This window comes from Sphaerodactylus townsendi, linkage group LG11, assembly GCF_021028975.2.
Source record: "Sphaerodactylus townsendi isolate TG3544 linkage group LG11, MPM_Stown_v2.3, whole genome shotgun sequence".
NCBI lineage: Eukaryota > Metazoa > Chordata > Lepidosauria > Squamata > Sphaerodactylidae > Sphaerodactylus > Sphaerodactylus townsendi.
In genome coordinates this window covers 29,535,817-29,679,995 of record NC_059435.1, presented here as the reverse complement: position 1 = coordinate 29,679,995, position 144,179 = coordinate 29,535,817, and the positions used below count along the sequence as shown (strand labels likewise).

The window sequence follows — 144,179 nt, the reverse complement described above, 5'->3', positions numbered from 1 at the left end:
AACTAATAAAATGCAAACAAACAAAATTCACACAAAACAACAAAACAACTCCTCCTCCTGCACTAAACAATGAACAACCAATAACAACCAACAAACACCTCCTGCTCCTCCGCCACTCACAAACCCACAGAGCTCACCAACCGACCCGGGGTCCAGAGAACCAGCAGGGGGTGATGCCACCAAGGAGGGTGTGCACCGTCGCTTAGCAACCGGGCTCCACCTGCCTGGCTTTTCCTCCCCCCCTCAGCCATGGGGGGTGGGATTTGGGGGCAGGAGGGATCTAGCAATGGGGGGCGGGAGGGGGCTGTGGGGTCCCTCTAAGCATGCTCGGCTCTCTGCCTGCATGAAAGGGATCGTTTCCCCCACACCCGAAGGCAGGGACAGCAGCAGGAAGCTCCCCCCCCCTTCACAGTGGCCTGCTAGTTTCCAGCAGACCCCATTCCCTCAGGGGTCTCGCTCGTCTTTGGGGCAGCTTCCTAGGTACTTACTTTTTCAGGTGTTTCATGAGAGCATTTTTTTTTCTAACTACCTAACTCACTAATTACCTAACTCACTAACAAATTTTAAACTGAAAACGTATTTACAAAATATACACTATGTACACTAAATATACACTAAAATTCAAAAACACTAAGGAAAAAACTACGCTAATAAATTCAAACAACAAACAAACAAACAAATGAAGAAGAAACTAACTGTGCTAATAAAATACAAGCAACAAAGAAACTAATAAAATGCAAACAAACAAACAGAATTCCTAGAAACCAACAAACCAACAAAACAACTCCTCCTTCACTAAACAATCAACAACTAACGACAAACACCTCCTGCTCCTTCGCCAATCACAAACGCACAGTGAAAACCAACCGACCCGGGGTCTAGAGAACCAGCAGGGGGTGATGTTACCAAGGAGGGCGTGTCCCATTGCTTAGCAACCCGGCTCCACCTGCCTGGCTTTTCCTTTTTCCCTAGGGGGAGGGGCTTTAGGGGCAGGAGGGATCTAGCGATTGGGGGGTGGGAGGGGGTGAGGCGGCCAGATCTCCACCCAACACAGATCCTGAGTTGTTGAGTGAGACCTTTCTTTAGTCCGCCCAAGCCCACAGCACAAAGCACAAGCCATTTGACTTCAGCAGGATCAGAGGCCCCCAACAGAGCAGACGATTCAACCCTTCCTCCAAGCCTGGGGGAAAAGAGGCCTTTTGGCCTGGCCCTGAAGGCGTGCAAAGAAAGGCAGCTGAGCATCATGGGGGGAGGGGGGCTGCCACCCCTGAAGAAGCGCTGTTTCTAGTCCTCACCCAGCTCACTCAAAGGCCGGGGGCTGTGGGTTGGGAGTGGAGCAGAGCATAGACAACAAGGCTTGGGAGGCAGACTTATGAGATCTCGACATGGGCCCCAGAGAGGCGCTGCCAATCAATGATGGCCTTGGGGGGACCAGTGGCCCCACTGCCTATGGGTTCATGCTTGTGCTTGGGATTTCAGCCCTGCCAAGTGGCTCTAGCCCCCCATAATTGGGTCTCCAGGAACTCAGGAATGGCTGCTTCCTTGAACTTCGGCTATCCCTTTTCATTGGCAACATTGCCCGTTTTTTGCTACTTGTCCCTAGTGAAACTGGATCTTGATTTTGTCTCTGTGTTGCTTTGGGGAGGATTTGAAGGGCTGTATTTCCTTGAAAGGTTAGCAAAAAGATGAGAACTTTGCCGTTTTTCTTTCATTCCCTCCACAAACACTGACCTGGCTACAACCCCATTGGTTGTCTTGGACTTTGAGATCATAGAATCATCAGAGTTGGAAGAGACCACAGCTACCCTCATGTCCAACCCACTGCCATGCACAGATACACTATCAGAGCACTCCTGGCAGATGGCCATCCAGTTTCTTGTGAAAAACCTCCAAAGAAGAAGAGTCCACCACAGTCTGAGTCAGAGTTTTCCACTGCTGAACTGCCTCAAGAAGTCCCTCCAAATATTTACATGGGATCTCTTTTCTCACCATTTGAATCCACTAATCTGTGTCTCAGTCTCTGGAGTTGCAGAAAACGAGCTTGTTCTATCTTCTACCTGACATCCCTTCAAATATTTCAACCTGGTTTTCATGTCACCACCTTTTCTTCTGCAGACTAAACAGACCCAGTTCCCTCATAAGGCATGGGTTCCAGACCTTTTCCCATCTTGTTTGCACTTGTCCGAACACACTACAGCTTGTCAATATTCTTCTGGAATTATTGTGCTCAGAATTGAATATATCGTGCCAGATGAGGTCTGACCAATGCAGAATAGAGTGGTACTATGACTTCTCATGAGCCAAACGCTGTGACCCACGTTCACATTGGGTTTTTTAGCTGCCACATCACAATATTAACTCATGTTCAGCTTGTGGTCTTCTAAGACTCCCAGATCCTTTTCACATGAACTGTTGTCAAACCAGGGGTCACCCATCCTATATCTGTGTATTTCATTTTTTTTTTGCCTAAATGTAGTACCCTCCTTTTCTTCCTGTTGACATTCATTCTGTTAGGTTTTGCACAACTCTCAAATCTGTTCAGGCCATTTTGAATTCTGACCCTGTCCTCTGGGATAATTGCTACCCCTCCTAATTTGGCGTAATGTGATCAGCATGCCCTCTATTCCATCACCCAAGTCATTGGTAAAAACATGGAATAGCACCGGGCCTAGGACAGAACCCTGCTGCAACAGACTAGCCACTTCTTTCTGGAAGGAACCAGATGGCAAGAGAATGCCAACCAGTGCTCACGTCAATCGTGGGAGCATTTTTTTTCACATTTGCATGCAGTTGAACTACATATATCAGCACAGTGCAGAACCCACCAGCTTGTGTGGGTCGCCAGTGAAGGTGTGCAAGGAGAGTTGAGCATGATTGGACCGACAAGCTTGCAGATGTGTCGCTGGGCAGAGGTACCTTTGGCTGTTTTTCTCCACATGGTATCTTGCTGTCATCCTTTGTGAAGCACAGAATATACCTTTATGCAGAGGTGGGATCCAACCAGTTCTCACCACTTCTCTAGAAGTGGCTACTAATTTTTTCTGAGTGCCGACAAGGGGTTTCTAAAGCAACCTCTAAAGCAACACAGGGGTGTATAATCAGCCTTTAGGAAGAACCAGCATTAGACATTTTCACAAACCGAAAAGACAGCCCTTCTTATTTCATTGTTGAAACAATACACGCAGTTAGAAGCAGGAATCAGGAAAAAAACAGAATTTGCCACATGGAATAGTTGTCTGATGGTGTTTCATGGTCAGATGTACATACAGATGTACATACAGGCTGCATAGGGAATATCACCACATTAAATATGTAAGTAATTGGTATTCTTGGTACCATGCGGAGGATCTTCCATACATAGTATGTGATGCTAATGTCTTTAGGGATGGAGTTTTTTTTGGTAAACAGACTAGCTTGGTATAAATGGGACAGATCAGAAGAGAGGGCCATTAAAAGGCATCAGTGAACTGAGTTGCCCAAGCTCTGAGCTAAACCAAGGCATTATCCTGCTTTTGGCCGGGCAATTTTTCTTACAGAAAATCAAATATTATCATGAGAGATCCACTTCAACTGTCAAGAAGCTCCAAAGTAATTTCTCCAGAGAGAACACTGAAGGTTTATGGCAATTTTGTAGTATATGTTTTATTTACACAGAGATAAGTAGAGCAAAGATGGAGGGAAAGAGGCATCCCCTCATCGGAATCCAGAAAAAGAGAGAGAGAGAGAGAGAGAGAGAGAGAGAGAGAGAGAGAGATCTGGCATGTAAAGAGAAACTTGCAAAGTATTCCCAGGGACTAAATGCTCCCTGGAGCCTGATTAATGGACCTGGACTTGCCTGTCCCTTCCCTGTAGCTTCCTTTTCCTGGCTAATGAGCTGAGAGGGCCGTTCTCTCTCACCCAGCATCTTTAAACTGTTATTTCTGTGTACACAAACACTTACCATATCTGTCCCTTTCTTCAACTGGGAGCAGGGAGAGCTAATCCCTCCCCAGCTCTGATGAGTGTTTGGGCAGAGATTGACATTCAAAACCCATGGGGAAATTTCTACAATTATTTAGACCAGTGGTTCTCAACTTTCCTAATGCCGCGACCCTTTAATACAGTTCCTCATGTTGTGGTGACCCCCAACCATAACATTTATCCATTTTATAGATGGAGAACACTGATGCAGAGAGTCTTAGGTGACCCCTGTGAAAGGGTCATTTGACCTCCAAAGGGGTCCCGACCCCCAGGTTGAGAACCACTGATTTCTAGACATTGCCATTCCTTTTGCCATGGTGAGCCATGGTGATTGGAGGTCAAACCTGTAGCAATATGTATGTTTCAGTGTGGCCACAAGATGGCTCTACTTTATTACAAATCAGGGCAAAACTCCCTGCTTTTATAAAGTAGTAATTAAATGTTTCTGTTCAGAAACTGTTATTGGAAGATGTTGGTCAAGTCATGTTTATCCCCTTTCCGGGCAGATGTCTTAAGATTATGATAACTATGTTAGTAAAATGATGTAGTACAAACTTCAACACCACAATACACTATTTACCTAAATGTACAGTCTGACTTTCTTGCTGAGAGTCAAAGCGGATTGTGCAATTATTAAAAATTGAATAAGAACAATAGAAGACATAAAACCAGCAGTGAATAAAAGTGGGTTACAAATTCAAGAATAATGCACTGGTGTACACCAGGGTGGTGTAGTGGTTAAGAGTAGGTGGACTCTCATCTGAGAACTGGGTTTATTTCCTCACTCCTTCACAAGAGCAGGGGACCCTAATCTAGTGAACCAGGCTTGTTTTCTCATTTCTACACATGAAGCCTGCTGGGTGACCTTGGGCTAGTCACAGTTCTTCAGAACGCTCTCAGCCCCACCTACTTCACAAGACACCTGTTGTGGGGAGAGGAAGAGAAGGAGTTTGTAAGCTTTACAGTTGAGAAAATCAGGATATAAGTCCAAACTCTTCTTCCTCCTCTTCTTTTTCTTCAACAAATATACTATTACAGTCCACGAAAGCTGCACTGTAAAATTAATGAACAGTGCAATAATCACAGGGAACAAAGCAATGAGAACGAAATAATTAAATGTTAAACTATCTTATTTCCTATTATAAAAATGCCCTTCTGAACAATTCTGTTCTTCACTGTTGTACTTGTCACTAAACTATTTGAATAAAATCTAATCTAAATTTAGCCCCTGTCTAATTATAATGATGTATTGTATCCTCATTCTTCCATTTCCTTTTTATACTCTCAACAACAATCCTGTGCGGTAGACTAGGCCCAGAGACTGGCCGACAATCCTCAAGTGAGCTTTGATGGCAGGATGGATATTTCAACATGGGTGTCCCAGATCCTAGTCTGACACTGTAACTGTACCCAGTGTATAATATTTTATTCCAATAGCGAGTTTTCTTTTGTTCTTCCATGGCTACATATCTTCTCATAGTGAAAACGTTGATTCTGATTTTCTTAGAACCCCAAAACAGTATACTGCATTTTCCCCTCACAGCATTCTAAAAGTCAGATTTCAACTGGACTTGCATTCATCTTCCACAGCATGAGGAGGAAAAGGTCACTTTCTTAGCCATGCTTACAATGCAGTTCTTAGCAAATTTACTCCATTTGAAGGCAATCAGACAAAGGCCTTAGACTGGAATAATTATAATTGACTCTCTGAATTGAATAAGTTGCTAAACATTGTTGGAAGCCATTAGGTATTGTGGAAAACTGTGTTAAGCATCATCAAGCCACATCTGACTCAGGTTTTCCAAAATGTCCAATCATTAACAGCCTTGCTTAGGTCTTGCGAACAGATGACCATGGTTTCCTTTATAGAGTTAATCCATTTCACATTGGGTCTCACTCTTTTCCTGCTGCTTTAACTTTCCATAGCATTATTGTTTTTTCAAGTGACTCTTGTCTTCTCATAATGTAACCAAAATATGATAGCCTCGGTTTAGTCATTTTATCTCCTCAGGACAGTTCAAGCTTGATTTGATCTAGATCCCATTGATTTGTCTTTTTGGTGATCCATAGTATCTCTGAAACTCTCATCCAACACCATATTTCAACAGAACCTACTATCAGTTTTCTTCATTGTCCAACTTTCACATCTATACATAGTAATGGGAATACCATGGCATGAATTAACTTGACCTTAGTTGCTAGGGACAATAGTTGCCCTTCTCAGTTCCCTTCTGATTTCATAGTTGAAGTCCTCTTTTTGGTTGGTGATAGAGCCAAGGAATAGAAAGTCATGAACAATTTTAATGTTTCCATTGTTGTGTCAACCTTAAAGTTGACCACTATTCCCCAGTATTCATTACTTTTGTCTTCTTGAGGTTCAGCTGCAATCTTACTTTGGCATTTTTATTTCAACTTTCACCATTATTTCAACTCTTCACTATTTTCTGCCAGTAATGTGGTGTCATCTGCATATCTCAAATTGTTCACGTTCCTCCCCCCTATTTTCACTCCACCTTCATCTAAATCTTAAGAATAGGGAGGAAGAGAGGCACTTCTGAAAATAGACCTAAGGACAGATAAGGGGTGACACAAAGGGACGGAAGCATCTCTAACTTTAAAACCTATCTAGTTGAACATTTGCTGACCCCTGCTGGGTCTTCTTCTCAGTTCCTTTGCACACAAAACATTGTTATTTTCAACATGTGTCATCCTCCCCACCCCCCTCAACAGTTAAGATTTTCAGCTAGGCACTACAATGCAGGTTGAATATTTAACTAGATATTACTTGAGCCATATATTCCCAATATACAAAGTATTACTATTCGGCAACAGTACATTGGATAATAAAATGGCTAAAGGAAGATAAAGACACAACATTTACTCTAGTTGAACAATCCTTTGTGTCAATATCACTGAAAGTCATGATTTGGTCAAATAAAAAGGGGAAAAATTGCTATTATACCAAGGACAATTCTGTAATCAATGCCCTAGACTAGAAAATGTCTGGGAAAAGATTAGATATCAATTGGCACCTGGGATATTGTCTTTGCCATTGATTATAAGATCCAAGGATTTTACTCAACCTGCAAAAGAAGGGATTAAAGTTTGGGAAGATCTGGAAGTGTATGATTATAAGTCCTTAGTCCCTAATGGGTTATCACCAGAGGTGGGATCCAGCAGGTTCTCACAGGTTCCCGAGAGTAGGTTACTAATTATTTGTGTGTGCCTAGAGGGGGTTACTAATTGGTGATTTTGCCACGTGATTTTTGTCTTAGTTACGCCCCTCCTCCACTTCTCAGCAGTAGCGCGCAGAACTTGAAGCAGTCTAGCAGGAGGTGCGTGGCAGCCTGCACCTGCGTGTATTGGTTTCCCGCCCAAGGGCCGGCGCAGCGGCTGCGTCCTTGCCACAGCTCCGCCCAGAAATGTCCCGCCCCCAGAATGCCTGGTCAAGCCCCCGTCGGGCCCCGCCCAGCCCCATTGTTTGAATCCCACCACCATGGGAACCTGTTACTAAAATTTTTGGATCCCACCACTGGTTATCACCTTTGTGCACATACCTTCTTTAAGCAATGGTCAGATTCCTTGGTTCCATTATCAACAGATGAAAAGTTTCATACAAATGCTAACTAAAGAGGAAATAAAAAAAACAACTGGCAGGTTTTGAAAAATAAATAATAGCTGGTGAAAGGAATAATATTTTCTAAGATCTATTTATTGAATGTTAATAGTAAATGGCAGAAAACATGTAAAAGCTCTGGACAAAATTGTAAAGCTATGAATGTTGCATACTTGATATCCTGGGCTTCTGTCTTGTATCATTATCTTTATTTTAACAAAGTATGAAATCAAATGTCTTTGGACCTGAAAGTCCCAGTAAATTGAGACATTTGGGCAACCATGTTAAGAAATGATTTACATTTTTCTATAAGCCTCTCTGCCAAAGAAAATGTAATAAAAATGTTAAACATTTCAATTGGCAAACATTTATCATGGGCTTGAAGGGATAAAGTTGGATATTTGGAGCCTCGCTATGGCCACAGACAAAAAAAAATGCAACTCAATACAATGCAGTTCAATTTTAATCTGTACAGTTTACATATAAGAATTGCATGAAGTGTACAATGATAAGCATGGTGTTCAAATTAGAAATATGACATAGCTATGCTCCAAAAAGATATCTATGGTGGGTTCCGAAGTATATCTCCTATTTCATGATCCTGTGTGTGCTTGCCAAATATGGGTACACAATATTTGCAAAGCTTTCGAAATCTTGCCAATTAGAGCTTCTCTGATTTGATGTGTTCCTTCTATTCTGGCTAAGTCTCAGGCTGTCTCTCTTTTTCTCATCATTCTTGATCTAAAAGATGCCTACTTTCACTTTTCCGTTCACTCCCAATACTGAAAACCTCTCCATTTTAGGCAGAGAAGGGACAGTTACCAATGTACAACCTTGCCATTATACTTAGGATGTTCACTGTGTGCATGGCACTGCTAATAGCCAGCTCAGGTTACAAGGGTGCACTATTTTTCTGTACCTAGATGATGACTGGTTAATCTCCGTACCTAGATGATGACTGGATAATCCCCTCTCCCAGGGGATTATCTGTGACCACTTAAGTACTTTATTATTCACCAGTGAGAAACTTTGCCTTGTTGTCAACTAGGAAAAATCCAGACCAACTATCTGCTTCATAGGGGCAGTCTCAGACTCTAGGCCTGCAAGAGGTTCTCTGCCCATAGAGAGGATTAAGGCCATTATAGCTATCATGACATTTTTCAATTGCAGGCATTTTCAATCTGCCTCAGGCATTCAGAGACTCTTGGGTCCTATGGTGTCTACTACAAATCTGCTCTTAGCTAAACTCACTGTGCAGTCTTTCCAACTGTGGTTTCTCTCCAGGTTTCTCTCCAGGTTGGCATTCCCAACAGTACAGGTTGTCAGTTCCCAGGCCTGTGCTAAAGTCCCTTAACTTGATGGCCATCTCATAGTAATCTATGAAGGGGAATCAATTTCATGGCACCTCAGCATAATACTGTACTTATCACATATGCATCCCTGCTGGGGTAGGGGGCATATTGCAAGGACTTCTCAGTACAGGATTCACAATCTCAATAAGAGAGTGTGTTTCATATAAACATACTAGAGTTATGAGCTGTTTGCAATGCCTTTAGCAGCTTCTCAGATATGCTATGTGGCCAATTGATTCTTATTCAGTGGACAACACCACAACCATGTCCTGTATGAACAAGCAAGGGGGCATGGGTTCTTTGCACTTATGCCAGGAGGCTATGGCAATATGGATATGGACTCTTCAGCCATCATGACAGGTTGTCCATACTTCAGTGTTACACAACCTGAAAGCAGACTGGTAAAGATGGAGTTCTGCAGCCAGCCAACCATGAACAGTTCATCAGGGACAGATGCTTAATCCCTTTTTACGCCACATGGGGCACACCTGAGGTCAGTCTTTTGTGCCACTAAAGACAATAGGAAAGCTCCCAAGTTTTGTTCCATAGCAGAATCAGAATCAGACTCCTTAGGAGATGCATTTCAATTGATATAGCGGGTGCCCCATTCTACGTCTTTCCACCATTCCCAGTGCTAACCAGGGTACTGGGGAAAATCTGGGACACTGCCTGGTGGCCATTTCTTACTATCCATTTGAGATTAGATGGATCCCTTGCATTCTCCCATAAATTGTTAAAATAGTTCATAAAAGGTCTTTCAGACATCTTTCCACCTAGACTTCTTGGAAGGAAAGGACTTTGTGCTATCTCTTAACTCTGGACTCTTGGTGGGTGGGGACTTGACAAGAAAGTCAGGGAGATAGAGAGGTCAAGGCACTGGGCATCCTTTCTGTACTGATCTGACACTAACTCGTTTGATGTGTAGATTGCTACTCTCAAGAAACTTCCTTCCTTCCTGCTTCTTTTCACACCTCCACTTGCATTCACACATCACTTCTCTATCTTGCAGCCATGAGGGCAGGACGCAGATTCTGCATCTCCCCCCATCCTAGTTAATTAGACTATATTGGGAAACTACATTTACTGTATCCTATCCAAAAATGGCATTCCTACAATAAATGAAATATATTAGTTTGAGTTATTGTATTTTGAGTTATTTTGTTCCTGACACACAGAGAGCTGAGATGGGCTTTGCTGCGCTCACTATAGTCTTCTTCATAGTTCCAAATTTCTCACATGGAATTGTCATTTGAGTGAAGATTCTTTTTTAATATTAGGGCCTTTCCACACTCTCTTTGATCCCCCCCTATGCCGCGCACTGCTCTCAGCGTGTGGCATCACAGGCACGCACGCGGGCGTCCCCATGACCCCGCGCTCACGCAATGACATTGGTCACTGCATGAGAAGTTTAATTGCTCTGCGCGGGGGTCATCAAAAGGTGTCATTAAGAAGAGCGCCTCGGATACCGCGCGCTGAGGGGGTGCGACAGCGGCAGCGTTGGGGCGGCTGCGCTGTCGCCGCCCCTGTCGTGAGGAGTGCCGGGGGACCCCACGCTACTCTCCTCAAGTAGCGCAGGGCTTAAGATAAGTGGGGAAAGGCCCTTAGACATACAACGTACAAATGTACTTAATGAGGTATAAATGGACAACATTAATTTCAGATACCCAAATTGAAAAATGAAAAAAACTTCAGTCAATGTGTACCAATGGGGGGCAATACGGCATTTGGCGTAATCAATTCAGACTAAGCTAGGCATTGTTGTATATATTTCTTTTCAAGACTGGGTCTCATGATGCTTGAACTGAGCATGTATTATTAATTCAAAGGATTATTCGAAAATAATTTTCCATATTTGTCAGGGTGCCTCTTAGCGGTCCTTAATTACTCCTCATTTGATTGTCTTGCTTCTTATTTCCAGAAATTCATGTTGACAGCAGCCTCAATTGCTTATGCATATCAGAAAGGAGAGAAGATTGTGTTGTATTACCAGACATGTCAAATGATCACTGACAGGAAATACTTTAATTTTAACTACCATTTCTGAATCTTTCCTTTATCCAGATTGTGAGTGTGTTAGATCAAAATAATCCTTCCTTTTCTTTTTAGACTGTGATACATCTAATGCAAAGTAGCAGATGACTATGGCAGGGTGGGGTGGGGTGGGACAAGATACCTATTTAAAACCAGGCTAAATAAGGTGACTGGAATCCAAAGAATCACTTTAAGTGCACCCAGTGGGAGTTCTGACTTTTTCCTTGAACAATAGACCCCCAATGCCATTTCACAGGCTGCTTTTGAAATGCTGAGTGATAGAAAGAAGTGGGGCAGAGAAGGTTGCTGCATGAGAAGTTTAATTGCGATCACTGAAATCTAAACCAAAGAAAAAGGCTTTGCCATCTTTTGACCAAGACCAAGATCTTGAGTGACATTATGTGGGGGACTGCAAGTCAAGGAGAAGGGTCCTAGCCTACTCTTCTTCCTGCTTCTTGAAAATTTAGTTACTCACCAGCAAATTGACAGTTTTGCCTTTAGCACAATACAGGAACAGTCTTGTATTATTTTGCTATTCTTAGAAATGTGTACGCTGCAGAACTGTGTATCCAGATATATGAAGGAGAGGAGAACTATATAAGCCTTTTGTAGAATACAGATGAAATAAAATACATTTTAAAAATAAAATGTTGCCATTGCGAGTGAGAAGAAGAAATGGGAGGTTTATTGAGTGTCTGATGATGGCGGGTAGAGTTTGTTTAAATTGGTGGGGCACCAGTTGTACTGTACAAATACTATGATAAGTTATCTGTGAAGAAGTAAATGTTGACAGCTTGTTATGTGCAGTGAGCTCCTGTGAATTTCACATTTTCAGTGACCTTGCCTGCAGTAGCTGTGTGTGATGTCTGTAACAGTGGGCTACTGAGTGACAGCAGCCTTTTGTACAATCTCCTTTGCTTCTCTGTTTTATATCCCCCACAATAGCATTGTCCTGACTTTGACCCCTTCCACACAGCACTGGGAGAGCAGGTTGCAGGCAGTATAAAATAACCCACTCTCCTGCTGTCCTGTTCGCATGCCTCCGTGCAAGCAGTGAATGAAGACCGCAAAAGCAATGCAGGCTTCTGTCGCACCTTCGCACAGAGGTGTGTCTTTTAAAAAAACAAGCCTCACCTGTCATGCTGTGTAGCTGTGCGGGGACGACTTTTAAAAACTGGGAAGCAAGTTCTTCCTGGGGCAACCATTCACTCGTGAGCAGCTGCACTCCGCATTAAAACGAGAGAATCGCAGATAGCGTGATTCTCAAATAACTCATTTCGGGGGGAGAACGTGGGGCAGCCTCGCTTTAGGAGTGGGAGCTGTGCAAAGTTCCCCTGTGAAATGGGTTTTTCCCTGTCCCCAGCCCAGGTTTATTGGCCCATGCGGAAGGGGCCGAACCTAGTCAGTGTCAGCATTGGGATAAGGAGACATTTTCATATTACATGTGCAGTTTTCTTTAATTGTTGCATTCTTTTAAGCCTAATCAAAAGCCAACAGCAATTTCTTCCACGTTAACTGCCAGTTTTAAAACATTTGAAGGCGTGGCAAAAATGCTGAAAATTGGAAAATTTTGGGGAAATCCAGCTGGACTGAGAAAATTGAGGTAACTAAAAAGATTTTAAAAAGAAGAAACTTGTATGTAGAAATGTCAAAGTAAATTCCCAAAGCACTAGAATTATGTAGGATCATAGAACCTGTAATCAAACTGTAAATATTAAAAACTGTGCATGAAAATCTATCAACTTTATTTCCAAATAGGGGTATCTTCTCCCAGTGCAACCCCCGCCTTTTTTGGGGGTGTGTGTGTGTGAAATTACTCTTATACACATAGGGATGTCACACATTTACAAACATCTTTCCTATGACCAGGAACAGTTACTGATAATATAAAATACAAGTATACCAAGTGCATTTTGGCCATGTTCCTTAGTGCTTTAAGTTTGTACAATTCTAAGCATGCAGTGTATTTGCTAAAATGAAGACGTGTCTGACCAAAGCACTGAATCAATGGATATACCTCTAGATATTGATAAAATTAGATTGATTTTTAGGAAATCCACGCTCATAGAATTCAAAATAAAAAAAAAGAATTAAAGGTTCCTAAACCTACCAGTCCTTGTTCTGAGATGATATGAAGGGACAAGTCTCATACATCATGTATTTTCCAAACAAACCTTATTAACAAAGTTCCAAAATGGCCCAAGCCAGTCGACTGCCAGGCCACTCATAGCTGGAAACTGCTCCAGCAAATCCACGTGTCTTCTAAACAGGTAGCAGGAGAAAAAGTACGGCAGAAAGAAAGCATCTCTAAAATCCTAACCCACCAACATCCTGTCAGAGGTATCCATTCCTCCTTTGGATCTGAGCCAATGAATACCTTTTAGGCCTGCAAGAGGGAGAATTAGAGTTGCCAGCCTCCAGGTGGGATGTGGAGATCCACTGGAATTGCAACTCTTATCCAGCCTACAGAGATCAGCTCCTCTGGAGAAAACAAATGCTTTGGAGGGTGGGCTCTATGGCACTGGGCCCCACTGAGATCCCTGTCCTCCCCAGGCTCCACCCCCAAATCTTCAGGAGTTTCCCAACCTGAATCTGGCAACATTATTCCCCCATCTTCTTCTGGTGACCAGGAAGAACCTGGGGACCCTAGGGAGGATTCATGAAAAGCTGCTGAATGGCAAAACATGAACGACATCATATTTCTGAGACAAGCCAGCTCACTTCTGCCTGGTAACATATATTAGAATTTAGTTTATAAACTGCAAGAAGGATAGCTTCTATCTGACACTTCTCTGGAAAGGTCTGACCAGCACCACCAGCTGTTACCTAGATAACATACCCCAGTTTTAATACAAACCATTTTTGTTGACTCCCAAAATGGAGTTCAATACAATAGTGTACCTGCTTCCCCTAAACAGAATGATTTATGGCCTCATAATACCATTGTGCTTCCTTGTATCTTCGTTGAAGCTGGTCCCTTGTGCCAGAATTCACTCCTATGGGCTTTTTAAGCTGTGCAAAAAAACCCAGAAAAACACACACACACACACACACCTATTTCTATTAAATAGTTTAGAGGACTAACTGTTCATGCTCAGAATGAATTAACCTATAAGAGAGTGCATCAGACTGAACTGACAGGAAAGAACATTCCTTGCTTTATTTAAAAGTCAGTTTGAAGGTTGATTAAAGCAAAATCAAAGCGAGAAGATATGAATTCACCTCCCAGGAGATAGCAAAAGAAAAATTACTTTGGGACCACAGAGCAAGATGTTAGCTTGTGCTCATTTCTGCAAGAGAGAGATATCGAAGTTGTGGGGGAGTGAGAATAGCAGCAAATCATGGGGTAGTGTAAACAAAAGGTACTCAGCGAAGTGCTAGGGAAAATAAAGCACCAAGAAAAAAACTTTTGTTATAAAAATACATTGTAAGACTACAGCTTCCTGACAGAGGTTGAACTGAACAATTTAAAATACAGCCAGATTTTATCAGCAGAAAACTGCACCACTGCAAAAACAAAAAAAACCCTTAGATTCTTCTATAAACTAAAAATGTTGAATACAGTCAGGCTGAAGACTATTACTATGCCATACTATGCAGTGTTACTCCAGTCTAAACCAACTGATTTCAGTAGACTTAAACTGAAGTAACTCTGGATAGGATGGCAGTCTAAATCTGATTTTTGTTGTGTTTGTTCAGAAGCCTGAAGAGACATTTGAAGACAAGATGAAGATGTAACTAGATATTTGCTGTTATTGAAACAGCAATCTGATGTACAGAGGGATAGGCTATCCTATGGGCTAGTGATATATGACTTAAACCCACGGGGGGTTTCTCAGTGGTGTAGCTACCATGGGAACATCCGGGGACAAACACCCTGGGCGCCTCCATGGGAGTCACGTGGGGGGAGCGCAAAAATTGCCGCCACACTTCAGGGGAAATCACCTAGCCACGCCCCTCCTCCTTCCCAGAATTTGCTGGGCCTTGGTATAACAGGAGGCCCACTCCTCCCCTTCCCCCCTCGCCCCACTCCAGCCAGGCTGCTTCTTCAGGCAGCAAAGCAGCTGGCTGAAAAAAGCTTTTCCCCCCAGCTGGCTGCTTTGATGGCATAAAAAGATAGGGGAAGGGGTTGGGGGGGTTGGGGGCAGGGCTGGGGGGAGCAGCCAGGTGCCACTTCCTTACCCTATGTCTCTGGTGTTTCTAAATCCAACTGTGCTGGTGAAACTCAAAGATATGTCAGTATAAATATAAGGAGCTGATGCTGGCATAACAACACCATTAAATAGCAGTGCTTACCACTGGCAGAATCCATGCATTAGTGCACCAGCACCAGCACAAGGGGAAAATCTGGACAGCATTTTTGGCCATGGTAGGAGGGGAGTTCTGGGGTGCTCTTCTCTGTTAGCTGTCTAAAGGCTTCTGCTGACTTTGGCTGGGCTACCAGGGAATTCCCTTGTGTGATAGAAGTCATTTGTGCCTCAGGCATTGTTCAGTCATGGAGGCTGCTAACAAAGGTGGCATTTTGGGCTCTTCCAGCTTGGGCACCATATATGAAACTGGAATGGCAATTTCAGACTTGCTATTTGAAGCCTTCTATAAATGGCTATTTCAAGGACTTCATTGATATAAAGTGTGATTGATGAATAGTGACAAAGGCCGTTTTCACACGGCCACACCCCCCCGGGACTGTTTGCATGGATGGTCCCGGTTGGGGTGGGGAAGACAGCGCAACCTGCGTAGAGGCTGCGCAATCCTCTGAACGCCTTACCGTCCCCTCCAGCCTTCCGGCGAATCTCACAGGCCAGGGGACATGTCCCCCCTGCCCTGAGCGACAGCTCTGGAGTCGCAGGGCAGGGGGGGCGTGTCCCCTGGCCTGTGTGACACACCGGAAGGCCAGAGGGGGCGGTAAGGCGTTCGGGAAAGGGGGGGGGGAAATGGTGCCTTCCAGCTGCTGCTGATCGCACAGCAGCGGTTGGAAGACACTGCTTCCGAAAAACCTCGCTCAGGGAGCAAGGTTCAGAAGCAGCGTCTTCGCGCCACTCGGGGGTTGCAGCGGCAACTGTGCAAACCCCTCCCCAGGGATGCTGTTTTTAGCGTCTCTGGGGCGCTCTTTACCACCCGTGCAGAAAGGGCCAAAGTTTCCAGGGGTAGCTTATTGGTGTTCCTATGTTATTACCTTTTTTCTAGAGCTGTTCTTATCATTTCTACTTTACTGCTGGAGGCACATAAGATCACAACTATGTTACACTATCATAAACCTTGCAGACATCATTGTTCTGTCTAAGTTTTCTGAGTCATATGTTCAGGACTGTGCTGACCCAGAATTCATATCGGCTATTAAGAACAGGGTTGCCAACTCTGGGTTGGGAAATACCTGGAGATTTTGAAGATGGAGCCTGAATAGGGCAGGATTTGGGGAGAGGAGAGCCTTCAGTGGCGTATAATTGTTGGTATTTTTGCAAGTATCTGTCACACTTCAATCATGAAATGGTTAACTGTGTGTATGTAAACTAGTTACTGAGGTCATTGTTTTATGGCCAGTCTATTGATTTAGCTATTGGTCAGCTAGTTAGATGTTGCTTACATGTTAGTGGTCACGTAGTCAGAGGTTATAAAGCTAATTCTGTTTTCTTTGTTTGAGGGGAAGCCATGCTCACACGCGCACACCACAATGCAGAAGCCATGTGAGCAGAAGAAGCCACAATGTGACCACGAGACTAGATAGAAAGATGTAACCAAGTGCAGAACTGTAGATATGTAACAGGAAAGTATAGCATTTCTTGTTTTTTCCCCCACGTAACCTTCCTGTATAGTTAGTAAGCTCTTTTTTTATATACAAGCAACTGAGAATCAATCTCTTCGGTTCTACTCTGCTAATATTTATTACATTTTGCCAACAAAAATGCCATAGAGTCCACCTTCCAAAGCAGCCATTTTCTTCATGTGATTTGATCTTAGTTGCCTGAAGCTCAGTTGTAATAGAATAGAGATTGCCAGCCACCATCTGGAGGTTCAACCATAATGCTAATGGGGCTGGTGCACCCAGAAGAGAAATCCAATGCCACACTGCGCCAAATGTGTAAAGGTCAGTCAAACCTATTAACCCTTAAACGGTAAAATAACTCAAAACATTCTTTTTGTTCTTCTTTCACAGGTAACAATTGAAAATACGGCAACTCAGAAGACTGTAAAACAACACCTTCCAATAAAGAAATAAATTAGAAGAAAATATTATCTGAGTTGGTATTATTTTTAACAGTGTAGTTATTAACCAAATAGAAATCTCTTACAATCCATGCGCTTCCTAATAAAAGACCCTTTTCTGCCTGTCCAAAATTGTCCAATTAGGTTTCAGACTTACTCTGATCTCTTATCTGAGAGTGTACAAGGATGCTTAAATTCCAAATGCTTCCTTGGGGCTTTAGCTGAATAATTGATCTACAACAAAAACTAAGAATCACTTAGTACATTCATAGAAAATATCTTAAATGGTGTTTTAAATTATATTAAAGACCATGTGGAGGGACTCTCAGTGTAGCACTGTTCAGGAAAAGCAGCCTGTGCAATAAGGCCTCCAATGCTAATCTATGGAAATAATTCAGAGTTTGTAATATATTTATATTTACCTGAGCTTTCTCACCTGTTTTATTATTATTTATGCTAGTCGTGTTTTTTGGTTACGCCAATAAAGGCTATGCTATTCAATTCAATGCTAATCCAGGCTACTTGCAAACAATATAAGCATCATGAATATCAACAGTAATATAAGTGTAATAACAATATAGTATAATCATACTGAGACTGCGATTCAGCTGTTTGACTCCTGTACGAAGTGGTTTTTTTGTTGTAGATACATTATCCAGCTAAAACTCTAAGGGAGCAATTTATTAAAATGATTCTTTGGTGTTTTGTTATGTACAGTAGGGGGGCTTGAAAAAGTGATACCGAAATAATAACCTGGCCGGAGGTTATATCACCCTTTTATTCATGCCCTGCATTATGTAACTTGATTTAGAAGTGGACATTAAGTTTACAGCATACAATTACTTATTTACATGTATTAAGAAGCCCAGGGATTGTAAGAGGCTTCGATTTGGTTTATGACTACATCTGCTGAAAATTATACAAAACTATTTTGTTTATAACTACGTTGTTGAAAATAATACAAAACCACTCATTTTCTTGTTATATATTTCTTTATTGAAAGGTATTGTTTACATTCTTCAGATTTGCTATGCTTTCAATTGTTACCTGTGAGAGAAGAACAAAAAGAATGCTTTAAGTTATTTTATCATTTACGGGTTAATAGGTTTGGCTGACCTTTACACATTTGGTGCAGTGTGGTATTGGATTTACCACCTGGAGGTTGGCAACTCTATATAGGCATGCTCAGTTCAAATTCCTGAGCAGAGCAGCTATAACTATGTTTACTTCTGATGTACAACATAAAGTTTCAGCCAGGCTTTCATCTTGGAACAGCCCACGAACAGGAACTAAACACACTTCCTCTGCAAACGAGGCCACAAGATGGCAACACTGAACATACCTTACACTTTGCAGTTTGGGCGTAAGAGGTTAAGAGCCCGTGTATCTAATCTGGAGGAACCGGGTTTGATTCCCAGCTCTGCCGCCTGAGCTGTGGAGGCTTATCTGGGGAATTCAGATTAGCCTGTACACTCCCACACACGCCAGCTGGGTGACCTTGGGCTAGTCACAGCTTCTTGGAGCTCTCTCAGCCCCACCTACCTCACAGGGTGTTTGTTGTGAGGGGGGAAGGGCAAGGAGATTGTCAGCCCCTTTGAGTCTCCTACAGGAGAGAAAGGGGGGATATAAATCCAAACTCCTCCTCTTCTTCTTCTTCTTCTTCTTCTTCTTCTTCTTCTTCTTCTTCTTCTTCTTCTTCTTCTTCTTCTTCTTCTTCTTCTTCTTCTTCTTCTTCTTGGTGGAGCACCGGCATTGGTGCTTGCTGGCTGGCTGGTGAGGCCACAAGACCAAGCCCCCAAGCCAAGACAGGAAGAAGACAGGCGCATGGGGCAGACGTCTCCTACACCCCTGTGTGGGGGCAACTTCCCTTCTTCTTCCAACTGGACACCTTTCTGACGGAGTAGGACTTGCAAGGAAGGTGCACAGGGGGCCGCAATTTCCACCCTCGCCCCACCCTCACATTATCTTCCTCCCTTTTGCTCTCCCCACTCATTCTTTGTACAAAAATGGTGGCAGCCCAGCAGCAGCAGCTGGGAAAGGCACCTCCCCCACAGCTCCAGTCTCCCAGAGGTCTGTCAGGTGGGTGAGATTTTGTACATGACTTTGGTGTGCTGTGCCACTTATCTGAGGGTGTGCTGTGCAGCCCCTCTTCTGCCGTTCCTGCCTGAGGTGTGTGGGGGCCATTGAAATAGACTACCACCTGCAACACTGACTCTTTTTGCCCCCTAGCTGGGACAGAATTGCTTGAGGGTGATGCTGGGTCCTGGGGGGAAAGGGCTGGAGATCTCGCCATAGATGCAATTTTCTGTAGATATGCCTCTGTCCCAGGGGTGGGATTCAAATAATTTAACATCTGGTTCTGGTGGTGGGATTCAAATAATTTAACAACTGGTTGTTTACAAGCACCATTTTAACAACCGGTTCTGCCAAAGTGGTATGAACTTGCTGAATCCCACCACTGCTCTGCCCCCATGACTGCTCTAGTCCTGTCAAACAGACATTTGCTGGGAGTTCTATGCTCAGGATTTAATTTCCAGGTATACATGGGCCCAATTTGGATCTAGACCATAGTGTACAGGGAGAGAGAGTTCAAGCCCATTGGTACATGTAATTTGGCTCCATGGAGCAAATAGTGACTCCTCGTGGCAAACAGTGACTCAACAGGGCCAGGAAAATGGCACTAGGGTGTTGGAGGAAGATGACTCAGCACACCTGACCATTGGAGGATGGTGCATTGGTGTTGATATTTAAGTTATCTTCTTAATGAGTGCAATGTCTGTCTAACTTGAACGTTTTTCTCTGGCTGTGTCTCTTTCTGTCCTTGTGGACCTGCAAGAAGCAAGATGCATCTACAGGTTTCTCCTGTAGAAGCTATGCCATTTTACATGCACACACATGATGCCAGATTAGCTGGTGACTTGTAACAGGAAATAGTATTCTTTAAATTAGGTCTCTTTGTTTCCTTTTGACTGCAACATGGATGTAAAGTAAATCTACGTTTTTGCAGTATTTTTTCTTGGAGTTCATTTACTGCATGTGATACTTTGCTTTTATGACTGTGCAACTTTGCTGTATTAACTAATACATATACCAATGGAGGCAGGTCTTGGCCCCCTCCTCAACCCATGTACCACAATCCTGATCAAAATTGAACCCCTGTGCACTTGGGGAATTAAGTTCAGAGCATAGAACTCCCAGTGAGCATCTGGAAAACAGAGGTGAGGTCAACATAACATTTAGTTAGACCTCTAGATACACATTAAAAATGTAAAAAATAAAATAAGCTCAAGAAAGGGAATTGTTGGATTCCTACTTCATCTTTCTTCAGCATTAGTGGGGGGGGAGCACACCATCAAACAATCTTTTCTCATACAGAAGTAGCTGAAATATAATTTTGCTTACTGAATATCAGTCTAGACATGATTTTCAAGAGAGATAATGATGTAGTGACAAAATCATTTGGATGAGCTTGTCACAATAGTGGTTATTGAATTTAGAAGACAGCTGGGAAGGAATCTGTATTTTAGGATTGTGGTCAAAGTATTCCACCAATCTATTTGCATCCTCCCCCTAGCTGCTATTTCTGCATATCTTTCCCCTCCCTCCATTTAATTTTCACAGAAGCCTGTCAAGAAGAGATTCAGATAAGAGCTAGCAAGTGTCTCAAGGTCACCAGCAGCCTGTCTAGCGGAGCAGGGAATTTGAACCCAGTTCCCTCTGTCTATTTTCCCACATTTGTAACTATTTTTTTAAAAAATTCTATTGAATAATTCCATGGTATTGAGAAGAATATATGCCACTTTAAAAAGAAGAATCAGCTGGCAACAGCATTCTGCTCCCAGAATAACTTTTGTAGGTGATGAACAAAGCAAATTGAACAGATTGCTATGAATAGATATAATGTGGAGCTTATAGGTAGGAAAATGATCTTTTGATTTAGTAAAAGGAAGCAAGTTTTGTATGGAAGAACCACAGTAGCTGTTGCACAATATTATTGTAAAGCAGAACTGTCTTTTAAAATGAAAAATGTACCCTTTGCAGCAAAGCCCTTATTCCCATTGCCATCATTGATAATTGTTTATTTTATTTTATTATTGATAGAAATGAACAAAACAGAAAAAAACCCTGAATCAAATCATAGTTAAGAATTAGTTTTTGAGACTGACAGTGCAATCCAGAACTGTCAGGTGGGTGGGAATGGCACTGCTTTGGCGCCACTCTGCCTGCTCCAAAGGCTTTTTCCACGGTCCTGGAAGCCCAAAAATGTTGAAAAAATGACTCACCTAAAACTCCCCCATACAGGTATGTCTCTGCTGGCGATTCAGATGGCACACAGGGGCTGACCGGGCTCTGGAGGCCAACTAAAATTGCCCTCCCCGAACACCCCCACCATGCCGGTGCAACTGGGGGCAGTGTGGGAGCGCCAACACAAAGCTGGGTGCCGTGACCAGCTATTGCAGCAGCAGGGTGTTATGAATTTGCCCCTACACCAGGATAAATGCCCTGGGGAGGGCATTTCTACCAGTTTAAGTCCATGCCACCTCCAGAGGGGGATTTGGCCCTCCTCCTCTGGATTTGGCTGCCTGAGATACAACAGGGTGGAGGGAGTTGACAAAAACCCCTTCCGCACATGCAAAATAATGCACTTTCAATCCACTTTCACAATTGTTTGCAAGTGGCTTCTGCTATTCCACACAGCTGCGAAGTGGATTGAAAATGGAATGAAAGTATATTATTCTGCAAGTGCGGAAGGGGCCAAAGAGAACTTTCCCTCCCTCTCCCAAAATGTTAAAATTCAAGGACATCCAATGAAGCTGATGAGCAGTAGATTCAGGACAGATAAAGGGAAATGCTTATTTACACAGCAAGTGATGAAAATGTGGAATTTGCTACCAGAAGATGCAGTGATGGCCACAGATATAGACAGCTTTAAAAGTGGTCAGATTCATGGATGATAAGTCTATTAGAGGCGACTAGGTGGACCACTGATCTGATTCAGCAGTTCTCTTCTAATGTTCTCATGTGAACACGTCTAGATGTAATCAGACAACTAGATAATCAGATTTAGTGAAGCCTGTTCTGAAGAATATTCTTTTTTGGTGTGGTTGCCATGGGGACCTAACAAAATGGAGGGGGAGGCCAACTATAAGAGAACCTGTGGAGACAGGACTGGAAAGTGACATGTAGAGCAAGTTCAATCTACAAGTCTAATGAGAATCCTACTCAGGTCTATTCAACAGGGTTTTCCCCCCCAAAAAAAGTGTTCCTAGGATTGCACTTATATATGCATAATTCCTCCATGGCTCTTTAAAACTGCAATTTCCTTTAATTTTAACTGGTGAAAATTCTGTGTGAATGAGATATGAGAAAGAGTGTGAGTATGTGACTGCGTGATTTAATTTACAATTAACCTTTTGGTCCTTAGAACTCACAAACTGGTAATATTATAAAATCATGGGCATTCCCCGGGACATACTAAAACCATCTAGAAGGTTTTGAGTAAAAAAGACAAATAAATAAGACTATTGCAAACAGTATAGTATCCTGTTTTTATTCCCTTACTCCAACATTAATAAGAATTGATTGTTTTAATGCTTTCTGGTGGCCATTCAGAAATTTGTGCATTCCAGAAGAACTCAAATGATGTCAATGCACTCTGGTGTAAACAGGAATGGGAACAGCATGAGATTAATACAATTTGGATCAGTGAGCAAGGTAACGATAATCCTCTGTGTTGTTAAAAAGGCTCACTAATCGAGACAAAATAACTAATGTGATTTTTTGTGAGTGTGTATGCTGTGAGAAAGAAGGGTAGCTTTCACATTGGCAATGGGAGCCTGGAATAGACATCACATTTTCCATTAGTTTTAACAGAGAAACAGGAAATGACATCTTTGCCAGTTCACTGTGTCAAGGAATTTTCCTATTGTCCTTTTCCATCCCAGCCAGAAGGATCTCTCTACTCATCTGCCCACTCCCCAGAAACAGCAAACAGGAGAGGAAAAATGCTTTGCCACTAGCTGGAGGTCCATGGGATGTTGAATTGGGTTTTTAAGACTTGTATTTCATCTGCTTGTGAAAAGATAAACATTTTTTTAAAAAACCAAGAAAAGGATGACTGGATTTCAGGTAAAACTCTTTCTTGCAGAACAAAGCAGATGCTTCTTGGAGACATCTTGGTGACATATTTAAAGGCTTGGCCAGGAACAGATGAACAATAAACACTCTAGCCATTTCCTGGCATTTAGAAAGGATCTGATCAGCTTGGTCATTTTTTCAGCTTCTCCAGGTCAAAGGAAGTAATAATCTAAACGAATTGTGGAGCTGCAGGTGTCTGTAGTAGTTCACGGCCTCTTGACAAGGAAAGGCAGCATCCAGTTTTGAGGAAATGAGGAGGGCAAAGCCATGTCCTCAGAAGCAAAGAGTGAGCGTAAACTACTTTCCTCCATCACATCTGTAGCGTTAGCTTGTGTGGTGGGAGTTGTGTAAAGTGTCTGAGACAAACCTTAGGATTGGGATTTAATAGGGAAAACTGCCTCCAGAATATTCAGCAATGCAGAGCTTTAGGGAAATCTGTCCATTGAGGTAAAGGAGAAAGAAACAAGCATTCTAGCAGCCTCCAAGCTCTATAAGGACAATGATTCATATTCTGACAGGTTCCTCCTGCTGCCCCCATTTACAAATACCAACAGTGACCTTGCCATCTTCCTTATACAACAGGCACCATTATAAGACTTCTGTTTCAGATTATGCTGGAGGATATCAATTCCTCACAATGGAGATCAATAAAACATACTGTCACTGGATGTTGTCCTCTTGAAATTGTCCAGTTCTTTGAATCCATCCAAATGACGCTGGAGAAAAGGTCCCTATGCAAACTGCATGGAAGATTTTAGATTAAGGACAAAACAGAAGAAGGAGGGGGGGGGGGCAGAGAGAACTTTATTTTTCCTTCCCCCTCCCCCAGGGCTACAGCCAGCCTTCTTCATTATGAGGGGCTGCCACATTTCCAGGTAGGGTACATTATTGTTACAAGTGGGGTTGTACACAATGGCCCCAATCCTGGCTGAAGCCCTTTGGAGACCAGAGACAAGAGAGCATGCAGGCGCTCCTCCACAGTGTCTAAATCCAGTTCCAGCTGATTGCCCTATTATCATTGTTACCAGTGGTCATTTCTGAGGCTCTTCAGTCGATGGGGCTACTATCACATTTCCAGTTCAGACAAACTTGTGGTCCAGTCAGGGCAGCGCACCATGATTAAGGTCCTGCTTCTTCTCTTTCTATCCATCCCTCTACTTTTCTCCTTCCTTTCAGCTTACTCTCTCTCCTCTTCTCTCTTTTCTCTAACCTCACATATTCCTGTCTCCTCCCTTTCCCCTTTCTCACGCTTTCCCCTCCTCTACCCGTTCGTTCTTTCTCCCTCTTTCAATCTTTCCCTCCTTCCTATGCTTTCTTCCCTCTGCCTTAGGATCAAATTAATGAGATCCTTAAATCTCTTGAGCAGGCCAACCCCAGTTGCTAGTTCTGGAGGAGATACCCATGCTTTGTTTTTCTGAAGCTAATCAATACCCTAGATGAGGAGCTGTTTCCTCAAGTGTTCCCTCAACAGTCTTTTTTAGGGTCCAGCTTAACAAGATGTTGTCCTCACCTGGATGACCCTGACTATCCCGATCTCCTTAGATCTCAGAAGCTAAGAAAGGGTTGGCCCTGGTTAGTATTTGAATAAGATCATCAAGGAAGTCCAAGATTGCCACACAGAGGCAAACAATGGTAAACCATCTCTGTTCATCTCTTGCCTTGAAAACTCCAAGAGGTCCCCATAAGTGTGCTACAACTTGACAGCACTTCTGACCACCACCACACAAGATTTGTCCATGATCACAGTCCAGGTGTGTGTGGGGGAGAGGGGTTACTCAATTTCTTTATTTTTGTGCTCTTATATAATAGTAACTAGAAACAATAGAGTTGGGAGCATATCTGGCTTGGTAGGACAGGAAATAGGAGCTAGAAGATTTCACCTGGGCCTGTCTTAACGTGGCTGTTGCTGTGCATCTTTAAGAAATGATAAACCTAGTTTGGAATTTAAAGTTGCACTTAGTTGCTTAATATACTATTGTGGCAGCAACATTTTTCCTAGGGTAAATTGACCTCCAAGGATAACATACCTTTCTTATATGTTTTTCCTACAAAAGCTAACTGCAGCTCTGGAGAACCAATAGGCATTACAGAAAGGATGCAAGGGTTAAAGCTCTCCCAAGTTTCTGAAGGCAGAGTGGTTAAGTACTTGTCAAGACCCTTAACAGGTAGCCTTCATCTGAATGGAGATGCTGAGTCAGTCTCCCATCTCCCAGTGGTTAGTGACATTGAAACACTTGGCTTCTCCCTCCAGGCATCCCTCTCAGTTAGAACGAGAGGCCCCTGCAATTTTGGAGGGCTCTCTGGGCACTCTCTTATTTCCTGCTACCTGGAGGAGGCAGAAGAGTTCAAAGTAGCATGTGAAAAGGGGGTGATGCATCTTAGGTTTCTTCTCTTGCCATGTGACACATGAAGCTTCCGAATACAGAATCAAACAATTGGTCCATCACTATTAGCATTATCTACTCATTCAGGCTGGCAGGGAATCCAGCAGAGGTCTTTTAGATCACTGCTGCCTGATCTACCTGATCCTTTTACCTAGAAGTCAAGCAGATAGCCCCTCCCCCTTATCCTGTTCTGCAGGTGGGTGGGAGTAGCCTGTGGAGTGGAGTGTGAAAGTGTGACAGCATCACCCCACATTGATTGGCTGCTTCTGCATATGGCTGACCTAGAGGCATCATCAGCAAACTGCTCCATGATTGGTGGATATGTGTTATGTCACTATGGCCTCCAGTGTTGTTCTTATACTGTCTGCTCATTGGAGCTGGGTTTTTTCTGCCGTTTATTTTCCTCTACGGAAAGCAGATAAGCTACTGACCAGTAATGCTGAAGGCGTGATGCACATGCAGACAAAGTTCAGGACTGAACTGAAAGTCAAAAGGACAGCATTGCAAAATGGTGAATATTTTAATTATAGCAATGTGGACTGTGATGGCTGCCAGCTTAGCTTGCTTCAGGACCATATTAAAGTCCATTGCCCCTCCCATGTGTATTTATCAACTTCCAACATCCCTTCTCCTAAAAGAAGAGTGAATCCATCAAGAGCGAATCTTGTTTGGAGACCAATAATTCAATAAACAACAGAATGTGAACTGTCTGATGACTTTTTCCATGGTCTTATTTACTGCATTTTTTTAAAAAAAGTTCTGCAACTGTGATTGTGTTGGAGGCTGTATGTATGGGATATTCCTATGGGATTTGATTAAAGTGATAAGAGAACAAACATTATGGTCTGCTACTTTGGAGACAATCCCTAAGAAACCAATTGCCCTTGCTTTAATGCTTTCCAGTGACGATCTGGAAAGTCAAAGAACTCCTATAGCCATTTCGTGTCATCCTTTAATGGTTTCATATTTGTAATGATCAAGTCTCTTTCAACTCCTTTCCTAACAATATTCATTTAGAAGTAAGTCCCACAGATGTTAGGTACTACATTTAGGAATGCAGCCTAACCTTACACATCACAGTTTAAAACTAATAGATTAAAACCCCAGATACTCTCCTTCCCACCAAAAAGATGTCTGCAATTTAGACCCCATTAAATGCCACGGAAAAGAAAATGACCTTGCTGTGCCTCCTGAGGATTTCTAATGACAGCACTCCTGTTGTTAAGAGCTTTTATATCAAAGGTTTGTTTCTGAAGTTCACATAAAGCTGATAAACATCTTAACCCAAAAGTTTGTATATAAGGAAAACAGCCTGTACATATTTGCTGCTACTAATTAGTTTTGTTATGTTCCTTTAAGGGCATTCTGATAATCTGCTTTAGTTCTTGATAGGAGCAACTATAGGCTAATTTGTCTCTTTTTTCTGTATGTTGCAGCGGTAACTGTATTTGCATGCCAAAATGGTTTCAGGAGATCCAGTGGAAGGAACTCTCCTTCAGAGAAGGAAGAAAGGAAATCTGATAGAAGAGAAAATCAATGATGAGGTTAGTGGTGGTAGGAAGGGAAGCCTCCTGCTTTTGGTTCATGTATGATGTAGTCTCGAAAGAACCTCTGCATACACAGAGGTCAGAATGAGCAAGTGGGGGACTTTAGAGCATTAAACCAGAGCTTTTCCTGCTTTGCGGAGCGGTCAAAGAATAGCAAAGTCAAGGCAAAATCACCTTAGAGACTCTGATAGTGGGAGCAGATTGTAGTCTTATGTTTGTTTTACATTATGGCTTTGGTACTGTCTCATGTACTGGAAGTCATCATGAGCGTGGAGCTGGGACACACTCATTGTAATTAAACGTGCCTTAAGCTATGAGTTTAAGAACTGGGTGCCTTGTGAGAAGATTTCAGAGGGTCTTAAAGACCAAATGATTATGGTGTAAACTTTTGTAAGTTGCAGCCAGGATCTGCAAAATCTGCAAAAAATAAAAGGGAGGTTGTTGTAAAGAAGGGCAATGATTTTCCATAGCGATCCTATTCTGTTCACTTCTGTACTCTGCCAAGTAGGCCTTGACAGTCTAATAGTATCAAACCTACATATAAACTCTGGAATTTTTGGCCTTCTGCTGTAATAAAATGTATTATATAATCTTTAACATGCCACAAGTCTGTTTTATGGGCAGAGTGAATGCAACTGAAGCAACATTCATTCAAAGAAAGTCAATTTGTCCTTTAAAATGCCAATTCCTGGATGGTCTTACTAGCATCTTGAGAGTTCTAGTCCTTCCTTTACAGAACATTATGCTTGTAACTCTCCTTGAGATGCAAATAAGTTTAAAACGATGATAGCAAAGATTGCGACAAGCTCATAATCAAGATACGTGTGCAGGAGCTATTTGCTAGATGTCAGTTTGCATGATACCTACATTCCAGGAGCAATAATTCTAATAATTCAGTAAGCTTTTCACATTTAATGGGCCCACTTTCTGAACAGGAATGTTGTCGAATAAGTATAGCACAGTAACCCACCTGGTAGATGTTGGATATGCAAATTGCATTCAAGGCAACCAACTTAAATGTGCAGAGTACTTGTGATGCTGAATGGAGCTTTTAGTGTGAACATGTTACCTTTCATTTTTGCATACTTAAAAAATCCTGTAGGAGAATAGAGATACAAATAAGATATAAATGCTTCATGGCTACTCTGGCCGTTAGATCAAAAGTCCAGAATTAAGGGTTGTTCACATTCAGACCATGGCCTGGAAATGAAGTCTGTGTTTTCTGCCAGTGGTGCTGTGACCTAAAATAAGCAATATGAGTATTTGGAGTGCTTTCCAGTGGGACATCACATTGGGAAGTATGAAATCCTATAACGTTCTTGAAAGAGCTTGCTATATAATTGCCAAAAACATTAATTTGCATTTTCATTAAGCAAGTAGGAAGCTATCAGTCCATGAAACCAAGAGCTAGGGTGAAGTTACAATATGATGGGATTTAAAGATCATAGCCCAAGAGTATCATTTAAGTAAGGCAAGATTTTAATTTAGATAATACGATAGAAATTTCTCTTGTGAAAATCTAGCAGAAAACCTCAAGACAACAGAAGTAACACAGTTTGGTTTGCAATATGGCTAATGAGAGACACCAGGTTTTTTCCTACTAACTTGTTCTAAATATGTACTCGTGTCATAGAACCACAATTTGTGGAACTGCATTTTGATGGAAAAGGTCTTGGCAATTTCAGACTAAATAGGCAGTAAAAAGAATTAAATAACCCCTAATCCATGGAGTGATACTTCACAACATTTACCAGTATTAGACAGACTATGTCCGTGGCACTCCAGATGTTATGGACTACAATTCCCATCATCCCCTGCCAGTATGGCAAATTGGCTGGGGCTGATGGGAATTGTAGTCCATAACATATGGAGTGCCAGAGGTTCGCCACCACTGGACTATGTTTACGGGGCAGTTTTCCATTGCTTTTCCCAGTCCTCTCCACTTTACTTCCAGCAAGCTGGTTACTCATTTTAGCAACCTTGGAAGGATGAAAGTCTGAGTCAACCTTGAGCCACTGACCTGAAACAGGCTTCCATCAAAACTGAACTCAGGTTATGAGCACAGCTTTGACTGCAGTCCTGCAGCTTATCCCTTGATGCCACGGGGCTTAAGTAAGCCCTAATGACATAAAAATACTGATATGCAAGTCACCATTTATGATAAGCAAAATGTATAAAGCAAAATGTATAAAATGTATTGATGGGAAATGGTGCCTTTGGTTTCTAACTAACAGAGAAAGATGTGATCTTTTCCCGTCATGGTTGCATTCATTTAACTATCATGCTTTTCAGTCTTTTTAAAGAGGTCTTTGCATTTTCACTGGCCTTTTGTTACAAAATCAGTGCAATAAAACCATGTTTATCAGCCAAGGGATAATTGGAGAAAAGGAAGAATCAAACATTCCAAAGGTTGTAATACTGTAGTGAAATAAAAGAATGTAAGTTTTCTGTGGAAATATTAAATCGTGGATAATATGTTCATGACTTGTGGAGCTAAACAAAGGAAGTTAAAGGATAATGTGTTTCTTAGTTCTTTTCCATGGTATGTGAGTGTGTGTCTGAGCAATCTTGAGATAGTCAATTAGCAATCTTGAGATAGTCAATTATCAAAAGAGAAGGAAGACACCATAGTTGGGGAGGTAACTTTTTTTTTTAGCAAGGAATGAAAATGTACTATAAACTGGGATTATGCCTTCTCTTAAAATATAAAAAATCCCCCCTCCCATCAGTGATAAGCCTCCATTGTCACCTTTCAGTGACATAAGTCTGGCTGCTGGTGCAATCAGGTCAATGTCTGGGAGGAAACTGTCTAATGTTGGCTCCTCCCCTGGCCACACCCCGGGATTGCCCTGCTACGTCAATAGTGGCAGTGCAGGAACATTGGTGCAGCATCCGGTGTCCCATCTCACTGCCAGGGAGAGCTGCAGTGACTGCCCACCAGAGGATTTGCCCTTCCACTGAGGCAAGTGCCACAGGGAGGGGAAATCCACTGGCATGGTCCTGTGCTGGTCCCACTGGCAGATCCACCCCCTCCCCTTTGGATTGGGCTGAAAATCTTCTGCCTGCCTGCCTTCCTTCCATTGCAGGAGCTCAAAGCTTGTTCTAGCCTAGTGTCTGAAAACCCGCCTGATGACAGATTGATGTTCTCAGCCAGTTTCATGGGGGTCCTAATCATAACATATATCTTACGGCAGTAGGAGCTGTTTAATCTTGTTGGTCTTGTGCAGCAAATCTAGTGGCATGAACAAAGCAAAAGTTTGACTGGATGGATATGCTTTATGCCAAAGGAAGGACAAATGAGGGGTTTAAGAAATCACTTTGCTCCTCTCCGGATGGTGATCGATCGTGGTAAAGTTAGATCACCTTGCAGAAGAGGCAGCTTGCCAAGCAGGCAGATGGCCTGAGTAGAAGCAGCCAAGCTGTCATTTAGGAACAAAGCACATTGACGAAGGGCAGGATTCCAGGCATTAATTATCACTCTGGCTTCTGGTTGTAGAGCACTTATACCTCTTGCAAAAGAGGCAGCATTCCACTGACGTTGAGAACTGGATTAAATCTCAAAACTACCCACAGTCCTGGTAGATAAGCTACTGTCCTAGTAAAACGGCGGTGGGGGGTGGGGAATACAAAAACACACAGTAATCTGCTCTTGGGAACTTGATGATGGGCAGAATGTCCCATTCTATATAGAAGGGCAGAGGATCACAGGAAGCAAGCCATACATGTGGGAAGAGGGAGCTAGGAAATGTTAACATGGCCAGTCTTAACCATTTTTTTCTTGCAAAGTGATTTCTCCCACCATTAGCTGCAGATGGTTAAATTTTGCAGTGATTATCCAGGTGTCCTTGCCTTTTGATGGGTTCAGAGTGAGTCCAGGCTTCAGGTCAGTTGGTTCAAATTCATCATAGGGACAATCTGCTATAATATGCAGAATTGTTTTCAAAACCACAATGCCCAAGGATGTCTGCTGCGTGATGACAGTCAAATCATTATGTAAATCCATCCTGAGGGAAAATAGAGAGGTTTTCTAAATGGCTCATATGACCAAAGTAGTAAGGCAACTCCACATTCTTGCAACTGAATGTGCTCATGGTATGAAGCCTGATCTTCCCATCTAGGGTTGCCAGCTCCATATTGAGAAATACCTGGAGATTTGGGGTACGGGTGAACCCTGGGGATGGTGGGATTTGGGGACAGGAAGGCAGGGCCAGACCAAGGGGGAACTACCTCCCACAGCAATCATTCTGTGGTCGTGCCCACCATCCTAGGTCAGAATTTCCAAGGTTCCCACAGGATCAAAAAGGGTGGGCACCCCTGCACTAAAGAACTGCCTATTCATAGAGCTGGATGCAGACTTAAATTTCCATCAAGTGTCTGTACCCTCCCCTTTCCCTCTGCTCCCCCTTCCATGCACTGTTCTCCATGAAATATGGCTTCTGGGGGCCAGGGGAACCCTGAGGAGTAACATGGGGGGGAGGGGCCCTGCAGAGGGAAAGAGGAATTGGGGAAAATTGCTAGTTTAGTCTGGATTCAACCTCTTGGCTCTTTTGTTCAGCTTGCCGATGACTGGAACAACCAGATTTCTTTCTATGGTTATGTTTATCAGTTAAGTCTACTATTGTGGCAATAAAAGATTTGGGGACTTTTAAATTTTGGGGGCGTGTTTCAGCATTTGCAATCCCAGTGTTTAATTATAAGTTGTGTGTTTCATTCTTTTTGCATTTTATTTTAGCACAGATTCTAGTTCCACAAGCGTCCTTCTTGTACCTGCAATTAGAAATTCTGCTTAGCTTATTAGCCATCTAGAATTTCCACGTCATCCCATTAACTCCCTAGCAACTCTGTCTAATAATGAAATCATTTCTTTGGCACAAATTCCCCTAATCTAATTCTCCAAGGGAGCAAAATGAGAAGTCTTTTTAGCTGGACGAAAGATGCACTAGGCAAAAAGAACCTCTTGCAGTTGGCCCGGCAGGCCTGAATTACAGGAAAGTTTGGGTTTCTCTTTTGTGTTGGGGAAAGTGCATTGCCAAAGTAGTACATTGTTATCATGGTATGCTGAGATATGAAGAGGTTGGGCTGCCTTGTCATGTCAGGAGGGAAATGATATGGCACTTATCTAGCCTTCCCCTGGAATCCTTCCCAGTATAGGCTGTGGTTGTGAAATGTCTTCTAATGTTGGGCATTGATGGTCGGTCCTGTGTTTTGAACATCTGGCATTTGGCAGCTGAACAAGAAAAGGGTTTTATAGGGTAGTTGGCTTCATGTCTTTACAATGGGATAGGAGAAATAGCTGTTCACACATGTGAGATTTTTGCCCTAGGTGTGTCAGTCCTTAATGACATACCGCTGAAGAAAACTTGCTTAGCTGCTTTTAAAAGAAACCAGCACGGAGGATGATCATATAATCTGAAAAGCTGCTGCACCAAGCTTCTAGTCTCGGCACCTGGGAAACTTGCAGTGATGTAGGAAAAATTAACAGAACTCTGGGAGAGGCAAGTGTTACTGAACCAGGTGAATGGAGGTTGAAACACTGCTGTCGCAGTAAGGAGAAGTAGCAATTCCAGTGTGGCAACGTTGCTTCTGAAAAGTCGGTTGAAGTTATTTTCCTGTGGAAATTGGTCTGGGAAAATGTATTAGTACCTTCCTACTTTAAAAAAAAGTTACATCACTGTTTGATGCCATTTACTGAAGATTGTTGTGCATGGAACTGCCTTGGGCCTATTCTACAGTAGCTAGTGTTGGCAACTATGGCTTAAGAAATTCCTGGAAATTGGAGCGGGGCCTTGCTGGGGATGGCAGAATTTCGGAAATTGGGGGAACTCAGTGGTGGTGTGATGCCACACAGACCATCCTTTGAAGCTGCCATTTCCTCTAGGGGAATCGGTCTCTGTTGCATGGAGGGCAGTTGTAATTAACCTCCAGATGGGGCTTAGAGTTTTCCTGGAATTACAACTGATTTCCATATTGCATAGGTAAATTCCCCTGGAGGAAATGGGAGGCAATATGTTTTGCATGCAGGAAGCCCCGGGATCAATGGGGTCACTTGTTAAAGGACCCCAGGTAGCATGTACATTTCTCTGCCTGAAATGCTGGAGAGCTGTGCCACTCCAAATATAAAGTACTGGGCCAAACTGATCAATGGTATAACTCTCCCTCCACAACAGTATCCATGCTTGTACCTCTTACTGTACAGGTAAATGGGTGCCATAATTTTGTTTAAGGAAAGGAAGATGGATTTTGTGGTAAGGGCAAACTGCATAGCGTGGTGCAGTGGTTTAGAGAGCAAGTGGACTCTAATCTGGCGAACTGAGTTTGATTTCCCACTCCTCCACATGAGTGGTGGACTCTTACCTGGTGAACTCGATTTGTTTCCCTTCTCTTCCACATGATACCTGCTGAGTGACCTTGGGCTAGTCTTACCGTGTTTCCCTGAATATAAGACAGTGTCTTATATTAATTTTTGCTCCTAAAGATGCGCTATGTCTTATTTTCAGGGGATGTCTTATTTTTCTGTGTTCTGTTCGTCGGGCATGCTTCCAAACAAAAACTTTGCTATGTCTTACTTTTGGGGGATGCCTTATATTTCGCACTTCAGCAAAACCTCTACTATGTCTTATTTTTAGGGGATGTCTTATATTCGGGGAAACAGGGTAGTTCTTCAGAACTCTCTCAGCTCCACCTACTTCACAAGGTGTCTGTTGTGGGGAGAGGAAGGGAAATGAGTTTGTAGGCCACCTTGAGCCTCCCTACAGGAGAGAAAGGTGGGGTATAAATTCAAACTCTTCTTCTATTTTGCCCTCACTGGCAAGAATCTTGTAGCAGTTTAAAGGGTTGCTGGAGCAGCAGTGGGGAGATGGGGGAGAATTCCAGGGGCCTTGGTTATTATTCTGGAGACTTTTCATCCAGTTGAGTTTCAATATGATATTTGCATTGGAGATAGGTGATGTGAGAAGGGAAATATTGGTTTTCATGTGATATTTGCTTTAGGACTGGGTCAGTGGCATAGTGCCAAGGGGATGGGGGTGTGTGCGACGCCCCAGGCGTGCACTCCTGCGTGGCGAGGACGTGGCAAGGGCGTTCCAGGGGGACGGGACATGGCAGGAGCATAGGGTGCACGCATGCCTCGGGTGCACTTCCCCCTTGCTCTGCCCCTGGGCTGGGTGATATGAGAAAGGGGGTCCTGTTCTGGATCTCAGTGGGGGTTGGCAGTATTTCTGTCTGCAGAACATATAAGGGTGGGCTGTACTTGACAAATACCCTTCATTTTAAAGGCTCTTTTCCCATTGTACAGATATTTTGCTATTGTTAAATAAAACAGTTAAGTTTCAGACATTAATGTATGGATTAGATTTATATCCTGAACAATAAAAAGACCGCAGGCTTAACGCCAATATAACCCAAGCACACGATTACTTCTCAACTGTCTGAAACCTCCTTGGGGAGCCTGTCTGCCTCTTCCTAGGAAGGAAGACTGTGACAATTCAGAGTTCAGATCAAACCATTTAGCTGCCATTTTAGCAGGACTGGCCTCTTGACAGTTTTTAAGGGCATGACATTATAAATATGGAACATGCTTTTCAGATCATATAATGGTGGTAAAATGGGTAGACCAGTATGTAAGTAGGATTGTCAACCACCTGGTGGCAGCTGAAGATTGCCCACTATTACAACTGATCCCCAGGCAACATAGATCAGTTCACCAGGAGAAAATGGCCACTTCAGAAGATGGATTATGTGGCATTATATCCCATTGAAATCCCTGTCCTCCCCAAACCTCACCCTCCTCAGTCGCCAACCTCCAAATCTCCATGTACTTCCCAACCCAGAGTTGGCAGCCCTGTATTTAGGGTTGCCAACCTCCTGGTAGCACCCTGGAGATCTCCTGTTATTACAGTTGATCTCTAGATGACCAAGATCCTCAAAAACAATGCTACAGAGCAGGAAAAAAAGTACTGAGGAGGGAAACCACTATGATTAAGGAGTTGGAGCACCTTTCCTATGAGGAAAGGCTGGAGAGTCTGGGACTTTTCAGTCTAGAAAAAAAAATAACTGAGGGGAAATATTGTGGAAAAAGAAAGTGGACTGAGAACGTGTTTTTCTCCCTCCCCTATAATACTAGAACTTTGGGACACTGAAGTTCTTGGGAAATTGGTTCAGTTCAGACTAGGGCTGAGCACATACAATTGCGCTTGGTGAATTTGTGGTTTAGGTTTTTGAAACTTGAAAACCTTTGGCTTTTACTGAAATGTCTTGGATTTAAAAAATCCAAACCCAAAACATTTCAATTCTCCCTGCTGTTGAGAAGCCGGAGTGGGAAGAACTCCCCCCCCCCCCAGAGGGGGGTGTTGCTTGTTGCTCTCTGCAAGCAACTTGGCTAGAGTCCCTGCGTCTCTCCCTAATCGCAAAGGTCCACTATGTGCAAGCAGAATAATTCAAATCACCACCTCTAGTGCAGACTTTTCACACGAATTCAAATGTTGCATTTTCCCAACATACCTTGTAGCTTATGGCCATTAAAACACACTACAAAATGCATATTTTTGCTAGCAGTGTCTTATTTTTAGGACTTCAGAAGTCCCCTTGTTGGTTGTGCAGTTTTCTTGTGATGCTGTGTTTTCTCAGGGTAGATATTACTTGCAATAGATTGCTCTTAATTTTGTATGTATTCTTGTGAAATATTTCGAGGCACAAATTTCCCTCCTCATTATATTAAAATGATTGAAATGGTTGAATTTGAATTGGATACAAGTTATACATATAAAATACTCTAGTACTCTTTCTTATCAAAATGGTTTAAAAGTTCCCTTTGGCATTTGAAGATTTTCTTTGAAAAGAGCTCCTACAAAAAAGCTTAAAGATTTACTATTCAGTCTTTCATATGCCAATTAGGACTTAATCACCTCACTCTCTTATTTTAATTATTCTGTTGGGAGACAAAGACTGGGAAATTACTGCTTTGGAGACAAATTTGCTATTTATAATATCGTTAACAGATTATTAAAATAATTCACAGTAATCTTACCATCTTGCTGTCATGACATTAGTATAACCTGATAAAGGTAGCTGCTTTGATAAAACAGTTAAGAAAAAACTTTAGACCAATTCATGCAACTTGTTAGCATGATGGAATGGGAGGGAGGAGGGTCTCCATTTAAGTGTTCACCTGTAGTAAAATTTATGCTTCACTGGAAAGTAAAATTCAGATTTGGGTTTTTCAGGCTTTAAAAATTATTGGTAAAGCCAACCCCTCCCCAAATACTGGTATTGATAACAAGAATATTTTTGCATTTCCGGGAATAGCTGAAAATATTCGGCTCCATTGTAACCTTTGGGGAACCGGGGGGGGGGGGGAGGTTCCAGAGGAGTGGTGTTTTCCAGGTAGAGACACCAAATTTGTGGGATGACTTTCTCATACTCTCTTGAGAAGAACACCCAAGTATGGTAAAGTTTGGCGCAGGGGTCCAATGTTATGGGCCCTCAAAAAGGGTTGCCCATCTTCCCTTGGAAAATGAGCTCAAGGCTATTTTTTCAGGGTTTTTTGGAGGGTTTTTTGGAGCTACCATAAAGACCAGGCCTTGGGAAATCCAAAATCTGAGTATTTATTCGGGTTTCTCAGTATTCGTCTTGGATTTTCCCGCAGTTTTGGTAGTTTATTTACAGAATCACCAAGCCTAATGGCAACATGGGGAAATGCTCATAGCCCTATACCTATTTGGTTCTCTTCTGTGAAGGGGCAGTATTTTCCTGCATATCTGAGGGGTGGGTACACGTGGTATGAAACCTCTTTCTTTGTGCATGGCACCATTTTGCTTCCTTCATAGGGTTCCTAGGTTCCCACAGCCACCAATGGGGGAAGGCCATCAACATAATTTTGGAGAAACAAGGTGGATGCTGGGGGTAGGAGGAACTACTGGAAATTTCATCTCTTTTCACATCTCTTTGCCTAGGATTCTATCAGTCCTGACCAGGCCAGTTCCCTCCATCTTCCTTGGCTTTCCTGTTTTTCCTTAGATAGTCATCGATTGTTCTGTATATTCCATGCTTCCTGGAATATGAGATTTTTGGAAGGAGGTAGTCTTTTAGGCCGCTTCCGCACGGCCCATTTATGACGGCCTGGGGGCGCCAAAAAAGGCGCCCCCAGGCCGCCGTTCGCACAGGCGCCGCTGCTGCAACGCTTGTTGTTCTTGGGGAGGGAGGGTTGTTCTTGGGGAGGGAGCGTCTTCCCTGCGGCGTGGTGCGAACCGCGCCGCCGGGAAGACGCTGTCTCCCGTCTCCGCCCAGTCCTCCTGCATTAAGCCTGCGGGGCGTCGCAGTCTCGCCCACACTGTCCTCCCACCTCCAGGGGCCGGAGGGGCAGCGCGGGCGGGCTGTGACGCCTCGCAGGCTTAAATGCAGGAGGACACCGCGGAGTGGGGGGGAGGGCGCAGAGGCGGCTCCGTGCAGAGCCGCCTGCCGTCTGCCGGCCTCCCCTTCGCCTGCTCGCACGCTTGCGTGCGAGCAGGCTCCCGCCCCCACGCCGGCAGAACTCCTGCCGGCGTGGGGGCGCCTCCTGGCCGTGCAGAAACGGCCTTAGTTAATTTACAAAGCTGCATTATTCTGCATAAATTGGGAATCTCCAAGCTTGTGACACAATTGTTTTGCTGATTCTTAAATTGGCAATAAGATAGAAGACAAGGCTTAGATTTTAGACATAATAGAATGCAGGAAGGATCTCAGCCAACCAGCCACATAAATCCTCAGCAGAAATCTTTCCTTCTAGGAAGTCTGGTGTCTTTTGGATGACTTCTGCAGCTTGCCAAAATGTGATTTGGAACTCCTAGCAACATGCTTATCCCTTTACACTTATTACCTACCAGGATGATTTGATTCTTTATTAGGAAGTTGGCAAGTTCTCTAAAGCAATGCATTTGGAGTTTGGCAACAGAAGTCTGAAAGGCTGCTGCTTAATTTTGTCTTGTTTGGAAATGTTTTCCATACTAATCTTTTCCTTGGTGTTCAAAACTCCCCTGACTTGTCCATCACAATATCATAGCTAGAGTTTTCTTCAGCTGTTAGTAAAAAGTTATTAAACAAATAAATTACTTGCAAAAATCAATAAAATTAATGTAAACCTTCTATCTGTTTTTTCCCCACAGTGCCAATAGCTTCCATATATAAATCCAGCTGCATTTAAATCAGTTTTCATTGTCTGCAGCAGAGTTGGGACAATTGTCTGAGGCTTTACATCTTGCTTTATCATGCAGTCCTTTAAGCCTCATACTCTGGGATTCTACCTCAAGAATACAGAAGGTTGCTAGCAAATGCAACAACACAAGGAAAATATTGGGTATAAATATCTGATTGAAATAATTCAATTTGAAAGATTGTTCTAGCTGGTTATCCTGCCATGCCATTTCCTTTACTCTATTGCCATGTGCCTTTGGCACATCTTAAACTTTGTCACAGCATCCAGGGACTCATACTGGCTCTGACAGGCAACTCAGGCCCTTTCCGCACGGGCCAATAACGACGCCCTGGGGACGGCAAAAACACTGTCCCCAGGGAGCCGTTTGCACAGGCGGCGCTGCCAAAACACAGCAGCGCCGACCTGGCTCCCTTCCTCCTCCCCCAGGGCGGGAGGTCAGAGGGCAGCGTGGTCGGGTCTATGGAGGCCAGCAGGGCGACGGAGGTGACGGGAGAGGGACAGGGAAGAGGCGGGTCGGCTGGGCGACGATGCTCCGCGGTGCAGTCGTCCCAGCCGGTTCTGGGACCATCCATGCGGACGGTCTTAGCGTCGTCGGGTCGGCGTAGATTACGCCGATCCAACCCCTTCCGCCTCCATGCGGAAGGGGCCTGAGCTTCAAGTGTCATAGTTCAATTAAACCCCTTCCGCCTCCGTGCGGAAGGGGCCTGAGTTTCAAGTGTCATAGTTCAATTAAACTACAGTTTGTGCAGAGTAACAGGCAGAACATATCACAGTGTATCTGCTTTTTTCCCTGCTTCTCTACTTCTCAGCATTCATTTACAACTCATGTTTTTTGCTCAAACCAAATTACAAAATAGGAGAAACAATTCCACCAGATGTTGATATCCAGTATCTTCCCTATGTTGCTGTCCCTACGCCCCATAAGAACATAAGAAAGAGCCTGCTGGAACAGACCACAGTCCATCTAGTCCAGCACTGCTACTCGCAGTGGCCCCAATAGCTGCAACAGGCAGTAATCCTCAATAAACTGGTTAACAAACAAGCTACTCATCCCAGTTTAAAGCTAGTTCTAGCTTTAAACTAATTGTGGGTTGATGGAATCCCAGTTTAAAGGGCATGGTTTATTGTGGTGTCTGAATGCAGCTGGAGTGTTAGGGATTGTTGACCTTCCTTTGTCCTTCTGTTATGAAGCAACTCCATTAACTGAAAAACCTGTATTGGCAAAGGGACAGCACTGGTGCAGCAGTTCCATTGGCAGCTGTTGTGCTGAGAATAGGGTCGAAGTTCTACTGACACTGAAAGAAGACTGATATGCTCTTGCACAGAGGCTAGAGTTTTTGCATATGAGCCAGTGTATCACTTTGCATTAACGGTGCTATGACTTTCTAAAACAAACTCTCTCAAGTGGGAAAGTAGGACTGATCTTCTCTAAGGCCCCTTCCGCACACACAAAATAATGCATTTTCAAACCACTTTCACAACCATTTGCAAGTGGATTTTGCTATTCCGGACAGCTTCAAAGAGCACTGAAAGCAGTTTGAAAGTGCATTATTCTGCATGTGCGGAATGAGCCCAACTGAAGTATCCAGTTCCAATTTATTTTGCAATGTGTTTCCCCAAAGATATTGGTATATAGTGGCTGAAACTGACATGAACTGGGAACCCCTGTTTTAAATGCCTCCTCTCCTGTGAACTCAAAATATGGACTTCAGCTATCCAATATCTTGTCAGCCTCAGCTACAGTGTAGGGATAGTGATAGCCTGTCATACAGGACTATTGTAAGTATTAATGAACTAATGTATATGGAGATCTTTGAAAGTGCTTTTGGAATGTATTATCTAATCTCCGTTCTCTTTCTGATGAAATTGTTTAGCCTCCAGACTGCTTATTACTTAAACATTTGATAGCACTGTGTCTGCTAGTTCTAGTGTGGATTATTGATGCTTCTTGTTCTGAATTGTTTGTGGTGAATATGCCTGCAGTGTAGTGGGGTTTTTTTTTAGTCTTCTCCTTCCCACTCGCTGCTACAGTGATTGGGAGATATTATTTTTCAGCTTTTATCGAATCTGGGGACTGAAGTAAGCTGAGTTAGATCAGTCCCCTGTGACTGGTAAAACAATCTTTGAAAGGGGCATACTTCTCTTGTATGAGATGCATTGGAAATTTGAAGGGAAGTGACCGTGACATAGTGGGCTTAGTGCTTGAATTTGTGTAAAGTGTAAGGACAATAATAATTCCCAGGACAAATATCAGAATGGTTGCAAGTAGGGAATGTCCACGTGTGCTTTCCTTCCATGTTCTGCTGCAGGTTTACAATTTTCAAAAATTAAGTTTAGTACCTTTTATATACAGTAGAAGCAAATGAACAAATAGTTCTTAATCTATAGTAGCAAGAAGACACTTTATCCAAATTAGTCAAGCTGTTATTGTGCCATGACTTTTTGTGCCATTTACGCACAATTTAATAGATGCTCCTGGGCCTAGTTTTAAACCGTTGGTTTCTCACTTGCACTCATCAAGTTAATGGTCATTTTCACACTTGTGGTCTTCTTTGCATTGAACATACATTCCCTTCAGGTTTGAGTCTCAGTTACACACACGTTTCCCTTTCTTCAGGAGTCAACCCACTTTCAGATCAGAGAATCCCCATGGTTTTTGAAAGCTCCAAAATGTGATTTTCCCAGGAAAAGTAAAGGAGATTAGCATGCATTTAGCTTTCTTTGGGTTTTCTCACTCCTCCCAGTCTTCCTCCAGCCACACAATAACAGTTTCTGTTGCTCTTCTGGTCACCACGTCAGAAGAATCAAAAGGCTTTTCTTTTTTAAAAAAACAATCGTGCTGAGGGTGTAATGCTCCAGCAATAGAGGTAACATTTACATGGCACCAAAAAAAAGTGGCAGATAACCTCTCAAGATGGAGGTTGCTTGGAAAGAGCAAGGAAGTGGGGTGGTGGTGATGGTGGGCATAATGGCGGAGTGGCTTGGCTAAGGATACTTTGTGGCAGGAGAATCCCTATATAAACAAAAAAAAATGGGAAAAACCCACTGTAAAGCAAACAGACTTAGGATAAGTGGTGCATGCATGAAAGGCCTAATGTTAGATCAAAGATGTCAGGAAAAAAAGTGACTGCCAACCTCTCCAAATGGAAGTAACATGGAAACAATGAGGAAGTGGCAGACAGGCAAAAAGGTGAATTGGCTCAGCTAGGACACTTCACAGGAGGAGAATCCCTGGGCAAACAAAAAACTGCAGAAAAGCCCAACTGTGAAGAAAACAGTTGCAGGGTAAGTGGTGAATTAATAACTAGCCAGTAGCAGATTGAAGGATGAGCCTATAGTGAACATTAGCATAAAATAAATGTCTTAATACTAAAAACTGTTAAGAGAATGCAATAGATTAACAGCCCCATCCAAATGGGGGGTAGGGTGGGCAAAAGGGCTTAAGGGGGCACTGTGACTTTGCACTGGTGCATTTATCCTCCCTGGGCCCCCTAACCTGACGGAGGGGGCAGACAGCTGGGGGCCACCCATCCCACAGTCCCGCCACCGCCACAAAATCCAGAAGTCCGTGCTGTGGCAGGGCTGCACTGGTGTACTGCTTGATGCCGAGGTGGGAGGTGGGAGCCAGGACATTCCAGAGCACAGAGCTGACATTAGCTGGCTCCCACCCGGGCTAAGAGTTGGGAACGTGGTGCCCCTTCCCTCAGACATATGCCACCTTTTTGATGGGGTAAATCCTGTATGCCCTAAGGGTGGTGGTGGTGTGGTGGTGATTTCAGGACTTTTCCCTGCTCCTGGCACTGCTGGAAAGCTGTCCGTGTAATTGCAGATACAGCATGACAACTGCTAAAGCGGCTTGTTGTAGTTGGAAGAGATAGGTAAGAAATCACTTGTGGATTGATGGATGGGCCATTTCCTCCAAGATATAAATTATTTCACTTTTAATAAAAATGCCTACTTTTGTTTAAAAGACAGAAATATGATTTTTGTGCTACACACATTTAATTTCAGAATCACAACACCTTGATAATTTCAAAACCACATTTTAGTGAAAAACATTGGACCCGGAACACAAGAAATTTGCCCGAATGTTTCCAGTCAGCTGGATCAACTCAGATGCGCTTCATAATTGCGAACAAGCCTGATATACTGTAAAACAGATGCACCTACTGCTCGTAAGGCGCCTTTTAAAAAAATACTCCACTGGAAGGCATGCCCCATATTGTCTGACTGACCACAAAATGGATTATGCAATACTTTGGGGTTTGACCAGGCAATTTGTCTCTTCAAATGAAGAACTGGGTGTGGGCTGGCAATACATAGGAGGACACACGGGACGGGTGGTGATATTTATTTGATATAGGGACTTTTTTTGAGACCCTTGAGTCAGAATTGCTGGATAAAATGCTCCCCTACAGCAGCCTGTGTCGTCTGCCCACATGAGGGACTCCGAGATAATTAAAAAGAGCATCTTCGGAGGATCCCCCACCCTGCGGTTTGTTTGTTTTTAAGCAAGCCTTTGGAATTATGTTTTACAGAGAAGCGAACCAAGAGGTCTCCTCCTGCTTTGGTGCTTAACTGAAGAGTGCATGAAGGCGCGCGCGCGCGCGCTTGACGAGTGCGCCCTTCCTTTCCAAGCGCGCGCTTAAGAGTCCAATGGTTCCCCCCCGTTTCACTCAAAAGCAAGTGCCGCCGTCGAGTTTATCTCGTTAGCCCAGCGGCGTCCAGAGGTCGCCCCCTTCCCTCTCATGCCCCCCGCCCGGTTCAAACCCGGACCCTCCCTCAGTCGCAACAAGCCGGCCATGGCGCGGGACAAGCGAACAGGGCCGCAAGCGCTTCCAGACGGCTTTGCCCCGTAGTGCTTGCGCCCTCCTCGCAACCGGCCCCCGTCTTCCCCACCATCAGCGCTACCTCGGAGCGCATGCGCCACCCTCTCCGGCAGCTCTCGCCTCTGCCTCTTTAGGCCCTTCCGCTCCTCGCCCGCTGCTGGCTGCGGAAGTGAATGGGGCGCGGAGGGAAACCCGGAGGAAGGAGCGCGCGCTTGGCACGGGACTGAGACGGCGAGGATGCGCGGGAGCTGTCGCTGCTGCCGCCGCCGACAGGAATCCAAGCTCGGGAAGTGAAGGCTGGGAGGAGAGCAGCTTGGTAAGAGGGTGGGGAGGGGGTCGTGTCGGCCAAAGGTGGGGGCGGGGGGCAAGAGAGGTGTCCCCTACTCGTGCGTAAATCTCCTAACAGGAACATCCCAGCGCCCCCCGCCGTCCCCAGCTACAAGAGGGAAAGGGTGGGGGTTATCCGGGCTAAATCTCGTCCACGTCCCCTAGATCTGGCTGTGGAGCAGTCCGGCTAATTGCCTTGCACAGAGCGTCAATAAAGACTGCCCTTATCAATATTTGAGTCCGTTTAATGTCTATTGACGGACAACCTTGCACTTCTCTCCTGTGTTTCCCAACAAGGGTTCTTTCTTGCACTGCAGCGTCCCCTCGTTTTCTCTCTTCTCCTCTTCCCACTGGTGTTTCTCTGAGTTATTTCGCCTTTCTTCCTCGTTCCTTATCTTCCCACACGCCTCCATGCATGCGAGTGTGTGTCTGGGGTGGACCATAGCAACAGGCAGTGGGATGTTAGAGAGGCAGCAGTCCTGGAGGACGGTGGGAGACGAGCTGTCCAGACAAGGTGCCCATCAATGTGGGGCATCTCCCTGGGAAGGGGGGTTGTGGTGGGTCCTTCCCTATAGGTGTTCAAGTGGTTCCCCGGCTTTTTCTTTTGCAAAGATCCCGAGCTGGCGTTTATTTGGTCCTGATCTTGCTCCTGCCTTGTTATGGAGCTGATGAGTTACAAACCTTTTCTTCTCAAACTGTGGGAAGGGGGCGAATGCAGATGTGACCTGATCAGCTCTGCGATAGTGATGGAGAGATTCAGGAGGTTGGTGGCATTTGTTTTGTATTCTGTTTTTCTTTCTTTTTTTTCTTGCTAGTGCTTCCCGGTCTTTCTCCTCACTGATGTTTGCTGTGTGTGCGGGCTTTGGGAGCAAAGCAACCTTTCCACACTTTCCTTCTCAGGCCAAGCCTCAGGGCTGCTGTTGCTGTCAGTAAAGTCTTTATAGCCATCAACCCAAGTGTGGTTTCGATGGAAAATGAAGGTAATTAACTTGTAAGTAACTGTGTTTGTGGTGGGGGTGGGAGTGGGGAGAGAAAAGCGTTTGTATTTCTGTGATCAGGTTGTCTTCTCAAGGCATAAGCTTGCTTCAAAGCATAGTGACAGAGAGAGATTTTTCAGGACAGTAGACCTCTGTCATGCTGTTTCACCTAATCTTACACACATGTTTTGCTTTTGCTAAATCCGCATGACGTTTCAGCAAATGGCAGTGTAAATGCTTAAAGATATGAATGCTTAAAAAAAACCCCCAGCACATTCTCAGTGCCGATCAGTGGTGTTGGTTTATTTAGTTTTCTAATAATGGCAATAATATTTATGCCAAAATTCCTTTTTGTTCAAGCTGGCATTGAAAAAGCAGGTGACTCTTATATGGGTATTGAGTAACACATTCTGGATTAAGATGTTGTGTGTAAACAAAGTTCAAGTCTTGAGAAATTTTGTGAACCAGAGTACTAGTTCACTAGTCAGAGTAAGCCTTCTGTTATATTCTTGAATTCTGTTACCGTTTAACTGAATCTTTTATTTAGCTGGCAATTCTAAAGAGAAGAAAATAATTTATAGTGTGTCATGATTTTTTCAGTGTTCTAATTTCTGTGCTAATTGGAAGTGTTCACATGGGAATAATTTATGGATGGGAAAATGCTTTCTTCACATTCATCAGTGGACTGATCCTTTGTTGATTGCTTCTGTTATTGCAAGGTTTCAAAAATGCTAAATGGGATCCAGTTTGTTCTCTTGTGTGGATGCTGCAAATGAGAGAGTCATTGGTGGTCTTCTAAATTTCAAATGTTGCTGTATCCTGGACATTTATTTGAGAGGAAGTCTCACTGAGTTTGGTAGGATTGAGTAGACATGCAGATGATTGCTCTGTACTTTTCTAAGATTCTCCTTTTTGATACCTATTTGATGTAAAAGATCTTACCACTTAGAAAATATGACTACCAGTATTTTACATTGTAATACTGTTTTCTGGAGATCTTTCATTTAATGTGAAATGAATGAGGCACAATATATAAAGAATTAGGAGTCTTAACAGCAGTTCCTTGGACAAGAATCTGTTTCTGTAAAAATCTTGGTATGAACCTTGCTTACATCCGAGCATTTTTAAGACCATATCTGAGACTTAATTTTTTTCTAATTACTCTGTGCTTGCAGTAGAGTTCTGGATGATGGGGAGAGATACCCAGTTACACAACAGTCAGTTTGTAAATAAGCCAGCCTCATTAGGTGGTATTTAACTCCATTCCTACAGCATGTTTTGGGGAGCTTTGTTTAAATCCTGTGGCATACCGCAACAACTATTATAACTCATTGAATGAGTTGCAGAACACACTTTCACAGTCCAAGCCTTCTATTAATCTGACCTCTCTGCTGGGCATTCTTCCACTTACTGCTATGCTGGATATCAGTGAAAGGGAGGTTACGTAAGATAAACTTGGTGCGAAGAATTTATGAGGCCAGGCTAGACTTTTCTTTCCAGAAGCTGAACTTTTCTGTGGAATTGAGGCTGTTGCTTAGAGAGTGATTGAAAGGTAGATACTGTTGTCCAAGAAGACATCTTGGACTTCAGTTGACACCTTATGAGCAATATCGAGTGATCATCCTACATTGAAGTTTACAATTGAAGCAGTAGTTTAAAAATGATACCGAGGTAGTAAATAACATTTAAATGAAAGTAACTTACCTCATTCTAATGATAGGTCTTGTCTGTACATCAAACAGCTGTCTAGTATGTTAAACTTTGTGGACTGACAGCAGTAGGTCAAAATAAACAGATGTTAACCCACAAACACTGCTTGGGCCCACCTCTGAATTTTTTTTTTTTTTTGCATATCAGTGTCATACAAGTAATGGATCAACTGTCTTTTTGGAATTAAGGCAGTTAAGCCACAAAACAAGGAAAATCTTTGGCGATTTGATAGGACTATAGTATAGATTGCCTTCTAGAGATCTCACATAAAAAGCATCATATATGAAGAGGATAACATTTTAAGGAGCACTTCTTGTAGTGTACTCTACAAGCTATTTTTTGGGTCGGCAACTGCTTTGTCGATGCAAGTTATATTTCTAATCTTTTAAAAATCTTATTCCTTCACTGTACAGCCTCAAACAAAATTTTGCTTTCTCACCCAGCCTATTTTAGGATCAAACTGAACTGGTTGTCATGAACACTTTCTATATTGACATTGAAGTGGCTGGACAAGAATGCAGATCTATAACTCATTTTAGAATACATCTGTCTAATCTGATTTTTCCCCCAGCTTAGTGAAGCAAGTCTTTGACCGTCTGCTTGGTGAATTTAGATCTATAGATAACTGGATCTTCATTTTAAATGGCATTGTGAAAGTATTCACAAAGTTTTGTCATCTAGTAATTTCAGCCTCAAATAGTTTATTTTGGATTCTTCTGTCTGTCAATAGATGCAATATAGTTTATTATTACTGTCACAGTCAATTCAAATAATAAGCATAAGGTAAATAAAATCCAGAAAAACAGATCACAAAAAGATGTGAATAAGTTAAAATGAGGGTGTACAAAATTGATACTGTAAATATAGAAAGAATAGAAAAAAATTATTCACGGTCATTATTGCCACATTTCTCGGTCTGCTTGCTATTGGTTTTAACAACATGCACACAAAACCTAGCCAGGTTCAGTGAGGCTGAGGCATATTCATTGGCCAAAAGTTTTTCTAATAGTACTTTATCTAGGCAACCTATGAATTTATGTAATATGGGAGTAAGGGTCCTGCTCCTTGTCTCCAGGTAAAAAGGCTACAAAAATACACATTCCAGGGGCTCTACTTCACCTTGCGAGCATGAGCAATGTCTTTCATTTCAGGGAATTTTGTTGAATCTTCCTTCTAGTACAGCAGAGGGCAAGGTATCATAACTGTCAAGCATAAAAAGTCTCCTCAGCTTGTTGACTCCAGGGTTGAAAGGTAGGAGGCCAGGGCCAAGATAAAATAGGTGGATATATTAAATGAAACACAAACATTGTTCAGAGGGGATTGTTTTGTTCATTCATTTACATATTCAGGTTTAAGTGCCCATAGTTTTCATAGGTGGGCATTTGCATCGCATGACTCATTTGGGCTTTACTGAAATAGCTGGCTGAGTCTCTTGATATGTTACCGGCAGTCTTGAATGGAGATCAGAAGTGAAGCCAGGACATTTTCAGTAAAGTAACAATTAGATCTCCTTTACAAATTATACTTATGTCTGGCAGTTTCATTGCAACATTGTTATAGATTAGCTGTAGAAATTGGTAACCACACTAAGACAAAACCAACATGTAACTTGTCTGTATGACAAGAACTGTTCCGTTTGACCAATGTAGTTAGCCAGATAAGTATTTTTCAGAGTGATTAATAGATATGGTGATTATAGAGTATAACAGTGGTGGCGAACCCATGGCACTCCAGATGTTCATGGACTACAATTCCCATCAGCCAATTTGCCATGCTGGCAGGGGCTGATGGGAATTGTAGTCCATGAACATCTGGAGTGCCATAGGTTCGCCACCACGGGAGTATAACTATCATATATGTTGGCCACATGAAACTGGCTGTGGCAGCCTGTCCTGCAAATACAGGTCTGGCAAACATTCTGTTGATACATGTTAGGTAGCAAACTTATCAAGACAACAAAGCTGCATGGTGTAATAGTGGACTAGGGTCAGTGACCCAGGTTTGAATTCCTACTTGATGGTGAAAAGTCTGTGGGTAACCTTGGTCTGTTACACTCTCTCACCCTAACCTACCTTTCTGGAAGGTGGTTGTGAGGATAAAATGGAGGAATGGAGAAAGATGATGTGAACTTCTTTGGGTCCCCACTGGAGAGTAAAACAGGACACAATTATCTAAAATGAAGAAAAACGTTTGAGCTGATTTCACCTTGTATAAGTTTTTCCGTTAAACACTTGCTGATCCACTTTACTGGTCATCAATATATCTTAATTCACAGATTTATAGATACTTGAATCCCAAAGTTGGAGCCATGTATGGATGAGACAGAACTTTCTATGAACCTAAAAAAAGCCCCAGGTTTGCAGAACAACCAGAAATCTAAATAAATATTGGAGGTTAAAACCTTTCTGAGTTATAGAAGCAACACCTGTAGCTTGAAGAAATGAATGCCACAGTAACCACTGCTGGGCAGCCACATCAGTTTTGCTAACCTTCATTCCCTGGTTTGTGTCAATAAAAGGCCTGACTCACGCAGGCCCAGTCACTTGCTATGATTCAAGAACAGCCATCCCATGAAATCTAGTATGATATAGTCATTAGAGTCTCAGAATATTTAGGATCTGGGTGTCTGGGGTATGAATCCCCACTGTTTTGGGGAAACTAACTGGATGACCTTGGCCCTAATTCCCTCTTATCCTAATCTACCTCAGAGGGTTGTTGTCAATAAGAGTTGTTTAGCAGTGGTGTAACCCAAAATGATGGGGTCTGCCCAAGAGACTGGATAACTATTTTGAGATCTTTTCCCAGGGGTAGGACCCGACGTCGTCCACTAAATCATGAGTGGGTTAATGTTTGCTGCTGATTTTATTGGTTTTATTGAATTTTAGCTGAATTGTTGATTGATTGTTTGTGTTAGTTTTTTATTGCTGATTTTATTTAATGTAAACCGCTCTGAGCCCTCCGGGGGTAGAGCGGTCTATTAAATTGAAATAATAATAATAATAATAATAATAATAATAATAATAATAATAATAATAATAATAATAATAATAATAATAATAATAATAATAATGTTTACAGAGGTGGTTTCCACAAGAAATCTGCAGGAATCAGGAGTAAATGTTTAACAATTTTATTAGAAAAGTAAAAACAATGAACATAAAAGCACACAAATAAAGCACACAGTTCTAGGATATGGATAGAGTTGAGGGTGTAGGTCTGAAATAAGTGTTTTTTGGGGGGAGGGAGGGAAAGGAGATAATCTCCTAATCCTGAAGAAGGGATCCAAGGAAAGCAGAGTTCAATGCCTGCACTACACTTCAAACAGATGGGGTGAAAGCAGATGATACACAGCACAACTGAACCAGGGGTTAGTCCAGAAGGTGTCGGGCAGACAGTTAATTTAGTCCAGACTAGGTGCACAAACAATGATCAGAGATGCTTTAGGCTGATCCTGGATTGAGCAGGCAGTTGGACTAGATTGCCTGTATGGCCCCTTCCAATTCTATGATTCTGTAAGGATCAAATAGAGGAGAGGAGAATGATGTAAGATGCTTTGGATCCCTGGTGTGGAGAAAGGCAGTTATGAATGAAATAAATAAATATCAATATAGGCAGAGATAAGAAACAGATAAAGTTTGGTGGGTGGGTGAAATAGAAAGAAGTCGGGAACAGTGACAGTATGGGAACTGCCAGGAAGAGGGAAAGAAGAAATAGCATGGAGAGAGGAATACAGGGGAAAATGAGGTATCCTCTCAAGTACTTGTGGGTCACCTGCACATTAAGGATCTCTGTGATAATTTAGCATCATAACCCAAAGGTAAAGTTGATTCCCTGTGCAAGCACTGAGTCATTACTAACCCATGGAGTGACATCACATCACGACATTTACTAGACAGACTTTGTTTATGTCACGATGTTTACTAGGCAGACTATGTATACAGGGTGGTTTGCCATTGCCTTCCTCAGTCATCTACGCTTTACCCCCAGCAAGTTGGGCACTCTTTTTACAGATCTTGGAAAGAGGGAAGGCTGAGTCAACCTTGAGCTGACTACCTGAAACCAACTTCTGTCAGGATCAAACTCAAGTTGTGAGCAGAGCTTTGACTGCAGCACAGCAGCTAACCACTCTGCACCATGGGGCTGGTTTTATGATCGTTAGATTGTGTTAAAAGATAAGGATTTGCCAGAAGTTAGTAAGCTCATTTTAGTCACCCAAATCAGCATCATTTTGAATTTCATGTTTAAAAATAAATATATAATTTGATTAGAATTCTCAGACAAACTCTATAGTTCTGTTCAGTAGGATACATTATTTTTTTCACATGCAATTGTGGATACTACTTGGGGGTTGTGTTTCTTCAACTTCTGCCTTCAGAAGCTCGTAATCTGACTGCACAGTAAACATCTAAAGGAATTTGCTTCCTTGAGAGATCTGCCTGCACCAGCTCTTTCCGTCTTCCTGGATGGTGATTAAGATCTCTTTATTCCTTCATTTTTAGTCCTGTTAGAATTTTTGCAGCTGCTTTTATGCACTTGATGATTACACGGCTTTATTACTCCAGAATAATTTTTAAATGTATTGCACCTAGTGCTAATTATGCAAAGTGCCTTGGAAACAAGGAGGTGGGAAGAGATGATAAGAGCAGACATAATGAATAATAAAGTATTGTAAAGCTCTTATTTGTGTGTGTGTGTTCTTCTACCTCATGACTTTGTGGGTTGCTGAGTATTCCAGAATTTCACTGATTCCCCCTCCCCCTTTACGGTTTCCAGGTTCAGTTTCAAAGGTACTTTTAAAAAGTTGCATAGAAATTAGATTTTCATCAAGTATGGCTTCATGTACCCTGTGTGGAAGAATTCTACCTTATTTGAAGCAGAGTTGCAGGACGGTTGTCAGTTTGCATATTTGAAAAGATAAATTTAAAGCCAGTGGGGGCTGTGGTATCACGGTGGCTAAGAGCCCAATTCAGAGATGGGTGGCTTCTGGAACAGCGCAGTCTTGTGCTGGTGCGCATGCCCACCCTCTGGCACAAGTGGCAAATGCACTGGTAGAGGGGGAGATATGCAGGTGCTCAGGAGCTGCACAGCTCTGTGGTGCCTTAAGTCCTAAGGTCAGGGCACCCGCTCTCAACTCCCAACACCAAATTAAAGCTGACTAAGGTTGGGTCAACCCCAGGGAGTACCTCCAGGCACACCAGTGCAGCATCCTCCACCAGCAGGGCTGTGACATGGCAGCCTTTTGGGTGGCGTAAATCCATTGAACCCAACGGAGGGCTTTCTGGCGGTGGAGGTTTTTTCTCTCCCTCCCTGTGCTTCTAGAAAGTCCTCTGCAATGATCTTCACATCTTTTCACTGCTACTATATGTGAAGTACGTGGTGCAGAGTAGTAAGCTGCAGTACTCCATTGAAAAGCTCTGCTCACAACTGGAGTTTGATCCTGACAGAAGTCGGTTTCAGGTAGCCAGCTCAAGGTTGACTCAGCTTTCCATTTTTCTGAGGTCAGAAAAATAAGTACCCAGCTTGCTGGGGGGTAAACTGTAGATGACTGGGGACTAAACATAGTCTGCCTTGTAAACATCGTAATGTAAACAAAGTCTGCCTAGTAAACATTGTGACGTGATTTCACCCCATCGATCAGTAATGACTTGGTGGTGCTTGACCTTTATCATGAGCCTGAATACACCTGGTATATGGTTAGAAAGAACATGAGAATGCAGCCATGCTGAAGCTAAACAGTTATAGGTCTGATCTGTACATGGTTAGAAGACCTCCTTAAATTCCCCAGGCCTTAATTCCCCAGTGGAATAAAGGTGGGATATAAGTTTATAAAAATTATTTTTATGAAGTCAGATTACACTGTGGATGTGTAATTTGACACACTTTACCACACAGATGTAAAATTTTGAAGCCATAGAAATAACCCATTCCCCTCGCAGTTTTCCAGAACAAAACAGATATTTTGTAAAAAAATGAAATATATGCAATACATACTGTCCTATCAAACCTAAACTAATTCAGAGCTAAACTGACTTGACTGCTTTAACAATGTAAAATGTATCATTTATGATTTTCTTCGCATGTAAAATTGCAATATTTGACTTTTCAAGGGAATTTAAAAGTTATAAATGCCTTAGTTTTCTACAGGGAACATTACAAATATATCCAATACTTGAAAGAAATATGCAGGTTTAGCATATATATTTGCATCCTTGCTCCGATCGAGAGAGCTGAGTTCTCAGTGAAACTGCCAGTTTTCCTCTGAGGCTTTGGCACAGCTTCTGCCTCATCTTCAGGGTAGGGCAGTGGGGCCCTTTTTTACCCCGTGTGTGGTAAATGTTTCACAGTAATTTGAGGAAGAGGCAAAACATGGCAGATCAAAGGGGCAACTGAAGGCATGCAACTGTTGAGAAGCAATGAACACTCCTCTTGTTCCCCATCTAAATAGAGATTTGTATTTGAGGCATCTACTCTGCCACTGTTGCTAGAGGCCACAACTGAAAGAACCACATCAATAAGTATAGAGCATAATATTGGGGGAAGCATAGCAACTGCATCCACATAGCATCTTACTTGAAATATGAATTTGTATCTAAGATTATTATCTAATGAGGCAGACTGCCGACCATGTGTTCCCGAAAATAAGACAGGGTCTTACATTAATTTTTGCTCCAAAAGATGCATTAGGGCATATTTTCAGGGGATGTCTTGTTTTTGTCCATGATTTTGCACCCCCCCATGTGACCAGAACAGCTGCGCCAGGGAATCTGTAACTAGGGCTTATTTTTGGAGTAGGGCTTATATTTAAAGCATCCTCCAAAAATCCCCAAAAATCATGCTACGGTTTATTTTCGGGGTAGGTCTTATTTTCGGGGAAACAGGATATAATGGAAAAAATGGTAATTTCACCACTGGCTATTGGAGACCTGAGCTCAGAACCAACACAACCACCCTGAGAAACTATAGGGAATTGGTGGCTGAAGTATATAATCTTAGTGAGCAAATTTGAATGGGCGCAGAACTGTGGTCTCTGTGTTTTTGCTGCAAACTTTCAGATTCTGCTGTTTACATGCTGTCATCACAGATATTAGGGCATACTTTTTAGATTTTTCTGTGAGCCTTACTGGTGAACATTAGAGAGTGTCCGGGGGTCGCTGCGGCGACGCGCCCCGGACTCGACCAGCCGGGGGGCGGGGCTCGCCGCGACTCGGCAGCTGAGCCCGGCGGTGGCCTGCCCCGGCTGGGAAGCCCCGGCAGGGAGCCGAAGTGGCCGGGCGAAACCGAGGCGGCGCAGCTGCGGCTCGTCAGGCCGCCGGCGCAGCTGCGGCGCGTTGCAGCAGCTGGGCGCGGCCGTGAAGCGGGGACCGCCCCAGAAGCCGGGAGGAAAGGATATAAGGGGGAGGCGGCCGGGAGAAGGGGGCTGGTCGTGACGGGGCGAGGGAGGGTGTTGCGGGAGCCCGGAGAGGGAAGTGCGTTCATGGGAGTCAGAGGGGCTGCAAGGCAGTGCCTGGATGGAGGGGAAGGAGAGCCGGGGAAGGAGTGGAGAGAGGAGGAAGCTGAAGGAGAGAAGGGAGAGACCCAGACGGAGAAGGGAAAGACCAAGACGGAGAAGGGAGAGGAAGAGGGAGAAGAGAGGGAGAACGGGGAAGCCGTGGAGGAGGGCAGCGAGGTGGAACGCAGGCAACGCTTGGGGACTGCCGCCTCTCTGGGGTGCGGGCGCGAACGTCCAGCCCGGGCGCCAGCAGACCCTTGGGGAGGGGCGAGAGACCCCAATTGGGGGTAGGATAAGGGCCTGAAGGGAAGGGAGGGGCTCTTCCCCCCCCTTCCGGCGTGACACCCTGTGGTTCAGGCAGCTGACATTTCTAAGACCCCCAAAGACCGGGGCTCGAGACGAGGAGACCAACACCTCGGAAAGGGACGGTGGAACGGCTTGTCAGCCTCAACCGCAGGAGGGGGAGGGGGATCGCCACAGAGAGGAACTAAAGTTGATGTCAGGCCACACTTTCGGAATTAATTGAAGTTTACTTCTCTGTTGGTCAATGTTTTAATGAGCCTCTTTGGGGAAAGCTTGTACTGAATAACAACTGCATCCACGTAGCATCCTATTTGGAAGATTAATATATATATCTAATGAGGCCGTCTGCCTGTAGTGGAAAAAAAATGCTCATTTCCCCTATTAGTTTTGAAAGACCTGAGCACAGAGTCAGGAATCCTCTTTAAATACACATGAGATGCTTTTTGTTAAGACATGCTTGCCTGGAGAAAAAGGGATCTGCAGAATTTATAAAACTGATCAGAGCTTTCAAGAATAGCATATTTTTGAGAATAAATCCTCACATATCTCTGCAGCCCCATAAATCACTTGCAGATTTCGTATCAATGTTGAAGTTTCTCTGCTTTCCTGAGCTCTCTGTTTTTCAGAAAATGCTTGTACGGTAATTAGGCATGTGATAAAATACTGTATGGTCCAGGCAGTTTTGTCTTTGCTGCTCACCCGTGGCTGTCAATGCCATTTAAGAAGCAGTTCTAGTTTTTTAATAATTGCCATGAGCCCTGGATTTGGATCAAGCATGTGATGCAGCGACCCCAGCAGCCCCCCCCCCCCCCCCGAAGCACACCATTTCAGGTTCACAGACAGGTTGTTTGGGCTCTCGCTGTGTAATGCACACTGCATCTATGAGAATCTTGTTCACTTTGCAACAGTACAGTGAACAAGATTCTCACAGATGTTCCAGTTTGCAGTGTAGTTGAATGCTGTATGGGTTTGTCTTAGAGCATGTCTTAGAGTAAGGAAGTGTTTTTCTGTTTGAATATAGTTGTGATTTTCTTGTGCTGGTTTCAATGTGTTTCATATCTGTGTGAAAAGCAGGCAGAGAAATAGTGAGCTGAATGCTGTTCCTTCTTTAGCCATTAAAGATAACGAGCAAAAAGATTATGTGCACGTATAATCATTAGGCTCCGTTAATTAGGGTACTTCTGCTTTTCTTGATGAAGGAATGCTTAACTAGAACATAAGTTTAATCTTTTGTATTCTGGTGGTGATATGTACAGCTCTTTGATTTTTAGGTTGCACGTTTTCAGCAACTGCCTAATGATGAAAGTGAAACAATGATTCCTGTTCTGACTTCCAAAAAAGCAAGTGAATTACCAGTCAATGAAGTTGCAAGCATCCTTCAGGTACTTAATGACGATGAATGTTTAAATAAAACGTTTTATTGGCGAGCTTTAGTATTTACTAAATTCATTCCAGTGGATAATCTTTACTTTCCTCAGCCCTTTTTAAATAGTGCTTTCTTTTTTTCAGCAGCATGCTAAATCCATCTTAGATTTAATTTGTTAATTGAAATTATTTAGCACCTTAATTCAATGTTGTTTTAAAGTTCTGGGCACCATTGATGATAAACATTTTTTGTGGTGGCGCATTGCCTTTGGAATGCCCTCTTTCTTGAGGCCTGCCTGGTACCAGCTTTTAACTTTGCTCCTGAAAGAAAGGAACCTTTTTAGTCAGGCTTTTAATTTGTTGGTTAACTTATCAACTTTATAATGATGTGGTCTGTTTTATAGATACCTTTTATGCTGCTTGAATTTTTAGTGACATGTTTTACATTGAGGTTTTAATTGTAAGTCATCTCAACCCAAAATCTGAAGAGGTAGCATAAAAAGATTCTAAATAAATAAAATAACTAATGTAAATACTGTTAAGTGTAGTTTCAAGTTTGCTGAAAATGACTTGATTTGACATAAAATGTCAAATTAGAATTGCAGAATGTTGACTGTTAAGAGACCTATTGTTCTAATGTCTTGAATTCTAGCTTTTGTTCAGTATAAAAGTTCTTAGTGGTAGAACTTGATTGGAAAATTAACATTTTCTTTGGAAAAGGTATTGGTACCCCACATTTTTCTGAGGATTCAAGGCAGATTGCAGAAGCAACAGTGGACTTCAGTAAACAAAAGCAGCAACAGTCACACTCACAGTATCAAAACAGCCTAATATCTTCAGCTACCTCCAAGCCCACTGCTGTTAGTCCCTCCATTTGTAAATCTGAAAAAAAATCCATGCTTTACCAAAAAAGGCAAGAGATAATATCCTCTCCATTTTTGAAGTAGATCGTGCAAAAACAGTGGCATGAAAATGCTATTGTCCAAATTGACACAGTGTGCATTGTCAAATGCATATTACAAAACCACACATTAGTGATCAAGAGTCCTGTTGTTTCTGCTTTATACGATTAACATTTTAAAATAAGACATATCCTGAAAACATAATCCAGTTGAATGAACACTTCAGCTGAATGTATTGTGCACTATACATCAGAACTAGAGAAATGCAGATGTTAGACAAACTGAAATTAACTGGAGATTTACCTGTGAAAGATATGAACACTGTTTGTTGGCAGTGCTTGCTTACTCCCTTGTTCCTCCTTCTATCCATGGAATACCATTGCACTCTTGTGATCTGATTAAGCTCCAGATTGCCATGATATTCCAATGCCGGAATTTGGCAACTTGAGCTGTTTATGACTTGTGGTCTCCTTCATAACGGACATACATTCCATTCAGGTTGGACTCTTGGTTATGCACATGTTTTCCCCTCTTTGGAATTCACTTCACTCTTGGGTCAGATAATCCTTGTGGTTTCCTAAAGTTGTTAAAGTGCAACTTTTTCTCTCTCTTCACAGGGAAAGCAAAGGAAATCCCTGTGGATTAAACTTTCTTTGTATTTTTTTGCTCCTCCCCACCTTCTTCTGCCTGCACAACATCAGTTTCTCCCACTTTTCAGGCACCATATCAAAAAGATCAAAAGGACTTCCTTTTAAAAACTTTTTTAACATTGAAAGTATATCTCTGGAGTGATAGGCCCTTGAAATTGACATGAAATTGACATGATCTAGGAAAGTTATTCTAGACTGAAGATAGCGCACACACACACGCGCACACACACGCGCACGCACACGCACACGCACACGCACACGCACACACACACACACACACACACACACACACACACACAGTGGCAGGCAACCACCCCAAATGGAGGCTGCGTGAAAAGAACAGGGAAGTGGTAGGTGGGCAAAATGGCAGATTGGATCAGCTGGGGACACTTTGCAGGGGGACAGTCCCTGTGTAAATTTAAAAAAACACAGGAAAAACCCGCTGCAAAGCAAACAGCCTTGGGGTAAGTAATGCTTGCATATATGGCCTTGGAGTTTTACATCTCACAAGCCATTAATCTAAACTTGGATTAAATTTCTATGCTGAGCCACCTGTGTTTTGGAAACCACAAGAAACTGAAGCTTGAGTTCAGCTTTTAATGTAGAGCAAGGAGAGAGGTGGGAAGAGGAGTCTGCAGGCATTCTGTATTCATGCTTATCCCTGTCAAATCTCTGATTTATTTGGCATGACATCTGAAATCATCCACTGTTTTCAGTTTTTACCCTGATGATTTATAGATGGGTCACTCACATTCCTGAAATGTATCTGTGACATCGTGTTGGAGTACAGGGTTTTCCTAAGGTATGATGGGTGAACAGAACTTCTGTAGTTTTTAACATTATGATCACAGTAGAACAAAATCTTAACTTTGCATGCGTAGAGTCAGTGCATGTGTGAATATATACTGTTTATTTCCATAGGCTGATGTTCAAAATGGCTTGAGAAACTGTGAAGTTTGTCATAGACGAGCTTTCCATGGGTGGAATGAATTTGACATCAGTGAAGATGAGCCACTGTGGAAAAAATACATTTCTCAGGTAAGTGCCACTGCTCTCTCTTGTAGGGTCTTTGATCGTTCTGGGACAGGCTTAATGTGTATGGACAACTGTGTGCTATCCCATTCTCATGTAATGGAAAAGGGGAGGGTGGTTAACCTTACAGAAAGGGCCTAGATGAGCATATTAGCTAAGTTGGTTGAGCACACTCTGAAGAAGTGACAGTTTGAGTTCTTGTGTCGAAACCTTAATCAACATAGAGGTTTGATGGTAACTTGATGCCATCTGAAAATATAACTGCTGCTGAGTGTTATAATTGCACAGTTAAATACTGTTTCTTAAATATTTAAAGTTAACCAAAATAACCAAGTTAACTAAATGCTGATGATGCAAATAGGTCTCTTATGCTACCTGTACCCATGACAAAATAGAATCAAATATTGTTAGAAATTTTTTACTAGGAATGTAAAATGAATCAGGAGAGTGACTCATAGACTTCTGTGAAGACAACAACTTGGTTCATTGTGGTCACATGTCTCAGGCAGCTTAATAAACTTATACAAAGACATCACCAAATGGCCAACATAGAAATCAAATAGATTACGCATTTGGAAGCAGAAGATGAAGAAACTCTATTCTTTTTGCTACTACAAGACCAGGAGCTGACTGTGCTTCAGACCATGAATTTTTAATATTGACGGTTAGAATAAAGCTGAAGAAAAAACCAACACTAACTGGAGGAACTGTGGGTTGAAAGCAGAGATATTATCAAGGAAGAATAGGCAAAGGTTATTCCTGCCGGCAAAAGAAATGTAAAGCCTCCATAGTTTACTGTCTGAAACTCTTAAAATTGCTACAGACAGATGAGAAGCCAAAGTAAAAGGTTAACGAAACAGAATCACAAGTCTAAAGGTAGCATTCAGCGACTGGCAGGTAGAAACAAATAGAACTAATAACTAGTGTAAAGAAAGATAAGAGAAAACAACAAAAAAAGAACAGAAGATCCGTTACATAAGATCCAGGAAATCAAGGGGAAATTTAAAGCACTTTTAGACATGCTGAAAGAGCAATACAGAAATACATTTAATTGAACAGGACAAAATAAAGCAAAAATGGGGAAAATACATTGAAGAACTATACAGAAGAGATGAAAAAATGACAGATTCCTTGCAAGAAGAATATTTTGTAGAAAATCCTACAGTTTTAGAAAGTGAATGGAAAGCTGAACTGAAAGTAGTTGGGAGAAACAAATCGCCAGGAGTAAATCCTATATCAGTAGAGTTATTTCAAGGCACAGAACAGTTATTTCAAGGATATGGAGTTTATCCAAATATTAAAAAGGATAAGCCAACAAATTCAAAAAACAAAACAATAGCCCACAGACTGAAAACATTCAATCTACATTCCAGTTCCAAAAAAATGTGATGTCAAAGATTATAGCAACTATTGGACCATTGCATTAATTTATTTCATGTAAGTAAATCATTTTTCGAACTCTTACAACAAAGACTGTTTCCATATATGGAACAAGAGATGGCAGACATTCAAGCTGAATTCAAAAAAAGAAGAGACACTAGACATCATTTTGCAGATTTACATTTGTTACTGGAGCATATGAGAGAATTTCAGAAGAAAATCAGCTTGTGTTTCATAGCTTACGGCAAAAACTTTTGACTGCGAAAATGATCATGAAAAGCTATTGTTGGTTTTAAAAGAAATGGATGTGCCACAACATCCAATTGTTTTGCTGTTCAACCTATGCTCTGGACATGAGGCTACTATTGGGACAAAATTTAGCGAAACAAAATGGTTTCCAGTTGGCAAAGGTGTTAGATAAGGATGTGGAGGAAAGCTATGTTGAATTTAGATGAAGGTGGGTGAAAATTGGTGGAAGGAACATTTTGAGATATGCAGATGATATCACCTTATGGCTGGAAGTAGTGAAGACTAGAAATAGCTCCTGATGAAGATGGGCAGCCCCATCCAAATAGTGGGTGCCCAGCTGCAGTGCTGTAGCCATATTGGCCTACCGTTCCTAGGAGGGCTTTCTGATGGCAAGGGGAGCCAAAAAAGCAACTCTCCCCACCCTCCAAATAAAAAAACCTGCTGCTGGAAAGCTATAGGGCTCCCATGGACGACATACACCGAAAAGGAAGTATAAGTCCAGGATCTGGGTGCTAACATGTCAGTTTCCACCCCTGGCCATGCCACTGGACTGCTTCCTTGACACCAGCAGCAATGGTGTAGGGATTCTGGTGTCTGTGTAGTGCCATGTTCAACTGCTGGGGAGGGCTGTGGTGGCCATCAGTGGATTCACCCCTCTGCTGTGGCAAGTGCCCTGGGGAGGGCAGATCCGCCAGTGTGCCCTGTGCCGCGCCCGCCAGTAGATTCACCCCCACCTTTGGATGGGAGTGTAAAGCAAACAGTGACAAATCAGGATTACAGCTGAACCTCAGGCAAGACTTCTGGGTAATTATACAACTTCAGGTTTGATGATGAAGAAATTGTAATTGCTAAAGATTTTCTATGCCTTGGCTTCATCATCAATCAAAGGGAGACTGCAAGCAAGCAAGTTAGAAGGAGATTGAGTCAGGGAAGAGCAGCCATGAAGGAGCTAGAAAAGATTCTTAATTGTATTAGGTGTTGCTGGTGACTAAGATGATTCGTATTCTAGTTTTTCCCATTACTATGTATGGGTGTGGAAGTTAGTCTGTGAAGAAAGCTAACAGGAAGAAAGTTGTGTTCCAGGTAAAACCTGAACTTCGCCTATAAGCTAAAATTACAAAACAGAGGCTATTGTACTTTGGTCACATGACAAAAAAAAGAGTCACTGGGGAAAAAATAATGCTAGCAAAAGGGGAAGACAGCAGAAAAAGAGGAAAGTCTAATGTGAGACGGATTGATTCGATTAAGGAAGTCACAATCCCTGATTTGTAAGATCTGAGTGAGGCTGTTAACGATCAAACATTTTGGAGGTCATTAATTTAGAGGGTTGCCGTAATTTGAAAGCCATACAGCAGCACTTAGCACTCATACACCCATGACAGATTTCTGTAGACAGATGCTGGTTGGAATCATCATTAGAAGCCTCCTTTGTGCTGTAATCTGTCCCTTTGTCTTTGTCATATAACTACTCTGCCTTTCTCCACCCTTCAACAGTGAGTAATTTCAATCAGATGCCAGGGGTGGTAATAGTTACTAATCAAATGATTGATGAAAAGTAGCTCTCTGTGTTCTTTTGATCACAGTATTAAGGCAGTTGTAGAGATCAAATGCTTGCAATGCATGACGTAGGAACAAAGGGGCCTCTCTGAAGCAGTTTCTGCACAGCCAAATAACAGTGCCCTAGGGACGGGAAAAACACCGTTCCTGGGTTGCTGTTCACACATGCAGCAGCGCGGTCCTGGCCCCCCCCAGCAACGCAAAGACGCTGCTTTTAAACCTCGCTCCCTGAGTGAGGTTTTTGAAAAGTGGCATCTTCCCGCCAGCGCAGTGCGAACCACAGCGGTGTGAGGGTGCTGCTTTTGGCCCCCCCCATTCACCTCTTCATCCAGTGCAGCTCCACAGGGCTGGAGGGACACACCTACGCTTCCCTCCAACCCCTGGAGGTCACAGGGTAGCGTGGGCATGTCCCTGCAGAGCTGTTCTGGACGGAGAGGTGAGTGAGCTTGATGAACCGGGTTCGTTACATCTTTGGGGCCGCTTGCATGATACTGTGCGAATGGCCCCCGAGCCTCCACCGGCACAATTAATGCCGGTGGAGGGCTGTTTCTGCCGCCGTGCCTGAATCAATAGATGATAATTCCTGGGGTGACTTACCAGTCCCTGGCTCACAGTGTCAGTCCATTTGTCATCACTGATAAAGTGAGTTTTTGATCTGAAATGCCAGTGTTTTAAACAGTCTAAAGGTGTAGTCTGTAGCTGTGTCACTAAAACCTTCTCACTTTTATCATACTGAAGGTCGTAATTGTGTTATGCTTGACTGGTCTGAATGTTTCTGAAAACGATTTCTTTTGCTCTGCAGTTTAAAAATCCTCTTATCATGCTTCTTCTGGCTTCTGCAGTCATCAGTGTTATCATGCATCAGTTTGATGATGCCGTCAGTATCACTGTGGTAAGACTTTTGTTCTGTTTAGAGAAAATTGTAAGGTTGTGGCATTTGCTCTTTGTGAATAAGTATCTGGCAAGTCTGCAATCTTGTACTTGGTTGTGTTTCTGGGAGAAGGTGACTGTGTAAGACAGAGATGCTTCCCTACCCCCGCATTTTTGTTTGCCTTAAGATGGAAATCTGTGAGCCACTTATAATCCCAAACCCTCCTCTCTTCCCCTTAAGGGCCTAGACAATGTATTTATTTGTAAGTGCCCCCCAATGTATTTATTTGATTTAATCATTTTTGCCCAGCCTTTCTGACATATTTGTCCTTAAAGATGGCTTGCAGTGGTGGCGAACCTTTGGCACTCCAGATGTTATGGACTACAATTCCCATCAGCCCTCCAGCATGGCCAATTGGCCATGCTGGCAGGGTGTTTTGGGAATTGTAGTCCATAACATCTGGAGTGCCAAAGGTTCGCCACCACGGGATAGGATCCACAATCTGTTAAATATTCTTAAAAGTTATCTTTTTCCTCTAAAAGATATTTGTTCTCCCCTATATTTTAGTTGTGTCTGACTTCTACCTGCTCATCCCTGTCCATACTTAGGGGACCAGGCTGGACCTTGCTTGCTGTAATTTTTTTTCTTTGTGGGGTACATCTTGCCTGTGAGCCTTTGTACACATGACGTGGCCCACTTCCTGTTTCTGGAAGCTAAAAGGATTTGCTGTGTGGCAAAATTGGTTCTGACGCTCTGTTCATCTGACAGACTTAGAGAGGGATGGATCTGGGGCAATCGTTTGTTCCTGGTCAAAAAATGTGGGCATCAGAATTAATTCCTATCTGTCATGGAAGTACTCCAAATTTAGTACTGACCACATAAAACAAGTAGAGGGGGCTGTATTTATACTCTGGACATTATCTCTGTTTTTCAGTGAGCTAGAAGCCTCATGGTGCAGTTTGGTAAACTGCAGTACTGAGTTCAATCCCAGTGGAAATCAGTTTCAAGTAGACAACTCAAGATTGATTCAGACTTTCATCCTTCCAAAGTTGGTAAAATGAGTTCGCAGCTTGCTGGGGATAAAATGTAGATGACTGGGAAGGCAATGGCAAACCACCCCATAAACATAGTCCGCCTAATAAACGTCATGATGTGGCATCACCCATCAGTTGGTAATGACCTGGTACTTGCACAGGGTAATGCCCTGGTACTTGCACCTTTATCTACATACCGGGCTGGAGGTTAAAGACCATGTGGAATTCTTCTTTCCCCCCCCCTTCTTCCTTTCCTTGGATATATATTTCATTCCATAAAGTTAAAACACTGTTAAATTATAAGTTTCCTTTGGATCCATGCCCCTCCTGGCTTATTAAAGGACGCCGGGCCCCACCCGTTGAACATCATCAACAGCTCCCTTGAGCAAGGAGTTTTTCCGGGTGGGTTGAAGGAGGCGGTGGTCCGCCCACTCTTAAAAAGACCATCATTAGATCCTGGAGATTCAGCCAATTACCGCCCCGTTTTGAATCTTTCGTTTCTGGGAAAGGTAATTGAGAGAGTGGTGTTGGAGCAGCTTCAGGGCTTCCTGGAGGACAAATCTGCCTTCGATCCCTTCCAGTCCGGCTTCCGTGCTTGGCATGGGACGGAGACTGTTCTTGTCGCTATCACAGACATGCTCCGTATGCAACTCGACCGAGGCGGATCGGCGCTGCTGGTGTTGTTAGATATTTATTTATTTATTTATTATTTAAACTTTTATACCGCCCCATCCCCAAAGGGCTCTGGGCGGTGTACAACACAAAAATATAATACAGTTAAATAAATTACTAAAACCATTAAAACAGCGATAGCAGTAAAAGAGGCGTCCGCTAACCCCAATTTTAAAATTCTCCCCGGGAAAAGAGAGGGGGAGGTGGCGAGTCATGTTAGATGGTAGGCCGAGGTATAAAGCCAGCTAGGGGCCAACTGGGGGGCACCGTTCAGCGGCTGGGCCCTCCGAAGGCCCGGCGGAACAACTCCGTTTTACAGGCCCTGCGGAACTCGTTAAGGTCCCGCAGGGCCCGAACAGCCGGAGGAAGCGTGTTCCACCAGGCCGGGGCCAGATCTTACTTCAGCGTTTGATGTGGTCGACCACTATCTTTTGACCCACCGCCTGGCTGCTTCCGGGGTGCGGGGCACTGTCCTTCAGTGGATTGCCTCGTTCCTCCGGGACCGGACCCAGTAAGTGTGGTGTGGGGACCAAGCCTCCCAGAGGTGCCCACTTCCAGTGTGAATTATGCCCCTGTGGAGGGCTTCGTTGTCCCCGGGCTTATTATTGCTTTAACATCTATACGCCGCACCCGCTGGTACAGTTGTTAATGGAGCTTTGGGCTGACCTACCTGTCATCCAGAATAACGCTGATGACACTCAGCTCATTCTGTTGATGGAGAGGGGAACGGTTATTGCCCCTGTGGCTCTCCAGCATTGTTTGGAGGCGGTCGCTGGTTGGTTGAAGCAGAGCAGGTTAAAACTGAATCCGTCAAAGACGGAGATCCTCTGACTGGGGCGGGAAGGAGGGGCGGGGGATTTCCAGCCGCCGGTGTGGGAGGGAACTACATTGGCACCGGCCTCCTCCGTTCGTAGCCTGGGGGTCCACCTGGATTCATCTCTTTCAATGGAGACCCAGGTGGCCCATGTAACCCGGGTTGCGTTTTTCCATCTTCGCCAAGCCCGGCGGCTGGCCCCTCTTCCTCTCAAACGGACCACTGGCCACTGTGATCCATGCAACGTCACCTCCAGGCTAGATTATTGGCAACTTCGCTCTATGCAGGCCTTCCCTTGCGCCTTCCGATTGAGGAAATTGGGTGGCAAAATTGGTCCAGAATGCGGAGGCACGTTTGCTCACAGGAGGTGCTGCCAGAGACCATATTTCACCTGTGTTGTGCCATCTGCACTGGTTACCGATTGAATTCCGAATCGTTTTCAAGGTGCTGGTTTTGACCTTTAAGGCCTTGCGGGGCCTGGGACCTCCGTACCTACGGGACCGTCTTGCCCCACATGTCCCAAATCGGCCTCTGCGCTTAGCAGAGGCAAATTTGCTGGTGATTCCTGGCCCCTCAATGATGCGGCTGGCCTCCACCTGGGCCAGAGCTTTTACAGCTCTGGCCCCTGCCTGGTGGTGGAACGCTCTACCTCCAGATACGCGGGCCCTGCGGGATCTTAATGAATTTTGCAGGGCCTGCAAGACGGAGCTGTTCCATCGGACCTTTGGGGAGCCCGGCCGCTGATGCCCCCTCCTCCTCTTTATAACATCTGTGGACCCTGCCGTTCCCCTCCCCCCCTTCCTCTCTCCCCTTCTTTTTAGGGGATTATTAGTAGGACGCCATCGGTATATTTGATATCAGGATGCTGCATTTTAATGGGGTTGATTTTAACATATAGAGCCATATTTAATGATTATTTAAACCTTGTTTTGTTCACTGCCCTGAGCCCTTCGGGGGAAGGCAGTTTATAAATAAATAAACAAATAAACAAATAAACAAATAAACAAATAAACAAATAAACAAATAAACAAATAAACAAATAAATAATAATAATAATAATAATAATAATAATAATAATAATAAATCAAAAGATTGTAATAACTGTAGATTCAGTAGCCTTTAAATACAGCCTCCAAGGTTAATAAAATACACTTGATCCCAAGTGGTATCTCAGTGTGGTATCCGGTATTATTGTTTGATAGTTTGTTTCTTCATGGTTTCAGAACAGTTGAGTCTTTGTAGGCTTTTTACCCTGACAGCAGAAAAAAATAAATAAGGGAAGCACCCCTGCCCCCTCCTTCCTTCAAAGGCGAGAGGGACAGCCAACTATTATTGAGAAATGGAAGGGGGTAATTGAGGGCAGAGAAGACTGAGCATGTTCAAGAGCATTGTTTCTAGTTAAGGCTGAGGGCTGCAAGCAAGCCTCTTTAAAACTGTTCTTGGAGAAGCTGGTTGGCTCTCTCCCTTCTCAAGAATAGCAGCCTCCTTCTCCTTTTTTCTTATTTTCCCTTTTTCTTTTTTTGCTTGGGAAGAAGGGGCTTGTGATGTTTATGAGCTGAGTCCTTATTTGAGAGGATCTGGGTCTGCCTTTTAATCGGGCAATGCTTTGTGAATGGAAAGAGGCATTTCCAGATCTGAATTTTCCTCCCCTGTCAAGGTATTGACTAAACTCAGATTCCAGAAAGCATATGGGGCATAAACTCAGATTCCAGAAAGCATATGGGGCATAACTCTAAGAATGGATAAAGGATTCAAGTTCAAAGAAGTCCAGACTTAGAAGTCTTTGAATGTCAGATGAGCTGATTTCGTACCCTCTTTTGTGCTGAAAGTGTGAAGTGACATTTGTTACAAGCCTTTCTCCCATTTGGCTTTAATCCTAGATTATTAAAATACCTTCACACAGTTAATCCTTTTAAAACCTAAAAGTTATGCCTGCATTGCTTAACTGAACTGCAGTGCATACCATTGATCGCTCAGCAGAGACTGTGTTCTTAAATGTCAAATGTACTCTTGAGCATGATATAAAAATTGTCAGTACAATTGGAAGAGTTATCTTTCCTATTACTAACACAGGGCACACATCCATCACCAATTCTGAACTGGATGAGAATTAGTGATAGAGCTGAATATCAGCAACATACCGACGATAATCTCTTTCCAAACAAAATTAAAATTACAGTTAAAGCTGAATGCAACCTGGATATTTCACTTGAATGTTAATAAGGCTTGAACATTTTCCCTCCCCTTTCTTACAGGCAATACTTATTGTTGTTACAGTTGCCTTTGTTCAGGTAAGTACATCTCATTAGTTTTATCCAAGTGATTTTTTTCCAGTAAAAGTTATTGCTCTGACTACTGTTCTTGTATCAACACAAGCATTACGTGTAAAGTGGCAGAGACTGTTGCATGTACTTTAAGCCTGAAAAATCTGGCTGAGAAATTCTAATCCTTTATCATCCTGTAATTAGTATCACAGCTAATTTGTGAAGAATAACTGTTGTGGCACCTTGGAAATAAATTCTTCCAACTCTGTGTGGCATGAACTTTCGTAAGTTAGGAACCTTGTTGAGGAGGCCTTGTAAGTGGTAGGTTTCTCTCACAAATGGGTTATGTATGCCACTGTCTTCAAATTTTATTTTGAACTTGCTGGAATTATAACTTTGCAGTGAATTCTCGCTTGAGCTCACATATAGTATTAAAAAAAATTAACATGTTAGACCTGGCTAAAATTCTTGGGCCAAGACATTTTGCTTGTTTTGCACTAATTAATGCACAACAAAGCCATTATACACGTTGGAACAAAATGAAGGGAGCTTCTGTGTTTAGGGCAGAGATGTTGTCAGTAAAGAGTCCGACAAGCAAGTTTTGACTTCTTTACTAAATATGTATAACCTGCCCTTTTGTCATGATCAGCTTCTGATCCTGCCGTGTTTCACCTCTGGAGCAGGACCCATGGAACCCAGTTCTGTTGAGACCCCCCTCCCTCCTCTGCTTTACTTTTTCTCAGCCTCGTTATCAGCTCATTAGCCATCTGCTATTGCAACTGTCTCAGTAGTGTGGAATGTAGGTTGCTCTGGCTTTCTGGGGGAAGGCAGTTCCTTCTTCCAGCAGGCCATGGGACTGGAGGCGTGCCACTCCCCCTTGGGAAATGGTGGGGTGGGACTGGGTGACAGGATGTAAAGGGTGACCTGCGGTATGATGGTGATTGCAATATTGGCTATGCTTAGTTCTGGCAATAGAAGTCTAAATGCTCATTCCTGGTACTGTTCAATAATAAAGAAATCAACTGGAACCAGAGTCTTGTTATTGAACAGTCCAGGGTTCAACACTTTTTGAGTGATTCTTAAGAGTTTCAAGGAAATGATACAATTTTTCTGGCATCACAGTTTACTATCCTGTTGGAATTGGATTGAGGTATGTTAGATATGCACAGTGCAAATGTAAGCACAGCTATACCCTTTTAAGCCTGCAGACTTTTAACGGACATAGGGTATAACTGCTGAGTATTACTGCTAGTCACTTTGGATCACAAATCATTGAAAAGATGCACCAGGGATGAAACTGCAAGTTACATGCGAAGTAAAGTAATAGATACCCAATGGCCCCTTTGCTTAGGTTGCTTTTGCCTCCTTAAATATTTTTAACAGACTTGGCTATGGATAGTATTGGGAATGAAGTGAGGGCTGAGCAAAGAGAGCACACAGCAGTGTACGTGAAGAGCTGTAATTCATTCAGCTTCCCAGATTTTGCTCTACCGTTTATGCATGACTAAACAACTGTGTAGCCACCTTGCCTGCTGCGGGAAAGGAGGGCGTGCATGGTGATTTAGCATTTGATACCTTCTAATGAAGAGTGAAGCAGCTCGTAGGGAAAATTGCTTGTGCCAAGATACTAGTTTTGATTTCACAACTGACGCTTGTCCTGGAGACTGGTTCAAGGTCACCCAACAAGCTCCCATGGCAGAATGGGGATTCAACCCTGGGTTTTTCAGGTTCTAGCCCATCACGCAAGCCATTATTTTACAATATCCAGGCAATTTAGCCTTATCAGTGGGTGTTGGAACTGAGGTCCTGGCACTGCATTGATGCCTGGCTGGCAATGATGCTGTCTGTATTACATGACAGTCCACTCAGTGATGGGCTGTCCTTTGTCTTATTGTTGCCCTTTTTTGAGCCTTTGGAATTAAAAAGCATTTAAGGTTACTTCTGTGTGGGGTAGACCTTCTGAATCTACCAACAGGGAAGGATGTTTATTGCTAACCTCAACAACAAAGCTAACTTTGATGAGTTCAGAAAGTGCCTCAGGTTTTTCTCTCTCTTTGTTTTGCTCCTGCAGGAATACCGATCAGAAAAATCTCTGGAAGAACTGAGTAAACTTGTACCTCCAGAATGTCACTGGTATGGTGCAGTTTAAAAAAATAATTATTATTATCATTGTGATTACTGTTATTGTTGTTATTATTATGTATTTTAGTTGTAAGTGCTGCAGAGTGTTATTCACGTAGTTTCTGTGGTGCGCCTGAGGATGCACTTTGGATTTCACTTTAAAATGAGCCGTGGTTATCTGCATTGCTTGAGGGAGCCTGTTGTCCTTTTGTGACACTGTTCTTTGAAGTTTTCAGCCGGGTTCTAAAATACCATAGTTGAAGATTACTAGATCTTGAGTAAACAGCTTGACTGCAAAGAACATATTCTCTTGTGTAAGAGAAAGCAATGGTAGTTGCAGCTATGCATTTGAAAAACAACTTGAAAACATGTTGCCAGAAAGGACAGCGACTGAACATCTTTATTATTTTAGTGTAGTAAACTGAAATAAAACTAAAACTAAACTAGTATTTATAGTGTGTTGTTTCTGTAGGGATTCTTTTTTTTTCATTTGAGTCTTTTTATATGTGTGACATTGCCCCAGGTGCTTGAAAACAGAGCTAACTCATAAATATACATTCGCACGTAGACATCTTCAAAGAGAAATATGCGTCTATTAATGTGTACGTTTGTTTAGATCACGATAGTAAAATTTATCTTAAGTTCCCTATCTCTAGTAGGTTTGGCACTTGTAGTCAGCATAGCAAATTCTCACTAAAAGTCTAAAATGTTAGCTCTCGAATACAGTTGAGTGCACATAGATCCATACAGAAAAAGGGTGACAGCTTAATCAAGGCAGACATGCTAGGCATTTTCGCCTTTCCCTGTGCAGAAGCTGAATTGCCGCTTCAAGTCTGACACAAGATCAGGCAAGAGGCTTCCAAAGTGATGTTCTTTGGTTCACTGTGTTGAAGTGAATTTAACAGGTTGCATGGCATAGGTGAGGACCGCATCTCTTAATGCTATATGCTGGCTACTTACACTGTTGTATTTAGAAGTGTGGTTCTTTTTTTAATTCTCCAAAGTAAACGTGTTCATATTATTTTACTGGGCTTTCAACTGTGGGTTGTGCTATATATTTCTGTCTCTGCAGTGTTCGAGAGGGAAGGGTGGAACATACACTTGCAAGAGACTTGGTCCCAGGGGATACTGTCTGCCTCTCTGTGGGAGACAGGGTTCCTGCTGATTTACGGTTATTTGAGGTATGCTTGTATTAATTTATTTTACTTTGAAATAGTTCTGGATTCAGTAATATTTAGTAAAGGCCCTGATTAGTATTAGTTTTAGAACTCTTAACATAAAACAAAAATAAATTCAGAAATTATAACCATACAGGAAAAAAGGTAGCGCACAGTAGATGAGCCAGCCCTTGAAGGTGGTGGGGAAACTACAGGCAAATGCTAGTGCTAACCTCTTGGCAGGTTTTGAGTTTGTAATCTGATATATTATTACCTGGGTCAGCTGGCCCAGGGAACGTGGACACTAGTGGAACAGGCGTACACCATCATTTGGCTGGAGTTAACATGTAATCAAGCTAACTTAGCTAGCTTCAAGAATCTGATAGAAACAAAGTACATTCTGGTCAGTACAGACAATGTCACCACAAAAGTACATATCAGTCGTCAGGGCTGAACATGACCTTGCACCCTATGGAAAGATGCAACTCTGTTTTTGATTTGGGCAGAAAAACACCCTGCAAGTATTCAAGTTCATCACCTCCAGGGCTTCCTGGATGGAAAAGCGGACTGGTTGAGCAGACCACAGAAAGACACTAAATCCGAAGGTCTTAAACGCTGCGGTTTATTGCTTGTTTAATCCTCACATAGATCTCTTCACAACTCCTGACAATGGCAAAGTCCCCAGGTTCCAGTCTTGATTCAGAATGAATCAGGTGAAAGGAGAAGGTGCTGTTAACTCAACCTTGGCCTTTGGATCTCCTGTATGCATTTCCTTTCCTCCTGTTGATTGCCAAACTACTCAATGGGGTTTGAGGAAGGGGACCCAAGTGATACTGATTGCCTCCTTCTGGCCAAGGAGTCTTTGGTTTTCAGCTAATCATGCCCAAATTGTCTTTGTTATTGCAGCTTATGACTTCTGTGGTATGGCTCAGCTCTGAATATATAATTAGGCAGAGTAGTGCAATGCAAGGGTTACACTAGAATCCTTTAAGTATCTTATTTACTTTGTAGAAGTAAAATTTGATTAGTCCAATTTATAGTTTGTAGGATGATGTCTAAAAACACAGACTGTGTCTAGAACTCCTTGAAGCATATTAAGTGGAATGGTTTTCTTTCCATGCTGTGTTGAAGCTCCTGTTTGCAAAAGCAGCTTGTCATGTGCTTGATTAATGTGTATGCCGGATGAATTCTGTTGTTGACATGGTTCATCTCCTAAAAAAGAAGACTGGGTAGAACTTGCGTTGCTTGAATACCTTTAATCATCGCTGACAGTTGAGAAAGCGGCAGATTTAATAAAGCTGTTTTGCCTGATGTATTTATTTGTTTTCAAAGGCGGTGGATCTTTCTATCGATGAATCCAGTCTGACAGGTGAGACAACCCCCTGCTCTAAGTGCACATCTCCTCAACCAGCAGCTGCCAATGGAGACCTCACTTCGAGAAGCAACATTGCTTTCATGGGAACACTCGTTCGATGTGGAAAGGCAAAGGTATTTCACATCAAGGGTGCTTAACTTAGGGATTCATGGAAGGTCTGGTCAGTTTTCAGAATGTCCACCCCTTGCATATGAGCTTCTAGTCTTCAGTTTCCTGTTGTGTTACCATATTGCAGTGGTGGCGAACCTATGGCACGGGTGCCAGAGGTGGCACTCAGATCCCTCTCTGTAGGCACGCATGCACAGAGTTCGTCATTGGGGGTGAGGGTGTTTGGAAAATCGCCCCACACACATCTAGGCTAACCTGGGCTGCTGGGCACAACATGTAGGTAACCCTGTTAAGTGCTGTTAAACCCCACTGATTTTCATGGGAAGAACTAAAGCACAATCCTTTACCTGGGAGTAAGCTCAGTTGCTGGCAAGGGGCCTTGCTTCTGAGTAAGTTCTCCTAGGGTCGGGATTCACCCATTTGAAGTGTTGCACGGTTGTTTCAAAGCAAAGCCACCAACTATCACCAAGCTTACTCCTGAGTAATGCGCACCTTGGAGCCAACCGTTTTTTCTAAACTAAAACCTCAGTATTCAGGTTAAATTGCTGTGTTGGCACTTTGCGATAAATAAGTGGGTTTTGGGTTGCAGTTTGGGCGTAGGAGGTTAAGAGCTCGTGTATCTAATCTGCCTGAGCTGTGGAGGCTTAACTGGGGAATTCAGATTAGCCTGTACACTCCCACACATGACAGCTGGGTGACCTTGGTCTAGTCACAGTGGAACAAGAGCAAGATTGGGGTGATGGTTCCCTCTTGCAAGCCCATTGTGCTTGGTTTCTTTTTCTCCCAGAAGTCCAAGAATACCCAGCAGCTTCTTCCTGGGACTTGCTGAGGTTTGCTGTGGAAATGGAAAGGCATGGAAAGATCTAGTACCTATTATTTCTGCTTACACAGCCATATAATCCAATTCATAGTCCTGGGCCACATAGTTTCTTTAACTGCAGACACTAATTTTACGGATATTTGGGTTTCTAGGTCTTAATTGCTATTTAAATGTTAATTAAGTTAAAATCAACAGACAAAAAAACCTCTTTTAAATTGTCACATTTGTACTAAATGTTTAAAGCGCTGTCTCCAAGGCTTGTTCGCTGATTATGCCATGAGAATGCAAAAAGTAGATCACAGTATTATTTGCTAATGTCTGGTAGACTGATTAGTAATTGCAGGGATTTTTTAAACTTTTCTGTTTGTTTTTAAAGGATAGGTTGTATCTCTCTCAGCCATTGCTTCCTCAAGCAGTTTATAAGATTAAAATAATCAACAAAACATTAATACAAAACCTATACCAACAAACTTGTAGTAGTGTTGAGGTTTTAAATAAAAATCAGCATTAATGTAAACGCAACATTAGCATAAAACAATATATATTTTATTGATCACAGATGGGAGACTGTACTTTTTGCATTATAAATGTAAATAAGCTGGGCCAAATGAATTCTGGAATGTTTTGAAAACCAGACCTTGCAAGAATCAAGACAGCCAAATAGTATTGTTGTAGTCAAACATAACCTGAAGTAAATCTGCAACTCTACTCTGGCTTAAATGTGGAATGTTTGTTTTTGTAGGGAATAGTTATTGGAACAGGGGAAAACTCGGAGTTTGGCGAGGTTTTCAAAATGATGCAAGCAGAAGAGGTAAGTAGCTGTGTAAATAAAGAACAATGCAAATCTTTGTTCTCCCCAAAACTGGATGATTTTAGAGTGGTATTGAGGAATTTTGGCTTCTCCCCTACAGCTTGTACTTTCTGTTCTTACTTTCGCTGCTTATCTGAATGTTCACCCCAATGCTTTGCTGTAGCCAGAAGTAGGTGGGCAGTAATAAACTGGACTTGTGCTTTCTGTCGACAACACCAGAACAGTCTTACATTTTATTAGTGTGCTAATATTTATGCCTTCTATATATCCTTTAGTGAAGAGTCAGGCAGGTGCATTATCTTTCCAATGCATGGAGTCTTGTTTGAGAGGACCCCCCCCCCCCCAACTGTAACAGGGAGGCACATGGCATGATGTCAGTTGCTGAGCTATGTTCATTTAGGCCGTTTCTGCACTGGCGGAATATGGCGGCCTGGGTACGGCAAAAACGCCGTCCCCAGGCCGCCATTCGCACCTGACCGGCGCGAAGCCAGCGTTTCCAGAGTGTGCTGGGAAGCGCACTTTTCCGGAAACGCCGGCTTGAAGCTGCTGCCGTGCGAACGGCAGCGGCTTCAAGGCGTCTCCCCCCCACTCCCTCCCTGCACTTACCTTGTCCCCGGGCCTCCGGCGCGTCGCCAAGGCCGGGGGACACCCGCAGGGCCGGGGGGGCGTGTCCTCAGGCCTTGGTGACGTGCCGGAGGCCTGGGGACATGCCGGGTCAGTCGGGCGACAGCGCTCTGCGGTGCCGTCGTCCCAGCTCTTTCTGGGACCGTTCATGTGAACAGTCCCAGCGTCGTCGGGGCGGCGTCAAGTACGCTGACCCGGCCGCTTCCGCCTCTGTGCGGAAACGGCCTTATTTAAGAGGACTTCGACAAAGTCAGCGCATTGACAGCACATAATAGAATAGTTTCTCTCTTTGTTTTTACCAAGGCTCCAAAGACGCCTCTGCAGAGAAGTATGGATCTCCTTGGGAAACAACTTTCCCTGTATTCATTCGGAATAATTGGTAAGCAAATAATTACTTACTTGGGCACTAACATCTTGGGCCATTGCTGGAGTGGGGCCACTGGGCCAGATCCGTGTTGTAGCTAGAACTACTAGTACTTCAGTTTTTCAGTGCTATTTGAATCACATTTTTAACTAGTTGAACTGTGAGGGAATTGTGGATTCTTGATACTTTATATATCCAGATTCTCCATTTCTCTCAAGATAATAGTGAATTGCTTTTTAGGTTCAAAGTGTCCTCCTGCTCTATGAGATTTGCACTCCTAACAGCCAAGTGGCTTTTAGGGAAATAAGTCTTTAGACCTTTTGTAGGCTCTTTCTTTATTGGTGGGTGGGTATGTTCAGGCAAAATAGCCAATGTGATCTCAAAAGTATTCATACTATCTTGCCCTGAACTGGAACAGTATGTGACTTATTTGATATACTGCTGGACCTGAGTTATGACTGCATCAAAATGCATTTAAATCAAACTAAAATAAGTGTCTTTGGAAGACCTGGTGAGGGTTTGTCTTAAACATGAGCTACACATCTGCAAATGTTCTTACTTACTGACATTACAAGAGAAGTATGTAAGCACTGTTTTTTAAAAAAATCTGGGAGGATTTTCTATGTTGAATTGTAGTGAGCTTTGCTGATGTCTTCAGAGGCTCTTGAGAGGCAGGCAGAAGTCCTTTTTTTGGCAACTTTGCTTTTCAACACCTGTGCTAGAGGCAGAACACTTGAAGTATGGCGTAGATAGCAAGGCTTGAGAGAAACTCTACATTTATGGAGTCCAACAGAGATGGAAACCTGGTCCATTTAGACCAGCATTATAAGTTGCAGCTGGCCAGGGCTCTATCCAATCTCAGAGAGAGTTTTTTCCTCTTCTTTGAGATACTGTGGGATGAAGTATGTACTCTATATAATATTTTGTACTTTCTGCGAGCTATCATAGTTGCAGTTCCCAGACTGCACAGAAGTGCATCTGGGCTCCAGTGGTGGGGAGAAAGATGCAATTGATGTCTCTGTAGGTTCAGACTGAGTGAGGTGTGAATCAAATAGTTGTTTTATAAAGAAAAACTGGCAAGAATGCCATTGCTCCATAAATTGTCAGGCAGGGCTTTCATGGTGTGCTTTTTGTACCTATGTTGGTTGTTATGGTTTAAATAGTTTTGGGCTGGAGCAGGAGCAACTTGGATCTTGTCAAAAACCCGAGCTGGAACACTGTTGAAAGTTGTATTCGTTTGACTCCCTTGCATGATGAGCCCTATTTATTTAAGGACTGTAGTCCTTTTCAGATATTACTGCGACATGTTCCAAGAACCCACCAAGAGGAGTGCATACTACCTGTGGTGCTTCCTATACAGATGGTCTCCATCCCATGGGAAATGGGAAATGTGTGGATTTTCTCTGGTTGTGCAGCTTTGGTACATGTGTAGTAAAGCTATATGCAGATAGAATCATAGAGGTGGCAGAGACCCCAAGGGCCATCAAGTCCAACCCCCTGCAATACAGGAATACATAATCAAAGCACTCCTGTCAGATGGCCATCCAGCCTCTGTTTAAAAACCTCCAAAGAGAGGACTCCACCACACTCTGAGGTAGTTCATTCCACTGTCAAAACAGCCCTTGCTATCAGGAAGTTTTTCCTGTGGTTTAGGTAGAATCTCTTTTCCTTCATTTTGAACCCATCACTCCTGGTCCTAGTCTCTGGATAGAAAATCTATGCTGCATTGCTTATGTCACATAAAATGGCAGTGGTGCTTATGGAGAGCACCGTGGGCGGTATACTTCCAATGGTGGTACACATAGGCGGAATGTCTGAAAAGATCTTGCATCACACTGTAATCTAGATTACTTTGGCCTCTTCAAGACACTCATTTTATGTACATTATTTTCCAACTTTATCTGCTTGTAAAAAAGGTATTTACTAAATCATCTGTGCTAAGTAAATCTTCAGGAGACCAAGCTGTTGATTCTGTTCTCAGTTCAGCTCACTGAGCTGACACATTTGTGGTTGCTTCATAACTTTTTGAACCTGTTGAACCTGCTAGAACTCTGCCCACTGATCGCTGCTGCTTGTCTGCCAATTTGATTGCTGCTTCATTTGAGATCTTTCCGGCTTCATCTTCTGCTGTTCAATTACTTATATTTTATCATAGGGATCATTATGCTGGTTGGCTGGCTGCAAGGAAAACATATTCTTGATATGTTTACCATTGGTGTGAGGTGAGAGTCTTACGTATTTAATCTCTGTAGTTCATGGTGCAATCAATCAGATATCATAGACTGAAGAACTCCACAAGAAATTGACATTCGGCACGGACAGATAATTGTGTGGATTTGGTCTCCATGGCAACTATCAAAACATCAGGGGCTTTGCCTGGGGACGCCACAGAATGGCCTTTTAATCAATAGCTATTATTGACAGGAGAGGTGGGACGATGGAGCACTTCTCAGAAGACTGCTGTTGCTGAGAAATAATTCTATCTATTTAAAGGCATAGTGTTGAACGAAGGAAGTGAAGCAGTAATAATTGGAGTACTCCTCATTCTCTCAAGAGTAAGCCTTCTCAAATAAAGAGAGGTTTCCCCAGTGTACACGTGACAAACTACAGGTTAGCCCATCTGCACAATTTCTGCAGATTTTACACATCATGCAGAGGGAAATTAGCATGAACAAATTCAGGTTTTCTGGTAAGCTTATGGCCAGCTTACGGGCTCTCATAAAATACTTCTGGCAATGTAACCATCTGTCTGACCCCTGACCCCATTTTAAAAAAGCTTTAAAATGGCCATTTCCAACAGCTTCAAAAGCAACAGCTGCTTTGGTAGCTAATTCTAGCCATGTGGGAAGTTAAATTGAGTTCAGGCTTTAAAACCAAAAAAACTCAGGGGCCTTAACTTTAAAAGCAATGGACCATGTTTATACAACTTTTTCTCTACTGTGTGATGGAAGATTCTGTCAAGTCACAGCTGACTTCCTGTAGGTTTTCAAGGCAAAATACCTTCTGAGGTGGTTTGCCATTGCTTCCCTTTCTGTGGGCTGAGAGTTCTGAGAGAACTGTGGCTGATCCAAGGTCACCCAGTTGGCTTCATTTGGAGGAGCGGGGAATCGAACCTGGTTCTCCAGATTACAATTCCCTACTCATATCCACTATACCGTGCTGCCATTTTAATTGAATCTCATGTATATCTCCAAGGTGGTGTAATGGTTAAGAGTAGGTGGACTCTAATCTGGAGAACTGGGTTTGATTCTTCACTCGTCCACATGAGCAGCGGACTCTTATCTGGTGAGCCAGATTTGTTTCCCCACTCCTGCATTTCTGCTGGGTGACCTTGGGCTAGTCACAGCTCTCTCAGCCTTACCTGCCTCACAAGGTGTCTGTTGTGGGGAGAGGAAGGGAAAGGAGTTCCTATGCCCTTATGGGTATAAATCCAAACTCCTCTTCTTCCCCCCCACACCAACTATATATGTCTAACAATAGATAGAATCTCCTCTACTGAAACTCATCCCGCAATAAATTAATATACTCTGAGACTTTCTGGTTTTTAACTTACTCCTTATGTGTGCTGCCCAGTTTAAATGGAGGAAGATAATGATGGCGTGGGCTTTTCAACCATAACTTATTGTTCACAGTTGCAAATATCATCATTTTCAAAATAAAATGTGAGTAGGCATTCATCTTGCTTTCCATTCATGCATATGGAAGGTTTTTGAGGATGTGGGCAGGTGCCTCTGTTTGACATATGGGGGAGACTTGCAGACCTATAAGAGCAAGATTTCTTTCAGTCTGAACCAGAGACCTAGCGATACTTTCCCTTCTTGACTCTTGAACTTTAGTAAAACACGTTTTCTAGTGTCCCCACTTTTCCATGGCCTTTTAAAAATGAACGCATTGCATTAACTTAAACAGAGTCAGACTGTCCAGCCCATTGCTATGCACTCTGATCGGCTGTGACTTCCCACGGTCTGAAGAAGTGCTAAGTGTTATCTGTGATTCTTGTAGCTGCAGATGCCATGGACTGAGCATCAGACGCTCTGCATGCAAAGTATATGTGCCATGTGCTATACTGTGGACCTTTTAACCTTTATTTTAAAGTGTGAATTGTCACCAGAGGATAGCTGCTCATAAAATGTGCTATCATAATTTGTTTCTCTTACCAGTTTTTCTGATTTAACTTTCTAATCATTCGGGCAGTGCTGAATATTCACCCATAAAATTTTCATAGCAAAAAAAGACTGTGGAGGGTTAAAGGGCAAGTGTGGTGTGACCATGCTGGCAGGGGCTGATGGGAATTGTAGTCCATGAACATCTGGAGCACCATAGGTTGGCCACCCCTAGACTAGGGTGACCCCATTTAAAATGTTCACTCTGCCATGATGTTCTCTAGATAAAAGGAGTCACGTAGTTCCATACACTGCCTTCATCTCCTTAAAGCAAGGGCAAAATAAAAGTAGGCTAAAGGCAAATAGTAAATAAATGGAGAATCTCCATGCATATATGCATACTGCCATTTTTGAGTGCTGTTTGCATCGATTTTTAAAAGCAATAATAGACAAGGGCAAATGGTAGGCAACGTGATGACATTCTTCAGGCAGGCAGATTTGGCCACTGGATGCTGTGAAGGCACAGTGGGGTGAGGACCGTTCTTCCTGCCATTCCTCTGAACAGGTGGAAACTTTTGTTCTTTAGCCACTCACATCACTGAAATGGGTGTGGTGTTTTTTGCAAGTTGCAAAGCTGTTCATGAAACTTTCCACCCTCCAACTTCGGCTCAGCTTTGCCAGTAACTTGATTTCTGTTTTTAATATGTGTCCGTAACTTTTGGCGTGTGTCAAGTTGGTGATCAGTTCGTCCTCTTAAAATTGCAGTCTGGCTGTTGCTGCTATTCCTGAAGGGTTACCTATTGTTGTCACGGTAACGCTGGCTCTCGGTGTAATGCGAATGGTCAAGAAACGGGCTATCGTGAAAAAGCTGCCAATTGTGGAAACCTTAGGTAAGAGTAGACCAAAATGCATAACATCCCTGTGAATGGCTGAGGGTGATCTCCTGTTTGCCTCAATCACTTCTGACAAAATACCTTGACATGTGAACGGTCTATCTTATTGTGTAGGTATAGTTTATCTTGATGTGCTTGTTAATGTAGTTTTTCTAATACCTGTATTCTTAAATAGTATTTTTCTGTGTGTGTGTGTTTTGCTAAAAGCAGAACATTTTCCTACCTAGAAGGGCTGGCTTGCATGGATCTGTTAAATTTCCATAGATGTTTTCCTCTATCAGAAGGAACCTTCCTGTTGAAGGAAGAGCCTCATGCGCCCGGGGAAGGCTCCTTCTCTTGGAAAGGGCTTCTCCACTGGTGAATAGATCAATTCCCACCTGAAGTGCCTCATCTTTAAGTTTGTAATTTACCATGTGATTAGCTTTTTTTGCTAGAATAAAAAACATCCAAACATTTTTACATTACTGCTGTTGAAACTCAGTCATGAAATCTATAAGCTGGGAACCCACAAGGACTCCTGGAGGGGAAATTGTCTCCCCTTCTGTCAGTGCCGGATAGAGGCCTACTTGCGAGGCCCCTCCCAATCCCCTCACAACTAGAAGAACATGGAAGAGTGTTTTCAACAAAATTGAGTAAAGCTGAGGATGATGACGGGTGTTCAAAATCCCGCAATTCATAATTCCTGAAAAATACATAAATAAATGCAAACACCTATTACAGTGTCAAAAATATTATACTGTGGCTGGAGGCCCCCTAGATTTTGAGACCCTCGCCAAGCGTCAGGGTAAATCTGGCACTGCCTTTTGTGGCCCCACTTTTTCTCCCCTACTCTTTTGAGTGTGTATCTCTCCCTGTTGCCTAGCTGCACAGTTGTGCAGTTCTTTGCCCCTCCTTCCACAACCAGCTTGGCCGCTGGTCCCCCCATCTCTCTCTCTCTGCAGCCAGGCATTTGAGAGGAGGGTGCATTCTGACCTGCTTTAAGAGTTAGGAATGGATTATTGCTGCTGTACTTAATTTTAATGTTCATGTTCATTGCTTTAATTTGTACTATGTTTTAAAATTGTCAGCTGCTTTTAAAGTTAACATTGGAAAGCAGCATACAAATTTCAGCCAACAAATGAGATTGAGAATGCAGATTCTATGATGAAAGGTGTCAGGGACTGCCTATCTCTGTGCTAAGGCTTGCACTAAAAATAGACCTAGCTGAGGAGAAAGGGATCTGGGGGTGGCTGTCTGGGGAGAAGAGAGTGGCTGGTACTTGCTGCTTATTTCTCTCTTGCATGACTGAAGTTCCTCTTTGTTTCTTGAGACTCAGGGGAGATGCTCTGATCCGTGGTCTGTTGCCTGAATGAAAGCCCCTTCCATTATAACATTTTTGTGTGATTATTGCCTTCATGCTTTGCAGGCTGCTGCAATGTGATTTGCTCAGATAAGACTGGCACATTGACAAAGAATGAAATGACTGTCACTCATATATTTACAGCAGACGGGATACATGCTGAGGTATGTGGAAAGGAGGTCTTTTTAGTGTAGTTAATGCATGTGAATGTGGATGGGCAGATATGCTTTATTTATAAGATGTGGTAATTCTGGAAATTTCTCTGTACCAATCTCTCTTATCTATATATGCATGACTGACTCTGCTAAGATTGGCTGGAAATTGGTGGGCATTTGATTCAGCCTGTATACATGGTCATTTCCACTCTTCAGAAGATGGCAGGTTATAAAGCATTGTGCAATACTGAGGCTGACATTAGATAAAGTATCCGTGTGATGTAGACTTGCATTGTACTTTTAAATGCATGAAAATGTGTGCAGGAGGGTCATAGTTGGAATATAAAATCTGCTGCCATTTTGGAGGAAATTTTGGCGGTGTTAAGTTTTCCACCTAGAGTGAAGAGCCAGCAGCTTCTTGTGAATTCTAGTTTTGTGATTACCTGAGTAGTTGGGTATTTTCTTCATTGTTCCCATCTGCTTTGATCAGGGTAATAAAATTATAACCTCAGGTTCTCTAATATGTTCCAAGGAACAGAGCAGGAAACTGAATGCGTTGTTTATCTTATGCTTTTTAGGGAATTTTGTGGACATGTTCCACAATTAATATCATCTTTAACCTTTATTTCTAAAGTTGTGTGGGGAAAAATTTAAATGTTTATTACATTGTGAATGTTATGTTCACTGTATCTTATAGGTTACTGGTGTTGGTTATAACAGATTTGGAGAAGTCCTTGTTGATGGTGATGTAGTTCATGGGTTTAACAATCCATCTGTTAGCAGAATTGTTGAGGTAAGATCTTTCTTAAAGAGGCTATGATTTTCTGCAATTTGGCCAACATATATTGCATTAACATTTTTTCACTTCTTGTCTTCAGGCTGGATGTGTGTGCAATGACGCTGTAATTAGAAACAACACCTTAATGGGAAAGCCAACAGAAGGGGCCTTAATTGCGCTTGCCATGAAGGTATGTGGTGTGCTGTGTATACACAACTGATGAGCAGCAGTGCTAGTTCTGAGTTTGAATAAACCAGGGGTAGGGAACCTGCGGCTCTCCAGATGTTCAGGAACTACAATTCCCATCAGCCCCTACCAGCATGGCCAATTGGCCATGCTGACAGAGGCTGATGGGAATTGTAGTTCCTAAACATCTGGAGAGCCGCAGGTTCCCTACCCCTGGAATAAACCTAACTAGCCAGAAACACAGAATTGTATTGTAGTTCAGAGACGTGGCTGTTCTATTCTGTTGCAGCCAAAACAAAGACTTGTGGCATCTGAAGAATCCAACAGCGTACAAAATCAAGCAATACAAGGGATGAGTAACATAATATACATAAATATAGGACTGAGTTGCCTTGGGTGTTATCCACTGGTGATATCTGCTGGCAAGATCAATAGTCTGAAAACATCAAAAAGGATGCAGTTTCGTTTATAGTGAGCCAGATGCCTTCAACATTTGTTGAGACCACATTCCTCAGCCTGAGGTTGTCTAATGATTTCCAATAATTCTATGTAGATTCTTATAGAATTGCCACTGGAACCAACATGAGACAACCAACATGAGACTTTAATTTTGACATTATCATGTTTACATAAATAAAAGATTGGATGCTGAATAGGTGATACCGCAGCATGAATGCAGAGGTCATTGGCTTTTGAAATGTTTTCGTAGCTTAAACCTAGATGGTTGGATCCAGCCAGCTTTTTTTGCTCCATGTTGCCAAGTTCCCTTCTTTCATCCCACATGATTTTTTTGCCTGCAGTCCCATAATCCTCAGCATTGCCAGAGAGAACCTGTGTAGAAAAGCTGGTTGGAACCAGCTCAGATTCTTGGGGATTATTAAGGGACTCTTACAGTTCAATCTAAAGGAGGGAGGGGGGGTAGAGCAGTGGTCTGGGATGCCGATGTTGCACTTCCTCCAAAGAGGCAGTTGGCATTGTGATTGCCAGGGGAGAAGGAGAAACTCCTTTCTCTCCCAGGAAAGCCCAAAAAGGCATATGATTTAGGCCATCCTTGTTAGTAGTGTATGTCTGTGCCACTGAAGGGGAATGTTCCCAGTCTGAAACTCCATTGAGAGCTGACTGAAGTCAGTTCTGGCCCTGGGAATGTCCCCGGAACACCCCCCCCCCCTTCACGCTGGCATGGCCTCCTGTGGCATAGAAACAGTGGTGGTGGGGGGGGACTTCCAGGTTCTGGCATGGCAGTTCCCTGCCTCCCAGATAAGTCCCTCTGCATCAGTGTCCATGCCACTTATGCATGGTCTTGGTGGCACTGATACTGGTGCAACTCTTTTACTACTTCCTGAGTGATTTCAGCACCACCCCACCCCCTGCCCAGATTGCACAGTTTATTCTTATAGCTTAGACCTTAACTATTTGTTAAGAAAGAAAAACTGTCCTGCATGGATTGGTTATGTCCGTAGGGAGTATTAGAAAACACATAGTGGGTGGAATAGAAGAGTAGATTTAGAAACGGATCCAAATATAAGGTGAGAAGTATAAGTTTTCAACCTAGAGTGTAGGAGGATCAAAGTAGCATCCCTCAAATATTTCTTGTTTACATTAAGTTGCTGTATTTTAGCTGAACTTGTCAATATGCGAATCTTCATCTGATTCACTTCAGGTTGCATTTTCACTGGCTGAGGTTTCTCTAATTAATTGTTGAAGGTTAAGCTGCTATTCATATCTTTGCCTGTCTTACTTTGAACTTAGCACAATGGTTATAAATTCGAAGTTGATTTTTAATGTGGAAGAAGTCCAAAATTGTTGGTTAAACAGACCACACAGCTCTGACTGAGCAGTTTTCCTTTTTTCCTCTTCAGAACAGATTTTTAGTAACATGGAGAGTGTGTTTTACTCTCTAAGTTTCCTCACTGTCGCTAGTAAATTAAATAGAAAAGAAAAAAAAGTCTTTAGCTACTCATCCAGGGACACCAAAATATCCTGTTTGCTTTCTGTCAGGAAATAATAAGCCAGTACCAGAGACTTTTTGCCATTAAACCATGAAATTAAAAGATTTTATTTACAGGTTAAAGAGGTTTACTGGCAAACGAATAAGTATATATATATAGAGAGAGACAGAGACAGAGACAGACAGACAGATGTATGTGTATGTATGTATGAAGCTGGTATCTGAGAGGTTACTATTTACAAGTTGTTTTAGTAACTTTTTTCAGTTGATACAAGTTTCATATAGGTCACTATCTTAGTGCCTTTCTGTTGTTAATCACTTCAATTCTAGACAAAAAAATTAGATACCCCGATATAGGTATTACAGCATTCTGTTTGGCTTTCTAGCCATTTGTTTAAAAATTTAATTTCTACCTTCACGTAAATATAATACACAGATCCTTGAATGCTATCTCTATGACAGTCTGTTCACTAGGGTGTTTCTATGAGATACATGGTGCGTCTTATAGAAGGATGGCTGCTCTCCCTCAGGAAGCTACAATCCTCTCTCTATATATAACCCACCCCCCCACCCTTAGGAGCTTCCCTGCTCCTTATCTGAGCGTAGTTCTCAAGAGAAAACTACCAAGCCACCAAGTGTGATTAATCAGTGTTACCGTGTTATGGTTAACTCCAGGACCTTTGCACAGATTTCCTAACTGAAACCTGTCCTCTCTGGCACTTAATCAGAGAAGCACAGCTCACTTTGAACTGGCCCTCAGTTATCAGAGAGTAGAGCGACAACAGAACAACCATTCACTCTGGCTCTTAATTCAGTTCTCCCTTGAAACTCCCTGTCCTTCATCCATAGAATGCTGTTCAGTTCTGTCAGCCAGTCATGTGGAGTTCTAGATTAGCACTTTGGGCTCTAAACGTTTTACTCCCTGAATGTGCCTAAGTGTCTGTATATGTTACAGAGGTCATATCAAAACTAATCAGGCGAATCTATAGCTTGATTTTTTAAAAATGTGGATTATTATTGGGTGCTTTAATCCCCATCCTAGTATTTATTGATCAACTAAGTGTACACTTGCACAAGTGCTAGGGATGATCACCTGAAAAACATAAAATTTCAAGATTGTTCATGCAACATTAGGCAAAATTGACCATGGCAGTAATTCATGGTTGTTAGTGTTATGGAACAGTGAATCTTTAGGAACAGGAAATTTTTCACAGACAGCCAAAGCCCTGGAAAACTCTCTGTTCTGCAACTCAGCATAACCCAAAACTGTTTGTTGTGTAGTGCTAATAGCAAGCTCAGAGGTGTGCTTGAAGGACATTGAAACTAAATAACTTTTTTTCACAGATGGGTCTAGACGGAATTCAGCAGGACTACATACGAAAAGCAGAATATCCCTTCAGCTCTGAGCAAAAATGGATGGCTGTTAAGTGTCTGCATAGAACACAACAGGTATGACTTTAGTTCTGCAGTTTTTGTTCTATAAACTCCAATATCCACCTATTGTGTAATGCAGTGGCTCAGTTACTTTCATGCAGAGGAGCATTTCTCAGACTGGCTGAAATTTAAGCATGGTAGAAAATAAGTGTAATTTTGTTTCTGTTGAACTGACTTCCAGATAAATATGGTCAAGACAGGTATGTAAACACTGGAGAAACATTGTCTCTTTTTCTCAAGACACTTATGTGGTAGAACACGCATAATGTGTAGCCATGAAAATGGCTACTGAAATGGCAAGAAATAGTGTTGTTACTATCTTTGCTATGTCAGTCTGTATTTTCAGGGCTTTCAAACCCAATTCTTCCAAGAAACTATGGCTGCATCCAGTCTAAATTTTTCTGCTAACAGAAGACACTTTTGTCTTTGGAAGTGAAATTTCCAGCTTCCCCGTCTCCTACTGAGGCCTGTTGACTTCCATGGACTTTTGCTTCTGGAGACAGGGGATCTTCTTGAGTAGGATGAGGGGTAAGCTGGAAACCTGCAGGAGGAAGAGGGAATTGGCAGAAATTACATCCCCCCTTCTGTTGGTGAAAAATGTAGTCTGTTTCCAACCCAAATTATGTGACTTGTATATATTTTTATACACAGTATTTATTCACAGAACAAAGTAATGCCCACTGACTAGCTAAGTGTAGCTACAATGCGGTCCTTTATGTGGATGAAGGATTTGCCTTGAACTGAGCAGTGAATTGTCAGCTAATTAGAAACCATGGGCAAATGGAAGGTTTTGAAGTTATAACAATGACAGAGTTGAGGCAGAGGACAAGACAGCATGTATTAACTCATTTACTCTTTGTAGGACAAGCCGGAGATTTGTTTCATGAAAGGTGCTTATGAGGAAGTTATTCGATACTGTACAACATACAATAGCAAAGTGCACAGCCTACCTCTCAGCCAACAACAAAGGGATCTTTATCAGCAAGAGAAAGCATCCATGGGATCTGCAGGACTTAGAGGTAATACCGTATCCCAGTTTGGCCTTCACAGCCAAGGGGAATATTTTAAAATTAATTGCGTGCTCTGCTCAGCATGAGAGAAGCTGGAGAAGAGCTGTGAATAAGCCTTCCCCCAATTTGTTTCCATTCTTAAAAACCGTGCTTCTCTCATATTATATTGACGTTGGCTTACTGTGAAATCCTGTTTATAAGCTTGGATTGCAGTCCAAGGCTTCTGAAATTCCCAGAACAACACGAATACCAATTGTCAAACTTGTGAAGAAACTTTGTATATGAGAACTCTCTTTTAAAACCTAAAAAATAGTATGGAGGACAGGAGCAAACTTCGTGCTCCCTGAAGTCTTTCTAATAGAAAATGTGTCCCTTCTACCACTGCATTGCTTTCAATAGATTAAATAATAAGTGAAATTTTAGTGTGGAAAGGTCTGCCCTTTCTGCATAGTGATGTACAGGAGCCTCTGAAAAGACTCCATTATTACTGTCGTAGGAAAAAGATGTGTGCTGATGCATAATTGTAGGAGAGCAAGTGTGGTGTATTGGTTAACAGCCGGTGGATTCTAATCTAGAGAACCGGGTTTGATTCCCCACCCTTCCACATGAGCGACAGACTCTTATCTGGTGAATCAGATTGGTTTCCCCACTCCTACATTCCTGCTGTGTGACCCTGGGCTAGTCACAGTTCTTTGGAACTTTCTCAGACCCACCTGCCTTACAGGAGAGAAAGGCAGAGAATAAATGCAAACTCCTCTTCTTTTTTCTGCTTCGGTCTCTAGCGCTTAAGTGAGGACTAACAGTGCCATTCTGATCCACACCTTTTTTTGTTGTTCTTTCTTTGAAAGTTCTGGCCTTAGCATCTGGTCCTGAGCTTGGGCAGCTGTCATTTCTGGGTCTGGTTGGAATTATTGATCCTCCAAGAACTGGTGTAAAAGAAGCTGTCAATACACTTATCACTTCTGGAGTAGTGATAAAAATGATTACTGGCGATTCACAGGAGACTGCAGTTGCCATTGGTATGGATTGATTTTTGATGTCCTTGAACTGTGATAGTGATTGCCTTGCTCATAGATATATGAAAAGGTTAGCATCATGTAGCATATTGAGACCATGGCCAAGTCTCCAAAGACCCATAAAACTAGTTTCAGAGACTCTGGTTTGTTTTGTGAACTTACAATGTATTGCAAACTGTTCTTGAAAGAGAGACCAAATTCAAAAGCCCTTTTGTTACAGAATTGAGAGGAGGAGGGCAGTCAGAAGTTTTCTGGGCAAGCACAAGCCTATTGGTTGACCCTAAACAATTCTGTTGCCATGCTCAGTAACAAAAGGTGCAGTCTGGAAGTAGGTGATGACAAGATGAAGTGGGTGAGGGGTGATTTTCCGCCCCCAGGTGTGCGCCCGGTGCAGCGCGCACCGCCGGTCCCCTTGTAGCTCTGCCTCTGCCAAACCTTGACCCTGGGCTCCTCAGCATGGTGAAGACCATTTTTTTTAGTAAATGAATACCACACACATGCTTCTCTGGGCTAATGTTAGTGTGTAATTTGTGGCTCTTTAATGTTTGCTAGGAACGTGGAATAGGAATGTGTTAATATGTAAGCATGCACTGAATTTATTTCCTGAATATAGGCTCACAAAACAGCTGGTGTACGTTTGCTGTCCTGCACACTTTCATGGCAACGTTATTAATGTAAAGAATAACAAGGAACATTGGAATCTAGACTAGAAGGTTTAGTTGCATTGAGATCCAAAGAATACACTGTTGCTTCATTGTTTGCTTCCTCTTAACATCTAAACAGAGTAACTTGTTTTTCAGCAAGTCGTTTGGGATTGTATTGCAAAAATGCTCAAGCAATTTCAGGAGAAGAAATAGATACGTTGGATATACAACAACTTTCACAAATAGCGCCTAAGGTTGGTTTATAAAGCGGGAGGGAGTATGGAGGATGCAGAAAATATTAGCTTGAGATTTTTAGTAAGTTGACACAAGTGATTAACGTGTTCTAAATAAACATAACTAGTATCTAATGCACTCGTACGACTAGATCTTAATGATAAACGCCCAGTTGGACATGTCAGTCTTTAGTAGTGGGTAGGCGAGGACAGTAATTCTATGGAGAATGGTTTTACTCCATTCTTGTATGTTTTTGAAATCTGTCAAGGTGTATTAAATGGCTGTACAATTTAGCTTTTGATTTAAGGAAACAGTTAAAGACAGTCTTTACTTGGTTGTCTCTATTCCTGAAATCTAAAAAGAAAAAAAGTGTTGTAGTGCACTGGCTTCTAATGATACATTCTGGTGGAAACAGCTCTCAGTGGTGGCTGCAGAAGCAGAGAAGAAAGTCTCAGACAAAGCCCCTTTAACCTTCTAGAGATGGGCCTTTTGAATCAAGAATGATATCATGCTAATTCTAACCTTGTTGGGATTCTTGCAAACTGACGGTCAATGTTAAGGTGGTAGATCCTTTGGACTCAGGAATCCCCACAGTCACTAGCTTTCTGCTTGCTGGTTCCAACTCTGATGGGACTAATAGTGAGAGGAATAGGCAAGCCTAAGAAGGGGTTAACACCCTAGTTAGCCTTGTTGGCCTGAGCTGTTCAGGGCTTGAGAACTAAGCAGGGTCACATATGGTCAGTACTTGGATGGAAGACTGCAAGTCTGGGGTTGCTACATGAGGGGAGACCTTGGCTGTCCGCCTCTGTTCATCTCATGCCTGGAACGCCCCGTGGAAAGGGTCGCCGTGAGTCTATTGTGACTCAATCAATCACACATTCTTCTGATAAGGGGTGGGTAGAGAAAGGCAAGAAGCAAAGTATCAGGAGAGGAATTTCCTCCCTCTCTTAACATTCCCTGTTATGTCAGAACTAGCAGTAAAGCCCATTTTACAATTAAACAAAATGGACTCTAGATGTGGGGGGCGGGGGAGAGGGCAGGCAGGATAGGACTGTTTCCCTTGTCTTGTTTCCCAAACCCTGCACAGGTTTGGAAACAGGGAAGGGACCCCGATCCTCCATGTGGGGCTCAGCTAGCTCATGCCCACATGGAGGATCAGGTGGTTTCCCCCCTCTTTCTTGTTTCCCAAGTCCTACGGAAACAGGGAAGGGAGGTGGGGGGCCCTGCCCTTCATGCTGGACTCCATGGAGGATTGGGCCTGCTTCTCCCCACTGGTCTTGGGAAGGGATATGGGTGGAGGTTAGAATGTGATGGATGCACTTCACACACATTGGCTGGAGGTTTGCCGTCGGACATTCCAAACCCTCGAGTGAATTATGTATATAGATAGTCTTCTATGAAAGAGGCTAGCTGTAGTTGTTATCATTAGGGAACATGATCTTAAAATAGTTAAGGCCCTGTTGTTCTTATTTCCACTTTTTAGGTAGCAGTGTTTTACAGAGCAAGTCCCAGACACAAGTTGAAGATTGTCAAGGTAAGAGAGTGTTCTAAAAACAGCCTTGTGCCACTCACTGCATTATACCATTATGCAATCTCCAACTCAAAATTGCAAATGAAATCAATTAGGACTCCTGAAGAGCTGTCTGCCACTAATGCTGAGTGGTAAAATATATTTAAGCTTCCATGGGGCCAACTCGAGCTATTAGGTTGTTTTGAAGTATTTGGCAGTTTATTAAACAGCGTTGTAATCGCAGAAGGCAAAGAAAAATGAAACCCTTCAATGACTCTTGTAGAAGAAATGTTGTCAATGCTATTTTTGTTTATCTAATTGTCTGGTAAAGCCCATGTTGATTTCATGAGCAGAAGTGCACCCTATGTGTAGAAAGCCTTTAGCTTCATTGAAATGCGCATAAAGTGTCTTATGAATCTTATGCAGTGTCAGAGAGTAGTAAAAGGCTGCCAACTCTCATATGAAGCTGTCTGTACTTTAAGGTAATCCTTGGGCTCCTTCCACACATGCAGAATAATCCACTTTCAGTCCACTCTCAGTGCACTTTGCAGCTGGATTTTACTGTACGGAATAGCAAAATCCACTTGCAAACAATTGTGAAAGTGGATTGAAAGTGCATTATATTGCATGTGCAGAGGGGGCTTTGGAGGCCCTTCTCTGATTGCCTGTACCTTCTGAGGCTTTCAGATAAAGGCCTTTTAGAGGCCTCATACCTACAGGACCGTCTCACCCCTTATGTCCCGAGTCGTGTCCTCCGCTCTGCGGAGGCGAATCTACTGGTGGTCCCCGGCCCCTCCATGATGCGGCTGGCCTCCACACGGGCCAGGGCATTTACTGCCCTGGCCCCTGCCTGGTGGGACGCCCTTCCTTCAGCAGTTAGGGCCCTGCGGGACCTTGGAGAGTTCCACAGGGCTTGCAAAACGGTGCTGTTCCACCGGGCTTTTGAGGGGGCCGGCCGCTGAGCCCGCCCCTCGTGTTGTCCTGCACACTGGCTATCTATTGGACCATCTGCCAATCCCCTCTCTTCCCAGGGTTTGATCACTGGGGTTGAGTACCAGACATCTTCTATTATTAATTAAATTATTTATTGAAGGCTACTACTGCTGCCGTAGTTTTATAGTTTTAAGGCTTTGTATTTTAACTGGGGTTATTCGATTTGTTTTATTGTATTGTTGTTTGTTGTGCATGGCCCTGAGCCCTTTGGGGGTAGGGCGGTTTATCAAATCAAATCAAATAAATAAGAAAGAAAGAAAGAAAGAAAGAAAGAAAGAAAGAAAGAAAGAAAGAAAGAAAGAAAGAAAGAAAGAAAGAAAGAAAGAAAGAAAGAAAGAGCAGTTTGGATGTGGATTGGCAATTGTGGGGGAATCCCGTTAAGGTGATTTACCTGGCAACACTTTATTGAGCTTTAGGCATTAGGTAAGAACGGTTTTGTTCTTGTTCTTTGCACAATCTTTTAACTGATGGAATGATTCTTTGGTGTATTCAGCTTTTGCCATTATGTTATTATGCTGCTTGATGGTTTTGCTCATTCATGGTTTGTGGATTTGGCAATTTTTAATTGGAAGGGAAGGTAGACATTTGAATGATAAAACCTTGTGATTACTGGATGACAATAATTGTACCTTTTCTCAGTCCCTGCAAAATAATGGTGCCGTAGTTGCTATGACGGGAGATGGAGTGAATGATGCTGTAGCACTGAAAGCCGCTGACATTGGAGTGGCCATGGGGCAGACTGGCACCGACGTCTGCAAGGAAGCAGCTGATATGATCCTAGTGGATGATGACTTTCAGACAATAATGTAAGTTTGCTTTATGAAGACTGGCACACAGGAACAGTGTCTTTGTAGTGGTTTTTGTTTGGAATATGTAGACATGGCAATGAATGCAAATACACCCTCTACCATTGAATGAAAAATGCAAGATTATAATGGAAATAAATGTATTCTAGAGCAGCATTTCCCAATCTGTGTATGTGGGCCCTAAAGTTTTATAGGTTCATTGATTTGTGCTAGCATTGATTTGTGCTTTAAGTGATTTGGATTTGTGCGTATGTACTGTTTAAAATACTACTTTTAAACCATTGGTAGTGCTATTAACAGACATTGCTGAGTCACTTATCTGTAGTCGTTTGCTACTTTCAAAAAGCAATGAGGAGATAGTAAGGAAGTAGGTGCAGACAAAGTATTAGTTTGAAATATTTGTCCTGGAGATAAGATCTAAAAAAAAGGCAAAGTCTAATAACCTGTAGAAAACTATGATAGGAAAATATTAGCGGTATCAATACATTAGCTTGACAAATTTCAAAATTACCTTCTGTAACTTTGGCCCCATCCGCACACGCAAAATAATGCGTTTTCAAACCACTTTCACAACTGTTTGCAAGTGGATTCTGCCATTCTGCACAGCTTCAAAGAGCATTGAAAGCAGTTTGAAAGTGCATTATTCTGCATGTGCGGAATGAGCCTTTCACTTTGAAACTCCAGTCATTAACGACTTGAGCTGTTTTTAATGAATTACATCTAATTAGTTCTACCTGATGCTAGAAAGCTTAGCTTCTGGAGCAAAATGGAATAAGGTAGTGCTTCAGGAAATGAGGAATAAGCTATCTAGAATATGTTATACCCTTGTATTCTTTAAATTCCAGGGTTAGTAGAACTGGTATTAAAAGTTTTTTATTATTAAGTTACCATTGGAAAATATTGATTTGTAATATTGATTTGGAAGTGGTCAAGGGAGTACAGATGCATTCCATGAAAATCTGCAGAATCACATAAATGCCTGAATCTTAGATTGTCATGTTACATTTTCAGGGCATCTTCCAAGTATTAAATTAATGCATTACATAGTGCTTCATTTGTCTCACAGTGTTCTGATCTTGGTTTTTATATTTTAGGTCTGCCATTGAAGAGGGTAAAGGAATTTATAATAACATAAAAAATTTCGTTAGATTTCAACTTAGCACGTAAGTTTTGCCACATGTCAGAAGTTTCCTGTTCCAAATTGTATAGAACTCTGCATGACCATTATCAAAAATTGAACTTGGTGATTATTGAGTGTTATATCTTATAGAGCCATTAAATGCAAAGGCTTCAGCCATTCTTTGTTATCATGCTGAAGTATTTCTGACAGTGTTTGGCAGTGGCCATTCAAAGCTGGAGTATAATGGGTCTAAGGTAAAACTAAGGAAAGTTTTTGCAGGGTGGACACATATCCTTTGAAAGCCTTGATTACATTTTTTTTCTTCCTGCATGAAATGAGTGCTAGATGATTGTCCTTTTTATTATTGTCAAGCTGAGGGAAATAGATCTAATATTTTTGTGTTCTGCAACTTTTAAGCCAAGAGCCAATGATGCCTCACTTGATCTGGTAAATATTCTCCAAACATTGCAATAAAGGGACTTTTTGATAGCTCTATAAGGTGAACAATGAGGTGAACAAAGAAGTGTTTTAACACAATTTCAACATAGGGTTTTGTTGCTGAGATTCTTTTCTGCATGCAGTTGGAATATGTTCCAATTATGTACATTTTTTAAATGTTCTTTGTAAGAGTGCTAGTGACAAACTTTAATAAACTATCTTGTATATTGGTAAAAGAACACCTTTCTGTCGCACTCTTGGAAAGTGTGTACTTAACAGATTGTCAAAAAGAAACCCGTAGGCTGTTGCAGTGTTTCTTTTTATGGGATGTAATCTAGCAAGAAAAAAAAAATTAATGTGATGCTTGAGTTACTGTTTTGTACTGAAGAGTGCATAGTGATTACCACGCCAATAACCTGCATGATACCTTTAAAAGCAGTTGGATTGACAACACAGATTGCAACTGAAATGTACAATATATTTCCCTTGCTTGAAATATTTGTCATCAACAAACAAAAAAACACTGAAGGTTACCTTGCTGATAGCTGTATAAACCAACTTTTCTCAACAGGAGTATAGCTGCATTGACATTAATCTCGTTGGCTACATTAATGAACTTTCCTAATCCTCTCAATGCCATGCAGATCTTGTGGATCAACATTATCATGGATGGGCCTCCAGCTCAAAGGTAAAAACACTTTTAAGGTTTGGTGTGAGGAATTAATGCTGATGCTTAGAAAGTCCATGACAATTAGCAATATTTAACATGTATTTTGAAAAGAAAAATCTGGTGCAAACTTCAGCAGTTGGATTCACTCCTTTTGTTGTGTTCTCTGTTTATTGTGTCTTATGTAATTCTAGTTCTATGGTTACTCTTGCTCACACATGAACTTGTCATACTGGTCTGCCCTATGTGTGAAACCTGTTCTTTTGAATGGGATCTTCACAGAGGCCCCTTCCGCGCATGCAGAATAGTGCACTTTCAGTCCCCTTTCACAATTGTTTGCAAGTGGATTTTGCTGTTCCGCACCATAAAACCCAGTTGCAAAGTTCAATGAAAGTAGATTGAAAGTACATTATTCTGCATGTGTGGAAGGGGCCAGATCCAGTTACCTTCCAGAAGAGTGCAGTGCTGCAGGTCAAGTGGTCTGAAAATAGCTACATGGCATTAAAAGATCAGACAAAGCTGCCTTTGATACTCTGAATCTCATCCCACCCTCCCTATATTCAATGTGTCTTTAGATAGTTCTTTGTAAACATCCTGACAGGACAAAATGAAAAGAAGCTGGTTGCAGCTGTACTTGGATAAGAGTGCCCACTTTAAAAGACAGGAATGCATGAAACAAAAAATAAGAGAAAGGAATGAACTAGCAAAAATGGCTGGGGGGTGGTGGGTAGCCCAGGTCTCGTGTGCCCAGCAGTGTGAGCATTGCATCGGTGGTTCTTCTGATGTGCTCACTGTGTACTTTTGCTTTATATTTGCCAAAATAAATGAGTAGTTTGCAAATTGTCAAAAGTACCATGAAATGCATGAATGGAGCCTTTAGCTTGTGCAGTTAAATGTTTATTGACAGCACAATCCAGTTGTGGGGGGCACTCTGTGGCAGGTGGAGACAGCACAGTGAAGGCTCCACTATACTTCCTCCAATGGAGCTCCGAACGGTGTAGCAAGCAGCAGGGCAAAAAACGCCTGCTGCTGCCTAGAAAGCTCCATTGGAAATAATGTCCTACGCCACGTGTTATCATGGTGTAGAGTCATCGACTTCTGCTGGGGGCATTCCTGGGCCAAAAGCTTGGTCAACGTGAGCTAAGGTTGGCTCTGCCCATAGGAATGCACATGTGCTGTTATCCACCTTTAGGCCATGGCAGCTCTGCGAGCAGCAGGCTCTTCTGGTTTGGGTGCCTGCCTCCATGTTTGTTCTCTTTGCTGGGGTAGGTACCGTGTATGCTGGTTGGGACGGGGGTGGTAAATGCGCCAGTGTGGCCTCATGCTGGTTCGAGAAACCACCACCCCTCTGTACAAATTGGGCTGCTTTTAGAGCAGGTCACTCAAAACCTTTTCATTGCTTTCCAGTTTACCTAGGATGCCACAAAGTGCAGTTGCAGCTTTGGAAATGGGGACAATTATATTTAAAGGCAGCATGTTTTCTTAAGCTTTTTTTTTTGAGGGCTGAGTCAAATACTATTATCTTTGGGAAACCTTTCCAGAAACGTTAGCAAGCTCATGTAAATAGTTCATGTTCACTTACTGCTTTGCGTAAGCTTCATCACCTGTGTAAAACTGTACTGCAAACTTAACTCATTCCTCCACATTAAAGATCCCGCCCCCCCACAAAGTGTGACAAGTATTTAAAGCATGTCTTCTCTGTGGAAAGTTCAGACTATTTGTTTCATCTTTATTCATAAATAGAGGGCTAACCAGGTCACCAAATTTAAGGGCGAGATTGGTGCTGCCTTGAATAAATCTGTGCTTGCTATTACAGGTAGTCTGCCAGGGAGCATGTCTATCTGCTTGTGCTGCCCTATGAATCTGGCATGGTGTTTCAGGTGTCAGACTAGGATGTGGGATGCCCAGGTCCAAATATCCACTCTGCCTTGAAAACTTGCTGGGTGATCTTGGGCCAGTCAAACATTCTTGCCTCAATCCTGACAAGTATTTGGATGGGAGACCTCCAAGTAATACCAAAGGCATGACAAAGAGGCAGGCAGTGGCAAACCACCTCCCTTTTCTTAAAAACCCTACTCGGTTCGCCCTAAGTCAACTGTGACTTGACAGCAGAAAACAAAAAAGGATAACTCTTACTAGCTTTATGTAGACTGTATAGGATAATTTTATTCTGTTTAAGCAAAATTTTATGCTTGGGCTCTGTGGACAAGCAGGAACCTATTCAGTGAATTATTTCTGACTAATTTACAGCATTAGTTGCATCAGTGAATTCAATTCAAAAATGGTTTTATCTTAAATTTTAGCCTTGGAGTTGAGCCTGTTGATAAAGATGTTATTCGGAAACCACCACGAAATGTGAAGGACAGCATTTTGACCAAAAATCTGATTATTAAAATATTAGTTTCATCTATAATTATTGTATGTGGAACATTATTTGTCTTCTGGAGGGAGGTAAGTCGCAGATGTATGCATCTTTTTAAAAAAACACTTTAAATGTTTCCGAATTGTACTGCTTCTATTCCCGTAGCAGCATTTTTTGAAGTGTTAACCTGCAAAGAATCATGTAAGTGCCAAAAAGGAGGGCCTCAGACCTGAAATACTACACCTCCCCATTGTTCAATATGGTAGCTTTTGAAACTCAGGCATTTCAACCATCAGTGTTATAAATGATATCATGTTTGTTCATAGAAAAAACTGTAAAGGCTCACTGAGTGTGTTCAAGCTGTTGGGGCCATCTAACAGTTATTTGAATTGTTTTATTTTTATTTGATTCATATCCCACCCTTTCTTGTCTAAAGATAGGCTCAGGGCAGCTTACAGTGCAAAATACAATACAAATATATACATCCTTCATAAAACTGATTACAGCCTCATCAATTAAATACTCCCCAGGTGCCTTAATATTACAGTCTAATAGGGTCATAGAATCATACAGTTGGAAGAGACTACAGTTGCTATCAAGTCCAATCCCCTGCCATGCAGGGTACACAATCAAAGCACTCCTGTCAGATAGTCATGTAGCCTCTGTTTTAAAACCTCCAAAAAAGGGAGACTCCACTACATTCTGAGGCAACGTATCCCACTGTTGAACAGCCTTTACGGTCAGGAATTTCTTCTTAATGTTTAGGTGGAATCTTTTTTCCTTCCCTTGAATCTGTTACTCCTTGTCCCAGTCTTTGAGCACCAGAAAACTAGCTCCATCTTAAACATGACATCCCTTCACATATTTAAACATGGCTATTGTCACCCCTTATCCTTCTCCTCTCCAAATTAAACATATCCAGCTCCCTAAGTGTGTCATCATAGGGCATGGATTCCAGACCATTTACCATTTTGGTCACCCTCCTCTGGACCCATTCCAGCTTGTCAAAATTCTTCTTGAATTGCGGTGCCCAGAATTGGACACAGTATTTCAGGTGAGGTCTGACCAATGCAAAATAGAGAGGAACTATTCTGTCCCGCGATCTAGACACTATATTTCTGTTGGTGCAACCCAGAATCGCATTGGCTTTCTTGGCTGCTGCAACACACTGTTGACTCATGTTCAGCTTGTGGTCTAAGAGATCCCTTTTACATATACTGTTGTCAAGGCAGGTGTAACCCATCTTATATCTGTGCATTTCATTCTTTCTGCCTAAGTGTAGTACCTTACATTTATCTCTGTTAAAATCCATTTTGTTAGTTTTGGCCCAGCTCTCGAATCTGTCCAGGTCATTTTGAATTCTGATCCTGTCCTCTGGGGTATTAGCTACCACTCCTAATTTGGTGTCATCTGCAAATTTGATTAGCATGACCTCTATTCCATCATCCAAGTCATTGATCCACAGCATTTCCTAATCTTGACAAGCTTATCACTCTATCGAAAAGAGATAAGATTAGGCTGGCATGACTTGTTTTGACAAACCCATGTTGACTTTTAGCAATCACAATATTCCCTTCTTGGTGCTTACAAGCTGTTTAATGATCTGCTCTAGAATCTTTCCTGGCATTGATGTAAGGTTGATTGGGCAGTAATGGTCCAGGTACTCTTTTTTCCCCTCTTTGTACACGTGCTGGTGCAGGGGCGTGACAGGGGCACATGGTGCACATGTGCCCCGGGTGCAATTTCCCCTCGCTCTGGCCCTGAAAGACCCATCAGGAATTGGAATTGAATAGGTCTATTTGTATTTTTAAAATTAAATCCAGATACACTGTGTGGAAAACAGGAATAAGTTATGAATTTTAGATACCAATTCTGTATAGAGTGAGATTCCCATATGGCAGCATCAAATAGGGATTTTTCTAAATCTTGGGTTATGGGACTGTGTGCTTTACAGTATTGTGGTTTTAAATTTTGGATAAAAAGTTTGAAATGCTTCATTGTAGATCTGCAAAGAACTGCATATGTTAAAGCTTTCTTTTCTTTTATCAGCTGCGAGACAACGTCATAACACCTCGAGATACAACAATGACCTTCACTTGTTTTGTATTTTTTGATATGTTCAATGCTTTGAGTTCAAGATCTCAGGTACGTGACCACTGTGCTAGGTATGATATCAACAGTTGAAATATTGAAAAAGCGTCTTTGCAAATTTAGTTCTGATGCGCTCTTTTGTGAGAATGTTGCAAATTTAATTCTTCAGATCAGTAATTTCTAATCGTGTTTTATCTCGCTTGTAATTTTTTGCTTTTGTATGCCAATAAAGGCTGTTGTTGTTGTTATCTTTGCAAATTATGGACACTTAGCAGGCTACTCAAGTAATTAAGCATCATAAATTATCTACCAAAAAACATATTGTCATTGAAATTAAAAAATGTTATTGAAATTAAATAATCCTTTAGTATTGAAAAATCTTTCATTTGAGCTTTAACATACCAGATAGTTCTGAAAATAGTGTGGTTAATTAATTATTATTATTATTATTATTATTATTATTATTATTATTATTATTATTATTATTATTATTATTATTATTATTATTATTATTATATTTGTAAACCGCCCCATCCCCTAAGGGCATACTAAGCAAAAGAAAAAAGTTTAATTTCAGTGTTCTTTATTTGCAGACTACATCTGTGTTTGAGATTGGACTCTGCAGCAACAAAATGTTCTGTTATGCTGTCCTTGGCTCTATAATGGGACAGCTATTGGTAATCTACTTCCCCCCTCTTCAAAAGGTCTTTCAGACAGAGAGTCTAAGTATACTAGGTAAGGACAGTCTTTTATGAGTTTCAGACGTAATGACCTTAATTTTGATAGTGAACATTATGACATTTTACAGATAAATGGAATTCCTTAATGGTTTTAATCTGCTTTGTGGTAATTCTCTTGCCCATTATAGAATTTCTTCATATTCATCTAACCCTACTCTTCCTGTAGTGGTTGTTTCTTAATTCCACTTGAAGCATCCCATTATATACAAATACAAGCCATGGGCAGCCCCATCGAATTGGCTGTAAAACAGTTCCTATTACTCATATGAAACATAAGCACAGTGGTCCAGTTTAAATTGTCCATTTAATTTTGAACATTTGACACTTGGAAAAGACAGCTTCTACAAATATTTCACAAATATTTCACAAAACCTCACCCCACCCCTCCATATCTTTTGAGTCCCTTTTCCTGGTTGCTCTATTTTTCAGATAGTTGATTTGTTGCAGAGGCATAGCAAGGGGGAAAAGCACCCAATGCACTGGTGCGTCCTGTGCCCCTGTCCCACCCTGGAACACCCCCGTCCAACCCCCACCACGCCCCTGGAATGCCCTCGTCACACCCCCACAGGGACGCGCCCCCAGTGCGTTGCGCACTCCCCGTCCCCTTGGAGCTATGCATCTGATTTGTTGTTTGATTTAAACAGCTGAATCCGTGTCCCTAGCCAATTAAAAAGTTTATCATATTGCTCATCTTTTTAGATTTGCTGTTTCTTCTGGGCCTCACCTCCTCAGTTTGCATTGTAGCAGAGACCATAAAGAAGGTTGAAAGAAGCAGAGAGAAGATCCAAAAACATGTCAGTTCTTCATCTTTATCGTCTTTTCTTGATGTATGATGCACATTGCATTCTTTGTTTGCAAAACTAGAAACTGCTGTTCATGTAGGAGGAAGCAACACAAGAAGATAAAGGGCTTTTGACAAGTCCTCCTCTTTCACTGACTGAAAATGAACTTTGGTAATTTCAAAGACTGTTGACTTGTAAACTTCCTGTGGAGGGAGTAACAAAACAAAATTATGCAACTTTGGTAATGCTTTTTTTCCCCTTGAACACAAAACTCACTTTTTAGATTGAATGGAACTTCATAAGTATGTGAGAGACTACTTTTCAAAAGAAACATATGTCAAAAGCCTAAGACCCACCTTCTGCTGTTGAGATGTATACGTGTATAGAAACATGTATTAGATGTTAGCTTTTATTTAAAAAAGAAACTTTACTTTTATGGCGGTGGTGGGGACTTTACTGCTAAATTTTCAAGGCATTCCATCTGGTCTAGAAAGAGTTACAAGAGTGCCATATTTTAGCTCCTGTATTTATTTTAGGTTATCCTGCAATGTGTTCCTTGTGCTATTTTTCTTTTGTAACTTAATTTCTTTGCACAGATGTGACCACTGTCAGATCACTGTCTTTTCTTTCTTTTTGTGATTGAAAAGCCAATATTGCAATTTTGAAGTAAATGTCTGCTTTTCTTAAAATGTGCGGATGTGTAACTTGATATTATGAATGAATCTGGATCACAAATCAGAAAATGATTTTTTTTTTACTTCCAAGGTAATTTTTCACTTGGACAGATAAGGCTGGATTTCATTTTGCCCACTGTCTTGTCATGTATTTAACAAAGACTTTTTAATTCTACAGCCGCATTTTTGTATTCAGCAGTCTGACTCCCAGCAATGTTAATAATCAAACCCCATGAATGAGTGAACCTCTGCTATGTCATGATACATGGTGCTTAGTGCTGAAAAGACAAAGGAGTTCTGAATTTTCTCGGCAGAACTGACGTCTCTTTTAATCTTTGATTTCCTTATAGATTCCCACTTAATGGTTCCTATTATGGTTTCCTTGACTGTTGCTATTTTGTGGTGCGCTGTGTGCCATCCGTTAAAGGAGGAGTGCAATTGTAGACCCCAGGAATGCCTCAGATCTTTCATCTATCAGCATATGCCAATAGGGGGGACCCAATTTCCATCTGTTCAAGTTCTTCTGCTTTCAGACAGGATCTAAGGCAGTGCACATGGCTGGTGGGGCTTTGTGTATCAAATGGCAAGAATTTTAAATTCCCTTCACCCTGCAGCTGCTTCTCTCCAGAGAAGTTGTTCCTTATGGCCACAAGGCCATTCAGAACACATCTATTAACAGTGCAATATGGCCAGGTTAAAAAAACACCCCAAAACAGTAGCCCCCATGCCACATGTGTACACATGCTAGCTGTCTACTTATGACTAGGACTCATAAGCTGGGATCCAGTTTCAAGCATTACAGACTGACTTTTTTTGTTGTTCCAGTTGGTAATAATCGAGAAATACCGGTAGAACACTTGGGTTTCAAGGTCTTTCTTACTGCAAGAGGAGATGCATGTTTTATCTGATCTCTGCTTCTGACATCTGCTGTAATATCTGGGAACAATGAGTGCTAACAGACGCAAATATTTTGTCAGGCACCACAACATTTAAATGTTCAGCCTCAAATTCAGTGTCTTTGGTGGCTGCTGATTAAAATGTAGGTATTAGGCTCAAACCCAGGGAAATATTTGGGAGATCTATTGCAAGAGACTAAATTAATGGCCTCTATATACAACAGTACTCAAAGGAATAAAAATGAAGTATTGTGAATTCACATTCTGACTGATGTGGAAAATAAGACTTTGCACATCTAAGTAAAAAATGTCCCAAACTATACTTTTCAGTTCTTCCGTGTACAAGTACATTTTATGTATTTACAAGTAATGGCAGGTAATCTTGACTATTTTGTCCTGAGCTGTTTGTCAGAGATTGGGAGGAATGGGTTGGCTGCTGTAGAAAACAGGAACAATCTGTAAGGACAGGGATACAGAACTATAAGACACCTTGGTAAACCAGTTGCACCTATTGTAGCAAACAATGCTAATACTTTTTCAGTTTTGCACACACCACAGAGCTACAGTTTTCTTTTTCAGAATGAAAAAGATGAAAATCTCAGAATTCTGTTTAAACAGATTCTTTAAAGAATGCATTCATTATGTGTACTGCTGCCTAATGCATTCCACATAGAGGTGTGTGTGTGCCATAAATTATGCTAGTGTCCTCAGCCCACTATTGCATAGAAAATGTAGGCAGTGGTATTATCTTAACCACCAAGATTATTCCCTGTTATATTCTCAAAGTAGCTCTTTTTTTGGACTAGCTAAAACTGAACCCAAAAGCAGGCAAAGCAAATTAGACAGCACTAGATTTCTGTGTTCGCCTCTGGAGTCCTGTTTTTCAGTGATAGTTCTGAATTATTTTATTATTATTATTATTTATTGGTTTTGTATACCACCCTCCCCTGAAGGGCTCAGGGCAGTTAACATGTTAATATAGTAGATAGAGCACATTTAAAAACAATACAAAAATACAACTATAGTATATGGCTCTAATAAAGTTAAATAATTTAAAACCCCTATTTAAACAGCGTTCCAATATGTAGCATCTCACATCCGATGGGTAAAACCCTCTCCAGGGGAAAGAGGTCAGTCTCTCAAATGTTCTAGGACCATCACAGGGGGCCATCAAAAAGGGGGGAGGGGCTGCATCAGCAGCTGGTCCCTCCAAAAGCCCGGTGGAACGGTTCGGTTTTACAGGCCCTGCGGAACTCGCCAAGGTCCCGCAGGCCCTGGACAGCTGATGGAAGAGAGTTCTACCAGGCAGGGGCCAGGGCTGTAAAGGCCCTGGCCCGAGTGGAGACCAGCCACATCATTGAGGGGCCATGGACCACCAGCAGGTTGGCCTCCGTTGAACGCAGATTAACCCTGAAAACAATACATTACCTGTAATGCATAATTTCTAATGAAAATGTACCTCTAGTCTTCCACCATGAATGTTTCAAATCTGTTGTTAATACTGCATGAAGGCAGAACTTGAATCATAGGAGCTTCTTTCTTATCCAGCGGTTGCTTCACAGCTTGTTTATTCTTTTTCTTAAGAGACTTGGACTTTTTTTTCTTGAAGAACTCTGTAGGTATGACGCTTCTCACTACATGTACCATGTCACAATAAAGCTGGTTCATCTTTGGAGATGCACTGAGGAGATTCTCTGGTGTGGATGCTGACTTAAGTTCATGGTAGAGTCTATGCACAAGGGTTCCATTGTAAAGCCTGCAAAAAATGGATGGGATGTTAGGTTTCTATAACCACCGATTTTGTATCACTGCCCCTATGTACAACTTTAGTACTCAAATGAAGGTGATGTATTTGGAATAAAATACCTTGAGATTTGCTGCAAGTGGTTAACCAAGATCATTTGTCCCCATGGCTGAATAAAAACAGGTTAAAAAATATCATAGCCAAAAAAATCCTTTTCTAAAAACCTGGATGGTTATTGGGAAAGATTCTTAGGAGAAGGAGAAAGAACAGAAGAACAGAAACTATGGCTGTACAAAACAGATACAAAATTTGATAATGAAGTCAGGCACATATCAAGAAATTTAGTAATTATCTAAGAATCAACAACTGTATTCCATTTTGATGTTTTGTAAAGATAGTCTGTCATAAGAGTCAAGCATGTAAGTACTGTTATGTACACACTCTCATAATAAGATGTGCTGATTTTCTATTCAAATTGCCTAATTCATTTTCTGGAATTGGGTCCAAGATGGCCCCCGCCACTTCAGAAAAGCTCAGGTTAATCTGCTGCCCTGCTTCTTTCTGTACACTGAATTGAAGGTCAGAATGCACAGATTAATCAAGGAGACAGATAAACAGCTGCTTTTCCCAAACTCTTGTTTTACTCACCTGCAGAAACCACATAACCATTATTTTGGTTATTAGAGTTATCAAAAGAATGTCAGTGTTTTTCCAGCTTTTACACAAAATGGGCTTCTTGCAGGACATAATTTGCTTTAAATACAGTAATTCTAATTGAATTTGCATTCTTCCTGCACCAGGAAGAATTTAATTAGCATCTTCTATTTTACTTGTATTGAGTTCATCCAAGAGCTCATACCTAAAATGCCTAATGCAGCACTTTTCAGTTCGACCCAAGATTCAAGTAGTTGTTTGCTGAGCTAATGAAGGTTGAACATGATAAGAAAAGAAATGAACATCAGCGGAATAACAAACAACCCAACACAAGACTAAAAATATAAAATGGAGCAATTTTGTTATTCTACTGGGTACTGAATTGGTTAGGCTGACAACTGACCAAAAGTCACATGGTGAACTTCATGTTGAGTGGGGCTTGGAACCTGAGTGCCCACCACTATGGTTCGAACAATCTAGACATTATTCTACCTGCATGGTATTATATAATGCCAGTAATTAACATAAAGCTACCCTCTGATTGCAGTAGGTATGTTTTGAAAGTATTTTTAGGATTTCAGAAAGTGAGTAGAGATTGTATAATAGTTACAAAAATTAACCAGAAACTCCCAGCTTTAGCCATGAACTTCTGTAGGTAGCTTTAGGCTAACCTATAGTTCTTAGCTTTGCATGGCAAAACAGATACTTACTTGCTTTTCCAGGATGGTAAAAGTATTAATAAGATCATGTATGGGAAGTACTGTGATGGTTAAATAGTTCTGATGGGTTCAATTAAAGCCACTACATAATTGCAACAACCTTGTGTTGCAACATTTGATTATGATCTTAACTCTTCAAGAAGTATGCCAGTACTACTGTATTTGATAGAATGTTAAGCCTGCCGATTTGAAACAAAAACTAGAAAGTGCAGAAATTGTTTTGTAAATTAAAAAACAAACAAACCAAAAGTTTCTTATATATAGGTTAAATACTTTTAGGTTAAATAAAAACTTAAATCTCATTGAAACATATGGGATTCTGTGTACCATCCTATGCATGTTTACTCAGAAATCTCCAACTAAGTGTACAGGGATTCGTAATTTGAGGTATTCTTACTGTGTAAGATCTGGCTCAGGGAGAGGAGCAGACAGCAGCTGGTTGAGATACAACCCCATTTGGAGGCAGCACTGCCACTGGCAGAAGATGTGTGCGGTGTCCAATTCTAGCGCTTTCCTCTGTGATTTCTCATCCTTCCATTTCAGAAACTGGTCGTACACTATTCTGTCGACTTCTGCATGATGAGCTCCAGGCTCTAGATAAGAATGGGGGAAATAGGAAAATGTTCTGAATGTTCTAAGATACATTAGCTGTAATACATATCGTCTAAGATGTTACGTAGAAATTCATGTGGAAGTGTCAAATCTGTGGAATATATCTTTCATATAGTAACTTCTACCATCTAAGTTTGTCCTTTTAATGCTGATCTGAATGGCATATCCTTAAATATGAAATTCATAGATCTTGTGCAAAAGATGTAATATTCTTTGAGTACCTTATTTAAATTGCACAGTGAAGCTCATCTGAATCCTACTCCTGTGTGTATTTTATTGAGATGTAGGTTAGAGCAGTTTACCTGGCTTCATGGTCCATGCCCCTAAAAACCCCACTGGTACAAACCTCCCTTCTGCTATGAAATCAGTGTCCTTTTAAACAAAAATGAGCATGAAGTGTGAACTTGGAGAGTACTAAGCATATTCTTTTGAATGTTGCCAATGAGGCATTGAAGGTGCCTGCCATGCAACATCAATTGTTGTTAAGACAATCAGTCACCAAATGAAATGAGAAGTCTATAGTTGATGTCAACCCAAACATGGAAAGGAAAGAACTTCCAGGTTCATAAATAATATTTTTAACAGGGTTTAAAATAGTCTTGAGGGATTCTGAAGGCCCACCTGGGTTCTCTAGTATTTTGTGTAATTCACCAAATACTATTCCAAGTAATAAAGCTTTCATGTGCTGTGACTTCACTTTGGGTTCTGAATACTGTATCCAGAAACAGGTCACTGCCACGGGGAGCTGCAGCAGAGCAGGAACTCCTGCAAGGACACTGTCCGTCACTCCCAAGACCTCTAACAAAAGAAGCAGACGGTCAGCTAAGGGAACCTGCAGACAAAAGTGTAAGAATACAATTTTAATTAGGTGAACCTGCAATCAAACAATACCCAGCCCTTTCCAAAGACGGTCTAGAATCATACTGTTGCAGAAAGTACATTTTCCTTCAAAGCATTTTGCTTGCTTTTATGCTGCTGCTTCATGACAAGATAACCTGTTTTAATAAAACCTGGCTGTTACCTCAAAGACCTATTACAGCTGCAGTGGACATGTTCAGGAAAATTCCATTTTGCTGAGTTTTTCTCTATTTTAAATGTAAACTTAAAAGCCCATATTCACTTTTTAGATCCTATGGGAAATAGCAGAGTCTACACTGTGTAAACATGTACATTCAACTGGAATATTCTACTTCAAGATAGAACTGTGCATATTGTCAGGATATGGTTGAGACCCTTTTCACCTTCCAGTGCTTCCCTGCACTGTGAAGGGAAGCACTGGGTGGGGGGTGGGGGGGCTTGTTTTGCCTCAGGCTCCATTTTTCTTAGATATGCCTCTGACATACACGCACGCACCAAGGAAGTGGTGCAACTCCAGGGCCGGCCTGCCTGCCTGCCTGCCTGCCTGCCTTCCCTCCCTCCCTCCCTCCCTCCCTCCTTCCCTCCTTCCTTCCTTCCTTCCCTCCCTCCCTCCTTCCCTCCTTCCTTCCCTCCCTCCCTCCTTCCTTCCTTCCTTCCTTCCTTCCTTCCTTCCTTCCTTCCTTCCTTCCTTCCTTCCTTCCTTCCTTCCTTCCTTCCTTCCTTCCTTCCTTCCTTCCTTCCCAAAGCCAGGATCCCTCTTTGCAAATTGGGGAGGGGGGTTATGGAAATGAGAACTCTTCCCACCTTCACAGGCACCCTGCTGGCTCCCCCTCCTCTTTGAAAAAGCCAGGATCCAGCTTTGCAAGGGTGGGGAGGACAATGAAGGACAACAGGATGGACAATGTCTGACAGAGAAGAAGGGGAAGCACAGATGAAAAAAGATGACTAAGGAGGAAGAAAGGCAGGAGGGACTGGCCCCCCATGGTGGGTGCTGTTAACACACCAACAGCTGTCTACAGCCTATTGTATTCAGCACAATGGGATTTACTGCTAGTAAGACTATAAGAGGCAAATCACATTCTGTATTTTCTATGCATTATGTAAATTTATACAACTTACTGCACATAATGTATCCTGGCAGTCATGTGTAGGATCAAAAAGGCATAATTGAAGCAGTACCCTCTGATGACTAGGAAACTTACTCCGCAGCTTCTGAGATCTCACCAGCACTTGCCTGTGCATTTTTAAGCATATCTTTGCAGCCACAGAGGTGCTAAGTTTTTTACTGAACTATGATAGTCTCAGGAATCTGCATTTTCAATTGTTCCTGTAGAACTGCACATAACCTTGCCAATAAACTTTAATTATACATCATCTTGAATCTTTACCTCATTTAACGTTGTCAGAGAATATTGATCACCACAAAATTTACTTGGCAGTGTAGATGCTTGAACAAATAATTTCCTGAGTGCTTTTTGGAATCTGTCAAATTCAGAGATGGTGAAAGCAGATGAGGTGGAATGTTTCCTTGCAGAGGTGTGGACTGAACTCTCTGAGGGATTTAGGAGTAGCCCATAAATAACCTGCCGAATTGACAGAGCTGTAACATGACTGCTGGGCCTCTGCATATTCTCTACCTGAGCATGAAGTATTGTTCTTCTTAATACTAGGGCATCACTAATGAACGGTGCAAGAAGACCTTTAGCAAAAGCACGAAGAATCCACTGAGGTAATTCTAGTTCCTTGGCTGCCTCTGATTCATAAATGCCATTCTCAAAAAAGTCTTGCAGATTGACATCAGATGGTTCATATTCCTTCATAGAAGCACACAGAAACTGTCTTGTTTCCTCTTTCTCATGCTGCTTAAGATATTTCAGCACATTTTCCATCGCCTCAGCAGGATCAGCAAAACGAGACAGCCAATTCAGAAGCCCGTGAATACGGATATGCTTTTTGAACTTTTGTGTGTAGCCTCCAACAGGAAGGCGTACCTTGCTGAAGAACATTTCCATAGCAGGTAGGCTAATATAATCATTGCCACTCATCACTGCAAAAAGCGGTAGGAGAGTTTTGTTCATATTGCTGAAGTGGGTACAAAATTTCTCTAAGGAAAAGCACCTTGCTGGGATGTAGCAGTCTTGAGACCCTTTACACACACAAATATTTTGCCACTGAAAGTAATTCAGAGGACAATAGCCTGCTTTTAGGTCAAAAATACAAAAATCACTATCAAAAGTCAAGACAGGACAACTCCAGTGATTGGCTAATGACACAATGTCCCTGTCTGCTTCTGAAATGGACTGGACAAAAGGTATTCGTAATTTGGTTAAGATCTGTATAAATACTTCTCTAATGAGCAAAGGTAATACACTTCCTCCACCACCATGAGAGAGAGAACAGGCTGACTTGATCTTCTCCCGAGCTCTTTCCTTCAAGGTTGTAAACTTCTTATCAGATACATCACCCCCTCCATCTAGCACAACGTATGCTTTCACGTCACAAAGAATCAGTGTTTCAAAAAACTTGTGGACGATATCCGTAAAAGAATCATAATCCCCACCATGCCGAATGTCCAGATTTGAATCAAAGTAAAGTCGATGGTATAGGTTATTCCCATCAATTATTATTTTTCTGTCCCTCAACTGCAGGTCAACAAAGAATTGCTTGTGTTCGGCTACATAGCTCATCATTCCATGGATGCCCATAGTGGAGTAAAATCTCCTGCTAAAACAGAAGGGAAGGGGGAAATAACCTCAAAAGCAAAGCACAAACAGCACAAATAAAGTGGCAACAGTTAAAGCTATAAAATATGTTGGGATTCTGAGAGACAGGCCCATAAAACCCAGTGTAGAATTCCCAGCACATCTTTCTCAGTTATGGACATCACTAATAAGTAAATATTTTATTTCTGAAAGTTTTGAAACTGTATGGTCATAGCAATTATAGTTCAAAGCAGCTTACAATATTGTTGTTCTCTCTCCCATTTTACCTTTCTTTATCAACAACACCCTGTGAGGTACGTCATGCTAACGGTGGTCTGAAATCACCCAGCAAGCAGAGTGGGCATTTGAACCTGGGTCTCCCTGACCCTAATTCAACATCTTAACCACTACACCATCCTGATAGTCCAACTCTAGTGTAAGAGGGATAGATGTGTCCATCAGTGCTTCTTTTCATGTATTTTATTGAAATCAATTTTCATCTTGCACTTTCTCCAAGGAGCTTGGTGCAATGTACATGGTTCCTCCTCTCCACTGTATTTTCACAACCACCCTGTGAGGTATGTTAGGCTGTGTGACTAGCCCAAGGTCACCAAGAAGCTACCATGGCAGAATGGGGATAAAAACCTGGCCCTCCCCTATAGTCAGCCATTCTGTAACCACTACACAACATTGTCTTGGTGGCAATGGTGACAAAGTCATCACCAAGGGCCTTCAGAAATGGCTGCATGAATTGCCCCTTAGTTGGTTCTTCCTTTATCATGTTTATCTTTACAAGAGTCCTGTGAGGCTGTGTGTGTGTGCATGTGACTTTCCCGGAAAGTTTCACTGGCAATTATGGAATTGAACTTGGGTCTCCCGGCTCCTACTCCAGCACTTTAATCACTGGCTTTCCTTTGCGGATGTCAGGGGAAACGTTGCCTGCTGCATTTCTGCCCATCATGCAGAAAGCGGTGTATTTGTGTGATGTGAAACAAATCTTAGAAATGGTGCCCTTCCCTCCAGGAGTCCAGTCTCTCCTGCTCAGGTTGCCACCTTTCCTCCCCAGTAGAGCGCCCGTGTTCGTAACAGCCACACTGCAGGCAGAAGCACCCACGTATCCCATGATTGCTGGCGGGGAATGCAGCGAGGGAGGCAGCTGGACCCCAGCAACCCTCGCGATCTTCCAGCCCAGGTCCCGGCCGCCTGAGCAGACCGAGCAGCGGGCACCACCGCCTTCGCCCCAATATTGGCCCACTCGCCTTGACCTGAGGGAAGGCAAGGCAGACGCTCGCTACGTTACCTGCGTAAGGAAGCGTTCAGAATAAACCCCCCCACTGGAAGACTGGAACGTCGGCGAGAGAAAGGGGGCGGGGCAGTCGAGGCTACGTCAGCGAGGAGGCCCCTTCGTGTCCCCTCGACTTCCTCTCTGGCTCCTCACCGCTACAGGAGAGTGTGTTCCCGTCATGCACAGCGCCGTCTCCCAGCAACGCAACACAAACATAGCAAAAAGAGGGAGTCGTTTAACCGTGCGGATCGGGGGTGGGGGGCAGCTCGCTGGAGCAAAAGGGATGACTGAGAGAGTCCCCCCCTCCTCACATCTTGGCAGAGTGGATGGACAAGGTAAATGGCCCTCCCCGCAATTCTTTAAGTGCTGCGTGTTGACAGCCAGACCTGGGTTCATATCACTCCATTGAGCAACCTTGGGCTAGTAGTCCCTGGTGGCCTGACCTACGTAGCAGGGTGGTTGTGCGAATAAAATGGATGAGGGGGCAGATATGTGCACTGCCCTTAGCTCCTTGGAGGAAGGGTGGGATTCGAAATAAGTTCTTAGTTTAATTACTGACTACTTAAATTCTTTTTTTTTTCACTTTCAGCGGACTTTGGTCATAGGGATTAAAAGTTTAAGACGTATTCCCCTTCCCCCTTTTGACATGTTTCTAGGAGCAAGTTCCAGCCCATCGTAGGGAGAATGGTGGTGGCCGTTTATCGGGGCAATGTAATTTGTATTTTTAGAGTATTCAGTTTCCGGAGAAAATAAACTCCAAAGACAGATTTGTGCATCAATCCAACTAAATGCTGGCTTGATGGTTGGAACTGGTCAAGGCACTCTCTTTGAAAATTGTAGATATTGCCGAAAGCTTGGTGTTAAATTATCTCCAAACCTTTCCCTTGTACTGCAGCAGTCATGGAATACCTTCTTCATATCAGCCCAATGGATTGACCGTATTGTTGGCAAAAAATGTATTTGTTGGCAAAAAAATGTATTGTTGGCAAAAAAAAATTATTTGTTCATTCTGGATATGGCTGGAGATTCTGTTATTGCCAATAACCCCAATAAAGATGCTCTGTTTTGATTGGTTGTTGCTTTTTTAATAACTACCCATATTGTATTGTCGAAGGCTTTCACGGCCGGAATCACTTGAGTGCTGTGTGGTTTCCGGGCTGTATGGCTGTGTTCTAGCAGCTAGAACACAGCCATACAGCCCGGAAACCACACAGCACCCAAACTACCCATATTATTTTAGAAGGATTAGATGTGTGCCAATTTCATGACAGCTTGAAGAGCAGGCTGGAAACTGACAGTATGTGTTCTGGGTGAACTGACTTGATTACATTGAGGGTGTATCTGAAGACCAAGTGGGAAGATCTTTGAGATCAAAAATAGTTATGATAATTTGCCCAGACTATGGGGTCACTGGTACACACCACACATATATACTTGCCTGTGCATATGTAAACATATATACTGTGCATATGTGTGTAATGGCATTTATACAGAATATTCAAAATGTTTCCCATATGATGCCTTTTTGTCATCCATATATCAACCCTGTAAGGTAGGCTATACTCTGTTCCACCGAAAGATCTAAGTAGAACTGTAAATGCATCTGCTCCTTCTTCCTGGACCTTATTTCTAGTAGAATGCTCTGCCGGGCCCTAGAGTTTGTTTCCTCCCCACAATGTGTTTTTTTTTAATTGCCCTTCCCGCTTTGTAGGAAATTGAAGATTAGGCCAAGGGCAGGCACACAAAGTTTCATTTTTCCCACTCCCCCCCCCCCACCTTAGAGCAACTACTTTCCTGTTTGTTGCGCCCGCCATTTTGAGTCAACTTAAGGAGCCACCATGCTGCTGCCACTGCCATTTACAGAATATTCCCAGGAGTTTCCTCTGCTTGCAGCTCATCAGATGGTCATCTCAATGTTAAAAGTTGATGAGTAAAGTTTGTTTTTCCTGGCAATCCCGTACACATGTCATTTTCTTCTTTTGTTTATTTTGAGGGAGGTGTCTTGGCAGCTACAATGACACCATCTAAGGTTTGCAGCCGTTCAGAGGGCAGTTCTAACTTCCATTAAGAAGCAATGGGTGAACCTGTCCCCTGCTGAAGACAGGTCTACCCAACTGCATAATATACAGACTATTGAAATAAGGAATCTGAAAAAATATTAGCAGGTATCATTGTTGTTGGTGAACTCCTTAGCTTTGTTAGGCAATCTGAGAATTACAGACACAGGAACTTTGTTATCTGGTAGCCTTACTATGATTATTTTTGTTGTTCCTCTTTGTTATAGGAGGGCAGGGAATTGGAAAGATGCTCATATTCTATCACATTTAAAGTGTTTTCTTTTTGAAGCCAAGATTATAGTTCATTTGTTCTATTGTGAACATCACTATCAGTAATTAGACGTTTGGCTGTACTTCATTAGGAAATCACACGGCCAAGTACAAGTCCTTGGCATAGGATATGTGAGTATCTCAGCCAGCTGGGTGTCAAAACAGTTTCACACACATGGTGTTATTGTTACAAATTACATATTCATAGGCCTCAATGGATGCATATCAAGAAAGCTACTGTTTAAGCATAGGCTTTCAATGGCTTTAAAATGTACTGTGTTTGTTTATCAAACAACTTCGTTTAACAAAGAAAAATGTTCTACCATTGTTTTAAAAACTAAACCAAAATAGAACTTCTAATGGTTGTCAATCCTCATGAAGGCGATTGGCAAAGTGGTATCCAGATCTTATGTGAATAAATCTGTGAAGCTTTATTTAGAAGGATTTGTCATTCAGATATTTATGGTGTTTGTCAAGCACAACGCACAATCCAGCACCCAGGTATAAGAACATTTAACTTGAGCATAGGATTACAGTAGATAGAAAACACAATAGTTTCTCAGGGTTGTGAATTGTCTAAATCTAAATTGTTATGATAAGTAGTAAATAAATATAGGAGAGCCAGCATGCCATAGTGGTTAAGGTGTTGGACTAGGACCTGTGAAACCAGTTCAAATCCCCAAGCGTCATGGAATCTTGCTGGGTGACTTTGGGGCAGTCACAGACTCTCAGCCCTGACCCTGGCTAGTATTTGGATGGGAGATCTCCAGGGAATATAAGGTTGAATGGGAGACCTCCAAGAAATATTGCCTGGAGTCAGGCAATGGCAAACCACCTTCAAATGCCTCTTGCCTTGAAAACCCTACAGGTTGCCATGTCAGCTGTGACTTATGGTAATTAAAAAAATGGCACTAACATAATTATATTGTTCATAAGCATAAAAAGAAAGGATTCCATGTGTCTTAAAAATAAGTGTTTCAACTTATATTCTGGTTAAGAATACTCCTTTGCTTAAATGGAAGAATTGCCATATAAGTCAGTAGGACAAATCTGAGTCCCCCTTAAGGATAAAAAAAAAGAGCACAGCTATAGACATCAGGATGATATGAAATACTAAGGTATAAGCATGAAAAGAAAATCCAAAGGGAATGAGAGCGTGGAACATGAGCAGTGGGTAAATAAGACCATACAGTAAAGCTTGTAAGTAACTAATCAAGTTTGTAAGTAACTAATCACGGTAACATTTGTAACTGTAATCATGCTGTAATTAATATTTTACATACAATTAATAAATAATTGTATTGTTGAAGCCTTTCACGGCTGAATTCAACTGGTTGTTGTGGGTTTTCTGGGCTGTGTGGCCGTGGTCTGGTAGATCTTGTTCCTCACGTTTCGCCTGCATCTGTGACTGGCAGGTGAAATGTGAGGAACAAGATCTACCAGACCATGGCCACACAGCTCGGAAAACCCACAACAACCAAAGGAATAATTGCTTTCCTCTGAAATGTGGCCACTTTTGGAGGGAAGTGGAAACAATGGAAAAGTGTTTTGAGACAAAGGAAATAAATATTTTTGCCATTCTGTGAGGACATGTTAGAAAGTGTTACTCCTTTTCTTTTGAAGACGTTATCATGTATTGTTTAATAAACACATGGATCAATATGTTTTCTGTCATCTTTGTCCTGTCAAGACCAAAATAAGTAGTTTCCAAATGACAAGAGAAAGAGATCTACTTGCCTTTGTTTATGCCATAAAGGTTGTGAAAATATGTGTGTATGTGTATATAAAAATTATAAGTTCAAATCTCTCAAAGTTTTCTGTCTTCTCAGTAGCTATAGCTCTGTTTGCATCTATTATGTAATGTAATTCATTGCTCCTGTCTTCAGGCAAGAAGCTCTGTGTGAAAAGGGCAGCTGAAATTGCTGTAGGCCAAACATGATCTGAGACTAAATTCTATGGAATTTATAGCCATCTCAAGAAGTTTCATTCTTGACTGACTGCCTTCAGGAGACACAGCGCAGTGTAGTGGTTAGGATAGTGTGCTAGGGTCATGAGGTAGCAATTCTCAGCTGGTCTTCTCAGCAGTCCTATGTTATTCAATGCGGCTTACACCAGGGAAATGTCCTTAGAATTACAACCTGAGAGACTCAGGTTCAAATCCCTATTCTGCCATGAAACTTGCCATGTGACCTTAGTCTAATCATTTTCTTTCTCAGCCTAGTCTGCTTCACAAAGTTGTTATGAGGATTACATGGAGGAGGGGAGAGCAATGTACTTTTGAGGAAAAGATGTGCTAAAACTGTACCAAATAATGTGCCCAGCAATAGTAGAAACACAGGACACAGCAGAGGTATTCCTGAGGAGAAATTGCCCCTCTGGTATGTTGTTAAGGTAGAGGAACCACATAAAAGTCTCCTGAGTATTAAATAATTGTAATTCTTGTCTTCCTCAAATATAAAAAAAATATCCTGAAAGCCTCCAAAGGCTTATAAAACTGTTATGTGCTGTGTATGTTGCTGACGTTGTATAACATGTATAACGTTGATGACGTGGTATGTTGTATAAAATTCAATAATAGTGCTTACATTTAGTATCTGAGAAGACAAATACATGGAACTACAACTGTACATACCATAATCAATCATTTATATGTGAGTTAGTATATCTGAATATTAAATATTGTAATCTTCAATCTTAAAATCAGATACTTTTTTACTTAAAGGACTTTTTATACTGCCACACTATACTGTGTTTCTTCTATCGTTTAGGTACAAATGAGGACAAACTCATGGTATTGTTCTTTGTTTAAAAAGTTCCACATTGTGAAAAGTACCCATGGTTCCACATTTCTTTGAAATTTGATTTTGTTATTTTGGCCGTTTCCACACGGGCCAAAAAAGCCGGTAAAAGGACGGTAAAAACAGCGTTATGGGTGGAGAGTTCGTGTGGCTGCCACTGCAGAAACGATACTTCAGCGATGCAGCAACACTCCAGCAGCCCCACAATGGTTTATTCGAAAATCACTCACCGAGCAAGTCTTTTCAACAATGGCGCTCTGCAGCCAGCTTCGTGCGAAGGAATTGGTGCCACAGAGCGCGCCCCCACAATGGTGGCCAATCCTGGTGTCAAATGCCCATGATGTCTACCCTGGGAAAAAAGAATGCTGTTTACGAAGTGCAGCCATACAAAGCGCCACAGATCAGCCGTTGCTCTACCTGTCCACGCAGAGCCCGCCCATGCAAACGCCCTTTTTTGTTGTAGAATGTTCTGTTTGGGTCCTAGGGCTTACCTAGTCCTGCTCCCCATGTCCGTTTGAAAGTAAAAATACATTTTGGCATAAATGCTCTTGTATCAAAGTACTGTGTTCAATAATACACAAAAGAATGGTTTTGACAAAGGCAGTGTGTAAAAATGAATGATAATTCTCATATTCGTTTGGGACTATATTCTAATGTGTAAGTGTACAACTTTCTTAACCACTGCACTTCAACTGACCAAATTATCATCTTTATGTGAAACAGCATAGAATCTTTGCAACTGCACAAGGTTGTCATCTGTGCAGTTGTTTGCTGTTAACTCTGATGCTCTACACAACAAATAGTCTATAATCTACAACTGAAATGTGGGCGAAGAGAGCCAGATGTTTGTACAGTTTGCAAGACAAGCAAGCCAGATGTTTGTATATTTCACTGTTGTATATTTTGCAAGGCCACCTTCTGAACTCTGCTGTCACCAGGCATTGCCAAAAATTGTGCCTGAGATGTATGCTGGATTTTCCATTTATGGCAGGACTGTAACTATATATGAGTTATATTTGGTAAAATTAATAATATATCCTAAGAAATTCTGCTTTTAACTGACACAAGCAGTGTTTTAAACATTTGTAACTTGTGTTTTTCCCCCTCTTTTGTAGTTGCTTTGGGATTAAAAGGGCCTTTGATTTTCAATATACAAATTTAACAAAAAGCTGTGCTGCATGGAAAAATGTTACGATTCCAGGAAGTTGTCAAGCACGGCCCTTCTTTCACTGCCATTCCTACCTGCTCAAAGGCATTGATTGCGGGAAGATACACTGTTCAGCAGAAACTTGGCCGGGGAAGCTTTGGAACTGTCTACTTGGTTTCAGACAAAAAAGCAAAAGAAGAACAGTTGTAAGTAACTTGCTGGTCTTTCTGATTTGTTCAGAGGGGAATGATGGGTCACAACCTAGTACTGTTTTTCTGCACCCAACATTTGATGTGGTTTCCCCTGGGTAGATGTGGACTGCCCTGACCTAGATTCCCCCAGGCTAGCCAGATCTCAGAAGCTAAGCAGGATTGACCCTGGTTAGTGCTTGGATGGGAGACCTCTAAGGAATACTGGGTTTGTGATGCGGAGGCAGGCAATGGCAAACCACTTCTGAGCATCTCTTGCCTCGAAAACCCTACAGGGTCACCATAAGTCAGCTGTGACTTGATAGCAAAAAAACCAAAAAACAAATCAGACTTGATGTTGATATAAGGCTTTCTTGTTTACTCCAGCTTCTTCCTTCACTTCACTTCACTTCACTTCACCTCTACTCTACCCATTCTATTCTACTCTAGAGATCAAACACTTTTGTTCTTTCTCTTTATAGGTCCTTCTGTTGCAAGTTTCAGCCTGATAGTTCCCAAGAAAGTTAAAATTAGGGTTTTTTTTCCTGGGTGCTTGCTATCCCAGACCTAACAGCTCTTTAGAGCAAGCCTCTAATTGGCAGGTAGTAACTACTGCAGTCAGTGAAGATTTTAGCTGGTATAAAATCTTACTGAAGATTTTAGCTGGTATAGGACTTTGCAGGCCACGGCAAAGGTGGAGACTTATAGAGTTTGCTGGATACATAATTTCAAAACCAACATTTTCTTCTTTAAAAAAATAATATTTTGCCTTCTGTGGTATTTTAGAAATTCCACCTGTCCTGAAGCCCTGCTTCTTCAGCCATGCACTTGCAGTTGAGCAGCGAAGCACTTGGGGGAGCCAGTGTCTAACTCACACCTCAGTAGATCAGCTCCAAGGTGCTGAAACAGCTTTTGCCAGAACTGTTATTTAACCTCAGCTGCACATTTGTCAGTGGATCCTTCAACACTGTTATCATTATTTAGGGAAAATAGGAGTCTAACTATGAATATGGCAGAGGGATGCAAGATTATAGAAGATTATAGGTACAAAAGTTGTCCATGGTACAAGTGTATGTTTGTGGTACAAGTGTATGTTTTAGTGAATATAATTTATTTAGTAGATTATGTTCTTTTGCTAGAGGCAGACCTTTATTCAGGTTGTCCCTGACTCAATGACTTAGGTATGGGGGGGGGGGGCAGAGCCACGCCCTCACCCGCCCCTGGGGACGTGACCACGCCTCTACAAGCCCTGCTCCCGGCCTCAGTGCTTATAAAAGCAGCTCTAAAAAGCCAGGGACAGCAGACTCCCCTGCCCCCCCACCAGCCGGGCTCCTAGCCAGCAGTCCCTTCTGCCCTCCCCTCTGGGCAGAGGCGTAGCTAGGGAAAATGGAGCCCAGTCCAAAATCTGAGGTTTGCGCCCCCCCCCCCCATGGGCGGCTGCTGTGATGCTGGAATCCACCCCCAAACAGCATCACCTTCAATGGTGCTTAAACCAGGGAGCCCAGATTCTCCTTTTAAATCCAACTTAAAGGGAGAATCTGGGGTCCCCAGTTAAAACAACATTGAAAGTGATGCTGTTTTGGGGTGGATTATCCCCTACCCTGAAACAGCATCACTTCCAATATTTAAACTGGGGACCTCAGATTATCCCTTTAAATCCATGTTGAAGGGGGTGGATTTAAAAGGAGAATCTGGGGAATTTTGGGGGTGCCTGCTGTCAGGGGTGCAAGTGTTAAGCTAGCAGCACCAAGCATTCAGGGTATCTTTAGGAGACTCTCCTGATGATACCACCCAAGTTTGGTGAAATTTGGTTTAGGGGGTCCAAAGTTATGGACCCTAAAGATGTAGTCCCCATCTTCTATTAGCTCCCATTGGAAACAATGGGGGATGGGGCACCCTCTTTGGGAGTCCATAACTTTGGATCCCCTGAACCAAACCTCACCAAACATGGGTGGTATCATCAGGAGAGTCTCCCAAAAAATCCCTGAAATTTTTGGTGCTGCTAGCCTAAAAACTGTGCACCCTGCAGGCCAAAAACCGAAACAACACTAAAAAAATTACAAAAAACCCACAAACGGGGGGCGGAGCTTCGGACATGTAATGGGGGGTTGAACCCGAGAACCCTCCCTTACCTACGTCCTGGTTACAGCCACTGTTATGAAGCATCTCTTCAAATAACAGTAGAGTTTATAAAATGTAACATTGTTTTTACAATGCATAAAACTGCATAGATTTATCACACGTTCTCAGTTAACCATAAAGGGCAGTTGGAGAGTTGCTGGTAATCAGAAGACAGAGAGGCATCAGCTATATGACTGTGAGATATCTGTGCTTGCTAATTCTCTTGGTCTCCTGCTTTCTTATCTTTGTTTCTATGGTTTCCCTACTACGCTACTTCCTATTGCTGAGCTTCTTTCCTCTCTCGCTACTGGACTGCGCCGAATGAGGGCTGGCTTAAGAGATTCCACCAGCTGCTACTTGCTGGCTGATTGTCAAATCAGGCAGAACAACCAAAAGACCATTGCAGGTGGTCCGACCCCTGATGGACTTCCAGTCAGGTGGCCAATACAGAGTGGGAAGTGGCTGCTGAGCAGCTCCTCAGGATGCTTTTATTGCTGCACAGTCACATGACATTTTGCTTCCTTCCATTTCACAATGCTGGGACATTGCCCAGGAATCTGTGCCATAAACTCTCATTCAGAGGAAACTAGAGGTTTCCCCCTCTGAATTGTGCTTATGGTATGCAGCCTCTGCATTACTTAAATCTGAAGGCATATTTTTAAAGCATTAGTTAAAACAGCACTTCTGGCTTCTCTGGACCTTTCTTTGAACATTTTGTCAAGTGAACCTTATTGCTACTTTTCAAAAAAGCTGACAGTGGCCAATCCAGCACTTTCCTCAAATTTCATTCCACGTTTTGTCTTTAAGTGTTACAGATACATTTTCACACATTTCATGCTACAATCATAAGCAAGTCTACTGAGAATCTGGCTCAAATGTATTCAGTGGGGTTTTCTCCCAGTCAAAGGACAATCTTAGTGATTCTGGTGCCCTGAGCAAAAGGCCAGGAGCAGGCCCCAGAATTGCTCCCCTGCTGCCGGCTACCCCCACTAAGAACATGGTCTGTTGCGCACAGCTGAAATCAAGAATCCCGAGGACACACACAAAAAAGGCATCCTTGGATGGTACTCTGCACAGCCTTTTTCCCAAGGCTGTGTCATTGGGGTGCTTTATTTCAGCTCAAGTGCACCTTTTCCCCCTAAGCCACCTACAAGATGTCTCCAGCCTGGCTGTGTGAAATGCTGAGCTCAGGAGGCAACTTAACATTCCCAGCCTGACCATTCTGCCCTCTGGTCAGTTTCGAGAAGCTTGTGGGTGACATTTTGTGTACGGCTGAAGGGATTCTCCCTGCCTTCATTTGCTGAAGGCTGCTCCAGGAGCCTTTGCTCTGCATCCTGGGCACCTTTTCAGCCTGAAAAGTACATAGTTGTACTCATCTGGTCATGATGTCCATATTAGTTTTGTATTTGTTTTTTTATTTATGAGGAGCTATCTTCATAGTTATGCACACCCACATAAGAGAATCTTTGAAGACTTTCTTACTGCAGTCAGTCCACAGAGGGCAGGTCAACCCAATGCTTTTCAATGGGCAGCAGACCTGTCTTCTGAGCAGCTAAGACTCTCTTATGTGTGTCTGCATAGCTACAAAGATAGCTCCCCAAAAAGTTTTTTTTTCCTAAAAAGGAAAACTATATATTGCTGGAGTGGCTACCACCCAATCTCCGCAGGAACCCTGCTCCTTTTCCTTTGACTCCATTGGGGAAGGCAGGGCCCTTTTCTCTTGGCCCCTATTCTTCCCAGATCGCTACATGCTGTCCTTCAGAGCCTTGTTGCAATTCTCCCTTACAAAAGTCTTTTAAAACTGTGTTTAATGGGTCATTGGCATGGTACTAATAAAAGGTATGATCCCAGTTATTCAACATGCTCATGAAGACTTCAGTACAAGAAAGAAACAGCTCTCAATGGCTGCTCCTTCCTATGTCACTGTGAAATCAAGCTGAAGAACTACACCCAGATTAAAGCTCATTTAAAACCTATTTATTTTCTCCATGAAACTGTAGTTCTGGGATGCGAGATAGGCATAACAAACACTTTTGGCACTCTTAAAATGTCATCCTAAGCAATAACTCTGTTTAGGAAGGGCACAGTTAACCAATGACAACTGCCAGAATCTTTGTTGCGGGGAGACACGAAAGTTAAACCAATTTAAAATGGATCTGAGTTTGTAGTGCAGAAACATTATTTGCCTTTGTTATGGCAGATAGAGGCTTCTAATACAAACTTGTCCCATTGCTAAATCCTGATAGTTTCCTTCCTCTTTTTAAAAAGGGCACCTCTCTAATTAGTCTACACCTATATTATTTATTAGTTATGCTGGTTCAGCATCAATGTGCTATTGAACAGTGGTCACTTGGAAGACATCGCTGTCATCTCTGGGTAACGAAAGTCCCAGCCGTTTGCTCATGAAGAAGCTTTTGAGTTAAGTCTTACTATTCTATAGGCACCAATGACCAAGCAACAGAAGTGCACAGTAGGCAGTAGGGACTTCAGCTCCATAAATATTCAGGAAGTGTTAATATGTCCCCTTGGTGGAAGGCGCATGCTGAGAAGCGCCAAGCACCCAGCGCCACTCCTGCATGTGGTAATAGTGGGGTGTCAGCACAACTTCTGCCTCTGACTTGCATTATACCATTAATTCCGACTCATGCTAGGATTCCTTGGAAACTGTGCACTCACCTGAATAATTTATTGCATGTCTCTCAATTATTTATTGCTTCTTATTACAACTGAAATGAAATCTAAAGGTGGAAGGCGCCCTGTAACTTATGAATATCCAAGAGACAATCAGTGGTTTGCTGTGTAGTTAAAGCCTTGTGTTTGCTGCCTGTTTTGTTTCTCTGAAGGTATTCCAAAGAGAACATTCTGCAGAAACTGAATCGACTGATAAAATAACAAATGGCTCCCCGCTGGTCGCCCTGCATTAGTTCATCTAATCATGCTGGCTGCCTTTTCTTCAGCACCGTTTTGCCTGAAAATGAAATTATGTGCAATGTAGGAAGAGAAGAGGAGAAACTAGGGGAGGAGTAAGGAGACGGTTGAGGTCACCGGCTGCTTTTCTGAACTAACTCTTGCTAGAGGATGAGCAAGAGAACCCTTTCTGATAGAAATGGCTTTTGGTTTCCAATGTGAACTGTCTGTCTTGATAAGCTGTCCTCGCCTTTCAGGATTAGTTTTTTTTTGGGGGGCGGGGTTTGAGAGAGAGAGAGAGAGAGAGAGAGAGAGAGCATGTTTTTGGTTTGTCGTGGCTTGTGTCAAGAGAAAAATGGATTGAATTCACCAAACTGTAGTTATGACAAAGAAGATTTGCACAGTTCACATCTTTTGGTTCTAAGGTGGTAAACTATGACTTTGTTCTGTAGTGAAATACTTGAATGAAACAATTCTCAGATGAACTCCAGAATTACCTTATCGGAGAATACCTGGGGACTGTTCTTTACAAATACCTCCCCTATTGACACTGAGGTTAAAAACTCACTGTGTCTAGAGTATGCCTTAACATCTCACAATTGTGGGACTTGGACAGTGTCTTGTGTTGAGTAAATGAGAGAGAAACGAAGGCATGGGGTTGCAGATCTACACAGATCCTATGAATTAAGAACCCTTTTTAGATGTGCCAGGCATGTAGATTGAATGCATCCTTGGTTGGAAGCACCAAGGCCTGACCTGACCCTGCATATTCCATCATCTATGAGGACAGCCCACAATCTTGTGGACTTTGTATTCTAGATCAGGTACCCTGCACAAAGGCCTAAAATATGCAATTTGTGCATCGAATCTGTTCTCACAGGAGACACAGTGAGTCTTGTCAGTGGCAGAGCTTGTTGCCACCTTCACATACACACAACCAGCCTTGCTCAATCTGTACCTGACTGTGGTAAATGACTGGAAACACTGACTCACCAGGAAATCTATGGAACCAAGACCATGGAGCTGTTTAATAGGTATTTTAACACTCATCATCTCAGCTAGGCAGGGAGTTATACAAATGTCCATTTTTTCATATCCTGTCCAAATTATTATTATTTTGTTAATAATAATAACAGCAGCAGTGGCATAAGAGGTTAAGAGCTCGTGTATCTAATCTGGAGGAACCGGGTTTGATACTCTGCTCTGCTGCTCTGAACTCAGTGGGAGAGCTTATCACCTGGGGGAATTCCGTGATCAGCCTGTACACTCCCACACACGCCAGCTGGGTGACCTTGGACTAGTCACAGCTTCTTGGAGCTCTCTCAGCCCCACCTACCTCACAGGGTGTTTGTTGTGAGGGGGGAGGGGCAAGGAGATTGTAAGCCCCTTTGAGTCTCCTACAGGAGAGAAAAGGGGGATATAAATCCAAACTCCTCCTCCTCCTCTTCCTCCTCCTCCTCCTCCTCCTCTTCCTCTTCCTCTTCCTCTTCCTCTTCTTCTTTCCAATGCCAAGGGTGCAAAATTACCAGCTTTTTGTTTGTAAAGTATCATCCTTTCATTAGCACCAGCAGCACTTGTCCTAGTGACCCTTTCATGAAGAAAATCGATTTCCAAATCTGTAAGATAAGCGTTATTTATTTGAATGCTCTTTTAAAAATTGCTGAACATTGTTTATTTACCTTCCTCCACTTTATCCTGTTATCTTTCAGACTCTTTCTCTTCTGGAATAATTTCACAAATTAGAATGGACATCTGAATAAGCCAGTCTCCTTTGCAAAAGCTACTTCTGCTGAGAGAAGAAATGTCTGCAGTCTGAGGGTTTGGCGTCCCCATTTGCTGGCAGGGATAGACCAAGGGCCTTGAGCTGTGGAGGCCTACGAGTTTGTGGCCAGATATTGTTGCCAGGTCACAAGTGCTGAATGACAAGCGTGGGGAGGCAAGGGAGGTGGTATAGCCTAGCAAGGGAGGGGGTATAGCCAGTCCTGCCACTGTGGCTGCAGTCAGTGATGTAGGTATAGATTTTTTATGGGGTGGGATGGGGGGCCATGCCCCCACCTGCCCCTGTGGGCATGGCCATGCCTCCCCAAGCCCTGCCCCCAGCCTCAGTGCTTATGAAAACAGCTCTCTGAGGCGGGGGATGGCAGTGTCTTCTGCCCTGCCCCCAGAGTCCCGCCCCCTGCCAGTGCTTATAAAAACAGCACTTCAAGGCCAGGGACAGCAGTCTCTTCTGGCCTCCCCGGATGGGAGGGCAGAAGGGACTGCTGGCTGCTGGCTGGGAGACCAGCCGGTGGGGGTGCGGTGGGGAGGGCGGAGCTTCGGGCATGTAATGGGGGGTTTGAACCTGTGAAACACCCCCCCCCCCACCTTACCTACGTCCTTGGCTACAGTACACAAGGGTCTCCAGCGATCCATGTGATTTGATAATGTCATCATACTGGCTGTTGGAGAATGCTGGGCAGCTGCAGCAATGTCTGTCCTTTTTTACCCCTGTCGTCTTTTAATGAGCTCAGGGTGGTGGATATCTGACCAGCATAGCCTGGCATATCTATGGCTGCCTGTCAGTCTGATGGCAGACTTGCAGGGTGCCCTGCCTCTCCCCTCCTCTTTTCTAGACCACAATTGGCATGGCTTCCAAACATGTCTGCAGTCTTCTGCATGAGTGGGTGTGACTGGCCTTTGACAACTTTTAGAACTGTATTTCTTTTCAGCTGTGACCCACATTCTGCACATATGTTTGTACAGTCTTTGATCTGATAGTTCTGGACAGCTGAAAGAAATGGGTTCTTATTTGTAGGCTCTGTGCAGTCCCACTTCCTCGACTGTGCTTGTGCAGCCTTCTAGACTGATAGTGGAACACAAGTTGCTCTCGCCCACATCTGTTAATGGTTTTGCCACCTTGAGGTCATGCCAGGTTCTTCTGTGTTTTTGAGAACTGTCGTGGAAGTTATTTCAAGACTATTTACTGCTGCAGTCCTTTTGCTTAGTGCATAATTCAACGTTATCTAAGCCTTCAGAAAGTGGGTTGGGCTCTTTGAGAGAACCTCTGTGAGTGTCCTTTTATATGGAAAATGTTGGTTTTAAGAGTCAGTATAGTGTTGGGGTTAATTGCAGTGGACTCTAATCTGGAGAACCGGGTTTGATTCCTCACTCCTCCGCATAAGCAGCAGACTCTTATCTGGTGAACTGAATTTGTTTCCTTATTCCTCCACATGAAGCCTATTGTGTGACCTTGGGCTAGTCCAATTGGCCATAATGGCAGGGGCTGATGGGAATTGTAGTCCATGAACTTCTGGAGAGCCAGAGGTTGCAGACCCCTGGGCTAGTCAGTGTGTTCTCTCAGAACTTTTTCAGCCCCACCTATCTCACAAGGTGTCTGTTGTGGGAAGAGGAAGAGAAAGGAGTTTGTAAGCTGCCTTGAGTCTCCTTACAGGAGAGAAAGGGGGGGTGTAAATCCAACCAATTCCTCCTCCTCCTCCTCCTCCTCCTCCTCCTCCTCCTTATTCTCTTCTTCTTCCAAAGTCTGTGTAGCAAATTACTGTAATACCATTTTGATCTAGAAATTTCATATGATGTTAACTGTTCTAAACTATTCCTTAAACAGTAATATGTAAAGAGATGAGTATAAAAGAATAGCAATTCGTTACTAAAATTCCATATGGCTTAATTCAGATTCACAGGCACAAATACTCTCTTCTCCCTGCCTGCATGCAAATTTCTCCTTCCCTTCTATGAAAAGAAATTGTATTGATACTTAAAAACAACAACAACACAGAAGAGAAATGTAATGAAAATAGAAAGAGAAATGTAATGAAAATACAATTAGAAGAAGAACAGTTTGGATTTATTTTATTATTTATTTTTTCGATTTATTATACCGCCCCATCCCCGTAGGGGATAACCCCCCCCCCCTTTCTCTCCTGTAAGGAGCCTCAAAGCAGCTCACAAACTCCTTTTCCTTCCTCTCGCTACAACAGTGTTCTGAGAAAATTGTGACTAGCCCAAAATCACCCAGCAGGCTGAATGTGTTGGAGCAAGGAAACAAATCCAGTTTGCCAGATAAGAGTTCGCTGCTCATATGGAGGAGTGAGATATCAAACCCAGTTCTCCAGATTAGAGTCTACCTGCTGTTAACCACTACACCTCGCTGGTTCTCTCACTTAACAGTAGGGCTCTCAATTTCATTTTACTAAATATTAATACATAAAGATATTAATACTATACCCTGTCCACATAGACCTAAGCAAAATTGTAACTTCATCTGCCATTTCCTCCTAGCCCCGCCCCCCCAAAGTTGCACACACCTCACTCATCAGCTAGTTCAGACCATGCTGCGAAGAATGGGGCACACGGAGCAGGTGGAGGGGGTGGGCCGGAGGAAATGACAGATGATGGTACAATTTTACTTAGGTCTTTATGTGGAACAGGGCATTACTCTTTGGGGAAAAAGTAGATGTTAATAGTTGCTGCAAGTAAATTTCATGCTTTTCTATATTAAGCCTGATTTTTATGAACTTCTAACCCTAAATCCACAAATCATCAGTTCGTTTTTTTTCTGTTTTGCCCAAATAGTCCATCAAGGGTTTCCAGTTACCCAAAAATACATTTCTCCTTCCCTTCTGTCATTTGCTTGAACCCTAAATGATGCCTGCATTGGTGCTGACACAATCAGAGCTAACAGGCAGTGCGGTTCTAAGCAGAGGTCACATATTTTTAAACCCACTAACTTCAACAGACTGCTTAGGAATTCATTGCAGGCAATGGTGGGATTCAGCAGGTTCGCACCACTTCGGCAGAACTGGTTGTTAAAATGGTACTTATATGCAATCAGTTGTCAAATTATTTGAATCCCACCACCGGAACCGGTTGTTAAATTATTTGAATCCCACCACTGATTGCAGGTCTATGCAAAATAATGGTTTGCAGTCCCATTTCAAATTACATTTTGGGGGCAATCTTGTATGGTAACATCAGATCCTGGAAGGCAAGAGAAATCCACACGAGAAAAGGGTGGGAGGAAGGATTGTGTACACCCACAGCACATGCTCAGTTTTAGGAATGCCAGGCTGTGGGTGGGACCTGGGGATCCCCTCCCCCAGAATTACAGCTCATCTCCAGACTACAGAGATCAGTCCCTCTGGAGAAAATGGATGCCGTGGAGCATGGACGCGATGGCATTGTATCCCGCTGAGGTCCCTGTCCTCCTCAGGCTCCACCCCCAAATCCCCAGGAGTTTCCCAACCTGGATCCGGCAACCCTGCCCTCCCAGGGGTACCTGTCAAGTCTCCAAATTGTCCTTAATCTTCACGCAGCTTTCTTTCACAATGCCCAGTTGTCCAAAACATGGTAAACACATTATTTAGCCCTTGACAGCCAACCCCCAAGAGAAAAGTTTGGTTTCTGTTGAAATTAGCAGAGACTGGCACGTGTGGCATTTGGACAAGACTATTCAGCTTGAAAAAGGAGGCAAGTGAGTCACATGGCTCCGAACAGTAGATGGCAGTAATGCTACATCAACAGTGGTCTCCAGTGATTGCTATATGTGTCTTATTCTCTTCTAATCATTATTTCTTCAGTCTGCAAGAATTTCTGTATTTTAATTAAATTGTAAATATTTAAGTTTCACTTTAAAGGGAAAGGGGGCTCTATGGTAAGCATTTTTAATTTTCCTTTGAGAAAAATACAAGTGTGTTTAAGATACACTCTTTAGCTGAAATACTTAGGACACCTTATTTCTGCTCAAGATGTCTTATTTTTTTTTAAAAAAAATGCTTCAAAGTGCACCCTTTCCCCCTAAGCTGCCTGTAAGACATCTGCTGCCCGACTGTGTGGAACGCAGAGCTCAGGAGGCCTCTTATGTTTCCCGCCCAACCATTTTGCTCTCTGGTCAGTTTCACCCTCAACCTGTGCCTGACAAAAGGTTGAGAGAGCAAAATGGTTGGGCGGGAAACAGCCTTTTCCCCCTTCTGATCTCTTTGCTGTCTGCAAAGTATACCAAAATCCGCCTCTTTTATAGACATCTTATTTTGGGTACGTGGAGTGAAAAGATGTAGTCGCTTCTTTTTAAGATGTCCCACAGACATCTTTTTTGTGCTGTGTGGAACAGATCCATGATTCTGTTCTTCTCCATTTTATCTTCATGAAAACCCTATAAGGGTGATTCAGCTGGGAGAGTATGACTAGCTTAAACTATGTGGCAGCAGAGGGATTAGAATTCAGGTCTCCCCAGTTCTGGTCCAAGACTCTAGTCACTTCCCAACAATATCTCTCTTCAGTAGCCCAGATGATGGTGGCGCCTGGGACTGGCTGCCCGGGATGTCCCCATTGCTGCTACGTGTCTGGATATGAGACATTGGAGACCCCTGTCCTGAATCCAAGTATATGCAAACAGTATTTAAACTGGATAAAGACTTTATGTAACCTTGGAAGCTTAAAAATATGTAACACTTTTGAAAATTATATGCAATAATGGATTTCTTATTTTTAGACAACTTCCGGCCCCATCCCGAATCCACCATTGGGTGTGGCACAGGGCCACATCAGCAGATTTGTCCTCCCTGGGGCACTTCCCCCGCCAGAGGGGTAATTCCATCACCACAGCCCTTCCTGGAGGTGGGACACATTGCTGGATACTGTGCCAGTGTCCCTGTGCCTTCGCCCCCGGTGTAGTGGGAGCATGGTCGGGGGAGGGGCCAACATTAGTTGGCTCCCACTTGGCTGTTGCACCTGTTGCACTGGTGGCCAGGGCTTTGGGCTTATGTCACCAGAAAGCCCAATGGCTGCTTTCCTGCAACCCGTGGGGCATTTTTCAGCCTCCCTCTGCCACTGAGAAGCCTCCTTGGGAGTGGTGGGCCGCTGCAGCACTGCAGCTGGCCCCTGGCCCCATTAGATGGGCTGTTAATGCACATAAACCACTTATATGGTGTCTCCTACAATTGGCAGTCTTGCCAGGTTTTTGTAGGCAGGCTGTTGCTAGAATCAACACTAGAAGTTGCTTCTTCTTTCCTCTGTTCCTTTTAGCTGCCTCTTTTCTGTGTTGTATAAGTACTTTTTCCTGTCCTGTCCTACCCTCATCCAGGAAGAGTAAACAATCTCAACTGGAAGCAAGAGCAGGTAGTAGCTACAGAATAGGTCAGGAGTTAAAGGCTACCCAGGTGGATCTGTGGGTGACACTTTTAGTGACTTGCCAGTCTCTGGACAGCATCACTAACCTATAAAATTAGTATAAGAAGTACTGTGCTGTATGATTGACAAAAATATCGTTTGTTCTTCTACAAAGAGAAGCAGCAGCTTTTCACAAAGGAATGATAGGGTCAGTTCTAAAAAATTACTGTTTGCATTATGCTCAGATGAGTTTCAAATTTTGTTTTAAATCAGGTGATTTTAAAAAGAGAACCTTAGAGCTGAATCTTAAGTGTTTTTAACACTCTGATTTAATTTTTAAGAAGTTTAAAATTGATTTGAAAGCATTGATTTTTGCTTAGTCTATAATGTAGGCACTGGCGTAATGCCATCTTGCCAGCCTGCCAAGATAGAGAATAGACCATTTTATGTAGCACTGCAAGTGCTTGATCGAGAAATGTGTTTTGACGTTCGGCTAGTATTGGGTTGCACAATTATTTATGCTTAGGTTAATGCTAGATTTTCCTTCCAGTAGTTTTGAGTGTTGTTCTGTGTCTGAAGATGCATACTACGAGCAGCTACTTTAAAAGAACTAAAACTGGTCTAACTTTTCCAAAAAAATATTCATGATGGAATGAAGTAAAGTCCACTATTCTCGTATGTCCAAAAACAGCTTCAGCAGCTTCTCACCGCTGTATGTCAACCTGTAAACACCCAATTTGTAGACTGTAAAATGACTTTTATGCATAATGGTTTTGCAGAGGAGAGTAAACAGCTTATAATCAGTGTTAAAATGACAGATTTATGACCATACTGATGCTTGTTAATAAAAACGAATCACCAGCAGCCTTCCTAGTGAAAACAAGGAAGTAATATTTCCCCATGTGACATAATTTCGCAGTTGTCCAACTGAGCTGCAATATTTAATATCGTGTCTAATGAACAATATTGTTAGATAAGAGTTTGCTTTACAGAATTGATTTAAGAAACATTCAGATTTACATTTTCAGATTCTTGGCACTTTCCCTACTATGTACTTCTCGTGATTCACTTTTGTGTAGTGCAGCATCCACTAGCTTTAGGCGGTATTAACTTGTATTAAGAACTGTCCCTTCTTTTAGAATTCCAGTTGATTGCAGGAGATCAGGAATACACTTTAAATTTCTGGAGGCATATATTCTGTTTGCTTAAACAGAGACTCTTGTAGTCATAAGATTTAGTCCCATTTCTAGACATAGGCTGACATACGCAACACAGTTGGGTAGTCCAAGAATGTTGCAAAAAATTGAACTGAATTCCTTCTAGATTTTTTATTGGGCCACCTACCCATATCGGAGCCCCACTCTGATTTAATTTTTAAGAAGTCATGCTTACCTAGTTAATGTGATTTTTGTGGCTGTTTTCTGTTAGCCAAGGCATTAATGACCAAGTCAATGTTTGTGATAGGCACCCTTAAAATGTCATATAATTATTCATCTGTAAGTCTTGACCTACACTTGGATTTCACAGTTTTCATCCTGGAAAAAAATTGTTCACAGAGTGGTGCCAAAGACTGCAAACATGCCTGCAGCAAATTTATTTAGGTTGATGAATATATCTGGTAGACCAGAAAAGAAATAAATTTTCTTAGTAGATGTGTCTGAGATGACCACTGCCTTTGCAAATCAGTTAATTCCATCTAAAAAAAGTTACTTGCGTCTTCTGTTGATACTTCAAATAAATTCTGAAACATTCTTATTCCCTTTTGTGCTTATTTCAATCAGAATTTGTTCCGGAATCCCATCTGCAATAGGTTCAATGTTTTGACATATCTTTCAACATTGATTTTTGAATTCCTATCATTGTTGCAAAACAGGCCAGACATCTACACTGGTGGAGGGAGAGAGTGAAGAAGCGTAGTGGCATGGCTACCAAAGCACCCAGAATGGCCAAAATGCTGGTATGGAGGATAAGACCCAGAGAGCGCTGACAGAAGGAACCATGGAGACCTGAAGAAACAATGTTATTATTGTGGGGGTTTTGCAAGAAAGGGACAGGAAGAAAAGTGTGGGTCTAAAGCTGGGATGGGGAATGTCCGGCCCGAGAGCCATATAAGGCTCACGAAATCATTTGGTCTGGCCCTGCTCCAAATGCTGTTCAGATTGCCCCTCTCCGCACTGTGGTGCTAATGTCCATACCGGCCCAGTCTGGCTGCAGCCATGAAACTCAGGCAGGAAATTGGCACATGCCCTGCCCTGCCGCTGCCCATCCCTCCCATGCCCAGCTGCCGCCACCGCCAGGCTGCTCAGACAATGGAGGCAGGCAGGCATGAGGACCAAACCGGCACAAGTGGGAGCTGCCACACAGTGGTGGGATTCAGCCGGTTTGCACCACTTCGGCAGAACCGGTTGTTGAAATGGTGCTTGTAAACAACCAGTTGTTAAATTATTTGAATCCCACTACTGCTGTCACCTGCCGTGCCACTTGGTCCTAAAAAGCCTCTGGGCACCCCCAAAGACCCAGTGACCTACTAGCTGCATTGCCTTGGGGCAGGGACAACGGGAGAGGTGGGAATCAGGAGAGGAACAAGGCAGGGCCAAGTCAGAAAGAGCCAGGGGGAAGGAGAGAAGGGAATCAGAAACCGGGTAGTGTTCAGGGGAGAGGGAGAGTTAAAATGCACGTGCCAGGATGGGCAAAGGGGGCTGGACTCGAAATTCAATGAATCTAGGAGGTTTTTTTTTCATAGCAACATACATTTATATTAAGTGAATCATCATAATAAAAAGAAACAGTTCCAGCCATCACATTAGGGCTGAGTTAATTAAATGCAGGCTAATTTTTAAGCTGATAATTTTATATGGCCTGTGAATGATATTATTGTAACGAACTGAGTCCAGACAACAGGGATCTTCATAAAAAGAAATAAACTTTATTGCTAAGCTAGGTCCATCCAAGGCCTTGTAGCCAATGACTCAAAAAGCACATACAGAACTTCAAGAGAACTCCAGCCCAGCCCACTCAAGATCATTCTCACACCCAGCCAGGCCAGTCTGGGAAAAGCGCCAATAGAAAAGGCAAGGAAGGTAACAGTACGTAATAGAATAAACAAAGCACAGTAGCAGGTGTTAGCAGTAACGGCACAAATTCCAATCCCCTCTTCACAATTATATCATAAATATCGATTATTTATTTTATTTTATTTTATTTATTTATTATTCTACTTTTATACCGCCCTCCCCCGGAGGGCTCAGGGCGGTTCACAACAGTAATAGGACAATAAATATGTTAAACATTAAAACAGTTTAAAAGCAGCATTCAATTTCTATATCAGTTAAAATAAAGATGGCATCCAGCTATTAAAACTCCTACAAAGGGAACAGCGGGTTATAGCTGTTTCCAGGCACCCTATCAGTGGCTGGACTCTCCAAAGGCCCGGCGGAATAACTCAGTCTTACAGGCCCTGCGGAATGCATTGAGGTCCCACAGGGCCCGGACAGTTGGAGGGAGAGCATTCCACCAGGCAGGGGCCAGATAAATTATAGATAAATTATAGTAGATAAATTATATAAATTATAAATATCGAAATGGCCCTTGGCAGGAAAAAGATTCCCCACCCCTGGTCTAAAGGAAAATGCCTTGAGAGTGATAGTAGCAAACAAGCAGGTTGGAGGGCTGCACAGAAAGAGCTTGGGAGCTGCCGGTTAGAAACCCCCGTTCTAGAGCAATGAGCCCGAGCAGGCGTCAGAGTCATTCTTTGAATCAGCTGTGTGAGATGCTTTGTTTTTGCAGCTATATTTACGGTGGGCAGAGTTGAGATTACTGGTGGGTGAGCGTGGTGTCCTGAGGCAAAATAGGGCTATGAGAAAATAAGTGTTATCTGTTTGTTAAAAATGTATATCCTTGGTCATTCACTGTTTTCTTCTTATTGAAAGACACCCCCCCCCCTCACACACACACACAACTTGTATACTTACACTTTTCTAGATTTGGGAGCAAAATGACGTACCTGTATGCCATGATTTTTGATAAGTGAGCTGCTGAAGCTTTTAATTAATGTATTGATTAATCTGACAAGGCAGCTACTCGGGGCGGGGGGGGTGGGGCAGAAAGGTAGACATCATCTGAAGCTCTTCATTGATTCCATTGGGTATGTTCTTGCTTACCCTCTTTTGCTGGTGAAACATTATAGTTGCTGTTGAACGAGACTTGACCAGGGACAGAATGCTGACAACGTTTTGCTTCTCCCACTCTACACTCAGTCTCCACCCGCCTTTTGCTGACTGGAAACTGCCAGCGCAAAGTTTTCATTGGTGTTAGTCTACTGTTTGCAAAACAGTACTGTTTGCAAAACAGTACTGAATGTTAGCATCATTTCATTACAGTTGCATGACACTGGGGGTTTGCAGGTGCCAAGAGGATTTAGAAGTGGCCCATGAGCTTAACCCAGGAATAGCATTTCTGTGTTTGCGTAATGCTGCAGTGTGCTGTCATGCTTACTTAATAATAAAAAAATTCTACTCCCTTCTCCCACATCAATCCCCATAAATCTGTTTTCTTTTAAATGAGGAAGTAGTTTTCATAATAAGCAGAATTCATCATTTGTGTCGCTGGAGTTCCCCCCCCCCCTTCTCTATGAATGCATCAGTCTCTGAAATTTATAGCCTATGCCCTCAGACACCTCCTGATGATTAATCGCCTTACCTACGCAAGGCCAGCTGCAATCTGTTTTCAAATGGACTTTCTGTCCTTACATATTGATTGGCAATCATGTAACCAATTTACATATGAGTTGGAAGTTAATTTATTATTTCCACAACATTTCACACTTTGAATTTTTGAACACTGTCAAATAACGTGTCACTATTCCTGCACTGTTAGCATAAATCCTTTCTCCAAGTCTACCTGTTAACGCTCAAGAGAAAAAGAAACTCCTACAAATGTTTAAAATTGCAACCACACTAGGAGTTCCTATATCAAAGTATATTTTGTTTTAGTTGTGTCTCTCATAGGACTTAGAATCCAGTTCAAGAAGAATTGCTTTGCATCAATTGCTTTAGCAAGATTCTGGATTGACATTTTTTTTTAATCTTGTGAGAGTATTTCCCCCAGGCATCCTTCATAGCAAAAATCATGAGGGACACTGATAGGAATGATATGTATTTCAAGTTAGGGCCTTTTTCAGGTGCTCAGCTTATGTGGATTGGTCTTCACAGACCAGTTGCCTGGACAGTTTAGCCCACACTGGTGTCTGTCCAGTCACCATTGCTGATCAGCACTTTGTGAGCAAGACAGGTATCTTCTCTAAATCTCCAAAGATAAAGGGAACTAGGAATATACGCAATACACAGGACAATACTTATACTTCCTAAAATTATTACAAGGTACCCAAAATTGGGTCTTGCAAAATGCATTGAGAACATAAGAAGAACATAAGAACAAGCCTGCTGGATCAGACCAGAGTCCATCTAGTCCAGCACTCTGCTACTCGCAGTGGCCCACCAGGTGAGGACCTTACTGGAACGTTTGATACCCCTGCAGCAAGCTGTGGGTAGGTATGGCCAAAGCTTATCCTCAAAATTACTGAAGCGCAGATTAACAGGGCTTCATCACATCAGCATCTGCTGTAGTTGAAAGTTACAGTTTACTTTAAACCCTTACATTATTTTTTGCATCAAATGTGGGGGAGCAGCAATCCCCACTATCTGATTAAACAATTCCTTCTTCTCTTCAGAAGGCCTATATCTTCTGTACTTGTTCAAATAAGCCAAACAAATGAATCTAGGCTCTGTGAATAAAAGACCCCTCCGAGGAACCTTCTTGGCAGAATTCGCTGTGAAGCAGTGTAACTTGGCATTTATTTTCTCTCCCTGACACATTAGCATATGCTGTGCACAGCTTTTTAAGCCTGAGGCCGAGACAGATACAGTGGACTGCTAGTATAGGCCGGCAGTCATTCATCTTCTGAGAACATTCTCTTTGAGAATTCTCCCACATATTTGTTTTTCTTTCTTTTTCTTCTAGTGTCCCTTTGATCTCTGATTTTTTTTCCTTTGTAGTTCATCACTTTTGGGTGCAGAGAGCTGTTGATAGTAATCTACAATACTCCTGTGGTTTGAATTTCTTTTCTCTGCATCCAAGAATTCCAGAGACCTAGACTGTTCTGTGTTACTAGGTTAGCTTTTAAATGTGATGACAGTATCAGAGGAGAAGCAAAAGATCGTGCTCATTTTGGCACAGGAAAATTCCTGAAATAGAGCTGATGAGGGAAAGCATTTTGTTCCATATCTAATTCAGCTTTGGAGACCAATTGGGTACTAAATTGTATATGTCTCAATCTCTGCCTCCTCTGTCTGCTGTCTCCAAAGAGAGAGGGGCCAGTCTGGAGCAGGTCCAAATATGCCCTTTCCTTGTGCCACCCCCAGTTCCGAATCAGACCCCTCCTGTGAACATAGACTGGGCTCCCCCTTGCCCCCAGTCAGCAGCCAAAACCTGCCGCCTCCTCCCCACTTCGTTTGAAGGGGTGGATGAAGCAGCCTAGGACCCAATCTTTTTTTTTTTTTTGCTGTCAAGTTACATCTGACTTATGCTGAAAACCCTGGTGTGGTTTTCAAGGCAAGAGAGATTCAGAGGCGGCTTGCTTGCCATTGCCTGCCTCCAGATCATGCCCTTAGTCTTCCTGAGAGGTTTCCCATCCAAATACTTGCCAGGGTCAAATTTGCTTAGCTTCTCAGATTTGACAAGATTGTAAGTACCTCACCTAAACTTCCATTATTATTTTGACAGCATGAAAATATATAATGTTTAATGTAGCATATAACTGTATTGTGTGGTATATTTAAAAGTAGAAATTGTTTTTATTCAAACAATAATTTAAAAAAGGTCCAGAAGGTGTTGGAAGCTGCTGCATCCTGAACTTGCTAAATATATCTTACCTTTTGCTCACTGGAAAAATAAGGGTGTTTTTTTTTTCAAAAATAACAACATTGAAGTAAACAAATGAAGTGCCCCCACTATGCCAAATGGCTTCTATTCAGGGGCTGTTGTTGACTGACTTGATTATAATTCTGTGTTTGCACAGCAACCAAGTTTAGAGTGCTCTAGGAACAAAAGCTAACATAGTAACACTCATGTACTCCCACAGTGATCCTGGCAACTGCTATCATACCCCCCAATCACAACATTTTACACCAATTATGTCTCCCATTATTTCTTCATAGAAGGCACTACTTGATAACAGCTGAAAACGTTCTGATTTTTCCAACTTGACACATGCATATCCCTCACAGTGATACAAAACTAGTAAGCCTTAAACAAACCATAGTTTTTACCACTGAGCAGCCCTCCATGATGGGTAGGGGGGCTGTATGAAGAAAAGTATCCCTGGAGAAGGTTAGCATTCTGTTTTGAACAAAATGCCTCAGTATGGACAAATTCCATACTACTGCACGCAATGTGGTTGTATTGTTTTCTCTGTGAGGAGGACCAGCATTTTGAAAGAGTAGGGGACATATGCAAAAGAATAGAAGCTATAGTTGTAGGCAGGGGTAGGGAACCTGCGGCTCTCCAGATGTTCAGGAACTACAATTCCCATCAGCCCCTACCAGCATGGCCAATTGGCCATGCTGGTAGGGGCTGATGGGAATTGTAGTTCCTGAACATCTGGAGAGCCGCAGGTTCCCTACCCCTGGGCTAGTCACAGTTCTCTCAGAGTTCTCTCAGTTTCACTTACCTCACAAAGTTGGGGGAGGGAGGTTATTGTAAGCTGCTTTGACACTCCTTAAAGGTAGAGAAAAGTGGGCTATAAAAACCAATTCTTCTTCTTCTTCTTTGTTTTTGCCTGCAGTAACTTAGTATTTCAGTGCAAGTTCCAAAGAACTGTGCAGCTAATACAGTGAACCAGAGGGCTCTTGACTAAGGTTTCTCTAGTCTCCAGCACCAGTGCCTTTTATTGCATCCCAAATTGAATCATTTGGGAGGGCCAGCTGTTGAAAGAAAAAAAAACCTGAGCAATTCCTCTGAGAATACTGACAAGAATATCGACAAGCTCAGTTCTTTGGATCCAAATCACTGCCTCCCAACTCAGGTTCTTTTCAGTTATTCTCCATTATGGATATGGTTGGATTTACAGGTTTCAGAAGTGGCTGAAGAACTGGGGAATCTCAATGCTTGGCAAGAAGAAGTGAAGAGTCACGGAATATTAACATAACACGGTCCTCCAATTACATCTGTATCTTAATATCCTACTTCTCTGATAATTAAATTATGTAATCTTAGACCTCTGAACTCACTTTTTATTTGACATGTCATATTAATCATTTTATAGAAAAAGAATAAAGGAACGTTTTGGTGCCTTAATAATAACATCCGAAGTGAAAAAGCATACTGATGACCACATTATCTCATCTAACCTCATTATCCGCTGTACCATGGATAAAGATCCTAGCTTTCAGTGTACAAACTATGAAGTTCAAACTGTGGTGTTTTATTAATTGCTTTCAAGCATATAATAAAGGCATTGTAAATATCCTGTTAATGAGACAACATTAAGATTAAGCTTGCTAGATGCCACTTATTTAAACTAATAACCTTTATGTTGAAAAGTCATCTTGTGGGGTTTTTTTTAAGTACTCATGCAGTTAGCAGACAGGGAGAACATTAGCCCATTCCGCACAGCACAAAAAAGACGTCGGGGGGACATCTTAAAAAGAGGCGACTTCTTTTTACTCTGCACCCAAAATAAGACGTCCTGGGAATGTCTTTTAAAAAGCTACCTCTCGTGTTTGTTCTGGGCAACACAGGCGTCAGAGGAGAAAAGAGGCTTTTCCTGCCCATCTGTTAAGCTTTTTGGTCAGTTTCCTCCTCAGCTTGCATCCAACATTTTGTGTGCTGCTGAAGGGATTATCCTTGCCTCCATTTGCTGAAGGTTGCCCCAGGATGTTTGCTCTGCAGGCTCCAGTCCTGGGTGCCTTTTCAGCCCAAAGAGCACATGGTTGTACTCAGCTTGCCCTGCCAATTCCAGCAATAGATAGTTTTCATATTTATTTTTATTTTGGAGGAGCAGCATTCGAACATACGCAGACATGAATAAGAAAATCTTAGCTGCTCAGAGGACTGGTCTACCATCCATTGCCCAAATGCTTTTTAATGGGCCATAGACCCATCTTCCAAGTGGCTAAGGTTCTTGTATTCCTGTCTGTGTATCCTCAAACATAGCTACTTCAAAATAAAGGTGGATTCTGCACGAGCCGTGGAGCGCTGGGGCACCAGTGTACATGACACTGGCGCCAGCCTGGGGTCGTTCACACAAATGTGTGCGGGTGGCCCCGGAGTTGCCACAGTGACAGTGGCGCCTCTGCATGAGGTGCGCCGCTTTTGTTTTCAAACTTACCTCCTCATCCCTGCACAGCTCCGTCAGGATGAGGGGACATGCCCCCGAGGCCCTGGCAATGGCCTGGGGGTTGGAGGGCTGGGGGCATGTCCCCTCATCCTGATGGAGCTATGAAGGGACAAGGAGGAAAGTTTAAAATAAAAAGTGGCGTGCTGGAAAACTGTGGCATCCACCCAGTGCCATTCGCTCAGCACCGGGTGGATGCAGCCGTTTTTCATTTTCCTCGCTCATAAAAAACCAGTGTTTTTACCCAGCCGAGACTGGTGAAGTCAGCCCGTGCAGAATCCACAAAAAAAACCCCCATCTATGGCCAAAATAGGCAGGGTAAGCTGAGTACAATTATTTACTCTTCAGGCTGAAATGGCACTTAGGATTGGAGCCACCAGAGCAAACATCCTGGGGCAACCTTCTGCAAATGGAGGCAGGGAGATTCCTTTCAGCAGTACACAAAATGCTGGGCACAAGCTGAGGAGGAAACTGACCAGAGAGCTTAATGGACGGGCGGGAAAAGCCTCTTTTCTCCTCTGAAGCCTGTGCTGCCCAGAACAAACATGAGACAGGTGGCTTTTTTAAAAAGATGAGCAACATAAGATGCTTCCTAAGCTCCTGAACTCTACACAGCCTGGCAGGAGACATCTTGCAGAGAACTAGAAGGGGAAAAATCCTCCTTCTAGTGTCTTCCAAATAAGATGACCTGGGCTGAAATCAGGCATCCTGAGGACATCTTGGGGGAAAAGTTGTGCAGAGTTCCTCCTCAAGATGATTTTTTTTTTGCATCCTCAGGATGTCTTACTTGTGCTGTGCAGAACAGACCAATGATAATGAATGGGACTGGGGAAAGTTATTTTTATGCAAACTTTATTAAAAGGCTCTGGAGACAAACCACCTAGTTTAAATCTGCCTAACTGATGAAAACTCCATACCTCCCTTTTTCTGAGATGAATTTTCTTTGTGTCAGACTTAACAGCTATTCTGATTGACATAGTTTTTGAAGGCACCAGCTGATAACGGACCAGTTACCAACGCTGGAAGAGTGGAGGGAGAAAGTTCAGACTCTGTATATAATAGATAGACTTTCCTTTCAGGTTAAGGGGTTACCTGCTGAAAATTATGAACAGGTTCTGCTACCTTGGACAATTTACCAATCAAAAAGACACAATATGGAAATATCTCCAGTGAAATATTAAGAAAACACTTAGACTAAGTAACTTTTTGGCTGTTTCTGCTATGGCTAGACTAAGAAATGTTTGTAATAATTTGAAAGTAAATATAGAGATTAAGATATATATATAATATTGGATCAGGAAATCAAGTCGTTAAACTAGACGAATTATCTTAAGGATAGAGAGGGGAAGTCAAGGGGGAGGGTTAGGGATGGGGTTAAGGGGAGGGAGGATGCAGGGGAGCAGTTAGAGAGCAATTTAGGAATGGGTTAAATGTATATAAATGTTATAAGATTGTGATAAGCTCTCACATTTTAAGTTATGTATAAGTTGCATGTAAGACAATGTATGAATATATACAACAGATTGAAGGTCTAATACAGATTTTAAAAAACAAAGACATCTTCAGCATAAAACATCTTACAGTCACAATACCACCCTCAAATGATCTTCTTGGACATTAATTAATATTATTCTAGGTATACTTAACATTTGAAATATATAATCCAATTAAAGTAAAACAAAACATTTATCTGGGATGATCTAGGGTTGGGAAAGTTTATACCAAAGAAGGTTTTTAAACTGTTTCTTTCCATGCACGAAAACGTAACGGGAAAACTTTCAAGTTGTGCCAGATATAAAAGCTTCCCACAGTTCTGCACTTGTATCAAAACATCTCCTTGCAGTATTAAAATGAAAGACCATGCTTGCAGAAAGAAGCAGGAACCTCATATTATTTGTCTACGTTTTACAGTATGTCTTAAGACTTAAGTTCAACCTTAAATTTATTGTTCATAATCGTATGTCACTGCAATACAAAAGAACTCATAATCATACGTTACAAAGTACAAATAAAATATTCATATATGCCATTTGGACATAAGAATGGAAGGAGGAAGAGAAATTTAACCACTAGTTTAAAGCATAACAGGCAAATCAGATGATCACCATTACAATAGACTGGACAAATTTATACTGAATATATGAGCTGCAACAGCAAATAAAGATGCTCCACAGGAAACATATTTATTTATAGTCTCGTGGCAGGAAACAAGCCTTAACAAACTCTAAAAATTCAGGAAACCGTTTTAACAATTGAGACAGGTTCTCACAGAATGGGTAGTATAATTAATGATGTCTGAAGTCCTTTTTTCCCTGGCAACATATCTGGAGTCATAGCTTAAGCAGTTTTTTGTTCTGCTTTGGAGGAGACCAACGAAATAGTTTACAATCCTGAAAGATCTACCATTTGAGTTCTGGATTGGCCTCTTGCCCTCTACCTGCATTGTTGGGGGGAAATGTCAGGGAAAATGGAAGTGGACAATTAATGTTATGCAGATCCCAGGAAGTCATTTATGGTGTAACCCAGAAAAGACATTATCATGTTTGGTGATGCTCCAGCATTTACCTAAAACTCTATGACTTAACCAGGGTTTGTGGTGAATCTAGAACATAGTGCTGACACCATGAAGTCACTTCCATATCACATCAGAAGTGATGTCATGGTGTTTGTGCAATGTTGAAAAGATAAGTCCATGAGTTTGCAACCCCTATTGAGAACAGAAATAAGACCTTATCAGTATTATTGCTGGCTATGGTCTCTCTTGTAGTAATAGTACTACAAGAAAAAAAATATTAGAGAAATAATGTTAATGTTTGGATGGGGGAGACACAGATGACTGGACAACACTGTGGAAGATGACAGATGCCACCTATTATTAGGGTTCTCCCACTGATAAGCAAATTATTCTCTGTTATGAGAATATACACTCATACACCACCTTGTAGTGCAGTTTGATATAGAGATTTCCAAGCTAAATAATGCTTTGTTAACTAAGCATCTCCAAGAACAAAAACATGTTGTTTAAGTATAAGAAACATTATTATTGATGACAAAGGAGCAACAAAAGAAATTATTCCCCAGCAGAGCATGGCAACAGACGTTGATTAGTACAGCAGAGCAACTAACTACAATCTAGGGATAGAAGGGAAGTAGAATGCCGAATCCAATTGAAACCAAAATCCAATCGAAACCAAAAAAGATAATTTAGGGCAGCAAAACTGAATTACCAGCATTGAAATTTCTGTTAATCATTACAGCATTGAGATTTAATATTGCTTAAATTAAATCAGGTTAATTCATGAATGATATATAACAAAACTGAACAATTTATGTGGGCATAGAAAACACGACACACAATTATGCTTACTGTAGTCATTGCAACGATACAGTTTTACAACAGTTATTTTATACATGAGCACAAGCGGCAGGACACAAATGAAAGGGAAATAACTTCATTTCTCAATCCAGCGTAAAACTTAAGTCAAATTTGTATTTTATTTAAGTCAAACAAATTTAAGTCAAACTTACAAGGAAGTCAAATTTGCACAACCATCAATATAAAGAAGCCCCAAGTTTTTGTTATGTTTTTGCATTTGAAATACAAAATACATTGCACAAAAATTCCTCCGGCCTTTAGAGAAAAGCCAAAGTTCAGTTCAGCATCCAATTTTTTAAAAAAATCTCCTTCTATTAAAATAGCTTTATACTCACACGGCATTAATGATATGAGCTGCTTCCTTCTGAGAATTAAGCACCTGGTCTTCTATGATCATATTTGTAAATTTGTACTTGATATTCTGCAAGGGAAAGCAAAGCAGCAACAAAGCACTAAATGCAGTCATTTATTTTCTTGGTTCCTCAAACAGAATTTCTTGGTTCCCCAAACTTGTGCAGTGCATTCCATTTTCACAGGCTATTTTTGGCAGGTTGACTTTAGCTGATAGAATCAATGGGGGAGGCATCTATTTGCAGGCGGTTTCAGCCCATCGCCAACTGTGAGAAAAGGTACAACTGCTCACAACTAGAAATGCGTGCAGCAAAGTGGGACTCCATTGTTAATACAAATAATCCTTTTTTTGTTCGTAGGGCTTTCTCTAAGAGGAAGGTAAATGGGAAGAGTCCCATTCTAGATCTTTTGCCTTTCAAACTATCCTTTTCAATAAAACTCCAGACCAGAAGGGCCCCCTGTCTAGTCCCCTTTCTTTATCATTTTCTGAGGGATAAAAATGAGATTTTGTCTGTTTCTCAGAGCAGAATCCTGTCTGTATTTTGCTTATGTTACTCCATACCGTGATGGTGTGATTTTCCTAGGGTGAGTGGATTAAATAAATAACTTGTCCTCAACAGATCCCATCTGAAGATTTGTCATTTTCCTGCCTCTCCCACTTTACTATGGACTCTAGCAGCCAGCAGTCCCTTCTGCCCTCCCCTCTGGGCAGAGGCATAGCTAGGGAAAATGGAGCCTGGTGCAAAACCTGAGTTTTGCACCCCCTTCCCCCATGGGCAGCCACTGTGATGCTGGAATCCACCCCAAACAGCATCATTTTCAATGGTGTTTAAACTAGGGAGCCCAGATTCTCCTTTTAAATCCACCTTAAAGGGAGAATCTGGGCCTCCCAGTTAAAACAACATTGAAAATGATGCTTAAACTGGGACCTCAGATCCTCCCTTTAAATCCATGCCAAAGGGGTGGATTTAAAAGGAGAATCTGGGGAAATTTGGGGTGTATCTGCTGTAAGGGGTGCAATTCTTAAGCTAGCAGCACCAACATTTCAGGGTATCTTTAGGATACTCTCCTGATTATACCATCCAGGTTTGGTGAAGTTTGGTTCACGGGGTCCAAAGTTATGGACCCTCAAAGGTGTAGCCCCCACCTTTTATTAGCTCCAATTAAAACAATGGGGGATGGGGCACCCCCTTTGGGAGTCCATAACTTTGGACCCCCTGAGCCAAACCTCACCAAACCTGGGTAGAATCATCAGGAGAGTCTCCCAACAAATCCCTGAAATTTTGGTGCTGCTAGCCTAAAAACTGCTAGCCCTGCAGGCCAAAAACCGAAAAAACACTAAAAAATACAAAAAAACCAACAAACGGGGGGCAGAGCTTCAGACTTGTAATAGGAGGTTTGAACCCAAGAACTCCCCCCCACCCCACCTATGTGCCCAAGGGACTAGGTCTCTAGCCATTCCAGGTCAATCAAGATGTCAGATTTAAAAGGTAAGACATTTGATAGTTGAGTTCAAAAAACAATTACTTTGGTAGCTGTAACCAGTATAAGACAAGGTACTGGGTTTAGAGTCCCGAAACAGAAGTGGCACCACAGAAATATAATGAATAATGTTTACTAAAATAAATATTCACAAATGTACAAATATAAGCGCAGGAATAAGCAAGGTGGGAAAAATAAAATCTAAATAGCTAATATAAAATTATTGATCAGGCTTTAGTCCTCTAATCCAGATGTTACCTGGCCAGACTTCAGTGAAGCATAGAACTCTGCTTAGCATGGCTTTTATGCAACTTATTTCTTCTCAATATAGATGCCTCCTCCTTAGTTCATGTTTTAAAACATACAGTGTCACAAAAGTTTATTGCTTGCTTATTTCAGGTACCTGTAACTGACCACCAATGTAGGAACTTCTTAAAATCTCTGCAGCTGATGGTCTCATTGCAGGGTCCTTGCTCAGCATACTGGAATATTAATGATATGAGATTACTCCATTGATTCTCATGCCAACTGAAACTTTTGCAGCTGATACAAGATTTTAAAAACCCACCTGTGCAGAACTGCGTTAAGTTTACTTGGATAGGAATCTGGAAGAGAAGGTGAATCGTTCTCCACAATTTTAAGAACCACAGACAAAAAATTGTGACCAGTAAATGCATGATCCAAACAGCACATCTCATACAAAATGCATCCTAGTGACCTGGAAGAGGAAACAAAACAAATTTAAAGATAAGAAGCAATTCTAAAATCAGAGCCTGGTGACTATTTACAGTCTTGCTCCCCTTCTGTCCTGGTAATTGCAAGCTACAGATGTAATATAATATTTGTGGAAACTATGGGATTAGGGGCAACTATCTTCACTGAACTCAAGTCAAACGTATCTTCCCTTTTCAGGGAACCCGGGGACAAGGGGTGCCCCCGAGTGCCACTAACCTGGTCACATGGGGGGGTGCAAAATCAGCCCCCCCCCCACGTGACCAGGAAGAAGACAGCAAGGCAGCAGGAAGTCCTGCTTGTCATCTTCTGGTGCCCTCAACTCCGCCCATGTCATCATTGACATGGGGAGGGTGGAGGGCGCCCCCCCTTCCCCCTTACTCCCGGCTCCCAGGGAGCTGGCAGCCAGCAGCCCCTGCTGCCCTCCCTTCCAGGGAGGCAGAAAAGACTGCCATCTATTGGCCTCCGGCACTTGTTTTTATAGCACTGAGGCAGGGGTGGGGCTTAGGGGGTGGGGCCATGCCCTCCCCAAGCCCTGCCCCCAGCCTCAGTGCTATAAAAGCAAGTGCCGGAGGCCGATAGATGGCACTCTTTTCTGCTTCTCCGGAAGGGAGGGTAGCAGGGGCTGCTGGCTGCTGGC

General features: G+C 42.4%; 3 protein-coding genes and 1 long non-coding RNA gene across 9 annotated transcripts in view; 2 read left to right on the top strand and 2 right to left on the bottom strand.

Annotated features, from left to right (window-relative positions):
• The first annotated feature begins 43,377 nt into the window (after nt 1-43,377).
• ATP2C1 (ATPase secretory pathway Ca2+ transporting 1) lies at nt 43,378-100,163 on the top strand. Of its 5 annotated transcripts, none has more exons than XM_048511476.1 (28): nt 43,427-43,565; nt 44,392-44,556; nt 55,327-55,437; nt 57,894-58,010; nt 61,993-62,082; nt 66,837-66,872; nt 68,917-68,978; nt 70,039-70,147; nt 71,456-71,611; nt 73,169-73,237; nt 74,165-74,240; nt 76,381-76,447; nt 79,094-79,218; nt 80,627-80,724; nt 81,413-81,508; nt 81,594-81,683; nt 84,972-85,076; nt 85,924-86,080; nt 86,920-87,090; nt 87,888-87,985; nt 89,449-89,499; nt 91,108-91,274; nt 92,369-92,437; nt 93,404-93,520; nt 95,803-95,950; nt 97,911-98,006; nt 98,546-98,687; nt 99,392-100,163. In XM_048511476.1, exons 2-28 carry the CDS (start codon nt 44,551-44,553, stop codon nt 99,523-99,525), a joined length of 2,763 nt encoding a protein of 920 aa, XP_048367433.1. In that variant the 5' UTR covers nt 43,427-43,565; nt 44,392-44,550; the 3' UTR covers nt 99,526-100,163. The 5 variants fall into 5 exon arrangements, with proteins under 5 accessions (XP_048367438.1, XP_048367433.1, XP_048367436.1 ...); XM_048511479.1 differs by lacking the exon at nt 44,392-44,556 and adding an exon at nt 44,189-44,339 and having other exon boundaries at nt 43,445-43,565; XM_048511478.1 differs by having other exon boundaries at nt 43,549-43,565; nt 44,477-44,556.
• Nucleotides 98,978-109,782, bottom strand: ASTE1 (asteroid homolog 1). 2 transcript variants are annotated; one of them, XM_048511482.1, is made up of 6 exons: nt 109,634-109,782; nt 107,020-108,355; nt 105,395-105,605; nt 104,559-104,754; nt 102,504-102,800; nt 98,978-99,677 (listed from the first exon to the last, which is right to left on the bottom strand). In XM_048511482.1, the coding sequence occupies exons 2-5, from the start codon at nt 108,334-108,336 to the stop codon at nt 102,506-102,508; spliced, it is 2,019 nt and encodes a 672-aa protein (XP_048367439.1). In that variant the 5' UTR covers nt 108,337-108,355; nt 109,634-109,782; the 3' UTR covers nt 98,978-99,677; nt 102,504-102,505. The 2 variants fall into 2 exon arrangements, with proteins under 2 accessions (XP_048367439.1, XP_048367440.1); XM_048511483.1 differs by having other exon boundaries at nt 107,020-108,352.
• On the top strand, nt 109,774-123,028 carry LOC125441135. The gene is made up of 3 exons (XR_007245794.1): nt 109,774-109,953; nt 115,859-116,096; nt 122,816-123,028. It is a non-coding gene; the product is annotated as an uncharacterized LOC125441135 (long non-coding RNA).
• A 16,601-nt stretch (nt 123,029-139,629) lies between these two features.
• Nucleotides 139,630-144,179, bottom strand: part of LOC125440608 (serine/threonine-protein kinase Nek11-like) — a 12,141-nt gene continuing 7,591 nt past the window's right edge. The window contains exons 7-10 of the mRNA XM_048510473.1: nt 143,376-143,525; nt 143,211-143,289; nt 141,310-141,395; nt 139,630-140,035 (exon numbers count right to left, since the gene is read on the bottom strand). Of these exons, the coding sequence (XP_048366430.1) occupies nt 140,032-140,035; nt 141,310-141,395; nt 143,211-143,289; nt 143,376-143,525 (319 nt within the window). The 3' untranslated portion in view covers nt 139,630-140,031. The remainder of the gene's footprint in view (nt 140,036-141,309; nt 141,396-143,210; nt 143,290-143,375; nt 143,526-144,179) is intronic.

Excerpts from the sequence above, each read along its gene's own strand:
- ASTE1 (XM_048511482.1), bottom strand. The coding sequence starts at position 108,336 with ATGGGCATCCATGGAATGATGAGCTATGTAGCCGAACACAAGCAATTC. Across the intron at positions 105,606-107,019 it reads CTCTGACAACGTTAAATGAG|GTTCCCTTAGCTGACCGTCT; the intron begins GTAAAGATTCAA and ends TTTTGTCTGCAG. Across the intron at positions 102,801-104,558 it reads CCTGAGCCAGATCTTACACA|GCTTTACAATGGAACCCTTG; the intron begins GTAAGAATACCT and ends CATTTTTTGCAG.
- ATP2C1 (XM_048511476.1), top strand. Across the intron at positions 68,979-70,038 it reads GTACCTCCAGAATGTCACTG|TGTTCGAGAGGGAAGGGTGG; the intron begins GTATGGTGCAGT and ends CTGTCTCTGCAG. Across the intron at positions 91,275-92,368 it reads GATGACTTTCAGACAATAAT|GTCTGCCATTGAAGAGGGTA; the intron begins GTAAGTTTGCTT and ends TTTATATTTTAG.